Below are 144,179 nucleotides of genomic sequence, written 5' to 3'. Positions count from 1 at the left end.
GTTTGAAGCCATACACTTCACTTATCTTTCGATGAATTTCTCCCGCCACAACATTCTTTCCTGTGAGAAACCGAACCAAGAACCGTATTTTATGGTCGTCGGGCTGATCAACTGTTTTAAACATTTTGAAGTGACTCTGTAAACAACACACTGTGACAGTACCAATCAAAACAGCGTCGTTTGATGAGCAAGCCATACTACCAGTCGGCGCGAATGTGCATTTCAATAGTCGCGCGATTGGCTACATCGATTCAGACCTTACTACCCAAATAACTATCGCAGTGTCCGCCCCCGATAGCTGAGTGGTCATCGCAACAGAATGTCAATCCTAAGAGCCTGTGTTCGATTTACGGCTGGGTCGGAGGTTTTCTCAGCTCAGCGACTGGGTGTTGTGTTGTCCTAAGCATCATCCTTTCATCCCCATTGACGCGCAAGTCGCCGAAGTGGCGTCAAATCGAAAGACTTGAACCCGGCGAACGGTCTACCCGACGGGAGGCCCTAGTCACACGACATTTCCATTTCCACTATAGTAGTTCCAAAAAATGTCACGCACTTTCACGTGGGATAACGTTAGACACGGGCAGATGGAGTAGTACACAACTTCCATCCCGGAGAGAACAGGAATGGCATCTCGCCACCCTCTTCCACTGACACTGTGAATCCAGAATCACATGCCGACTACGTGAAGGCACGGGATAAGGCCAGGAAAAAAGTCTAGCTGTAGCTATAGTATGATATAAATTAAAATAATTTCCTAGAAATCGCCGAGATAAAGAATCCCTAATAGTAAAAGGGGCGTCCGATAAGTAATGTACCACAATTTTTTTTTTCTGAAAGTGGATTGGTTTCATTCAAGGTTCCAACCACCATAATATTAACCACGCTTTTGGCAACACAACCTTATGCCACCTTACTGCAAGGGTCTGTATGCTCGCATGATACCAATCCACTGGTCAACATCTGAGTCACACTCTTGCTGCATCAATTACTTGCCCATAATCGACGTTCTGCGTCCCGTGGAGTGCATCCATCATTGGGGCAAACAGATGGAAGTCGGAAGTTGCGAAATACGGGCTGAAGGGTGAATTGGGAAGAAAAATCCAATGAAGTTTTGAAAGCTCCTCTCTCGTGCCCAGACTTGTAGGAGGCTTTGCGTTGTCATGGAGAAGGAGAAGTTCCCTTGGATTTTTGTGGCGAAGAACACCCATAAGTCGTTTCTTCAATTTCCTGAGGTAGGGCAACCCATTTCAGAGTTGATAATTGCTCTGTAAGAAAGGATATCAAACAAAATCACCAGTTCAGAGTCACAGAAGACGGTCATCATGACTTTACCGACTGAGATTGTGGCTTCAAACTTCTTCTTCAGAGGAGAGGTAGTGTGGCGCCACCCCATGGATTGCCGTATTGCTTCCGATTCGAAGTGATGAACCCGTGTTTCATCGCCTGTGACGATGTTCGACACAAAATTGTCTCGATCAGAAATTCCGCACGGATGGTCCTCCGTTGCCCTTTATGGTCTGTTATAGCGCCGAGGAGAGGAGCCAATCGGGCACACATCTTTGATTATCCCAACTGGTGGACGATTGTGTCAGCACTACCATTATAGACGTCCAGCTGAGCAGCGAGGTGTTTGATTCTGATCCGTCGATCGCCTCGAACGAGCGTGTCTGCGCGTTCCAACACTGCAGGAGAGACAGCTGTGTGCGGCCGGCCGGCGCGCTGGAGATTGGACACGTTTGCCCTACTTCGTTGCGCTAATGACAGATGCCTCGCCCATCTACTCACCGTGCTTTTGTTAACTGTCAGGTGCCCGTAAAGATCCTGCAAGTGCCTATGAACCTGAGATGCATTGGTTTTGCATGAAAAGAAACTCAGTGACAGCTCTCTGGTTGGAACTCACCTCCGTTCACAGATGTCATTTTGAAGGCTACCTATAGGGCTGTCACCTGTCGTTACTTCATGAAATTATAGAGGCGGATGTAAGGATATTCTAGGTGATCCCATAGTAAGTGTCACATTTTTTCAATCGAAATTTGCCGATAAAGAAATGTATTGCATCACTTATTGAACATGTACTAAAAACCAAACAGAAAGGAAACACTTCAACAAGTAGAAGAAAGCCGCTAGAGCAGTACAGTAGGAGGTCTGACGGACGTAGCAGCCACGCCAGATGCAGGACCATTAAAATTCAGCGTACACTGGCTCTGAAATCAGAGCGCACATCGCAGTACTTAAGTCACGGGGGGACAGCGGCGTAACGGGCGAGTGTGAACCCCGAGGGCCGGAGCTTATCTCGCGGCCGCTGCCAGCCTCGTGTTACACGGCGAAATTAAGTCCGCAGCAGGCCGGACGGGCGTGTGCTCCGCGGATCTGTTTACGGCCACCATGTTGCGAGGGCTCCGATTCCTGCGCTTCCGCAGATAACTCACGTTTTCCATGCTTCCACAGCATCCCCACCGCCATATGTTGCCGTCATACTTTCCTCGATAATAATGTGCAATCTTTCCTATTTTGAATGTAGTACAAGATACTTTGCTGTGAAGATCGCTAAAATTATGGCGTATCTTTCCCTGAAAAATTATATCATTATACATTTCTCGGAAAAACTGGTTAACTCTTGAATTTCGATTTTACAGAAGAATTTATTTTGTTTTGTGCAATACTACGTACTTTGGCAGAGAAAGAAAAGCTCACCGAAAAACAACACCATCTTATGGAGGTTCCCAAATCGCATGGGTGTCCTGAATAACAAATGGAGCGTGCTGTACGTCAACAACAACTGCGTCGGGAACCGACAACGAGATAGAAGCTTAAGTCGTATGATTCCCCTCCCCCCTCTTCATGCTGGTGCTCGAGAATCTGGAGAATGCTTTGAATATCTGGTTTCTAATGATATCGAACTATCTAATTAATCCAAAAAGTTTGCTGTGGTGTTTTAAATAGGATCTGGTGCCCTGGAACTGAGTGTATTGCACATTACATGCCCATGTCACATGTATATCGGGCAAAAGGGCAAAAATATAGAGCAAAACCGACATTGCACTGAACTCATTCATTACACTAAATCAGATATCGCCAAACACTATCTCAGCTGCAAGCTTGAAATGAAATAAAAACACGCACCGCCATTGTAGTGCAAACACCACACTCCTAAACGATATAATGAAGGTGGTGATGAACATTGTCACTGTGTCTGAGAACCTCAAAACAGGGACAGATTTACGTGAAGCGTAGGCTCATATCTACCCTAAACATCTTGTCGTCACGTTCAGGAGTGTAGGAGAGGAGGTGAAACACGATATCCACTTACCCTAACGAGTTACTTAGTCTAGGAGCTTTGCTGTAGACACAAAATTTCTGCAATAATGTAATGAAGTAGGCGACCAACATTATTAAATGTGAGATAACAAAGGCAGATATATTAGCTTAAGTAAAATCGAGACTGAGACACTATTTGGTTGGATCTTGTCTCCAATAATTCCAGTCCCCTGTGAGGGAGACCTATAAGGAATTGCGAAGAGAAAGCAGAGCCTATTGCGAAAGACAGTGCGGCGCTTGTCCACGCTACATCAACGTACAACCACCAAAGTCATCTACACGTCTCTAAGAATAACGCAGTGCATCAACCACTCCATCCAAAACAAGGAATGATTTTAAATGACAGTTGTGACAACTCTTACACCGGAAACACAAGATAGAAGTAGGCAATAGAAATTCAGCAAGAGCAAAAACTAAAAAAAAGAAAAATACTGTTTCAGCATTACCAGCTTGGCTCAAACGGGCTAGACTTGAAACAGCCTACCAACACCTCTACACCAGTAAGGCGTCCGCCCCGATAGCTGAATGGTCAGGGTGACGAACTGCAGTACTAAGGGGCCGCGTTCGATTCCCGGCTGGGTCGGGAATTTTCTCCGCTCAGGGACTGGGTATTGTGTTGTCTTCTTCATTATTTCATCCCCATCCGGCGCGCAGATCGCCTAATGTGGCGTCGAATGTAATAAGACTATCACCAAGGTGGCCGGACCTGCCCCCTAAGGGGCCTCTCGGCCAAACGCTCCTTTCCATTTACCAGTAAGGTAGTGGGCTAGAGATTTAAAAGGTACGGTGTTGTTAAAGGGTACAAGCCACTTGTGTGATTTATTCATCTAAAGATGCCTGCTAGGAAACCTGTCGGTATATTAGGTTGTAACCTCCTCGTAGCTGCAGATATCGATAACAGTGATCGCATTTTCGATTTAATCCATAAGGATGTACTTACTACACTTGCCAGTTTATGGAGGAGTTGAAGAGAGAAATCCACTTTACGTAGAATTATCCTAAGTAATCCCTTATCCTCGGTCTATTCTCTATCCAAATCGTTTATTACTTGCAGTGGATAACACACCTTGTTAGGTGGCGCTTCACAACTTCGTCAATGGGAGATTGGAACAAAGTTAGGGATCCCATGATATACGTAACACTGCTAAGTCAAAACACTGTGATCATTGCTCATTACGCGATTCACGGCAGTCTGGTGGCGTTGTCGGCACTTGACGTGGTGGTGGAAGTACACACGGTCCAGTCACATTAATTTGACCACCGCCTACGTTCGAAGTCAGCGTGCAATAATCACTGATATATCTCAGATCCCAACCCTAACAGTGGAGGGTATCCAAATGTAGGGGGAACGTGTAAAACAGTGCAGTCGTTGTCTTGATGTGAAAATGGAGCGAGTTATCTGATATCCACCAAGTGTGGATGCATTATCGGAATGGCTAAATTTTTAAACTAAACTTTTCATGTGCCGCCGTGGTTAAAGTATACCAAGCATAGCAAAAAGGCACTATTCAAAACCGCCACTGAGGCTGCTGTGGTATAACGGAGGCCACAAATGACAGCGGCAAACGGCAGATGTGGAGATGTGTACGGGTTAACAGAGATGCAGCTGTTGGGCAACTGGCAAGTCAGATGGGACAAGTGGCTACCAACATTGTCTCCTCAACAACTGTTCAGCGTGTGGGCCACCGCAGCAGGCGCCTAACTGCTGTCCTTCGGCGATGAACGCTGGAAGTTGCACGCTAGTACTACGGCTGAACTTGTACTGAGTGGCGACAGGTAGCCTTTGTAGATGAAGCACGTTTTGCTTTATTGGACATATAGCTGTTGGCATGTATGGTGTGAAACTTTTGAGAGCAAACAACGTAGAACCCTTGTCGGAACGGTGCCCGCTGGAGGGAGCGGTATGATCTGGGGAACGTTTTAGTGGCAATCCCTAGGTGACCCCGTTATTCTAGAAGGCACAGTGGATCGTCACAAGTATGCAGGTATCCTTTGAGGCCACGTCCACCCTTGCGAGCATTTTATTTTTCCTCGGCAAGATGACATGTACCCGTAGGACATTGGAATGGGTCACACTGCTCACAGTATACGTGTGTGTTTCTAAGAGCAGAAGACTGTGTTTACCGCACTGTCATGGCCACCAAACTCCTTGGATTTCAGTGCAATCCAAAATCTATTGGACCATCTTGACCGGGCTTTTCGCGCCATGGATCCTGAACTGAGAAATCTAGCCCAGCTGCCCAAGGCGCTAGGGTGATTATGGCTCCACATCCTTGTCGATACCTTCCAGAGCTCTTCCTGCTCGTCTCGCAGCGGTCCGCGCTGGAAAGAATGGCTTTTTACGCTTTTTGCAGGTGGTAACATTAATGTTACTGGACAATGTATACTGCCCTGCAAATGTCTACGAACAAGCTGTTAAACAGGTGGTAATAATGTTGTGGCCGATGAGTGAATGCTACATCGTCATTGTACCTAGACTGTTCGTTGTTACGCGACTGATTTAACTAGTATGGGAGAATACGCTCCCCTAAATTTCTCACGTAGATAATGGAGACTGCTGTCTGTAACAAGTGAGCAGAAGCTATAACAGAAGAACGGTGACGAACGTGATGCACATTCATACTCTGCGTCGCTTGTTCTAGATCTCAGAGCGGTTGCTAGGTCTTCGTCCTTTCCCGACCATGGAGCAAGACCGTGCAGCAGGTGAATCCATAACAGCAGTGTAGAGGGTAACTGGAGTACTCTATATGGTACGGCGCTCTGTCAGTAATTGCGCAGGGGTGCTCTCTGCTCTCTGTGCTCGTGACGAGTCGAGCCTATAAGAGAAGAGGAGAGGGGTTGGGGGTGGGGGATGGGGAGGGTTACTGGAGGACAGCGAGGTGCGCACCAATTACCGGCGAGGCGTGTCCGCCCTGACCCCCTGATCGCTCACCCTGCTCGCCGGTCCCGCGATTACCGAGACGTGCCGCCCTGGCGCTTCAACCGGGCGACACGCCAGCGCGGCAGCGGGCCACGTCCCAACACTCCGGCCACACAGTCTGAGCTGAAGTTAAAGCGAGGAAACGTAATTTGTTACGGTTATCTCATTATTTTTTAACTTAAGTCCATTCTTACCAGCAACAAAATGCACTCTGAGATGACAAGTATATATCAGTGTAATGGAAACATCAGTATCCTGTATTCGTAATTACATTTCTGTATACTTTCATTGTGATTGAATGTAAGTAGTCCATCTTTCTCATGTATGTTGTCAAATGATTTTGTCCTTGTGATTTTAAGTACGAAAACTATACAGGCCAGTGTGGAAATCTGTATCAAGTCAGTATGCAGAAGATACAGCTGACGAAGTCTCTTCATTTCTGCATAGATACTGCAACACACATCCATATAAACCTACTTACGGACATAAACATTTTATTCCCTTCGAGAATTTCATAACCAGCATTCTCTCTGTTACCCAATTCAACTGTTACCTGATGCCTTAGGACGTGTTGTATTAACCTGTCGTTCCTGTTAGTTACGTCCTGCGAAGTGTTTTCTCCCTGATATCTGTATTAATGTAGATGTAGTATAATGTACTAGAGCTATAGGACACTAATTTTAAACTATAAATATCTTAACTTCTTGCCCATAATTTAATAATGTTCTTGAGAAAGCCTGTGTATAAATTAACAAAGACAGATCTCACTCTCTCAGTATTTGCCTGTTTGGCACATATTTTTTCAAGTATTAATCACTTCTGTGTTTTTGCTTCGAAAATACAATTACTGATAGTATTATAATCACAAGTTCTGAAGAAATACTGTCACGTAAGAACGTTTTTAATATTCCAATTAAAAAATGAAAAGAAAAAGAAAGATTTAGAGGGCGAAGATGACTTGGTAGCCGTAAATCTGAATTATTTATTTGTTTCAAATTAATGTATTGAAATCACTTCTTAGAAAATAGTATTTCCCTTCCTGGTGTGAACTTGTATTACAAAGCTACTGTTACGGGGAAGTTGCAGTTTCAGACGAGACACCTGAAAGGAAACCACAGTAGGAAGTCATACGGGAACACTTTCTCCGTTATTTTTGTATTACAATTGTATGTGCTGCCATTGTAGAGTGTCATAAGTGGATGAACACAGACCTAGAGACATCTACTCAGGATAATTGGACGATTAACAGTTTCGTAAGCTAAAAGAACATCCTCAAAATACCCGCCGTATACCTGTAAAGATTGCTCCATAAGACCCAAAAGATTCACGGACATAGAAAGAATCAGTTTTTGACGAAAATTAATTTTGTTGCTGGGACGATACCAATCGCAATAGCATATTAAGTGCAGACAGCTCTTGCGTAAAAGGCTTAGTTTTCGTTTTCTGAAGCTAAGCACCTAACTGGCAACGACTCCAATGAAAATGTCCTGTAAGTATTCCCCCTTTTATTCAAAATTTTGATCCATGAATGAAAATGATCATGATCCATGATCATGAATGATCTGACTGCTGTTTGATTCATATATTAGAACTACCAACGACTTTCATAGCTCAAGTGAATATGTCTTTAAGTGAATGCAACATTACAAACAAAACACTTTTAGTCTCCGGATACGATCTGGAAGTATACATGCGTCTTCTCAAACAGAGAAGATACACAAAACGAGAATGTAAAATCACACCTTATGTGGTCTAACACCTATACGAAACGAACATGAATCACAATTATCTCTCCGAATATATCCAAAATTTGCAATAATTCAAGAAGTTCGCAGAACACAAGCCTGCCAAAATAATTAAAGAGAAATTTAGAATAACTTCATATTATGGTTCCAAAAACGAATTAGAGATTGCAGTAGCAAGGTTACAATTGCTCTCTAACTCGCGACGTGGAGTAAAATTCCACAAAACATTTGAATCAGAACAAAGTGGAACCCCTATAATCTTAAATGCCCATAACAATATTAAATAAGTGGGGTAGTAAAGTATGCCATGACTTACGTTAACGGATGAATACTGTTACTGATCCTTGAAGATGGAACAAAACCTCTCGCTTTGAACACAGGATTTAACTTTATTCCCAAATTTGGTACATCTATAAACTTGAAAACTGTGGGTGTGAAATATTTCGCCAATGCTCGTTGGTTGCAATGCTCTCACCATAAGTTCCTGTATACTGCAGCATAGAAACATCTATCGAAATGGAACATAGGGCGAAGCCATTGAATCAACGCAGGCAGCGCCCTCGTGATGCATCTAGTCCCAACAATTTCGTAAAAACAAGTGTGCTTTGTCTGGCAGCCTGTAAGGGAGCGCTGACACCTGTTAATCAGCTACTTCGCCGACATATGTTGTATAAAGGCTTAAACCAGAGGCTCAGACGATTCTACAGAGATATGGGGTGCAAATTTCTCGACCTTCGCTATCGGGTGGAGAAATGTAGGGTCCTCCTGAATAGGTCAGGGGTGCACGACACGCCGGAAGCGGCTACAAGGGTAGCGGAGTACGTGTGGAGTGCACATGGGGGTTCTTTAGGTTAGAGAATTCCCTCCCTAGGCCCGACAAGACGCCTCCTGAGACACGGAAAGGTAGAAGTAGGCAAAATGCAACAGGGAATAACAATATTAATGTGCTAATAGTAAACTGCAGGAGCGTCTATAGAAAGGTCCCAGAACTGCTCTCATTAATAAACGGTCACAACGCCCATATAGCACTAGGGACAGAAAGTTGGCTGAAACCAGAGGTAAACAGTAATGAAATCCTAATCTCAGATTGGAATGTATACCGCTGAGACAGGCTGGACAGTGAAGGGGGAGGCGTGTTTATAACAATAAGAAGTGCAATAGTATAGAAGGAAATTGACGGAGATCCGAAATGTGAAATAATTTGGGTGAAGGTCACGGTTAAAGCAGGCTCAGACATGGTAATTGGATGTCTCTATAGGCCCCCTGGCTCAGCAGCTATTGTGGCTGAGCACCTGAAGGATAATTTGGAAAATATTTCGAGTAGATTTCCCCACCATCTTATAGTTCTGGGTGGAGATTTTAATTTGCCGGATATAGACTGAGAGACTCAAATGTTCATAATTGGTGGCAGGGACAAAGAATCCAGTGAAATTTTTAAGTGCTTTATAAAGTGTTGGCAGAAGAGCCAACACCGTGTTGCTAGAGGAGGCCGAAATGCACGCTTTTAAGCTCACGTAGATTGGCGTGAGGTCTGGAACAAGGTAAAGCAATTATCCTATAAAGAAAAGAACGTAGTTCTTGGAATACTTAACTTTAATCCACAATTGGTGTACATCGCTCTTGACGGTACATGTTTTATAAGATAAATATCAAATGCTATGGCGCCTTGCTAGGTCGTAGCAAATGGCGTAGCTGAAGGCTATGCTAACTATCGTCTCGGCAAATGAGAGCGTAATTTGTCAGTGTACCGTCGCTAGCAAAGTCGGCTGTACAACTGGGGCGAGTGCTAGTACGTCTCTCTAGACCCACCGTGTGGCGGCGCTCGATCTGCAATCACTGACAGTGGCGACACGTGGGTCCGACGTATACTAATGGACCGCGGCCGATTTAAAGGCTACCACCTAGCAAGTGTGGTGTCTGGTGGTGACACCACACTTTATCTGAAAACTACCTTGAGCAGTTAAACAGAGAACCGACCCGTGGCGATAACATATTAGACCTTACGGTGACAAACAGACCCGAACTGTTTGAAACAGTTAACGCAGAACAGGGAATCAGCGATCGTAAAGCAGTTACTGCATCGATGATTTCAGCCCTAAATAGATTAAAAAAGGTAGGAAGATTTTTCTGTTTAGCAAAAGTGACAAAAAGCAGATTACAGAGTACCTGACGGCTCAACACAAAAGTTTTGTCTCAAGTACAGATAGTGTTGAGGATCAGTGGACAAAGTTCAAAACCATAGTACAATATGCATTAGATGAGTATGTGCCAAGCAAGATCGTAAGAGATGGAAAAGAGCCACCGTGGTACAACAACCGAGTTAGAAAACTGCTGCGGAAACAAAGGGAACTTCACAGCAAACATAAACATAGCCATAGCCTTGCAGACAAACAAAAATTACGCGAAGCGAAATGTAGTGTGAGGAGTGCTATGCGAGAGGCGTTCAATGAATTAGAAAGTAAAGTTCTATGTACTGACTTGGCAGAAAATCTTGAGAAATTTTGGTCTTATGTCAAAGCGGTAGATGGATCAAAACAAAATGTCCAGACACTCTGTGACCAAAATGGTACTGAAACAGAGGATGATAGACTAAGGGCCGAAATACTAAATGTCTTTTTCCAAAGCTGTTTCACAGAGGAAGACTGCACTGTAGTTCCTTCTCTAGATTGTCGCCCAGATGACAAAATGGTAGATATCGAAATAGACGACAGAGGGATAGAGAAACAATTAAAATCGCTCAATAGAGGAAAGGCCGCTGTACCTGATGGGATACCAGTTCGATTTTACACAGAGTAAGCGAAGGAACTTGCCCCCCTTCTTGCAGCGGTTTACCGTAGGTCTCTAGAAGAGCGTAGCGTTCCAAAGGATTGGAAAAGGGCACAGGTCATCCCCGTTTTCAAGAAGGGACGTCGAACAGATGTGCAGAACTATAGACCTATATCTCTAACGTCAATCACTTGTAGAATTTTGGAACACGTATTATGTTCGAGTATAATGACTTTTCTGGAGACTGGAAATCTACTCTGTAGGAATGAGCATGGATTTCGAAAAAGACAGTCGTGTGAAACCCAGCTCGCGTATTCGTCCACGAGACTCAGAGGGCCATAGACAGGGGTCACAGGTAGATGCCGTGTTTCTTCACTTCTGCAAGGCGTTCGATACAGCTCGCCACAGTCGTTTAATGAACAAAGTAAGAGCATATGGACTATGAGACCAATTGTGTGATTGGATTGAAGAGTTCCTAGATAACAGAACGCAGCATGTCATTCTCAATGGAGAGAAGTCTTCCGAAGTAAGAGTGATTTCAGGTGTGCCGCAGGGGAGTGTCGTAGGACCGTTGCTATTCACAATATACATAAATGACCTTGTGGATGGCATCGGAATTTCACTGAGGCTTTTCGCAGATGATGCTGTGGTGTATCGAGAGGTTGTAACAATCGAAAATTGTACTGAAATGCAGGAGGATCTGCAGCGAATTGACGCATGGTGCAGGGAATGGCAATTGAATCTCAATGTAGACAAGTGTAACGTGCTGCGAGTACATAGAAAGACAGATCCCTTATCATTTAGCTACAAAATAGCGGGTCAGCAACTGGAAGCAGTTAATTCTATAAATTATCTGGGAGTACGCATTAGGAGTGATTTAAAATGGAATGATCATATAAAGTTGATCGTCGGTAAAGCAGATGCCAGACTGAGATTCATTGGAAGAATCCTAAGGAAATGCAATTCGACAACAAAGGAAATAGGTTACAGTACGCTTGTTCGCCCACTGCTTGAATACTGCTCAGCAGTGTGGGATCCGTACCAGATAGGGTTGATAGAAGAGATAGAGAAGATCCAACGGAGAGCAGCGCGCTTCGTTACAGGATCATTTAGTAATCGCGAAAGCGTTACGGAGATAGATAAACTCAAGTGGAAGACTCTGCAGGAGAGACGCTCAGTAGCTCGTACGGGCTTTTTTTAAAGTTTCGAGAACATACCTTTACCGAAGAGTCAAGCAGTATATTGCTCCCTCCTAAGTATATCTCGTGAAGAGACCATGAGGATAAAATCAGAGAGATTACAGCCCACACAGAAGCATACCGACAATCCTTCTTTCCACGAACAATACGACACTGGAGTAGAAGGGAGAACCGATAGAGGTACTCAGGGTACCTTCCGCAACACATCGTCAGGTGGCTTGCGGAGTGTGGATGTAGATTTAGATGTAGATACATGTACTGTAACTTCGCTATAAAACCAAAGACTGTGACATTCATAACAGACGAAACTTGTGCACAGTGTATCTTTGAATCTCACCACCAGCTAGTACCAAGCATAAAGATAAATGATTTGAAAGATGTTTTCCAATGGACTACTTCCAAGCTATTTTACCATAATGGTGCTGAGCCGTGCCGGCTAGCGTCGATTCGTCTTTCGAGCTGCTGGTACGACCTGCCGCACTTGCGCTCCGCTAAGTGGCGCTTCGAGTGTTGGCGAGCAGCCAAACGGCAGGGGGAGAGATGAGTCGAAGCTGGGCAGCCTTGCTTGCCGGAGGCGGAGAGTTGTGGTGCGCGACTAGAATTCAGCAAGTGTTGCTTTCTGTGTCTTGGAGCGCTTGCCATTTCCCATTTGCGGACAGTTGGAGGGTTAATCGGCTGCGTGCCTTTCGAGGGTCATTCGCGCGTTGCTTATGTGACGTGATCCTGCCGGTTTGCTTGTATCGCCGATGTATGACTTTGAGGAGTAAACTTTGCGGCTGTTGGTTCGCTGGGGCTGCCTGCCGCTACGTAATTGAGTGTTGCTCCGTTCTCCATTACTATGAGTTGCCTTACTGCCTTGTCAGCGGCTTACAGCTTAATTTTGCTTGCTTATCATTCATGTGTGCTTGATATTTGTAGAAGATTCCTCAGCGCAGCCTAGCTTACAGGTTGTGTTGTGGAAGGGCTTGCTCATCTTACGTGTTGGTTTAAATAGCTTATTAGTTTAAACTGTTCTGTTAGATACGTTTTTGCTGTGTCGTCCGAAGAAGACACAGCCAGGGCAAAAGCACCACAGGCGCAAAGATGCGAGCAGGTGCCAGTGCGATAAACACTCGACACTTGCGCCACGGGCGGCGCTGAGGCTAATTGACGGGCGAGTACAATCCGCCAATGACCGGACGACAACGGACAGAAGCCTGCTCGGAAGATAGAAGAGCAGCTCTTGGCCACTTGGTTAGAGATCTTCGTCCAGGGCTGACTTAGGCGGGGAACGTCTTTCAGTGAATTCCTAGAAGCGAACAGACAGATGTAAATCGCATTTGCCATGTACTGTGAAGTTTACCTACGATTATTTGCACTTAGCCATTGAGGGCCTTTCTGTGTTTATTACATGCAGTGTTTCAGACTTATGATTCAACAAGTCACAAAGATAAGTAAACCTTTTAACTCAGTTGTGTGCCTTTGTTACTAATTTGTTAGAATATTGTAGAACCTTCGTTCTCCTATCCTGTTACCTGAAACTGGGGCATAACTTCGTACTAGTGGCAGGGAGAAATGGCCTTAGCGGTGTACTGCATCAGAAGCCGTGTCACGAACTCATAAATTCGGCCTACCGTAACAACAGTGGCAACTCTGCCTCCTCAGCATTAGCGACGAGGCCTTTACGAAACTGGCGACGAGGGTTTACAAGACTTTTAACGGTCACCTTTTTTGAATTCTGTATTTAGTATATTCATTACCTGTTTTTAATCTAGCGTGTTACTGAACTAGGTATTAGATGTCCTGGTGCGCACTAGCTATGCACAGTTGTTCACATGTCAGGAAGGTTACTGTACTAGTATTATTTAAGGTAAGCTCGGCAGTGTGGACATTTTGCTCTTTTTCTTATTCGACTTCATTACCTTCAGGCGCAAATTTATATAAATTAGAAGGTCATTTTAGCTCTTTATTGTATTGTTTGTTATTTTCCTCTTAAAGCTCTCGTCATTTGACACTATCAGGGGTTGGAAAGAAATAATCAGTGGCCTGTCATTAGGTTACTTGGGTCGCACCCTTCTGTTATTGAATGTCGGTGCTGGCATCTGTGGCCGAGCGGTTCTAGGCGCCTCAGTCCGGATCCGCGCTGCCGCTATGGTCGCAGGTTCAAATCCTGCTTCGGGCATGGCTGTGTGTGATGTCGTTAGGTTAGTTACGTTTAAGTAGTTCTAAATCTAGAGGACTGACGATTTCAGACGTTAAGTCAAATAGTGCTTAGAGCCTTTTTTTTTAATGTCGGCATTCATGGGTGAAGTGATTTCAGTTATGTACCTTGGACATCTATATTTATCCTTCAAGAGGAACTCATTGTGGTTCCCTGTCTCTTGTGGCGGTACTGGCCGTAGTGCACTTTTGTGAGGCGGGCGCCGGTAGGGAGCGATAGTGAAGGGCAGCTTGTGTTGACTCGCTGCGCCATGGCGCCTGCGCGCTATACAGTCGCCAGTGTGGCGGTTTGATTCCAGTCTACTTTCTTGTGTCTTGGCCAGTTCTCCGCCGAGATATCCGTTGAGTTTCTTGCCTAAACAGTTGATCTTTTAATTAGTTTGGGATGCGATCCTTACTTCAGTTAATTCGGTGGCGGGAAGTGCATCTTCTTCTCTGAGCAATTCTGTCAGCAGAACAAAATTGGGTTTGGAGGGAGAATGTTTTATAATTATATTTTTAATAAGTTCCTATTTTACTTTCACTGTAATTTTTTTCTATGGTCACCCAGGTTAACCTGGTAAGTTATTGCAATTGATTTTACTGCCTTCTCAATTATTTCATTGTCAGGATAAAGGGAATTATTTACTCCAGTTCTTGTAACTGCCAGTAATTGCTCCTTTGACCTTAAACATATTGGGTTTGAATACTTAGTCCGTGTCTATTCTGGGGCTTAGCCGATTATTGTTAATGATATTTTTTGTAAGGACATTTTACTCGCCGCTTGATAAAACCATTGAACTCTTTAAATGCTGTTAAACTAGAACTTTCTGAAATCTATTTCCTAGTCCTATCCTCCCTGTTGTTCTGCAAGTTATACATGTGTAATTACATTACCTTCTAACAAGTTCTATTCATTGTGTTTACTGATTGTTTAAAGGTTGTCTGTTTATCTCAAAGTAAGCTTGCGGATATGTATGAATAAGATTGTTAACATTCTAGTAATTAAAAATAGATGAAATTATTATTATTGAAGGAATAGATGATATTTAATTAGGGCCCTGCTCTTTCACACTTACCCAGTGTCCTTCTGGTTCCATCTCCCGGGATGTTCCTAGTACGTATTGTAAAAAATGTTATTTTAATATATAAATTGTAGATAGAAAATCCAGTTTGTTCCCGTCAAAATGTCAGTGAAGTTCATAGACTTCCAGCTAATGTTTGAGACATACTAATGCAAACCAGTACACTTCACCGAACGAGAAAGCGTCGTACCTCTGGTGTACAGGATTCATGAGTCACAAACACAGTCACCAACTTCATACTCGAGTGAGGGGATATCAATGTGTAGCGCTATGAAATGGAAAGACCCTATAGTCTCTGTTTTAGGAAAGTCCAATTCCAGGCTATGATTCACTGGAAGGACTCCACGGAAGGGCAAAGAATGGTTCAGATGGCTCTGAGCACTATGGGACTTAACAGCGGAGGTCATCAGTCACCTAAAAGTTAGAACTACTTAAACCTAACTAACCTAAGGACATCACACACATCCATGCCCGAGGCAGGATTCAAACCTGTGCGGTTCCAGACTGAAGCGCCTAGAACCGTTCGGCCACTCTGGCCGGCCACGGAAGTGTAGCTAATTTGTCTAGGAAACACTTGAATGGTGTTCAGGCGTATAGGGCCATATCAGGGTTAACTAAAAAAGGTTAAACGTTTTCAAAAAACAGCGGAGGGAAGGGTGAGAGGCCGGTTGACAGTCAGAAGAAAGTAACATAAATGTTGAAATATTTTAACTGGCAGAATTCGAACAAAAGCCCAGTACTTATCACAAAAGCTTGTTACGAAAACTTCAAGAACAGTCTTTCAGGGTATGAATTATGAATATTCTTCAGTCCCTACTACTCTATCTTGAAGAGATCCTACAGACAAAATTAATAATATACAAAGTCACACAGAGGTGTACGATGACTGTTCCTACCTGTGTCATTTCGTGAACTGAACGGGAGGAAACCTTAATTGAAGGGGCGATCCTAAAGTTTCCATTTTATGGAGTAGTTGCAGCATATATGCAACGTAGCGTGGCTCCGATGTGCGTTTATAAGCATCGAAGTGTAGGCAAGGGATTACTGTAGGATTCGGGCCTTCCCGACGTGTGTGCGGTAAATATGGAAACGTTAACTGTGATGAAGTTATTGTCAAATCCGTCCAAACACGACTAACGTACTCCTCTTCTTTTCTTGGCTTCCAAAGGACAAACAATGGTAGACATCCACCGGAGAATGAAGAACGTATATGTAGCAGCATGTCTGTCGAAAACTACCGTTGTGGGATGATGCTGTTGCCTTACGTTAACGCATGTCCCATATCGCAAATGTCGTAACGCATAAGTTACGTCATGACAAGTGTGAGACACTCGATCGTCCGCCCTATAATCCTAATCTCTCCCCATGCGATTATCACGCCTTCGATCCTTAAAAAAGGCCTTTAACGGTCGACGATTCCTGTCGGACATGATTGTGCAGCAGGCAGTCACAGATTTCTTCACGGAGGAGGTTCCAATGTTTTTCCAACGGTTGTTTTCATCCTGGAACGATTGCCTCAATGTTCCCTGCGATTTTGCCTCATTGGGATACCGAAGCTGGGCCGTATAGCCTTCAGACAGAAACTTCTTACAACTGACACAATATAAACTACCCCCATCCATCTCTTGGCACTGATTCGTATAGTGTAGATGTAAATGTAGACATATCATTAGCTGTAGAATAAAGATCTCGTAATGGTCCTTTTAAAACACTCTTCTAGGTGCTGCTGGAGTCCACTACCTCCGTCATACGCCAGCAAGACTATTCTGTAACCACGGAAGGCATTGCCTCCTTAATTATATAGATATGGTGTCTGTTGTTTCTGACATGCATGTTGGAAAGAACAGACACCTCTCCATCTACTGTAGCGTGGTCTGTATAAAGCTGCTGAATGACGCAGCATCTGAACATAACCTCGGTAAGATGAGCGACCTTCAGTTCAGACATACGGACGGACATATTGGCCTAGTGAACATGAGGGTCTCGCCCAGAGGATGGTCCATATGTTCGACCTGCCATATGAGGTACCAGCAGAGATGGTGGTCGCAGCATTGAGATCCAATGGCACTGTGACAAGCCACAAAGCGGAAAATTGGGCACAGTTTACCAAGTACCCAGTTTTGAACGAGATGCACCAAGTTTACCTAGACCTTACTAAATATGTCACATCCCATTTCAGCTCAGGTGAATGCTGTGCCATCGTAATTTGCGATAGCGAAAGACCTATTCTGGATGCCGGAAAGAGTGACATCTCAGATCAAGCTCTATGCAACGTCGCATCATGGAACTGCTGCCAGGGGGGAGAAGATGTCGCCCGATCCGACGATACTTCCACTGACGTATGTGGGGACACTTCAGTCTGTACCGTGTGATCACTGCCTGTTGACAGAAGTGTCGTCTCCATTCGACCCTCTGCAACGTGCGACACGGTTGCAGTGACTGTTCATGCTGCCAGAACACGCCCTCCCCCCCGCCGCCTCCCCCCCCCCCCCCACACACACACCAGCTCCTCTGTTGTAACATGAAGGGGAAATATGCGAGTGCAGGACTTCTCGGCGAATTTCGTATATTAAGTCTTCACCGGTTGTCAGTCGAGTAGCATCGTCGTCTCGCAGCAACGTTTCGATGGAATGCGTCTCCATCATCTTTTTTTTTTTAATAGGTTTATTTCTACAATGGTTTACATCAGTTTACAGCTTGATTATTTAGCTATTTTTCGACATAATCACCATTTCTGTCGATGCATTTTTGTAGACGCTGTAGCAGTTTTTGTATTCCCATGTCATACCAGCTCGCCGCCATGCTGTTCAGGAAGTTATGGACCTCTTCTTTCACCTCTTCGTCGGAGCTGAATCGCTTTCCGGCCAAATGTTCTTTTAACGTAGGGAACAGTTGGTAGTCACTGGGCGCCAAGTCAGGACTATAGTGTGGGTGAGTGATTATGTTCCACTGAAACTGTTGCAGGAGAGCAACGGTTTGCCGAGCGATGTGTGGGCGAGCGTTGACATGGACAATGTTTACGCCCTTGTTCAACGTTCATCTCCGGTTCTGAATTGCCCGTCAGGAACCAACGTGCAGAGATCATCCAGGATGATCCGCCGATCTTCATGCATGCTTTGCTCAACCTTCAACACCGTCTCCTCAGAAAATGACAGTCTCCCGCTCCTTTGTTCGTCGTGAATTTCAGTCCGACTAGCTGCAAATTATTTGTAGGATGTATTTCAATCACCGTACTCCGTGACAGTGCTTTCTGCATATTCCTTTCATCGCCGGTTCTGTGGAGGATCTCTTCATTCATTAACTTATTCTTCTGTAGCACTACATAACAAATTCTTCCATTCTTTTCTGTCCCTCTTTTCCCACAGTCTAAGTTTCGCTAGCATAACATACTATTCTCGAAGTGCACGTTCTCAGAAATTTCTTTCCCAAAGGAAGACCTATGTTTAATACTAACAGAATTCTTTTGCTCAGGAGTGCCCTTTTTGCCAGTACTAGACTGCTTTTCGGGTCTTCCTTGCACCGTCCGCCATGGGTTATATTGCTCCATAGGTAGCAGAATTCCTTAACTACATCTACTTCGAATTCACCACTTGTAATGTTAAGTTTCTTGGAATTCTCGTTTCTTATACTTCTCATTACTTTATACTTTCTTCGATTTACTCTTAGTCCATGTTCTATACTCATCAGCCTGTTCAAACAAATCCTGTAAGTCTTCTTAACTTTAACTGAGGACAGCAATATCGTTTCATCTTAAGTTTTAATCCTACTCTTGAATATTTCTTTTATTTTCGTCATTATTTCTTCGATGTATAGGGTGAACAGTAGGGGCAGAATACTATATCCCAGTATTACAGCTTTTTTAATTCGAGCATTTCGTTCTTGGTCCCCCGCTCTTATTGTTCCCTCTCGGTTCTTGTACATACTATATATTACCTGTACGTCCCCACAGCTTACCCCTATTTTTTCTCAGGATTTAAAACATATTGCACCATTTCATATTGTCGAACGCCTCTTCCAAGTTGACAAATCCTATGAGTGGGTCTTCATTTTTCTTCACTTTTGATTCCGTTATCAACCGCAAAGTCATAATTGCCTGATGGCTTTACCTTTCCTAACTCTAAACTGATCATCATCTAACAGATCATCAGTTTTTTCCATTCTTCTCTAAATTATACTTGTCAGCAATTTGGCTGCATGAGCTGTTAAATCGACTGTGCGATAATTCTTGTACTTGAAATCTTCGGAATTGCTCGGATGATGTTTTTCCGAAAGTCTTGTGGTACATCTCCAGTCTCACACCTTCTACACCTCAGTGTGAATTGTCGTTTTGTTGTCACACTTCCTTCAGCTATTTTACAGATTTCAATGGAATGTTATCTGCCCTGGCTGACTTATTTGTTCTTAAGTCTGTCAAAGCTCTCTCAAAATTCGGATTCTAATACTGAATCCTCTATCTGTTCTCTACAGACTCCTATTTCTTGTTCTATCACGCCTTCCCTCATAGGGGCTTTCAATGTACTCCTTCCATCTGTCCACTCTCTCCTCCACATTTAACTGTGGAAGTCCCATTGCTTGGAAATGCTGCTGTTCCTTTAATTTCATCGAAGGTTTTTATATGAATTTTGTATATGCCCAGTCAGTCCTTGCGACAGTAATCTCTTTTTGATTTCTTCACGTTTTTCATGCACTCATTTGGCATTCGCTTTCCTGTATTTTTTGTTTATTCATTCTCAAGTGAAATCTCTGTATTCCTGAACATTTTTGTGTGTATTTCTTTCGACGATCAGCTGAGATATTTCTTCTGTTACCCACGGTTTCCTCGCAGTTACGTTCCTTGTAACCATGTTTTCCTTTTCAATTTCTGTAATTATTCTTTTTAGCGACGTCCACTCCCGTTCAGCTGAACTACTTACTAAGTTATTCATTATCGCAGATCTATAGCCTCAGGGAACATCAAGTTTATTTCTTCGTTGCTTAATATTACTGTGTCCCACTTCTGTGGACATCGATTCTTCCTGACTAGTCTCTTAAACTCCGGCATACTCATCATCATTACTAAATTGTGTTCTCAGTTTATATCTACTCTTTGGTACTTATTACAACCACATATCTGATTTCGGAATCTCTGCCTGGCCATGATGTAATCTAACTAAAATATTCCCATATATCCTGGCCTTTTCCAAGTATATCTCCTCCTCTTATGATTCTTGAACAGAGTATTCGCTATTACTATCCAAAATGTATTGCAGAACTCGATTAGTCTTTCACCTGCCTCATTCCTACTACTAAGTCGATATTGACCCGTACTACTTTCTTCTATTCCTTCTCCTGCCTAATAAATCTAAACAAAGGTAGATTTATTTTCGGCCATAACCGTGAACCTTGAACCGTGATACACAAAACACTCGAATTCTTTTCAAACAACCACGTTGACCCCACACCACAGTTTAAAGCTAAAATAAGAAAATGTCTCAACAACAGTAACTTCCTTTTCACTAAGAATGAAGTACGAGACCTTACTGTGATGAACCCAACAGCCCCCAAACTCAGAGCACAAACAAAAGTCCATAAAACCAAGACACCTATCAGGCATATTGTGAACTTAATTAATAGCACAGCCTACAAATTAATGAGAGAAGTAAATGACATACTTGTAGACAAATACAAATTTAAAAAATCATATTCCATAAAGAACAGCTGTGAACTTATTAACAGTTTAAAAGATTTGACAGTACCACCTCAAGCCAAGCTTCTATCCCTAGATATTGTAAACCTTTACAGCAGTATACCTGTAAATGTAACGGTTGAGATAATAAGAATGAACCTATTGAAGCAAGACGATGACCAAACCAAAAATTATAGAACTTGTAGATGTACTTAATTTAGTGCTCTTACATAATTAGGGGCCTACTTCTGTTTTAACAATAAAATTTACAAGCAGGACCAAGTACTAGATTTAGGAAGCACTCTGAGTGGCCTAATAGCTGAAATATTTATCAACCATATAGAAAATAAAATTCTAACACTAAATGATAACATCACAAGCAAACTTAAATTCTATAAGAGATATGTAGATGACACCCTCATTCTATTTGATGGCACACAAGACGAAGTGTCAAACCTTTTTAACAAATTCAATAGCCGACATAAAAATATTCAATTCACCCTTGAACATAAAGAAAACAACATTCTTGGCATAAAAATATCAAAACAGAACCAAAAGGTAGCTTCCAGTGTTTACAGAAAACCTACTGGCACTGACACCACTATACCAAACTCCTCTACACATCCCTCCTCCCACAAAAAATCTGCTTATAGATCAATGGTGTAAAGAGCATACAAATTTCCATTTCAACATACAGTGCTCCAACAAGAAATAGAAACAATAACATATACTGAAATAAATATTAGGTGTGAACCTTCTCTAATTAATACCATGCCACAATAGATAAAAATAAACTCAACAAACAACATCAAACTACACTCACAACTGACAGTGCGCCAGCAGTCAAATATGTAAAAATGCCATGTCTTGGAATAGTATCCGGCAAATTAGCAAGACTATTCAAAAACACAGAAGTAAAAATCAGTGTCAGCACTAACAACAAACTAAGTAGGAAGCTTATTCACAATATAAAGCCACCAGATGCAAGTCTTGATGCATCTGGCATTTACAATATTACCTGCAGCCAATAGAATAAATATTATATCGGCCAAACAGGCAGAAAATTCGGAACCCGATTCAAAGGACATTTAGACTGCTACAGGCTTGATAAATGTAACAAATCAGGAGTAGCAACTCACATTAAAGACGCAGGCCACCCTTTGAAAATCGAAGACAACCTCGAAATTTTACACAAAATGGGAAGAAGTGAAAGAATTTATATCATGGAAGAATCGGAAATTTTCATACATAATACAAAGCATGGAGATAATATTCTTAATGAAATAACCGAATTCAAAAACTTAAAATTCTTCAACAGTCTTAAGCCATTTCTAACTTAATAGATTCGAGCTATGTCAATGTAAATAATTGACTACATATCTGTCAGTACCAAGAATATCAATACAAAACGTCGATAATAGATACAGACTCACATGCTACAGTCCGCCATCTTGTGTTGTTTGCATAGCGTCGAAGCAACTTGTGCAGTGAATTATGTTGGCACTCAGTGCCTAAATACAATGTGCAATAGTGTAATGTCAACCAACAGCTCCGCCATTACACCGGTGATGCAAGTGAAGCAGCAAGATGACGAAATCGTAAGTGATCAACTGTCATATAAAAGCCTTTCACACTACTTTCGTAACGGCCGGCCGTGGTGGCCATGCGGTTCTAGGCGCTGCAGTCCGGAACCGCGGGACTGCTTCGGTCACAGGTTCGAATCCTGCCTCGGGCATGGATGTGTGTGATGTCCTTAGGTTAGTTAGGTTTAAGTAGTTCTAAGTTCTAGAGGACTGATGACCTAAGATGTTAAGTCCCATAGTGAACCCAAGGGTCGGATTGCTGCAGATGTCGCAGCGCTCATGTATGGTTTGGCATTATCATTCTAAAAGAGGGGGTGCTCGATTTATAGACGAAGTTTTTGCTGTTACAAACTCGATTACTGCACCAATATAGTTACATTATACACCGCCAGTTCATCCCTCTAGCGGTAAACGGCTGCAAACGTGTGGATCTGAAGAACGAAATGTAAAACTTCAAGAGCGTTTGTTTTATTTAAAAAGCTTTAAGACTGTTCAGATGAAAAATTCGGAGACACTACCTTTCAGCACGCCCTCTTATTATTTGACTGTCACTGATGTGAAGAGGAATGATCCTTTGCACCTTAGTCTCGCGGTATTTGCTTCGCCTACACTAATGCATATGCACTGAAGAGCCAAAAAATCTGGTACACCTGCCATATCGTATAGGGCCTCCGCGAGCAAGCAGAAGTACCGCAAAATGGCTTGGTATGGACTCGACTAATGTCTGAAGTAGTGCTTGAGGGAATGACACCATGAATCATGCAAGGCTGTTCATAAACCGTAAGAGTACGAGAACTTTCCCAAGTCCGTCGGAACACACAATGGACATGAATGGATGCAGGTGATCAGACAGAATGCTTACGTACGTGTCACTGTCAGAGTCATATCTAGTCGTATCAGGGATCCCATATCACTCCAACTGCATACGCCCCACACCATTACAGAGCCACCACCAGCTTGAACAGTCCCCTGCTGACATGCAGAGCCCATGGATTCATGAGGTTGTCTCCATACTCGTATATGTACATCCTCTCAACACAATTTCAAACGAGACTCGTCCGACCTGTCAACATGTTCACAGTCATCAACACTCCAATGTCGGTGTTGACAGGGGAAATCGAGTCATAAAGCTTCGTGTCGTGCAGTCCTCAAGGGTATGTGTGTGGGCCTTCGGCTCCGAAAGCCTACATCGATGATGTTTCGTCGAACGGTTCTAACGCATACACTAGTTGATCGTCCAGCATTGAAATCTGTAGGAATTTGCAAAAGGGTTGCACTCTTATCACGTTGAACGATTCTTTTCAGTCGTCGTTGGTCCCGTCCTTGCATGACCTTTCACCGGTCGCAGCGATGTCGGAGATTTGATGTTTTACCTAATTCCTGATATTCGCGGTACACTCCGGAAATGGTCGGACGCACTTCATCGCTACCTCGGAGATGCTTATACCACTGTTCGTGCGCAGGCTGTAAAACCACTTCAAACACACATAAATCTTGATAGCCTGCCATTTAGCAGCAATAACCGATCTACCAACAGCGCCAGACACTTGTTGTCTTATATGGGCGTTGCTGAGCGCAGCGTCGTATTCTGCCTGTTTACATACCTCTGTATTTGAATACGCATGCCTATACCAGTTTCTTTGGCGCTTCAGTGTAAAAATTTTGTGCCATTACATTAACAGATTAGAATGACCTTGTACGGAGGTGGAGTATGAATTCTTCAAAATATTTAAGTGTGATATCGAGAGAAACATTTAGTAAAATTGTGAATTTACTGACCTCGTAAATGACGTAACACCAAACACAAGTGCGGTGTATTTATTTCATACAGACTTGATAATACGCTAGAATAATAATTCTCAATTTTTGGGCACAGAGGAAATTTCTGGGCTCCCGATGAGTTTGACATTTATGACCGTTGTTGTCCCAGAGAAGTTTACGGTGACGGTACTCTTTCCGATACTATGCAAGCGTTAGATTCTTGCATTCAAAAGCTCCCAAATGCAGTTAAGATATGTAGTTCGGTTAGTAATTACCATTGACTAGACAGAAATGAGAATGTTACAAGTGATAGCCACAGAAATACTTCTCTTTTCGATAGTATTATTTCCTCGGTGTCTTGAAGAGTGCATTAGAGATATTCACCTAGTACTTTTCGATATGCAGCAGAATTGACAAAAAAGAATATAGTCCTGTCTGTGATAAAGTAAAAAAGGTAGATAGATTGAGAAATAGGGAGGGAGAAAGAGAGAGAGAGACAGAGAGAGAGAGAGAGAAAGGATGAGAGAGTGGCGGCTGGTGGCAGGGGCGGGGGGGTAAGAAAAATACCTTCAAATGCAAATATGAAGACGGCATTTCAGTGTATGTGTATATTTTCTTGTTATTTAATTTTATATTAAGAGCTAAATCTTGAAGAACACAAGAAGTTTTCTTTCTATGAGTAGTCGAAGAATAAATTCTACTTACGACTCATGTAAGTTACGTCGGAATTACTATGTATTATTACATACTGGTAGGTATACTCAATAGGAGAACCGACTGAGAAGGAAATTTCACAAGATTGGTTCTCTAGAAAAGATCATGAATGCTCTTTACATAAATTTGCGGAATGCTTAGACAGCAGCATATACGAGAGATATAAAGCAGGACCAGGATATCCATTTCTGTTGGGGTGTATTGATTCATGTTGTATTTAGTTTTCGTACAGAGCTTATTGTTGAGGACAGGACATCAGAAATTAATTGAAACGGGCTGAAGTGTTATAAAGAGTCTGTGCTTTCACTTTCAGCAGCTAGAAATGGGGAAGATGAGTTCAAAGTACAGGGTGGTTATAATTAAACTTTCGCCATTTGAGTCAGTGTAGAAGCGAAACTGTTTACCGTATGGATACTCAACTTATAGAAACGATATTCAGACTTCGCACTGCCAGATTTGCGTTGTTTTGTTAGCGTCATGACTTGCTCTTAGGCTCCTGTTCCAGGGTTGAGTTGAAAGTCAACGTGAGTCCATACAAGGTGAGCTGCGCTTTATTGTAAAGCTGTTTTACCAAACCAGCAGCAATAGTGCACCTGCTCTTCGCGAGTATCGACCCATTAAAGGAATATGGAGAGGTACTCTTTCCTTAACGGGATTAAAGAACGTGAGTCGAAAGCTCTAATTAACTGCGATTTTGGAATTGACAATTGGAGTGGCAGGCGGTCATTTGAGCCACAAATTATAGAAGAAGTTACTGTTGACAAGTCTGAGAAAGAAACGTACGATCTTCAAGCAGTGCACCATCTGTGTCATCACAGTTGAACATTCCACGGTACAAAATCCCATCTGAGATGTTTCGGGAAGCAGGAGAGCAATCTCTAGTGCGTTTCCAGGCTGTTGTGGATGCAGATAGTCATCACAATGAGCAAAGTTTGTAACCTGGAAAGTGATCATGGTACACAAGTAACAAATGGTGCCCTCTCATGTGAAAATTAAAATGATTCCCTGTTAATGGTTTATTCGTTCTTTCTCTTCTGCATGTCCTTACAAATGTTCCACAAAGTTTTATTGCCTTACAATCAATCGTTTTTAAAGGGAGTCCTCTCAAGTAGCGAAAGTTTAACTGTAACAATCCTGTGCATTTCTGGTCATCAAAATTGTAGCACTTCGCGGCAACGTCTAAAAATACGAAGGATGATCGGAAAGTAACCACAGTAATTTTACTATCAAAAAGTTTAATAGATAACAACACAAAACATGAAAAGTCACTAAAGAACCGATATCTTTTATCAAATTTTCTAGATAGTCACCAACGTTCCCAATACATGTCTCCCGTCGTGGTACCAGATTCAATATACACTGTTCGTAGAAGTCCGTTTAGTTGGAGTACAGCCATTTGCGGATTGCTAAGTTCACGTCCGCATCTGTCGCAAAGCGTTGGTCGATCAGGAATTGCTTTCCTAGACCAAACAGATGAAAATCCGACGCTAAAAGTTCGAAAATGTGTGTTGAATATGAGAAAAAGTATCACCACATCTGTATCTTGAGAATGTCTTTATTCTATCACACGACTAGTTTCGGCAACACATTACAGCCTTCCTCAAGCCTCATCACTGCCAAAAGGGTATTTGATTTCCTTGGCGCATTTACTGTGGGATCCCTGTTACTAGCACACGTGGGCTAGCTTTCATCCAGAGTCTATACTTGTCACCGTGTCGTCTCTAATGAGATTTTCTCACGTACAGGAGCAGCATCGTGGAGGCGAGGCTTGTCCTGTAGAGATTTGAGACCGACAACATGAATGTTGTGGGGTTTGTCACAAAGGGCAGGACTGAACTTTACCATAGTTTTAATTTGGGCCGGCCGGGGTAGCCGAGCGGTTCTAGGCGCTATAGTCTGGAACCGCGCGACCGCTGCGGTCGCAGGTACGAATCCTGCCTCGGGCATGGATGTGTGTGATGTCCTTAGGTGAGTTACGTTTAAGTAGTTCTAAGTTCTAGGGGACTGATGACCTCAGAAGTTAAGTCCCATAGTGCTCTGAGCCATTTTTTGAAATATGGGCTTGAGTATGCACAGTGATTCCGTATTAAGTGAAATCGACCAATAATACACCATGCATATCTAAGAACACTGTCACAAGCACTTTCCTAGTAGACTGAGTCACTCTGAACTTTTTTGTACTGGGGAACCAGCATGTTTCCACTTCATAAAGACCTGCTTGGTTTCAGGAGCGTAGTGGTACGCTCGCGACTCATCAACAGTGACGATTCCTTTCAGAAAATCATGCCCTTCTGCGGTGTAACGCGTTAAGTGATCCAAGCTTGCCAACATTCGTTGACACATTTGACTGACTATCAGGTTCTTAGGCACCCAGTGACCACTAAATTTTACAAAATTTCAACGTGTCATGAACAGTATCGTACACCGCCACAAAGAAGATGTTGCAGTGCTCCGACAAAGTTCACAGTTGTACACGCAGGTCGTTCAAAATTGCTGCCTTAATTGCTCTGGCATTCGCCTGGAGCGTGGCGAATCAGTAGGTTTCCACGGTCCTCTTGGAAGGCATTGCTGCGGTCCAAAGCGTCGTCCCCATAGACGCCACGTATACCCCTGTAAATTTCACTTGGTTTATACTCTTTGGCTCACAAATATCGAACTACGCTTCGTCTCTCTTCACAAGTTGACGACAGTAACAGAATTGCTATGTTTGTTCCGCAGTTCAGGCTTCTCTCGCTAGAGCTGCACATGTAGACAAACTACCCTCTGTAATCCAAATTTCAAACTATACCGTCGTGAAATTTCAATTTTCCAGCTGCATACCAGGGGAGAAAAATGTTTTATGCGTCACTTTTCGTTCTCGCTCGTAATTTGGTACTCGTGTCTTCAGAAACTCCCGATCTCTGCGGACTGAACGGAGAAAGCCATCGGCACTCGCACCGGCGGCGCGGCCGGCAGAATAAGAACTCTGAGCGGCTAGCGGCCAGTGGGAACGCGGCGCGCCATGGCCGCATGGGAACCCGGCGCGGGGTCAGCGGGAGCACGCAAACACGGCCACGCCCGCCTCATTGTCCAGAGCCAGCGCCAGCCTGGGGACGCGGGATGCGGCGGGCGGCGCGGCGCCCCGGGGGCAGCGGCCGCGCATCTCGACCCACCTGCCGCTCCTCCTGGCCTCGTCTCATCTGCGTGCGGCCAGTCACTGCAGGTGCTGCGACAGGTGTCGGCGGCTCGCTCCAAGGGACGTGGTGGCTTCGCAGGACCCACTCATTCTCCAGCTAGACAAAAATGCAGAGATACTGTTTAAACGTCTGTCGACGCCGAGATTACTTTAAGAGGGATACGTGAAAAGTTTTCTGTCTCACACAATCACATTGATTTCGAAACAATGTTGGCAAGTTTTGGCTGTCATCGCCCATCATCAGATCGTAAAATGGTTGCCGTTGTTCTCACCCACCACTATGGAAACTACCATTACTCTGAATGAATAAATATCGAAAAAACCATCAGCTGTAAGCTCATCTCCAATTTTTGTTATAGGCTACCGGTTTCTGCTACATTATATGCCATCGTCAGGCCCACTGCTCTACATTATGGCTGAAATTTTCAATAATTAAGTGTTGTTGTTGTTGTGGTCTTCAGTCCAGAGACTGGTTTGTACAGCTCTCCAAGCTGCTCTATCCTATGCAAGCTTCTTCATCTGCCAGTACCTACTGCAACCTACATCCTTCTCAATCTCCTTAGTGTATTCATCTCTTGGTCTGCCTCTACGATTTTTACCCTCCACGCTGCCCTCCAATACTAAATTGGTGATCCCGTCATGCCTCAGAGCATGTCCTAGCAATCAATCCCTTCTACTAGTCAAGTTGTGCCACAAATTTCTCTTCTCCCCAATTCTGTTCAGTACCTCCTCATTGGTTACATGATATGCCCATCTAATATTCAGCATTCTTCTGTAGCACCACATTTCGAAAGCTTCTAGTCTCTTCTTGTCTAAACTATTTATCGTCCATGTTTCATTTCCACACATGTCTGCACTCCATGCGAATACTTTCGGAAAAGACTTTTTGACATTTAAATCTGCTCTCGATGTTAAAAAGTTTCTCTTCTTCAGGAACGCCTTCCCTGCCATTGCCAGTCTATACATTTTATATCCTCTCTGCTTCGACCATCATCAGCCGCGTGGGATTAGCCGAGGGGTCTAAGCCGCTGCAGTCATGGACTGTGCGGCTGCTCCCGGCGGAGGTTCGAGTCCTCCCTCGGGCATGGGTGTGTGTGTTTGTCCTTACGATAATTTACGTTCAGTAGTGTGTAAGCTCAGGGACTGATGACCTTAGCATTTAAGTCCCATAAGATTTTACACACATTTACTTTTACTTACGACCATCATCAGTTATTTTGCTCCCCAAATAGCAAAACTCATCTACTACTTTAAGTGTCTCATCTCCTAATCTAATTCCCACAGCATCACCTGATTTAATTCGACTACATTCCATTATCCTCGTTTTAAATTTATTAATGTTTATCTTATACCTCCTTTCAAGACACTGTCCATTCCGTTCAGTTGCTCATCCGTACGTCAAATTAAGTACGCAAATTTAACGCATTTCAACATCTACAAAGCAATCTGGTTGCTTGTATTCTAGCTATTGACGTATGCTAATGTCATGCGGACGCAAGCTGGCGAGAAGACTCGCATTTTTCACATATGACATATGCAAATTATGTCATTGAAGAATTCAGCCAAAAACTTGAATAGAGGGCCTGACGATGGCGTATTACATCGCCGAAACTGGCAGCGTATAAAATGAAGTGTAGATGAACTTACACCTGACGGTGTTTTTTATAATTATTACATATATATGGCTACTGTCCTGCCACCCAGCATAGCGAGAATGGATGTACCTAACATTATCGTGAATTGCTTTCAAAACAAACAACCACCAGGTGTCTCCGGTCCGTCTAAAATGCAGTTCTTTCCAAAAACTAAAGAAACTGCTCTGTAGGACAAAAAGCACTATGTTTCGACCTTGACCTGTTTCATGTCAAAGCCTAACGATGATTCCTTCAGTCCGTGGACCAATCGTACTCATATTGTGTGACATCGCATTTAGCCTTGATAAGAGCCGCAGTTCGGCGAGGAAGAGACTCCACAAGTCTTTTCAAATACAGCATATCCATTCGAGGCTAGTCATCAATAATTATACCTCACAGAGATACCAAATTCCTACTTTTCACTCCTCGTTCCCAATTGTACCAGACAATTTCTGCAAGAAGAGCGATTTAGCGGTCCAATCGAGATGTGATAGAATGCTGGAGTGATCGCCAAATCAGGAACGTACGACTGAAAGTTTAACGCTGTGTCTTTGCAAGCACATAACGCACGTAGGCGAGGCTACAGCATCTATGCAGAGTAGTCCACACCACAAAGCAAGAGAGAGTAATAAAATTAATCGTTTAACTGTGATCACAGATTCGAACTGCCAATAAAATTCCGAGTGAATTCCTACCATACTCAGGCTGATCAACTAATTAGCTGAAAATCCATCAATTTTGACTACTCATTTAATATTACTAAATTAATTTTCCCAGGTCCGCAGATATTACCGAGATATTGTCTACATATATGATCATAGGTTGACGGGGGTTGCACAGTTTTGGCAATCTCGTTTATTTAATACAGAAAAGTCCAAAATCATCAAGTCTATCTTGACTTTATGATCGTTATTTCGAATCGTTGTTGAAGCCGCACGGTGGCTTAAGCAAAGAAAGTCTCCTTCTTTCTGGGAATCGTGCCAGGTCGGACCACCAGAATCGAAGGCAGGAACTTCGCTTCGCTAGTCGGCCAGAAGACCACGAACGATTACATCCCAAACTTCTGTTATGTTGGCTACAAGGATCTTTTCGTATACGGCAGAGGTGCGCTGAATGTCGTCGACCGAGTCTTTAAGTACCCAGGAGAGCAGCTCTCCACCGCATTCCGTTGCAGTTTCTAAGGGTGCCTACGTCGCGAGGTTCATCGTGCAGCAGTCATGGTCGTTTTGTGGTAAGTATTGTTTCACATTATCCCGGGAGCCGCAATGCGTGAACTATCCGCGAGCTACTCGTGATGTTTAGAATTTCGAAGCACGCTGCACCTTCGATACTTGCGTCTGTGCTGTGGTTACGTTTGCATCTCGATAAACCGGTGCTGCAAATCGACATGTAGTGTGGTAAGCTCTATTGTCCGACTCGTGTTACTGTGTTCGCATTCTTGACAAACGGCTAGCTTCTTCCACTATAAATATTCATGTTAATTCATTTTACACTCTCGCTAGGGACTGTTCTTTATACTGAGGACGTTACTTTCTGTGTAAAGATTTGTTCTCTTGACTTGTTCTACGGCAAGTTCACTGTTCGCCCACCGATTGCATTTTTGTGAGTGATACGTTAGGAAGCTAGGGATACCTCTTATTTATGTGTCCATTTCTGAGTAGATCCATTGCCAACATTGCCAGATTATACGGACTCATTTATCTGTAGCTTCCCTGCTGTCCCTTCAATCAGTTCTTTACTAAACGATGAAACACCTGTTTTAAGAAACACCTGCTGTAAGAAAGGAGGCCTGGACCAGAAGATCTGCAGGTGAGTAATCTGCTAGAGAATAGCGATAGTTGCTACATCGCCGGAGACCGTTTCTTCCATCTTTCGGTAATCTATATTAATATAGATTCTTAAGAGGAGATACGACAAAGGTCCAGCCACAGCTACAGCTATTCAGTCAACCTGGAAGCGCACGCTACACGAGCTTATGAATAGGCTTGTTGTCATTTTGGAAGATTGAATGTCCATGTTACACTCGTTATGAATATGTAGAAGAGATGGTAATATTTGGTCCACAAAAATGTTAAAATATAATTCCTCTCTACTGTTCACAGTAATGTGGAAGATTAGACGCAAGTGGCTGCAAGAAGAAGGAAAAAAAAAAAATCCCAGAACAATATCCGACCTCAACTGTACCCTCCACATGCAGCAGATTAGACCTTCTGCACCATTCGAGAGGCCGAAAATCGCTACACGTACGACTGCAACACATACCTTCAGGCAGTTACTTTCCAGCTTCACCGTTATCTCACTTACTGCAGAGCTCAAGCTTGAAGTGCTGTAGTAAGGAATGAGTTTGTGCAACGTATCCGGCTCCAAATTTTCATGAGATGTGATTTCCTTTGCGATGTGCTCTCGGAAACTGGTTGAGATTGACCTGCATTCACTTAATGTAGAAATTCCTGCGGGGTCTAAACTCGATTTCATAGGCAACGAATGACAATCAGTTCCGATCCTTATCAGTTATGATCTTTTTGTGGCTATTTTTAGGCCGCTACAGTTGGCTTCGAGTGGTACACCACTGTTGTAGACACGTTGGACAGTCGGCGCTAATACACCACAAAATCGAACAACTTCGCTGTGTGGTCATGGGAACTTCCAAACACGACAGCATTTTTCGACGGTCTGTCACGTCTCAACTTCGACCCATCTTACTGCGTCGACGCTGTACAACCTACTGGGACAGACACACTGCAAGAGCTCGGCCGTGACCCTCGACTTAAGTTGTCACTGTAATACCTGATGTAGTCAAGATTTTCTGGAATCAGAACGCTCCCCATATGTGTTATTTACCGTACGGGAACGCAACTTTATACGAATCAGGTACTGACTATTTGCTGCAGAATTTGAATTGTTAGTAGTGTCAGTGTTATGACTTGCCGTTAGGCGCTGTACTGGTGCCGAAAACATAGGACTGAAACACAGGCAACAGTGTGTATTACACTGCAGACAGTCAACATGGGTTTGCACAAGGGGAGCAAAGCTTTACAGGCTGCTCTTCGCGAGTACGATGAGTTAAAATAATACAGAGAGTTCCTCTTTCCACACCGGGGTTGAAGAATATCATACGGGACTTCCGATTAGCTGATGGACTGGAAACTGCTGCTGGGGGAGACTGACGGCCAATTGCGCCAGACACTGCTGAAGAAGTTACTGTTGCCATGACTGAGAATGCTGGATGCAACGCGCAGTCATCAAGCATTGCACGAGCTTTGTCACAACGGATGACAATTCCGTGGCCCACATTTCGAAAAGTGAAAACTTATATTACTTACCAACTTTTGCCACGTGATGTAGACATTCAGGTAGACTGTGCTCTTACGTTCCTTGCAAATGCTGTAGTTGGCGATGGGTGGCCTTTGAACATTTTGGGAATGATGAAGCACACCTTTAGATCACTGGAGAAGTGAATACTCATAGCTGTAGCATTTGGGAATCCTCACCGCCAACGAAAGTTCAGGAAGTTCCCCTGCACTATATTGTGTGGCTTCGCTTCACAGTTCGTGATTAGTCCGTTTTTCTTTGAGGAACTAGGTCCCTCAAGGACATGTAGCTTGAACGGAAAACGTTATTGTGATCTGCTGCTTCAACGTGTGATCCCTTCTCTGAGGTGTAGAAGTCCTTTGACAGACGATGGAGCTGTACACTGTGAGGTCACTCGACCACTCCGTAGCACATTTGGAGAAAATTGAATCATTGGCCGATGGTTCCAACACCAAGATCTGGTGATCTTCGTGTTGGATTTAAACCCTGGTGATTTCTGCCTGAAGGACTGGGTACTCCAACGGGACATTAACACACGTAGGAGGCTTAAGACGAGTACAGCAAATGAGATAGCCCACATCTCACCAGCGATGTTTCGGTCAGCAGTAGAGCAATCTCTAGACGGTGCTATGTCGTCGTCGATAAAGATAGTCGCCACAGTGAGTAACGTTTGTAACCTAGAACGTAATCATGGTACGCAATTAACAAATGTTACACTATTCTGGAAATAAAACTTGTTTTTTTCAACTGTTTTTTCATTATTTCTCTTAAGCGTATACTTGCAAATGTTTCACAGAATTTCACTGTCCTGTGGCCACTCAGTTTTCATGGGGCGGAGGGGAGGGGTGGGGGGGGTGGGGGGGGGGGGTGGGACGGTTGCTCTCAAGCAGCGAAACGTTAATTGTAATCACCCTGTACTTCATAACAGTCAATTCACTGATCAGATGTTTTCAGTGGGAGAGAGATTCGCGGAACAGGTGAAAGCCTCCATATCGAGGTACAACAGGAAGCATGGGCAACAGGATGTCATGTGTTCTCTTGCTGACAGATAATATCTTAGAGACCTAGAAGATAGGACAGAGTGCCAGTCTTATTTAGAAATCTGATGTCTCGCACCCAAATTTTCGGCTACGTGAACCGGAGGTGATCCTGTCGTGTGCTGTGTGGTTTCACATAGCATCACGCCACGAGTTGGGCCCCTATCACGGAGACAAATTCAAGGCTTGTTTTCCTCTGAGCGGGCGAAAAAAGGTCCATCGTGACACTGTACACAGAATCGGGACTTTTCTGAATACACAACGTGGTGCTACTCCTGTGTCTAGTGGTGCACTGGTGCGCCATTTTCTGTTGCCGCATCACTGGAAGCTCCTTAACTGTTGCCCTGGTGACAAGCTGTGGTGCTGCACACGTTGTCCTACTCTTGGTACAGACACTGACCTTGTTCCAGACAAGCCCATTCCTGATTTACGATACCTGACGTGGCTACCATTCTGCATGACCGAGCGATCAGTGAGCCTACTCTCTTGAGCGCTAGTTGCGTGGAGCGAACGAGATGCGAAGTGTGGTCCTCCTGAACCCACAGACTCCATATTCGTAAGCTAGTCGAGGGACCCTGAGCGAATCGAGCAGAATTTTGCGGAACAATAAACTAGTATTGACAGAGCACCATTCTACCGCAATTGACTTCTGACTCTAATGCTGATATGAGATTTTTCCTTATTACACGGGGAAAAGGACAACCTTATCGCAAACAATCAACAGCCAGATGTGATACCAGGATGAGAAAACAGCTGTGTAATCTTTTCATGTACGCAGGACGTAAACGGCATTCCTGATACCTCGTAGTTCCTTTTCTGTTCATGTAGTTCATATCAGTTTGACGTTTGTTGCATGTCGTCGTCATGGTACTGAAATTTTAATATCCAGTAGCGTATTTTGTATTCCTCTGCATCATCTCTTAACTGTCAACACTAATGACACAGCCACACTATAAGAATTCAATACCGCTCAATGAATTCTGAAAGCTCGTCCTTCACATTAGTGATTTAGAGAAACCACACCTACGTGAATCGAGATATCCCAACGGGAATGTGAATCTCGTCCCAATACGAGCTCTGTTTTTATTTCTTTATTTTTATATGACGTGTTTATTATTTCGTCAGTCCCGCATCATACTGCAAAATACTGAGTGAATGTCTGTAATATATGTTAGACATTTCAAGACACTGAAAAAGTTGCAGCACCGAAGGTTGAAGTATTTGAATGGTTATTACTTGGAACCTTTTCATTTCGCCATTGTAAATGAAGATTACATTCTTAAACTGAACTAAATATTTTTAACTGTGGTTCAAATGGTTCAAATGGCTCTGAGCACTATGGGACTCAACATCTGTGGTCATCAGTCCCCTAGAACTTAAAACTACTTAAACCTAACTAACCTAAGGACATCACACAGTTCCATGCCCGAGGCAGGATTCGAACCTGCGACCGTAGCGGTCATGTGGTTCCAGACTGAAGCGCCTAGAACCGCACGGCCACACCGGCCGGCTTTTAACTGTGTTCGGGACCTTTCAGATATGAGACTATTGTACACTTGTTAAGTGATACCTTGACCAGAACAGGGAATGTGAAAGTGAAATCCTCTGGGACAGTCAAGTTTCCCTTGTAAACACCGTATACATGTGAAAATCACCTGGAGTTGGTCATTTATGTGCTTGCATTCAGTTCAATTCCCGCCTATATTCGCAGAATTTTTCTCTATAGACAAAAAGTTGAGAATTATTATCCTAGAACGATATGAAAATTATATTTATTATGTATAATGTAAAACGGTGGTAACGGTAACCAACTTGTATGAAGTTCTCACTGTTAATACCGTCGTATCAGGTAAACGGGAATAAACTGAACTGTTTACCAGGTGCCCCTTGCTACTCGTCTGCCATGTACGCAAATCGCTGCTATTACACTCCTTGCGTACTTTCTGTTGATAACAGAACACACTGCTAAATAAAACCTGTTCTCTTTAATTAACAGCTTTGGGCTCTTCATGAACAAGATGCATACGTTCTTACAAACACCGACACTCAGACCATACACCAAAAATACAAAGTACAGAATAAGAAATGCAATAATAATAATTAATCGAGTGACTGATGAGGGTTGTGGATAGTGTTTGTGTACAATTTGAAGTGGAAACACGGAACATTAGAGTCATTATATAAATATTCTATCACGAAGCTACAATGCCGAACCTGTTAATGATCTTCCAATGTTTACAACCAATTTAAACGTAACTAATTTTATGTACACGTAAGATGTATGAGCAGATAACTGAGAAAGTAAATACCATCGCCGTTTTCTCAAAAACAGCTGTGTAGTTTACTGATTACTCGAACTTAAGATCCATGGTCCTTGTAATAAATGTCAATTTAACGATCATTCGTTATTTTCTTACTGTAACAAATAGCTCTGACACGCCATTAATTCAAGGAACTGCATCAACGTATAATGTAGTACATCCAATGTAGATGCTTGAATATACTGATTCCAAAGAAGTATATTTGCGACCTTCCTCCTTAAGTTCGATGATAGTTGGCGGTGGATGGTTGATGTAACCTCTGGTCTGCTTCGATGCTTCTGAACTAAGATGGCGGCAAAATGGTGTCGGCGCCAACTTCGGCTTTAAGAATTGTAATTCGATAAATCAACTTGTTGGTTAGAAACACTGCAAATCCTCCAGGGAAAACCTTTGAATGGGATTTTGGTAATGTAGTACTCGAAGCACAAACTGTTTATGGCTACAGGGCACTCACACAATAAATATATTTGACGCACGAAGGGCACATTTGTATAGAAGTTCCACACACACACACACACGCCCACACACACACACACACACACACACACACACACACACACACACACACTAGTCCTTTCTAAACAATGTGTTACTAATGAAAGTCCATAAAACATTCACAGATACCGCTAAACGCAACACACTTCCTAAGTCTGCTAAGTCTGCATTGTCAGTATGTTGGTAACTAATTAGTTTCCAGGACATAATTTTCAGTGTATATATATTCGCCAACCGCTAAACAAATATTAGTCACCTTCTGCTGGACAGATGCAAGTAAGAGTCCAATTAGTTACCAAATTATTGACAGTGCCCCACGTGTACCATCCTTCACTAAACGATTATTGATTCTTCCTCCCTTCTATTCTCGTCCCCGCTCTCTTTTCCTTTCTGATTTGCTTTCACAATTTCGGTTTACTTCATATGATGACTGTTCAGTTACAAGCTCACCAATGCGGTCCACCAAGAATGCATTACTCACTCTCTGACAACACCTCTTATTAATTTCTTAAAAAAGCTACCCCCATCGCACAATTCTCCACACATTTCAGTCTGAATGTTGGTTCAAAATAAATCTACTTTCATCATTACATGAACTTACTTTCACGAACGCATATCTTTCTTTCAACTGTGTTCTTCATTGGATAACAAATCTATAAATTTTGTCCTAAAGGTCATAGTATTTCATTTATCTGAATCATAACGTTTTCCAAATATTGCGTGAAACCATAATAACAGCGCACATTGGCAAATACAGTTCGAAATATTCAAAAATTCGCACTTTGTATTTGGCATTAATAAAAATCAGCACTAAAACATAAAATAATACAATGAAAGCGAAAATAGCTAACAGCAACTTACAACACAGTTAACTGGATACGGTTTACTGGTCTTGTATTTTATGTTAGGCCTACGTCTTTCAACATACAAGGCCAGTAGCACCAAAATATTGTACTGCATGCCTCGATAACACATAATTATGAAGAATCTATTGCTCTTCAAATCTGTTGTAATGAGATACGTATTTTACTATCAACTGCTCTGAGTTAAAGTTTCAGTCACATCTCCTCTAAGACCAGTGTTTATATTATGAGAGCCTCTGAGGCCACTAACGAAAGAATTAGAGGTTACTAAAAATTTCATGCAGACAGCAGACGCCAGTTAAACAAACAGTTCTGATATCAAAGCTCTCACAGTTCTTGTATAAAACATATTCTTGTTTAAAAGACAATAATCTGTGCTGGCCTCCGTCATACAATACATAAAAAAATGCTTAATCTATGTTGAATGATTTATGTCTTCGTCTTCTAGTGCGGAATACTGAATGTTATTTACATGGCAATTGCATGAGTATTAAACAGAACTGCAAAACTCATATCCATAAATGAAAGATCGTCAGGGCACTATCCAGTGGTGGAATGGATGCGGAGGGGGTCACAGGGGTTCTGAGGACAGAGCGTTGATGACTGACGTCATACGAAATACTGGACGGGCAGCTCACGGGAGTCTAATGTAATTACTAGGAAGACACATACGCAAAGGTGAATGAAGGTTTAGGGTTAATAGAGGCCACCGTAATTGTTGCCCACCGAACACATTCAGACACACCCATTACTGTTTCTAATACACAAGGATTCGCCACGAATCGTTTTTAAATTAAGGTGTTCCGGAGAGTTGGAATGGATTATATTAGCAATGTTACTTATTTAGGCAAGTATTTACTGTATTCGACGTTCTGTGCTTTCATTAAGCGATAATTTTCCATTTTGCTTATGGTTATCCGTCAGCTGCCTGCTATAAATTTATCCTATTAATTGAAGGACGCTTCCTCGTTCTCATTCAATATTATGTTCAAACTATTTTCTTCTTCCTCTTCTTCTTCGTGGCTTCCTATTCCACATTCCTCATTGGCGTTTTCCTCTTCCACCCTTATCAATTCTCTACATAAATTCGCCTGTTTCTTTACACCTTGTCCAAGTCGTTTAAATTATTAATTTTATATAAGGATAGTAACTGGCTTATATTTCATCCACAAAACTGTGCAACCTCTGGTCAGCAATTCCATTGATAGACTTTCTAGTTTCTTCCCTCCTAATTTACGACAGTTACACATTTTTTAGTTCTATGTAATAACCTCCTCAATGGTGTATCATGTGTATCTATCTTGCTGTTCCTCCTAATGATTTTTCTTCGCAGACCTGTCAGCTGTTGCATAGCCTTTGCGTAATTCGACATTCTATGACCTTTCTTAACTCATGTGTACATTAAGTACACATTCAAGGTATTCGTTTTGCTTACTGTTGCTGCCTATGTTTTATTCAACATTTAAAACTCATTCGTCATTTCCAGCGATCAAACATCTTTTCTTTCAAAAATGATTTCCAAAACCTATTGCTGAAATTGGTGTTCCAGTTTCTGTGACGTCTAACTGAAGACCTCGATTGTGCAATATGGTAAGGGACAGTTAATGAGCAGCAGAGTTATTGCAGATAAAACGTGGTACCCGATGTATTTTACTCATATTAGTTGGCAACTCTACAGTAAATCGAGAAATAACGGCTCCAGTTTCAGTAACATTGTTAGTAAGTGTGAAAATAATCAGCCGTAAGTGCCAAAAACATCGCTGCGAATAGAAGTAACGTCTGTAGTGTTCTTTGCAGGAAAATACTTCAGGGATGATTTGTACAAATCCGAGGATGATGTGGACAACAGCTACTCAGATAGAGATCCTGAATATGTTCCTGAATGGAAATGCGTTTACAAAGTTGTTGCTACTCTGATAAAAGCGAAATGTGTCCCTTACTACAGATTACGTGAATCTATATTATGTGTTCAAAAGTAACCGGACACCCCCAAAAACAACCGTATTTCATATTAGGTGCATTGTGCTGCCACCTACTAGCAGGTACTCCATATTAGCAACCTCAGTAGTCATTAGACATCGTGGGAGAGCAGAATGGGACGCTCCGCGGAAATCACGGACTTCGAACTTGGTCGGGTGATTGGGTGTCACTTGTGTCATACGTCTGTATGCGAGATTTCCACACTCCTAAGTATCCCTAGGTCCATTGTTTTCGATGTGATAGTGAAGTGGAAACGTGAAAGGACACGTACAGCACAAAAGCGTACAGGCTGACATCGTCAGTTGACTGACAGAGATCGTCGACAGTTGAAAAGGGTCGTAATGTGTAATAAGCAGACATCCACGCAGACCATCACACTGGAATTCCTAACTGCATCAGGCTCCACTGAAAGTACTATAACAGTTATGCGGGAGGTGAGAAAACTTGAATTTCATGCTTGAGCGGCTGCTCATAAGCCACACATCACACCAGTAAATGCCAAACGACGCCTCTCTTGGTGTATGGAGCGTAAACATTGGACGACTGAACAGTGGAAAAACGTTGTATGGGGTGACGAATCACAGGACACAATGTGGTGGCAAGGCAGGGTGTGGGTATGGCGAATGCCCGGTGAACGTCATCTGCTAGCGTGTGTAGCTGCAACAGTAAAATTCGGAGGCGGTGGTGTTACGGTGTGGTCGTGTTTTCATGGAGAGGCTTGCACCCCTTGTTGTTTTGCATGGCACCTTCTTGCTTCCCAATGTTGAAGAGCAATTCGGGGATGGCGATTGCATCTTTCAACACGAACGAGCACCTGCTCATAATGCTCGACAATAAAATCACTATAATGGACTGGCCTGCACGGAGTCCTGACCTGAAACCTTTGGGATGGTTTGGAAAGCCGACTTCGTGCTAGGCCTCACCGACCGACATCGATACCTCTCCTCAGCGCAGCACTCCGTGAAGAATGGGCTGCCATACCCCAAGAAACCATCCACCAACTGATTGAAGGTATGCCTGCGAGAGTGGAAGCTGTCATCAAGGCTAAGGGTGGGTCAATACCGCATTGAATTCCAGCATTACCGATGGAGGGCGCCACTAGCTTGTAAGTCATTTTCAGCCAGGTGTCCGGATACTCTTGATCAAATAGCGTAAGTGACAGCGTGATGCCAAAAATGCTAAGGGCCTCCTTCTTTGCTTGCTGTAGTAAGGCGACAATACATTTTATATTGTGCTCAATCTTAGATTAATTATTGAGTATTTTTTTATTTTATTATTGCAGTAATTGGTGTTGAAAATTTTATTATCATAAACTAGATCGATTTGGAACTTTTTGAATTTGTGTTTTTGAGAAGTTTCACAATAGGGTAGGTGGGAGGGAGGGTGAATCCCTGCTATTTTCAGTATTTCTCTTATTTTAGTAAATGAGGGGTAGATTTTCCGACGTTTTCAAATTGAAGACATAGCTTGCTTTGTTACCTAAAATTAATTCAAATTTCAGCTCTGTATGATTATAAATTACAAACAAATTTGCTATTTAGTTACAACAATAATTGCGGAGTTTTACCTCGCAAAAGGGGATAAGGCCGCGCAGTGCGGGTCTTTTCCCATTTGAGATTATCATGGATAAAAGTAGATGACTGTATAATAAAAACACTTGAAATTACCCTTTGCAATATTTTCATATTGTAGACAACTTACCCAGCACAAAATTGAAACGAAATGTCTCATACAGTAAACATATTAATACAATATTTAAAAAGCCAGGAACACAAATAATACTTTCTTCTCCACGGAAAGTGGATTAGTACGATAACCTGAAAGAGTTCAACTACTGAGGCTAAGCTATCTAGGAATCCAGTAAATAGTGTACTTTGTTAGGTCCTCTGATTCTTCAAGAGGACGCTGACTCTTATTGCTCTTTGGCTACTTCTTCGCCAAACAGCAAGTCCATATCCATATCTGAACCATTGACATGATTTGAGAAGTCTATATGTGACTCTGAAGGATAATCAGCTGCTGTTTGATCTATTTTCATCCTTTTTTGGCACTCACGTAATGAAATCTAGCTTACGTCATGTTGCTTCTACAGCACGCCCTTTTCGTTCTTTTCCTTCTTGACAGCAAGCTCTTCTTTTCCTGTGCGTTCTTCTTCCAACAGTTCATTATTGAATGTCGTCTTTAGAAGCAAATATGAATGCTTTGCCAGAAAGTTTCCCCTAAGTTATTTTAGAGAGAGGAATTAGGCGAGACAATCTCACGAAGTGTATGTTGAATGTTATTTTCTGCGGAGATTATCTCTGAAGAATTGTCGTCACTTTGTTAGGACTGCGGGGCTTAACGCAAAACGCCTGCGTGGATTTGCCCCATTTCGCCATTTGCTGACCAACGCGCCAGTGATGATTTTGGAACCAGCTGGAACATTTATTTCTACATGAAATTGAAGCATTAATGCAGCAGTGTCAACGGCTAGTTCATTGATTCTTCTTTTCAAACTAAACATTCTACAATGTTGAAGTAAAACATCAGAAAAGTTACATGTAAGTAATAAATAAGAAACTTACCTTATTTTCTTAATTGTGGAGCGACTTACCTCCACAAACTTTCATGAACAGTAAGTTACAAAAAGACAAACCTGTCGCCTAGCGATCAACTCCTGAACCGGTGACACTCAATTAAAAAATTCTGTGCGGGTTTTTATCCCACTTTGGCTTCACCTACCCTAATCTTTCCGTATCGTAACGAGTTATTCATTCGCCCTGGAGGTACAAAGCGATAAGTCAGTGTTAACCCTTGTTAAGTAAACTCTGCCTGCTAGTAAACAATGCTTAAGTACCCATTATGTGTTTTAAGAATAAAATTCACGATTTATAAAATAGGTCGTTACTCTAGAAATATCTGAGAACTAATGACTTACCTGAATAAAAACACAATGGATGTACTTAGAATATCGGATTTATGAGATTTTATTGAAGCTTTACTGTGCATTTTCTCAAAGAACCAATTCGTTCCTTAATGCTGTTTACTACCAGGGTCTTGAATTAGCTTTGTTAGAATTACCGTTTAACTGTCTTAATAGATAAAAAAAGGCCGTGGGAGTAAGAGCTATGTGTTTGGATGCATGCTGCGTGCCATTTCCTTGTCAGTTTTTCTGAGGGTGTAAGAGATTTGAAGCTTAAGCTGATTTGGGAAGAATAGCTACTTTATTTAAACTGTTTCATTGTATCCAGTGTGGTTGGTTCTTTTGGGGAAGGAGACCAGACAGTGAGGTCATCGGTCCAATCGGATTGGGGAAGGACGGGGAAGGAAGTCGGCCGTGCCCTTTGAAAGGAACCATCCCGGCATTTGCCTGGAGCGATTTAGAGAAATCACGGAAAACCTAAATCAGGATGGCCGGACGCGGGATTGAACCGTCGTCCTCCCGAATGTAACCAGTGTGACTGGGTGACGTAGCCCAATAGCATTGGTGACTGGGTTTTGGTATAAAGCCTCGGAACGGTAAGAAGACCAGGTCAGTTTAATGTCCGCGGTACAGGAAAGCGAATGTGGAAGGAACGTTGTGGAAAAATTGTTGACTCGATTTGACGCCATAGTGAGATGGATCTACTACTGTCCATTTAAGTTGCTACACCAAAAAGAAATGCAGATGATAAACGGGTATTCATTGGACAAATATATTATACTAGAACTGACATGTGATTACATTTTCACGCAATTTGGGTGGATAGATCCTGAGACATCAGTACCCAGAACAACCACCTCTGGCCTTAATAACAGCCTTGATACGCCTGGGCATTGAGTCAAACAGAGCTTGGATGGCGTGTACAGGTACAGCTGCCCATGCAGCTTCAGCACGATACCACAGTTCATCAAGAGTAGTGACCGGCGTATTGTGACGAGCCAGTTGCTCGGCCACCATTGACCAGACGTTTTCAATTGGTGACAGATCTGGAGAATGTGCTGGCCAGGGCAGCAGTCGAACATTTTCTGTATCCAGAAAGGCCCGTACAGGACCTGCAACATGCGGTCGTGTATTATCCTGCTGAAATGTAGGGTTTCGCAGGGATTGAATGAAGGGTAGAACCACGGGTCATAACACATCTGAAATGTAACATCCACTGTTCAAAGTGCCGTCAGTGCGAACAAGAAGTGATCGAGACGTGTGACGAATGGCACCGCATACCATCACGCCGGGTGATGACGATACACGCTTCCAACGTGCGTTCACCGCGATTTCGCCAAACACGGATGCGACCATCATGATGCTGTAAACAGAACCTGGATTCATCCGAAAAAATGACGTTTTGCTATTCGTGCACCCAGGTTCGTCGTTGAGTACACCATCGCAGGCGCTCCTGTCTGTGATGCAGCGTCCAGGGTAACGGCAGCCATGGTCTCCGAGCTGTTAGTCCATGCTGCTGCAAACGTCGTCGAATTGTTCGTGCAGATGGTTGTTGTCTTGAAAACGTCCTGAACCCACCGATTCCATATTCTGCTAACAGTCATTGGATCTCGACCAACGCGAGCAGCAATGTCGCGATACGATAAGCCGCTATCGCGATATGTTACAATCCGACCTTACGCTGGTCAACTGCTGTTTGTATATGAGAAATCGGTTGGAAACTTTCCTCATGTCAGCAAGTTGTAGGTGTTGCCACCGGCGCCAACCTTATGTGAATGCTCTGAAAAACTAATCATTTGCACATCACAGCATCTTCTTCCCGTCGGTTATATTTCACGTCTGAAGCACATTACCTTCGTGGTGTAGCAATTTTAATGGCCAGTAGTGTAGTTGGTGCATTGGAGTCTAACCCACATTATCGGATGTTGATGCTTCGTTCTGGAATAAGATAGGTTATCGGAACAAAGGGTTCTAGCAACTGTCGTCACCGGTCGAGTAAATTTTACTGCAGTAGAACTGTGGGAGCACATCGGCTATCATTACACGTGAATGTCTAGGTAAGTTAAAGCGGTAGTCCAGGCATGGAGCAGCAGGTACCATTCAGAGAAGAGCGTCACCGTTTGTTGAGATGAAAGTTTTGATTGAGCTTCTATTCACCGAAATGTTTGACATCAAAGCGATTTGTTTAGTTTATTGGGAGAAGAAAAATTTTGGTTAGAGGCAACTAGTGAATGCCCTGGAAAAACTGTACTTAGAACCACCAAAACTACAGAACTACTCTTGGTCTTGAAAACTGTGGTTATGACAAGCATACTTTTCTTGCACGTTAAAGTGTGACAGGTATGACGCTCATTCATTCAAAAAAAATTCAGTTTGTGTCTCATTATTCAGCTTAGTCACCTCGAACTGTTGTACTCGGTGAGGGAAAAAAAGTCTTTCCCTACGAATTACTTCCTGTTTACTACGTTCTTTGACTGTTATGTGTGCTGTAACGTAGAATGTCCTCCAAAAGCTCAATATGTGTAAAAAAGGATCCGTGAAGCTACTAACAGGCTGTTACTGGCGGTAATGTACGAGATGCCAAAGACGTCTACGACAGCAGGAAACGAGAAAATGAGTGCTTTGTTTCGGAACCACATTCCAGCACAGTCTCCTGTTGGCGAGCATCACTGTACAGTGTTATAAAAGCCTTTCTCGAGCGTGACATTCAGTGGCGTTCACTGTATAGATTGCTGATTGCCTGTAATGCACGCTGCGTCAAGCGAGATCGGCTCTATCGGACGGCGGACAATGAACGCGCTTATGCGCAAACTAACCTTGAACTTGACCCTCTCACAGGGCGCTGGTTCATATACCGGCTCGTTTCCTCTTTAGCACTTTCTTGTTGACTTATCGCATAAGCAAGCGCTCACAGAGATAGAGCAGGGCACCCTTATTCATGAAGCTTCGCTCGCCTCGACGGGAACACTTGCTTGAAGGCAGACAAAATACGTACACACACGCCCGCACCGTGTACAAATACACACACACACACACACACACATACACACACACACACACACACACACACACACACACACAAGCACACACACATACAAGCACGCACGCGCGCGTGAGGCGAGTCGAGGTGGGAACGACAGAGAGAGCAGTCTCACGTCGAAAAAGGCGTCGAAGCTATGCTTGTTAGTGGAAGACGTATGGCAGACTGTAGTCACCAGAACTTATTTACTTGACAGAGCACCTGCGAGGTCAGATGTAAATAGCTGCGCAGATATGTAACAGGCGAAATAAAAAAGGATTTAAATCAATAATGGCTCTAAATTTTACTGAAGAGTGCTTATTGCCTGACAGTTTTCAAGACCTGGGTAATATCTCACGGTTGTCTAACCTCTGACAACAGTTTCTGTGCTAAAATGATATCCTGTAAATCTGTATCTAAGAACAATTTCGTTAATGATTAGCCGCTGCAGGGGTGATTGGATCGCAGGTAGCCGCTTGTAATTCACAGAGTGTGAGTCCATAGATGGGAAACTCCAGCTTCTGGTTGCGCAGCTTTAGTCGAGTCTCGATATTTATATTGAACGTAGTAAACTAACTCTAATGTGTTGGTAAAGTAGTCTGTAGTTCTCTGCAAACACAATCATTTGATTACTCATAGACAAGTAAATCTCTCAAGACTGTCACTTCTCAACTGATCCAGCAATAACCAGTGCTTCCTATGTGAAGTTGTCAGCAATTATTGCTTGCATGATATGCCACAGGAGAGCAGAGTAGAAACACACGTCGTTACTACAGTTTTATGCTTTCCTCATCTGCCGGGTATGAATATCAGAGAATGGTATATTGGGCTCAGATACACTGCCATTTTCTTGCATTTTAAATTCTGAAACAAGATGAATCGCAGATAGCTACGAATAAAATGGTGTTCTCGTTATCCACTTTCAACACCACAGTCTGTCAGTATGGCATGACGATTGACAGATGCCAGAAAGTTTTTCGAAATAAATTTGCTGAAAGCGAATGTCTTGGCATCAGCTGTATTAGGTGTAGATGTACTGCCTGTTAGTAACACATGCAGATTTATACCGGACCGGCACTCCAACTCAGATTCCCAGCTTATCACTCACAGTCACCTTAAACACTTAGGCGTTTTTTTTTTTTCGTCACGACTAGGTTAAAAAGAAGACAGACAAATCCGAAGTCCGACATTGATTTGATCCCACGACCTTACTGTTGATAGGCACGTGCTTTATCGCTTTTTTGGATCGATCCTGAAACTTATCGGTTCCTAGACAAACGCTCTACCACTTTCTTTCTTTTTCTTATCAAAGCACGTCAGCCGGCGACGCTAACCCTTTCGTCACACCTTTTCTTAATTAACTTCGGTAATCCAACAAAATCCCATGCAAACACACGCGTCATTTCACCACACTATCCCTTAAATGTCGTATATACGAAACAATATAACGAATGTTGAGAATATATGAACATTCAAAAAAGAGCGGGATTCGATACGGCGATGCACCAACCACTGAGCCTCAAAGCTAACCTGTACTTTTTTATTTTGCTCGTTGTATATAACATAACGCAAACGGCGAAACAGCTTTCCAAAGACGGAAACGTGAAATGGTAAGGGTCAAATACGCCGATAGGGCTACACCCGCTGACAACTTTAACCAACACCCTGTCTCATAAATGTGAAATTTAGCGTGTTTGTAAAATTGTCGCGATATCGGGGCAATTGCGAGGGGCGTCCCAGTACACAGAAAGCATGCAGAGATGAAACGTAAAAAGATCATCCCCCCACCAGCAACAAAAAAGGTACAAATTAAAAATTAAAAACATAATGGAATTAGTCTTCGACTTCAGATAAAGGGAGGAATCCGGCCTTAGGATAATGTCGCTGCCGTAAGCAGTGACGGAAGTCCTGGTGAGGAAAGCAAGGTGATTCTGCAGCCAGAGCCAGTTCGCCAGGTGACCACTGCACGCAAATCTATCCAGAAGCGTGTCCAAGGACTCACATCGACCACACGTACCCTTGTCACTAAGTCCAATTCGATGTGGACGTTCATTAGTAGGTAATAAGTTATTAATTACTCTATACCAAGAGGAAGCTACTTCCATAGTGTGAATCGGCAGACTGACGTTGGTCCGTACAACCTTCCAAGGAAGACTCTGTGGTAACAGTTCAGCGGGATTGGAGCAGCCCACCCCGTCCCTCCGAGCAAGCAGGAATTGTGTTGTACAGATTGCCGCCTCAAGATGTCCCCCCAGATAGCTCACCGAAATAAAAAATTCTCGAACGTGCCGCGGTTTGAAATGAACGCGACCTAGGTCAACAGCCGAAGCAAGACTCACTGGCTGTGCGAGAATGAAGAGTGGTGACGTTATACTATGCAATTCACACATAGCAGTTAGCATCTTGCGTCAGATATACAACGCAGATACCTTGCGTGTGATATCTGAGACAGACTAGCGTATGCGGCTTCGTCAGAATCTCGTAACGTAGTTTCAATATATGGTCTTTCCATATAAATTGGCCAGACAGTTCCCGCAATTTTTTCCCTAACATTTTGGGAATGGGGAAGATCTGTGCGATATAATATACCCTACACGAAATATATGTATAAAATATATTTGTACTTTCTGCAGAACGGTAAGCGTGCATCGTTTATGTTCTGGTACGGCATCCTGAATTTTATCGGTAACAGATTTCCAATTTAAGCCAGCATCACCAGTGGGCAACGACCAACGGCAACTCCCAAAGGTGTATGCCGATCCACAAAACGTGCTCAAGAAAGGTCAACGTTTTCGAAGGCGCGTATGTTGGACATGCAGTAAGACAAAAATCACTTGCTCTTTTCGACGTAGAGGCCGGACTGCCCTGAGGCACTCCAAAACAGAGAATAACCAGCGGTGTCAGCCGTCCATCGACCTCCAGTGACGCTGCAGGAGAGGTGAAGACATTGATCTCCAACAAGCGATCGAGATGCGGATAAGTAAAGTATTCAAATGCCTTAGAAAAATCTAAAACGGCAAAAGTACAATGAACAGATGCAATAACTGCCACCGAAACCACATTCCTGTTGAAACGGTTTGGTGCTGGCTCCATCTCGAGTACGACAGCTTTATTTGATTTTACGTACGCTTTCATTTGCCTAAGGCTGGCAGGGGCCGCTCTGGTGGCGCTGAAGTGAGTTTTGGAGAGTTTCTTTTATAGCGTGTTATTGTCATAAGAATTCACTTTGAATACCACTTGCATATTTTATCGTTGTTTTAATTATCAGTTAGTGATGGTCATTTTCTGTCTGCTTGACTTCTAAGCTGTTGAACACTAATCTTACCACGAACTGTAAGTTGTGCAACTCACATTTCTTGTTCACCTCACCGTGAACCGTTGTGCACTGTCACAAGTACTAAGCTGTACGCTATAAATAATTTGTCTGTTGTGTTGCATCAACAGAGTTAATGAATTTGTTGTAAAGCTTAGCTTAGGTAAAATCAAGAACTTTTCCAGTAAGTCACTGTCACTTAAATGTTCTTAAAAAGTTCAATTCCTACAGTTAGGATCATAAGTTTTAAATTTAACTTATTGTTTAGTTTTTTTTAAACGGGTCCTTGTTTTAAAGATTTTTTGCTATCTAGAGCTAAAGGTTTCAGTTGTTAACAGGAGTACTTGAAATTTCACTGTCTAGGTTACTTGTGACCGATTCTGGTTGACCTGAAGATTTTATGTTTTGCATGCGTTACTATGTACGTTGTCTCTGTTTTATTTGTGCCTTAATTGTACAAGCGGAAAACCTGAGAATCCGCACGCTATGGGGCGAAATTACGTCACTGAATAACTAAATTTGAAGTTTTCTTCCTGTTTTGAATTGATGAATGTGGTAATGAAATGTTGCCATCTTTATTCAGGGATCAACTTGTGCAGCGTGTATTAAATATTCTCAGCGATCAATAAAGAGACTTCTTCATTTGTTAAATATTTTTTGTGGCCTAGATGCTTACTGCTGAACCTAAATTCTCGCTCCATACCACGTATAATCTACCACTGGAGTCAAAGTTGTATGGCCAAGGAGACAACATCGATATTTACCAATCACATAATCAGGTAATAAAGACAATATGCTCGTGTAACAGTGTAACAGTTTTGTAATCGAAACTGAGTAGCGTGAGGGGATGAAAATCAGCCACTGTTAAACGGCCATGAAGCTTCTGAGTGAAAATAATTTCCCCCACCTTAAAGCTCAAAGGCGCAGCTCAACCCCACAAAATCTAGTTTAAAGCGGAAGTAACAACAGAACCCAAGAGTTACCAAAAATGTAGATAATTTTTTTTCTGAAGGCCGTCCGGACCGGGGGAGTTGTGAGAGGGGGAATTAGCAACTAGCACTTCATCCTCTTGAAAATCAGATAAATATTCAACATCCTTGTCAGGTGTAATCATCACAGAGGGTCACAAAACTAGCATCAGAAGAGGGGTCCACAGTGTCATCCGCTGCGTGCAACTATAGGTAGTATTGTGTTAGCTTTGAGTCACCTCATCTTGAATAGTTAATTGACGGCCGTCATGTGCGGTGAGGGAGGTAATAAGAGAGCGACGAGGTAGCAGATGATACAAGCATGTCACCTCCTTGCCAACGGGAGAATCTAACTTCCACCTGTTGCTTCTTACTAAGTACCAACTTAGCCTTCGTCCGCCGAATGTAAGTGTTCCTCAGAGGGACATTAGCAGTTACGAAGAATGATATATTACAATTCATGCGTGTTCCGAAAGTCTCTAACTCTTTCAGCAGAATAACATATTAGCATTTTTTGGATTCGCGGCCTTGAATACTGAGGTCATCGTCCCAAAAAGGATCGGTGCGGAGCGGAGGCAAAATTCTCATTCAGTACCAGTCACGGCATGAACGGACTCATCAGCTTGATAGGCAACTTCGAGCATCCAATGAGCACGACTTTCTGGAGTTACCTTAAAAAAACGGTCTGAAACCCGGGTAGAGTAGAGGTGGTAAACAATGTCTCTTGCAATAACAGAATGTCTTCACTAGAATCATAAATAAATTGACAGAGAGCAGCAAGACGTCAGGTTCAATGCGAATGACATTCGAAGTAACAAGGGTGTATGACTGAGTCATCTGCCAAAGTAGGACAAAAGTAAAGCCCATCTGTGCTACATTCCGACCATTAATCCATTGTCCCATGCCCTGCATAACCCTTACTCTGTGATTTCTTCCACGAGACAGTGCGATCCGACTGTAGATGCAGTGTACATTGCTTTGAGGCTAAATCGACACAGCAGCCGGTAAAGTAGGGGGCTCAAGCACAAGATCTGAATCTGGCAGCGCTGGTGACTAGGAACATGGACAGAGGAACAGGTGCAGCAGGCGACAAGACCGGAAAAACCTGGGGTGACTCCTGCACTAGAGGGTTAATTGGTGGAAGCTCCGGAGTTTGCGTAAGCGAAGGGCGGTCGATAAGAAGAGAGGGATGCGTCGCTGTTCATCAGACTGTGATATCTTGGAGGGGGGGGGGGGGGAGGGCAGAAGGAAGGGGGATGGACGGTGGTTAGGAGACAAATCAAACACGCCCGCTCCCTGACGCAACTCCATGACATCCACGCCAGAGGCCGAACGAACCTCCGAATACGCCGCCCCACAGCCTCCATAGGACAGGAGGCCACTACGCAGTTTGTATCACGAAAAGAGACACTTAACTTAGGAGGGGTTAACACCCATTATAAAGGGTGTTACGAAAAGGTACGGCCAAACTTTCAGGAAACATTCCTCACACACAAATAAAGAAAAGATGTTATGTGGACATGTGTCCGGAAACGCTTAATTTCCATGTTAGAGCTCATTTTAGTTTGTTCTTCCACCTACGTTCAATGGAGCACGTTATCATGATTTCATACGGGATACTCTACCTGTGCTGCTAGAACATGTGCCTTAACAAGTACGACACAACATGTGGTTCATGCACGATGGAGCTCCTGCACATTTCAGCCGAAGTGTTCGTACGCTTCTCAACAACAGATTCGGTGACCGATGGATTGGTAGAGGCGGACCAATTCCATGGACTCCACGCTCTCCTGACCTCAACCCTCTTGACTTTCATTTATGGGGGCATTTGAAAGCTCCTGTCTACGCAATCCCGGTACCAAATGTAGAGACTCTTCGTGCTCGTATTGTGGACGGCTGTGATACAATACGCCATTCTCCAGGGCTGCATCAACGCATCAGGAATTCCATGCGACGGAGGGTGGATGCATGTATCCTCGCTAACGGGGAACAATTTGAACATTTCCTATAACAAAGTGTTTGAAGTCCCGCTGGTACGTTCTGTTGCTGTGTGTTTCCATCCAATGATTAATGTGATTTGAAGAGAAGTAATAAAATGAGCTCTAACATGGAAAGTAAGCGTTTCCGGACACATGTCCACATTACATATTTTCTTTCTTTGTGTGTGAGGAATGTTTCCTGAAAGTTTGGCCGTACCTTTTCGTAACACCCTGTATAAGAAGCATGCTCCAACCTGGCCACTATCAATAACATGGATCCGAAGATGTAACTATAGCACTGAATGCGGAGTTCACAAGGTTCCAAGCGAGTTACCTTAATATCAACGCATTCTTAAGATATTGATCACTACTTCCGGCGGCAAGTTGAAAACCTGTACAGTGGTGTATTCAACATCAGCGTTGGCTGGGAGTACAACACTAACTGACCCATCTCTATGATCGAAAGAAACCTGACTGCATGTTTAAGTAACAACCTATCACTTGTAAGAGGTTCACGAATTTCGCAAAAGAAACAAAGCTCACTGTCAAAATACGCGGTGTGAACCTGACCTGAAGTAGCATCATACATTCCCACTAACCAGTCAAGAATTACGACGGAACATTGCTGCACATGAGAGTAGACTTGTGAAAAGCAAAACTAATAGCACCTTTATGTTGGATCGATTTGGACGACATGTTGTCAACGAAGCGGTCGGAACCACTACCACGAACATGCTTACATTAACACAAAGGCCGATAGAAGAACGGTCACCACTCACAACAGTCTCAACTCGCAACGCAGACTACAAACTGCTAACATTCGAAACGGAGCGGAAGAGTAAATACGTCCGGTCTGTGGGGCGCTCCAAGAAGAATGGTCTATCCACGAACGCCTCCCGGACTGATCCAAACTTCCCTATGTTACGCTGTCTGCATCCCCATACTATAGTCTCCTACATTCATCACTTAATGCTCGCAGCATTACTCTGTACTCCCGCACCAGTGAGAAAGAAATTTTGAGGAATCGAGACCCACGATATTATCGACGTTATACGTTGCTGCAGTCTTACGTCGGAAGACTGGTTTGATGCAGCCCTCCGCCCTACTCAATCCTGTGCAAGCTTCTTCATCTCCGAATACATCATTTTCTTCCTCCAATACTAAACTGTGATGCCTCGATATCTCCGAATTTGTCCTATCAACCGATCTCTTCTTTTAGCCAAGTTATGCCATAAATTTCCTTTCTCCCCAGCTTTATTCAGTACCCCCTCATTGGTTACATGATATACCCACGTAATCTACAGCATTCTTTTGCGGCGTCACATTCCAAAAGCTTCTATTCTCTTCTTGTCTCACCTGTTTATCATCTGTGCCATTTCCCATAAAAGACTATTCTCTATAGGAATACTCGTATCTTTAGAAAATGCTTCCTAACACTTTAATCTAGTCGACGATAACAAATTTCTCTTCTTCCTAAACAATCTTCTTGCCACTGCCAATCAATATTTTATATCCTCTCTGCTTTATCCATCATCATTTATTTTAATGCCAAAACATAAAATTTCCTCTACCTGTTTCGGTGTCTCGTTTCCTGATCAAATTCCGTCAGCAGCGCCTGGTATAATCTGAGTACATTTCATTATCTTTGTTTGGCTTTTGCCGATGATCATCTCACATTCTCCGTTCAAGACACTGTCCATTCCGTTCAGCTGCTTTTCCAAGTCGTTTGCTATCTCTGACAGAATTAGTGTGTTATCAGCAAACATAAAAGTCTTTATTTTTTATAGCTGAAGTTGAATTCCATCCCAAAATTTTGCTTTCATGTCTACTGCCTGCTGAATACACAAAATGAGTAACATCAGGGATAGGTTACAATCCGTCTCAATCCCCTCTCAACCATTGTTTCCCTTTCGTGCCCCTCGGCTCTTGTAACTGCTGCCTGGTTTATCACAAATTGTAAATACCCTGTGTTTTAACCTTGCTACCTTTGGAATTTAAAAAGTGTATTCAAGTCGACATTGTCAGAAGATTGCTCCAAATATACAAAAGCTTTACAGCTTTATATAGGTTTACCTTTCCTTAGCCTATCTTCTGAGACGAATTTTCAGGGTCAGTACTGCTTCGCATGCTCTAGCATATCTCCAGAATCAAAACTGATCTTCCTCAAGATATTCTTCAGCCAGTTTTTCCATTTTCTTAGATAATTCGTCTGTGTTTTACAACCATGACTTACTAAACTAATAGTTCTATAACATTCACACTTGTCACGCCCTGCTTTGTTTGGAATTACTACATTCTTCTTCACCTGTCTCACACATCTTGCACACCTGGTGGAATAGCTTCGTCATGGCTGACTCTTCCAAGGATGCCAGTAATTTTGATGGAACGTCGTCTGTCGTCTACTTCAGAGGTCTTGTTTCGACTTAGGTCTCTCAGTGCTTCGTGAAATTCTTCTCATTGTATCGTATCTCCTGTCTCATCTTGCTCTTCCCTTTCTACAATAATGCCTTCATTTCTTTTGTACAATTCCTCTATATACTCGTACTACTACCATCTTTCAGCTTTCCCTTTCATGCTCAGTACTGGTTTTAAATTTGAGCCCTTGATATTCATACAGGTGCTTTTCTTTTAGCGAAACATCTCTTTAATTTTCCTATATATATGTTTATACCAGTGGAAAAATGCTTCTATCAAACGAAAACAAGGCGAATATGCTCCTGTTTGAAAAGACCGACTGAAAGGTGGAGTTCCAGCTGGTGCATTCTACCTGTCTGAGGAATATTAAAATTTTCCCAAAACTTTCGACATGGGAACGTGTCGTACGTCCGACATTTGTATCTGCACAGTGAGTATACTAATGTGTGAAAACTTAGCTTACCACTTAGCGCGCAAATGGACAAAACCTCTGAACTGTCTTCTCACGCCCAAGGTGTCAAACAGACATTCTAAATAAATATGTCCCTGGCCCTGTAAGGCAGCTAATATATGATGTGGATTGTAACAAAAATCATTAGAAATGCTGCTGTCAAGTACCTAGAATGCATCAATTAATAAAAGTGAAAGTTTGGGGTCTATTGTAGAAAGACAAAACAGCTATTCCCTGTTTTATTCAACATATAATTCATCAACTGTTCCTTTCAGGGGTCAAGTGATACACGACAATCATGTTCAATTACTTTTGATAGTCAATAACAGTATATTTATTTCTTGGACATATTCAAATGACGAATGTTAAAATCGTTATCTCTGTACATGAAAATTTTTATCACAGGAAAGAATGAATATTAAAAATCCTCATCAGCTCATTTACATCTACGTTGTCGTAGCTGGTTAATGCACTGAGTTGGTGGAGAATAAATTTACTTTTTGAACCAATGAAAAACTCTCATGTACTCAGTGTGAGGGTAGGTTAGTAGCCCAGCTTTTCTTATTCAATGGTGAAAGCGTTCACAAGTTGAAGTGGTCAGAATCTAGACTCAACATTTACTGTGACTTAATGCGCAATGGTACTTTACCAAGTGGCATCAGCAGTGGCGTTGTCTCCATGATGGATCTGTAACGCTAATTCCCTACTCTGACCTTGACTGAATTCATTCAGTCGCAACTTTTCTGCATTCCATCGAAAGTTAATCTTTCCATAGTCGAAATAATGGCTGTTGCACTCTCACTACGGGTTGGAGCGAAGTGCACAATTTCTTTGCCCGAAAAATTCTCGCAGGAATATTTAACTACAGCTCTCCTATCTGTCGCCACAATACGTGAAGCGTATTGCCCTCACTTCACAGAAAGCGAACTCTCAACGCCTTCATTTATTTCCACACACTTGTGCAGTCCACCATGAGATGAGAGAGAGAGAGAGAGAGAGAGAGAGAGAGAGACAGAGATAGCCTTAATTTTAGGTCTCAAAGTGCTTTTATATAATGGGGATCTCCCCACCGTGTCGCGTCTGCGTCGCCAAGTATGGCTTCAGTTACCATCTCGCTACACGTGAATAAACACTTATCTTTTTCTTTCTGGTAGCCCTATTAATGAGGTGCAGCCACTTACCCTCGGTAAAAGGAATAATGTATTGTTCTGGCCTTATCCCTTTCCGCGCTGAAGCTCGCCGTTCTCTTGCTAATGGTAGTTTTACGATATCATTAGCCACCTGCTCTGTTTGTCCCCAAAATGCTTTCGCTTTAACTTGTTTCATGACACTGTCCATATATTGTTAGAGATTCTTTTGTTAGTTTTCGGGTACATGAGATTAAATGCAGTTGCCTTTTGTTGATATAATTTAATTATTATTTTCGGAGGATCTCATACTGTATCGTACTGTTACGGATAAAGTTCATGTAAGGTCCTTCAAATGTGGACACCTTACAAACGTTTTCGCGCTCTTTTTAACATCAAATCAACTCTCTCTCCAGTAGCTCCCCTACCTGTAACTCGCTCACATCCAATAACCCATCCCTGTAAGTTGCTCACACTCATCCACTCCCAATTGGCCATTCCCACTCACTCATTCAGACCAGCTCATTCTCACTAAGCCAGTCACTTCATTCTGTCCTGCTACTTGTGTCACCTGTCACTGATACTGTCTGCCTATTGCTCTCTCATACTGCTGGTATCTCATTCATTCCTTCATACTACTGTCTTTTCTCACAGTAATTGTCTCTCTCTTCCTCGTTGTCACCATCACAGACTCTGTCTCTCATTAGCACTGCCATTCACCCACTTCCACTTTATTCTTCTCTTTATTCCTCTCTCACAGGCACTGTCTCCATTCCACTGTGTCCCTTTCTTGCTCTCACACTTCCATTGTCTCCTTAGTTCTTTCTGGCCCCCATCCACTGTCTACCATTTTCAAGAATTTATTAATTTCTCGTGTCTTTCCCACAGCCACTCTCTCCGTCCCTCGCAGGTCAGAATGGGCAAGAGTATGTTCACATGCCAAAAATTTCGGAATACTTTTAAAGGTGCCGAGGAAAGTAGAACGAGCTAGTAGGTACCCCGATCTTCAGTCAGGCTTTTAAACAGGAGCATATTCTCCTTTTTTTGCGCAGCGTTAGGAGCATTTTCCCGCTGTCTCCTATCTCTTCCCTCCTACACCAGGGCATGTCCATCATACAGCGTGACAATTATTGAACTACATTTTAAAAAAACGTAAATCAGTTAAAATCTACTGTGTACACACACTTTATTCGACACGTAAACGTCACTACAGATATTCGGACTTAGGATGTGACATATTCGATATTCCTGTCATCATTGCCGATAATGTGGTGCAGACGAATAGCGAAATTCTGCATAACCCACTGAAGTGTCGGAAATTGACACTGTCGATGACCTCCAGAATGATTGTTTTCAACTCAGCATTGGTTTTGGGGTTATTATTGTACACCTTGTCTTTAACATAGACCTACAAAAAGGAGTCACATGTGTTCAGATCCGGAGAAAATGGTGGCCAGTCGAGGCCCATGCCAATGGCCTCTGGGTCAGATTCCAGAATGCGGTCCTCAAAGTGCTCCTCCAGGTCATCAAACACTCTCCTGCTTCGATGGGGTCGAGATCCATCTTGCATGAATCACATCTTGTCGAAATCATGGTCACTTTTGATAATGGGGACAAAATCATCCTTGAGAACCTTCACGTGCCATGCGGTAGTCAGCATGTCACCAAGGATTTCTTTTTTCTTGTTTTTGGTCATCAGTCTTCTGATTGGTTTGATGCAACCAGTCACGAATCCCTCCCCTGTGCCAACCTCTTCATCTCAGAGTAGCACTTGCAACACACATCCTCAATTTTTTGCTGGATGTATTCCAGTCTCTGTCTTTGTCTGCAGTTTTTGGCCTCTACAGTTCCCTCTAGTACCACGGAAATCATTCGATGATATCTTAACACATGTCCTATCATCCTTTTCCTTCTCCTTGTCAGTGTTCTCCACATATTCCTTTCCTCTCTGATTCCTTGCAGAACCTCTTCCTTCCTTATCATATCAATCCACCATACTTTCAACAGTGTTCTGTAGCACCACATCTCAAATGCTTCGATTCTCTTCTGTTCTGGTTTTCCCACAGTCCATGTTTCACTACCATACAGCACTGAACTCCAAACGTACATTCTCGGAAATTTCTTCCTCAAATTATGGCCTATGTTTGATAGTAGCAGACTTCTCTTGGTCAGTGCCAGCCTGCATTCGATGTCCTCCTTCCTCCATCCATCATTAGCTATTTTGCTGACTAGATAGCAGAACTCCTTAACTTCATCTAGCTCGTGACCATCAATCCTGAAGCTAGGTTTCTCGCTGTTTTCATTACTTTCGTCTTTCTTCGATTTACTCTGAATCCATATTCTGTACTCATTCGACTGTCCATTCCATTTATCAGATCCTGTAATTCTTCTTCGCTGTCACTGAAGATAGCAATGTCATTAGCGAATCGTATCACTCAGATTCTTTAACCTTGAATTTTAATCCCACTCTTGAGCTTTTCTTTTACCACCATCATTGCTTCTTCGATTTACATATTGAACAGCAGGGGTGAAAAACTGCATCCCTGTCTTACATCCTTTTTTATCCGAGCACTTCCTTCTTAGTCGTTCACTCTTGTTATTCCCTCTTTGCTCTTGTGTGTACTGTATATGACCCGTCTCTCCCTATAGCTTACCTCTACTTTTTTCACAATGTCGAACATCTTGCACCATTTTACATTTTCGAACACTTTTTCCAGGTCGACAAATCCTACAAACGCTTCTTTATTTTTCTTTAGTCGTGCTTCCATTATCAACCACAACTTCACAGTTGTCACTGTGGTGCCTTTACCTCTCCTGAAGCTAAACTGGTCGTCATCTAACACATACTCAATTTTCTTTTTCATTCTTCAGTTTACTATTCTTGTCAGAGACTTGGATGCATCAGCTGTTAAGCAGATTGTGAGATCATTCTCACACTTGTCAGCTCTTACAGTCTTCGGAATTGTGTGGACGATTTTTTTCCAAAAGACTCATACATTTTACACACCAACATGAATAGTCGATTTGCTGCCACATCCCCCAATGATTTTAGAAATTCTGATGGAATGCTATCTATACCTTCTGCCTTGTTTGCTCTTAAGTCCTCCAAAGCCCTTTTAAATTCTGATTCTAGTTCTGAACCTCCTATCTCTTGTAAACCGACTCCTGTTTCTTCTTCCGTCACATCAGACAAATTTTCCCCCTCATAGAGGCTTTCAGTGTATTCTTTACACGTATCCGATCTCTCCTCTTCATTTATCAGTGGAATTCCCTTTGTACTCTTAACGTTACCACCCTTGCTTTTAATGTCACCGAAGGTTGTTTTGACTTTCCTGTATGCTGAGTAAGTCCTTCCGAGAATCATTTCTTTTTCGATTTTTTTCCACATTTTCCATAGAGCCATTTCGTCCTAATTCCCTACACTATTTATTTCATTTTTCAGCGACTTGTATTTCTGTATCCTGAAATTCTCTGAACATTTTTGTACTTCAGTCTTTCACCGATCAACTGAAATATTTCTTGTGTTATGCCTGGTTTTTCGCAGTTACCTTTATTGTACCTATGTTTTCCTTTCCGTGTTATGTGACTTCCCTTTTTAGAGGGAGCTATTCCTTATTGCTGTACCTTAAATAACTTCAAGCGTATCCCACTTCTCTGCATGTTGATTCTGCCTGACTAATCTCTTAAACGTCATCCTTCTCTTCATCACTACTATATTGTGATCTGGGTCTATACCTGCTCCTGGGTGCGTCTTACAATTAAGTATCTGATTTCGGATTCTCTGTCTGCCCATGACGTAATCTAGCTGAAATCTTCCCACATTAAATGGCCTTTTCCAATATATATACTCCTGTTACGTTTCTTGAACAGAATATTCGCTATTACTAACATAAATTTATAACAGAACTCAATTAGTCTTTCTCTTCTCTCATTCCTTGTCACAAGCCCATATTCTCCTGTAACCATTCCTTCTGCTCCTTCTCCTACAACTGCATTCCAGTCCCCCATGACGATTAGATTTTCCTCTCCCTTAATGTACTGTATTACCCTTTCCGTATCGTCATATACTTTCTATGTCTCTTCATTTCAGCTTGCGACGTCTGCTTGTATACCTGAACTATCGTTGTCGGAGTTGGTTTTCTGTCTATTCTTACAAGGGCAACCCTATCTCTGAACTGTTCACAGTAACACACTCTCTGACCTACCTTCCTATTCATAACGAATCCTAATCCTATTATACCATTTTCTACTGTTGTTGATATTACCCTACACTCATCTGATCTGAAATCCTTTTCTTCCTTCCATTTCACTTCACTGACCCCTACTATGTCTATATTGAGCCTTTTCAGACGTTCTAGCTTCCCTATCATGTTCAAGATTTGACACTCCACGCCCCGATACGTAGAACGTTATCCTTTAAATGGTTATTCATTCATTTTCTCATTCCCCTTCCTGATACCTGAAAAGGAGACTATTCTGGAATTGTAGCCGATTATCATGACAATTTTTTCAATTAAAGGCCACATGTCCTGTTGATACATGTTATGTGTCTTTAATTTAGTGGTTTCCATTGCCATCTGCATCCTCGTGCCGTTAATCATTGCTGATTCTTCCGCCTTTAGGGGAAGTTTCCCACCCCATGGACAAGAGAGTGAACTGAAGCTCTGTCCGCTTGTTTCATGTTGTTGTTGTTGTTGTTGTTGTTGTGGTCTTCAGTCCTGAGACTGGTTTGATGCAGCTCTCCATGCTACTCTATCCTGTGCAAGCTTTTTCATCTCCCAGTACCTACCGCAACCTACATCCTTCTGAATCTGCTTAGTGTATTCATCTCTTGGTCTCCCTCTACGATTTTTACCCTCCACGCTGCCCTCCAATACTAAATTGGTGATCCCTTGATGCCTCAGAACATGTCCTACCAACCGATCCCTTCTTCTGGTCAAGTTGTGCCACAAACTTCTCTTCTCCCCAATCCTATTCAATACTTCCTCATTAGTTATGTGATCTACCCATCTAATCTTCAGCATTCTTCTGTAGCACCACATTTCGAAAGCTTCTATTCTCTTCTTGTCCAAACTATTTATCGTCCATGTTTCACTTCCATACATGGCTACACTCCATACGAATACTTTCAGAAATGACTTCCTGACACTTAAATCAATACTGGATGTTAACAAATTTCTCTTCTTCAGAAACGCTTTCCTTGCCATTGCCAGTCTACATTTTATGTCCTCTCTACTTCGACCATTATCAGTTATTTTGCTCCCCAAATAGCAAAACTCCTTTACTACTTTAAGTGCCTCATTTCCTAATCTAATTCCCTCAGCATCACCCGACTTAATTAGGCTACATTCCATTATCCTTGTTTTGCTTTTGTTGATGTTCATCTTATACCCTCCTTTCAAGACACTGTCCATTCCATTCAACTGCTCTTCCAAGTCCTTTGCTGTCTCGGACAGAATTACAATGTCATCGGCGAACCTCAAAGTTTTTATTTCTTCTCCATGAATTTTAATACCTACTCCGAATTTTTCTTTTGTTTCCTTTACTGCTTGCTCAATATACAGATTGAACAACATCGGGGAGAGGCTACAACCCTGTCTTACTCCCTTCCCAACCACTGCTTCCCTTTCATGTCCCTCGACTCTTATAACTGCCATCTGGTTTCTGTACAAATTGTAAATAGCCTTTCGCTCCCTGTATTTTACCCCTGCCACCTTTAGTATTTGAAAGAGAGTATTCCAGTCAACATTGTCAAAAGCTTTCTCTAAGTCTACAAATGCTAGAAACGTAGGTTTGCCTTTCCTTAATCTTTCTTCTAAGATAAGTCGTAAGGTCAGTATTGCCTCACGTGTTCCAGTGTTTCTACGGAATCCAAACTGATCTTCCCCGAGGTTGGCTTCTACTAGTTTTTCCATTCGTCTGTAAAGAATTCGTGTTAGTATTTTGCAGCTGTGACTTATTAAGCTGATAGTTCGGTAATTTTCACATCTGTCAACACCTGCTTTCTTTGGGATTGGAATTATTATATTCTTCTTGAAGTCTGAGGGTATTTCGCCTGTCTCATACATCTTCCTCACCAGATGGTAGAGTTTTGTCAGGACTGGCTCTCCCACGGCCGTCAGTAGTTCCAATGGAATATTGTCTACTCCGGGGGCTTTGTTTCGACTCAGGTCTTTCAGTGCTCTGTCAAACTCTTCACGCAGTATCATATCTCCCATTTCATCTTCATCTACATCCTCTACCATTTCCATAATATTGTCCTCAAGTACATCGCCCTTGTATAGACCCTCTATATACTCCTTCCACCTTTCTGCTTTCCCTTCTTTGCTTAGAACTGGGTTTCCATCTGAGCTCTTGATATTCATACAAGTCGTTCTCTTCTCTCCAAAGGTCTCTTTAATTTTCCTGTAGGCGGTATCTATATTACCCCTAGTTAGATAGGCCTCTACATCCTTACATTTGTCCTCTAGCCATCCCTGCTTAGCCATTTTGCACTTCCTGTCGATCTCATTTTTGAGACGTTTGTATTCCTTTTTGCCTGTTTCACTTACTGCATTTTTATATTTTCTCCTTTCATCAATTAAATTCAATATTTCTTCTGTTACCCAAGGATTTCTACTAGCCCTCGTCTTTTTACCTACTTGATCCTCTGCTGCCTTCACTACTTCATCCCTCAAAGCTACCCATTCTTCTTCTACTGTATTTCTTTCCCCCATTCCTGTCAATTGCTCCCTTATGCTCTCCCTGAATCTCTGTACCACCTCTGGTTCTTTCAGTTTATCCAGGTCCCATCTCCTTAAATTCCCACCTTTTTGCAGTTTCTTCAGTTTTAATCTACAGGTCATAACCAATAGATTGTGGTCAGAGTCCACATCTGCCCCTGGAAATGTCTTACAATTTAAAACCTGGTTCCTAAATCTCTGTCTTACCATTATATAATCTATCTGATACTGATACCTTTTAGTATCTCCAGGGTTCTTCCATGTATACAACCTTCTTTCATGATTCTTAAACCAAGTGTTAGTTATGATTATGTTGTGCTCTGTGCAAAATTCTACCAGGCGGCTTCCTCTTTCATTTCTGTCCCCCAATCCATATTCACCTACTATGTTTCCTTCTCTCCCTTTTCCTACACTCGAATTCCAGTCACCCATGACTATTAAATTTTCGTCTCCCTTCACAATCTGAATAATTTCTTTTATGCTTGTTTCATATAATTCAATAATTTTAATCCTTTATGAGAAGAACTTTCTGGCTCAGTAAAATTTAAATTGTTTAATTAAGTGAAGCTGAAGTAAAGGAAGAAGAATTTTACACCTCACAACGGAATCTATGTCCATAAACGGTTTACATATGGCTTCACTACTACAATGTGGCGTTTCCAGAGCTATTTTGATGATAACGGTGACACAGTACAGCTACGTTAATTTATAAATCACGTGTTTGCTTGTCATCAGATTTTATTTGCGTATTTTAATAGTAGCGTAGCTCTGAACCTGCATCTCGGAAAAAATAAATAAATTAAGAAAATTTACGAGGTTGTTCAAGATCAGGATAAAAGGTGTATGATGTGAAATCAACTGCCCGCCGTTTTCTATGCATAGCCGTCTCGGAATCCGCGCCTCGGTTCTGGTACTCAAAAACCATGTACTTGACGTGTTCCTCGATAACGGATAATTTGAAAACGGGAAGATGGCACTTCTTGATAAACGCTTAGAGGATATAACGTTAAAATCTGAGCAATTTGCTGCTGTTAGTTAGTCAGGTACCCACAGCTGACGGAGAAAAATGGTGAGAAATGTATTTTTCGGGTTTTCTCAGGAACCGCCCATGAGCCTCCATGAGCCCCGTAAGGCGCACCGTAGACCAAATCAAATGCAAAAGAACCAGGCGATTTTCTCTATTTGCCTAAGTTGGACGAAGTGTGTAGTATTCAAACTTTGATCCTGCACTGTCGGAATCTTACAGCAAGACGATCGCACTGCTCGGTTTGCAAATGGTCCCCAGTCCAATGGCTATCCAAAATACTTGAGCCTACCTTTGTATCAGGCTATCCCAAAATAACCCGAGATATGAGCCCTAGAAAAATTCCGTTTTTATGCACTGCATTTTGGAAAGATTGGTGCCGTTTTTATATATAATTGGAGGCGTTTGTTGCGGCCAGTCAGTTAGGTAATGGACTGACATCGCATTTCTATGTTGCCTTCCGATGCAACAGAGTGAGAGCACGTGTTACTGTAAATGGCGGTTCATCTGTCGTACAAAGAAAACAAAAAGCCCGCAAGTAAGACTGGGGTTTAATTTACCGTCAACAACTAAATCTTCGCTCACAGGCCTAGGGTAGGACAAGGATTGGAAAAAAATGGTTCTTTTAGAACGAACGACAATTGGCCTAGGTTGATTTAGAGCGACGAAAACGTCCTAAATGTGGACAGTAGGAATTGGATTGATTCCTTGCTCACTCCACATCTGGATCAAACCAAGAGTCGAATGACAATCTAAGGTTCGGCTACCACTCTGGCACTGTTCTGAGGAGGAGACTGTGGTCTCATTTCCCTTTCTAATTATGACAGAAACCATAAACAATACACACGTAATTTCCACATTTTTTCATTGAACATGTATACTCAAGAAATACGTACAGCTGACACTTCACGTAGGAAAGCTGACAGTGTGCGTAAAGAGAAGTAAACGTTGTCCGTTAGGATGAAAAATTATTACACTACTGGCCATTAAAATTGCTACACCACATAGATAACGTGCTACAGACGTGAAATTTAGGCGACAGGAAGAAGTTGCTGTGATATGCAAAAGATTAGCTTTTCAGAGCATTAACACAAGGTTGGCGGCTGTGGTGACACCTACAACGTGCTGACATGAGGAAAGTTTCCAACGGATTTCTCATACACAAACAGCAGTTGACCGGTGATGCCTGGTGAAACGTTGTTGCGATGCCTCATGTAAGGAGGAGAAATGCGTATCATCACGTTTCCGACATTGGTAGAGGTCGGATTGTAGCCTATCGTGATTGCGGTTTATCGTATCGCGACATTCCTGCTCGCGTTGGTCGAGATCCAATGACTATTAGCAGAATATAGAATCGGTGGGTTCAGGAGGGTAATACGGAACGCCCTGCTGGATCCCAACGGCCTCGTATCACTAGCAGTCGCGATGACAAGCATCTTATCCGCATGGCTGTAATGGATCGTGCTGCCACGTCTCGATCCCTGAGTCAACAGATGGGGACGTTTGAAAGACAACAACCATCTGCACGAACAGTTCGACGACGTTCTGCAGCAGCAAGGACTATCAGCTCGGAGACCATGGCTGCGGTTACCCTTGACGCTGCATCACAGACAGTAGTGCGTGCGATGGTGAACTCAAAGACGAACTTGGGTGCACGAATGGCAAAACGTCGTTTTTTTCGGATGAATCGAGGTTCTGTTTATAGCATCATGATGGTCGCATCCGTGTTTGGCGACATCGCGGTGAACGCACATTGGAAGCGTGTATTCGTCATCACCATACTGGCCTATCACCCGGCGTGATGGTATGGGATGCCATTGGTTACACGTCTCGGTCACCTCTTGTTCGCATTGACGGAACTCTGAACAGTGGACGCTACGTTTCAGACGTGTTACGACCCGTGGCTCTACCCTTCATTCGATCCCTGCGAAACAATACATTTCAGCAGGATAATGCACGACCGCACGTTGCAGGTCCTGTACCGGCCTCTCTGGACACAGAAAATGTTCGACTGCTTCCCTGGCCAGCACACTTCCAGATCTCTCACCAACTGAAAACGTCTGGTCAATGGTGGCCGAACAACTGGCTCGTCACAATACGCCAGTAACTACTCTTGATGAACTGTGGTGTCGCGTTAAAGCTGCATGGGCAGCTGTACCTGTACACGCCATCCAAGTCTGTTTGACTCAATGCCCAGGCGTATGATGGCCGTTATTACGGCCAGAGGTGGTTGTTCTGGGTACTGATTTCTCAGGATCTATGCACCCAAACTGCGTGAAAATGTAATCACATGTCAGTTCTAGTATAATATATTTGTCCAATGAATATCCGTTTATCATCCGCATTTCTTCTTTGTGTAGCAATTTTAATGGCCAGTAGCGTATATTGTAGAGGGGCTTCCTGGGTTTTCTAAACAACTTTATCTGTTGGCTACAAGCTCTATAGAGAATGAAGGACACTCAGAAAATCGGAACAGACAAGGAATTTAGCACTCGAATACGTCTCATCGGCTCCATTACCTGCAAGATGGCGTAACATTCCGCATCGAAGACAGTAACGTCTCGAAGTTATTGGGCCTTGGGGACACGGTCAGAGAAAACTGGACAACCAAAGGATTCCTCCTGTTTCGACTCATCCGTAAAAACAGCTGTAGAGTCGTGGTGCTAAGTTACAATGACATAAAATAATGCAGTACCTAATATGCAGGAGTTCAGCCTGTCCTGTACTGCACTGAATCTAAATTTACTCTGCGTCTCTGCAGCAACCAGGGTGGCAAGCGGTCGCAACCATAGATTTCGGGTTGTACTCGCTCCACAGCAAGAAACTCCAGCACACTCTGCACGTGGATTCCGAAAGGTTTTGTTGCTCGTGGACGACTGGACAAAAGGCTGTCCAAAGACGGATGAGGAACAATGTGGAATGCAGGTGAATTCGGAACTGCGATGAACTTATGTGCTTGACGCACCATGGGAAGATGCCGCCGGATAGTGAGTGGTGGTTCCATAGCCTCAGCGCAGAGACAGGGTATGGGGTTGGTCCTATAAGCGCCTGCAGCCAGCCTACTCCCCACATAGAGCATAGCGTCAGTTTAGAAAAGAAAGCCTCACTGAACCATACACTGTGCGCCACAGTTTAACCGCGAACGCACGAAAGCCCGATAAAACTAGAGCAGACGCGCCCTGTCCGTTCCCCAAGACCTGTTAGCCACTACGGCGAGAATGATTAAAGTGAACAAACACTCATTTATCTGCAGGATTCTGAAAAATCTGTCTTTGCAGCCCATTCAGGTAACCTTTGCACTATAACTCGCAACTGCCGAGTTGCTGTTGCAACACTATAGAAGGAAGAGAAAACTGCAAAATCATAGTCAAATAAGGAGCATTGTACAGGACTCTTTACCATATTCATGATGCTGTTTTTGCCTATGGCAAAGAGGGTTAACACCTGAAACACTGCCCTGAGGAACACCATTCTCCTACTCAAAACGATACGACAGAACGTCACCAGCTGGGAACTTACAGAACCACTTAGACTTGAAAGTCTGTATAAAGATGGGGATTTGGGCATGAAAGTCCCATTGATGGAGTTGTTCCAGAATACAACGTCTCCAAATAGTGTCTTACACCTTACTAATACCAAAGACTATATCGACATAGTGATGTTTACTAGGTAAGCATTCTGAATAGCCGCCTCTAGCAGGGTCAGGTTGTCGACAGTGGACTGAAACCTCTTGAAGGATGGAAGGGTTGCCCAGTCTCTAACAACGAGAACAGACGACGGTGAACCTTTCGCTCCTGGGTCTTTTCTGCAACTCGTTAAGGCGACACTCCGGTATCTACAGAGACATGTGCGATTTTTCCTTGTTTGAGGAGAGGTATCAATATTGTCTCTGTTCACGAGTTGGGAAACTGACCTGCCTGCTGTTGGAAAATGTCGAAGCATGCAGTACTGGATTTGGTCGTGACTGGATAGAGTATCATGAATCTCAGTCAGTGGCGGATCCAGCTTTCAACTGGAGGAAACTCCTGGGCAATACCCAGAATTATAGGATCTGAAATCCAGCTTGCCCCTCTTTACAATCACATGATAGCTGTGGAATGCTGCATCCTGGCTGGCATTGGCAATAGTCGATGAAAAATGCTGTGCTACCATCTGAACGATGCCTCTGGGCGTTGGTTAGACACACCCCTGTTTCAGCATTGCTTCAATTAGGAAACGACTGTGTCCACTGGAAATCCTCCTGCTGGTTTCCATACGTTTTTAGGACAAGTGGAACTGTTGATGGAGTCCAGGAATGCTTGGCATGAACTTTTCTTACTCACCTTTACTAAGCAACGAGCCTTTCGCGACTCGAAGAGCTGTAAGGTAGTCTGCTGTTGACGGTATTTAAACCGTCAAAGAGCTGCACGTCTGTCCCGGATTTCTGAGTGGCAATCGTCAGTCGACAAAGATACAGACTGCCTCCTAAGATGAAATGAGGACTTTGGGATGGATAAGTCGGCAGCTTATGTAATGTGGTCCACCCTTTCCTGAATGCTGTTGTGTTGTTGAAAATGGTTGAAATGGCTCTGAGCACTATGGGACTTAACATCTTAGGTCATCAGTCCCCTAGAACTTAGAACTACTTAAACCTAACTAACCTAAGAACATCACACACATCCATGCCCGAAGCAGGATTCGAACCTGTGATCGTAGCAGTCCCGCGGTTCCGGACTGCAGCGCCTATAACCGCACGGCCACCGCGGCCGGCTGTTGTTGAAACACAGCCCAATTGCTGAACAGTGTTCAGTTAGCTATGGTGACCATATACTTCGGTGGTCACTGTTCAAGTCATGTTGCATCCCACAGATGGAGCTACAGTGAGAAATGCTCACAGAAATGGAAGTCATGAGTTGCTACGCACTGAGCAGAGTCTGCAAGGGCTGAAGAGCAGAAAGAGAGGCCGATGATTGAGGATGAGCCAGCAGCAGCTGAGAAATGAGTAGGTTTGCCTGTGTTGAAGATGCACAGCTCCTGGGACATAGTGAGGCTCTCCAAGACTCGACCCCTAGGGCAGGTGTAGTTCAAGTCCCATAATATTTTACGGGCACTGAAATCATCCAGTAGGAGAAATGTGCGCCCAAGCTATTCAACAAGGCCTGTGAGAGCCTCCTAGTCTATCGCATCTTGCAGTAGGTACTACTTGTAGATCAGTAAGCAAGTATACAGGAGTGGCGTAAGTTACTGACAAACACAGTAATCCCTCCTTTGGCTCTTTCTCCAGCCAAGTCGCCCTTTCGATGGAGGACATAGCCCCATAACACAAGCATAGGGGGTGTGCCTGTACCAGGAGTGCTTGTACCGGTTGTTTCGGTTTCCCCATTAGAGTTCTGAACCTTTTCAGTTACTCTGAAGTACGGGGCCACTTGCAAGAGTGGTCGCACTTTCACCCAGTCTTTCCACCGTGTTGGGGATGGGGAGTGCACAGTGCTCGTATTAACTCATTACACAGAAAAATGGAAGACTTTGTGTGGACTGCGCTATTGCACACACTGAAGATTGGTACTAGCAGAATAAAATGCGAACTGTGACTTTACCCAGCAGCCTTTCCACTTCTGTAGCCCTAGCGCTACTTGGTTTAATTCTGGCTTTTTTTTTTTTTTTACATATGATGCCACTGTAAATCCTTATGTGCTAGCCAACAGGCATTCCAGAATTCTTTTCACTTAATGCACAAAACTTCATTTCATATTACTAGTAATGAAACAAAACTATTCTTCTCCTTGTCATTAGTGAAAATAAAATAAAAGGGACAGCACACCTGCTGTATTTACCCATTTTCACTGCGTAAACTTCCCCTCTGGGCCTCCTGACAATATCCATTGGAGGAAGTGTTGCAGTTTTCGGGACCTTTCTTGAGGTTACATCTTTCCAGCATACAGCACCAGCTGCCATGCTTTCACAGTATGGCTACGTTCCACCACTGTACACAGAGGAATATCTCGCACCGCTACAGCTGGGCGGCCTCCACCACCTCACATAGTGCTCAACCCGGTGACACTGTACGCCGGACCTCTTCGCCATCGACCAGCTCGCCCACTCAAAAGTGTGGCACGGAAGATATGGTGAGCCCATATCACACACAATGATCATTTTGATGATTGCATAAAAAAAGAGAGAGAATTTATTGTATAATTCATACTGAATCACAGTTTAGAACATAAAGTTCTAAAATACACCCATATCCTTTCAAAATAACAGCCGCTCCCTTGGTTAATAAGTCTAAAGGAGTCTTATCTTTCCACCATTAAGTAATTGTCAAACTTCTTAAGTAATATTCGACCCCCGCAGAAGGGGGAAAGAGTGTGTTGGTACCACCTGTAGTGGTAGATTTTTGAAAAATATTTATTAAGCCTTCATAATTTCTGTTACCAGCATGGATGCTGAGCAGACGAGCCACAGTCTCTCACACCTTCAGCGTGAGATTCTAACCTGTTGATGTTCTCACAGTGAGGATCACCGAACAAGAAATTTCTTCGTTGGACTTGCCGGCCGGTGTGACCGAGTGCTTCTAGGCACTACGGTCGCAGGTCCGAATCCTGCCTGGGGCATGGATGTGTGTGATGTCCTTAGCTGGTTAGGTTTAAGTAGTTCTAAGTTCTAAGGGACTGATGACCTCTGATGTTGAGTCCCATGGTGATCAGAGCCATTTGAGCCATTCGGTGGACTTCCTTGGTCAATGGAGAAACGTGAGTTGTCACATGGCGCCTCAACACAGGCACACAGTGTACGTTGATGGAGCACTCTCTTACTTTCTAGCAGTAACATGCTCCTCTTCCGCTCTCCCATGCTATGAGTTACGTTTTGGTTGCCGTCGCCACCTCTCTATTTCCTGTCGTGCAACAATATTCACAATTTTCTGAAACAAACTGCAGTAAGGGAAAGTTCTGGCAGTCAATATTTTAGTCATTTAATGGACGACTCCAGTCCAGATGCCAACTTCCTTACTCCTCATGCCGCTTTGCACATTGCTTCACAAAGATTAACTTCAGTGACGAGCACTTCAGACAACCTCAGAAACTGCTACTAGAAAGCAGGTCTCTCATTTCATCTTAGTCTTTGCTGGGTAAGTGTACCTGGAAATCAGGGTCTCCATTTCATCTCAGCTTTTGCTGCTTAATTGTCACACTACTGTCATGATTAAAGTCGGAATATGGCCTTCTCTAATGAGAGGTTTCTTCCTCTTTTACTTTTGTTATAACCTCTGTAGGACCAGATATGGACAGTATTATCTTGTTCTCCTCCCAGAGTTTTTTCACCCTTTCCTTTCTTGTCCACCCCTCCTCTTCTGAGATCTTTCGTATCTTCTTCTCTTGTCTGCACCACTGGTGACTATCACTTTCCTGTATCCTTCTCTACCACTGATCTCTGCCACATCAGCTGCTGTATACAAATTTAGTTTTCCAACTCTTTGTCCTCGATTGCCTTCCCAACCTGTTGTTCCTGAAATCAGCAGTCAACTTGGTTCCTATCTTTTTGTGTCATGCTGTCCATATTTATTCACATTAGGAGACTCAGAAATGTCTCCCATTTCAGTCTTATTTTTTCTGGTATTGTCTTCATTGCTCCAATCCACTTCTTCTCTAGATCTTTACAACCATCGTTCGCAACGCCTTAAGAACTCAGTATTTTCCCTCAGATTCCCCTTAATTATTTCTCTAGTTGTACTACATCATAACTTCCTAATGTTGTTGTCTCAGCCAGAAACAGAACAATCTTCCTCATTCCCTTGTAGTATCTGGTCATTTTTATTATATACCTATTTTGTTACTAAGATGGTTTGCTTAATCGTCTTCATTCTCCATTATTCCTCTGTAGCTCCATTTTCTCCTTGTTATACTTTCGCACAAGCATTTAAATTCATCCACGTTTTGCATGACGCTCTCCAGTCCCTAGTGGTATTCACTGCCTTTGTCTTCTTGCAGGTGGGAGCAGTCGAAACAAAACGGTACAGTGAATTGAATGAGTGTTGGACTGCACAATTTCATTTTGACTCTTATTGCAGCACACTACTATACTGTCACCCAGAGGTATCAGTGTTTACCAGAACTGAAGATATTTACCTTCAAACAAACACATAAACAATAATGCAATTTTATTTTCTATATCTTAACTGAAACTTCTAGCAATTTGCATGCTTAACTTTGTCAGTTGGTTGTTCCATACTGTTTGGCTCCTCTAAAGGTGTGCCACATTACTGTGGCATAGGGATTTGAATATAGAGTGTGTGAATCTGTGTATGTCTGGGATCTCCTCCCAAATGCCTGAATAGATGTCAACCAAATCTAGCACAGAAACAGCAGGCCTCATAAATACAAATACTTTGGGTTTATAATATCCAAGCTCCAATAATAGTGGAAAAATAGGCAACAAGTGGCAAGAAATGAATTTCTGAACCTGATATGTATGCTGCCCTGCATGTCAGGGATGTTGTGTTGCAGCAGTATTAGTCTGCTTCATCGACTTTTTTTCCATGGAGGCCTTTATGACAGGGGCATACAAACGATTTTCAAGGCCCTGATGGGTAGTCTGCCCTTCACTGTAGGTGTGTTGTGGGAGTAGTACTGGCCTACTTTATTGAACTCCATTGCAGCGCTAGACATCGTGGCTGGGGATAGAGGAGGGAATGGATAGAGTGAGGGGGAGAAGGAAATGGACAGAGAGAGGGAAGTAGGGGGAGATACATAAAGTGTAGGCGGTTGTGGGCCTGTGGAAAAGGAAGAGGAGAAGATGAATTGATAGAAATGATGGAAAGAGGGAGGGGGTGAAGGATATAGTCATAGGGGTAGAGGACATGGACAAAGAGAGGGGGAGTTGGTGATAAAGGGATAGAAAGTGTAGGGAGGATGACAGAGGGAGGAATATGTTGACTGAGAGAGGGGGAAGAGAACGTGTGTTCAATACATGTATCGAATGCACACACAAGAGGAGCCACAGGGAAAATGATAGTATTCTTTGAAAATAAGATTTTGCAGATGAATTGTTATAATATTAGAAAATTGTAGTTTTTCCAATGGAATAATTAATATTTTAACACTATCTCTCATACTCTTCTCTCATTGCTCATCTTTACATCAAATATTTAAATTGGTCCCTTTCTTCGGGAACCCCCTGGTGTTTACAAATCCTTTGTGGTATTCAGTATCTATGTCCTTTTGTAGCATTTCATAATCATTTGTAAAATTCTACATGCAGCACAGAAAGTGATCAGGACTTTGAGTATAGCTTCACTCTGCCTGGTACTTACTTCCATTGCTGTGAGTTGTGTGCATATGTGTGCGTGTGTGCGTGTGTGTGTGTGTGTGTGTGTGTGTGTGTGTGTGTGTGTGTGTGTACATGAGAGAGAGAGTCAGGTGCGACAAGTAGCGGGCGGGCTCGTGGAGTCGTGCGGGCCTCCCCTCGCCGGCTGCCTGGGGCCACTCACGTGCCAGACGTCGGCGCTACCTGTGTTTATCTCGGCCCGACTGCGTTCCGCAGTGGCTCCACAACGTCAAATCTCTTCATATTACGTTACAGCGGCTACCCCGTTGCAGCCGCTGTTATCCGCACCTCGCGGCCAACGCTTCCGTTGATTTATTTCCGACTACAGCTTCTGCCGCTGGGCAGACGTTAATTTTCAACGTGGCCGCAGTATCGCGTTTCACGTTAAGAGGCAGCGTGATTTAAGCACAGTCGAAAGCTGAAGTAATGGGAAAGCTATAGTAAACAGTGGCATTACTAATGCTACAGCCAGCTACACCTGTGTCACTGGTTACATAAACTGCAGTTCATTTCACTGCTATTTGCAACGACTAAGCAACGAGTAGTAAAACTCTTGCTGATTCACTGTCTGCTAAATTATAGGGAGAAATGAGGAAGGGAAATACACGTTCGGGTACTATCGACGATCCTTTCATTTACTTGTTGTAAGCAGGCAAGCCGAGGATCAAACAACTGTACTGAGAGTCTCGGAAGCTCTTGAATGACTGATTTTAAAATCTGAGCCTTTGATTTCAGAAACAAAAGCCAACTAGGTCGCACCCCCAATGGAATTACTTTTCGGGCGCATATCTAAAACTTCGAAGTACGAGCTTGCATCGTCCGTACCTATTTTTCACATGAATATTCCTCTAAATCTACACCAGTACTATGTAAATCACGCTTTAGTGCATATCAGATGCTTCTTTGGACCACCTTCGGAATATATCTCTACCCTTCCTGTCTCTTCAGCGCGTGGAAAAAATGAAAACTTACATCTTTTGCTACGAGCTCTGATTTGTCTTACTTCATTACGAAGTTCATTTCTCCCCATGTATGTTGTCGACAGTAGAATATTTTCACATTCAGAGCAGACAGTTAGTGACTGAAATTTCGTGAAAAGATCTCGCCGCAACTAAAAGTGCCTTTAATTGCAAATTTGATTAGCAGGTCAGTGTCACTCTCTCCCCTTCTCCGCGTTATTACAAAATCAGCTGCCCTGCCTTGGACTTTTCCTATGTCTCCCGTCAATCGTATCTGGTAATGATCCCATACCGCAAAAAAATGCTCTAGCAGAGGACTGACAAAAGTAGCGTAGGCAATCTCTTTAGTAAAATTGTTGCATCTAATGAGTGTGCTGTCAATAAAGAGCAGTTCCTGGTTTCCATTTCCAACAATTTCAATACGATCTTTCGAATTAGAATTGTTTGTAATTCTAATTCATAGGTATTTAGTTGAATTGAAAGTCTTAAAATTTGTGTGTTTTTTATATAAGCAAAATTTAAGGGATTTGTTTTCGTACTCAAGTGGATGACCTCGCGCTTTTCATTATTTAGGGTCATCTACCACCTTTTACACCACACGCCTATCTTGTCTAAAGCACTTGGAGGCTTTAAATTTGTGTGCTTTTTCATGTAAACAGAATTTAAAGGATCCCTTTTCGTACTCATGTGGATGACCTTGCACTTTTCATTATTTACGGTCAATTGTCGCTTTTCACACCACACATATATCGTGTCTAAATCAGTTGGCAATTGGTTTTGGTCACTTGATGACTTTTCTAGACGGTAAATGACAGCATCATCGACAAACAATCTAACAGAACTGCTCAGATTGCCTCCTAAATCATTTATATATATTAGGAAGAGCAGGGGAACACTTCATTACGATATGCAAGGTATCACATCTGTTATAATCGATGATTTTCCGTCAGTTACTTCGTACTGCTACGTTTCTGAAAAGAAATCACGAATCCAATGGCACAATTGAAGCGGCACTCCCTAGGCATGCACTTTCATTAGAAGTTTCTTGCTCGGAATATTTCAAAAGCTTTCTGGAAATCTATAAATATCGAAAGAATTTGAACTCTCCTGCCGGTATCACTCATGACTTCGTGTGAACGAAGAGCTGGTTGTGTCTCACAAGAACGATATTTTCTGAATCCGAACTGTGTGTCAATCGACGGTTACCTTACGGGTAATTCATAATGTTCGAACACAGTATATGTTCCAAAACGCTACTACCAATCGACTCAGTGATTCAGAAAATTACTACTATTTCCTTTCTTGAGTATTCTATACTGTTCTGTGGTAAATGACCGTGCTTGAATTGCGTGAAACACAGTTAGTGATATTGGACACTGCGTTATTATGGGAACTTTGCCTTATACGGCATTTAAATGATTGCCAATCCATAAGGACATATGCTATTTGGAACTAGTAGGTTACAGGTGCAATTTTTTTTTCCTTATACACTCCTGGAAATGAAAAAAAGAACACATTGACACCGGTGTGTCAGACCCACCATACTTGCTCCGGACACTGCGAGAGGGCTGTACAAGCAATGATCACACGCACGGTACAGCGGACACACCAGGAACCGCGGTGTTGGCCGTCGAATGGCGCTAGCTGCGCAGCATTTGTGCACCGCCGCCGTCAGTGTCAGCCAGTTTGCCGTGGCATACGGAGCTCCATCGCAGTCTTTAACACTGGTAGCGTGCCGCGACAGAGTGGACGTGAACCGTATGTGCAGTTAACGGACTTTGAGCGAGGGCGTATTGTGGGCATGCGGGAGGCCGGGTGGACGTACCGCCGAATTGCTCAACACGTGGGGCGTGAGGTCTCCACAGTACATCGATGTTGTCGCCAGTGGTCGGCGGAAGGTGCACGTGCCCGTCGACCTGGGACCGGACCGCAGCGACGCACGGATGCACGCCAAGACCGTAGGATCCTACGCAGTGCCGTAGGGGACCGCACCGCCACTTCCCAGCAAATTAGGGACACTGTTGCTCCTGGGGTATCGGCGAGGACCATTCGCAACCGTCTCCATGAAGCTGGGCTACGGTCCCGCACACCGTTAGGCCGTCTTCCGCTCACGCCCCAACATCGTGCAGCCCGCCTCCAGTGGTGTCGCGACAGGCGTGAATGGAGGGACGAATGGAGACGTGTCGTCTTCAGCGATGAGAGTCGCTTCTGCCTTGGTGCCAATGATGATCGTATGCGTGTTTGGCGCCGTGCAGGTGAGCGCCACAATCAGGACTGCATACGACCGAGGCACACAGGGCCAACACCCGGCATCATGGTGTGGGGAGCGATCTCCTACACTGGCCGTACACCACTGGTGATCGTCGAGGGGACACTGAATAGTGCACGGTACATCCAAACCGTCATCGAACCCATCGTTCTACCATTCCTAGACCGGCAAGGGAACTTGCTGTTCCAACAGGACAATGCACGTCCGCATGTATCCCGTGCCACCCAACGTGCTCTAGAAGGTGTAAGTCATGTGATGTATCTGACCCCAGGAATGTGTCAATAAAGTTTCCCCTTCCTGGGACAATGAATTCACGGTGTTCTTATTTCAATTTCCAGGAGTGTATATTAAGAATGGTAGTCTGAAACGCAATAAGCAAAGCGCTCATCACATTGAATCATCCCTACTTCATCTTTAGAGTAATATAAATAGAAAAAGCACTCCGTCTTCAGGCCACAGGTGGCCCATCGGGACCATCCGACCGCCGTGTCATCCTCAACTGAGGATGCGGATAGGGCGGCCGTGTGATCAGCACCCCGCTCTCCCGGTCATTACGATGGTTTTCTGTGACCGGGGCCGCCACTATTCGGTCGAGTAGTTCCTCAATTGACATCACGAGGTTGAGTGCACCCCGAAAAATGGCAACAGTGCATGGCGGCTGGGATGGTCACCCATCCAAATGCCAGCCACGCCCGACAGCGCTTAACTTTGGTGATCTGACGGGAACCGGTGTATTCACTACGGAAAAGCCGTTGCCAATATGAATAGATCTAATAATAAAATCAGATTTTCACATGAATTCTTATGAATTAAATCAAAAGTGTAAGGAAAGTCATGCATTATTTGTATGGGACGTCTTGGATTTGTTATCTCATATTAACACAGTCTTATATGCGCATTTGAACTATAATTACTAATACCCATAAGAGCCATCATTACTGACATTGTCGATCAACAATTCATTACCAGTACAACAACGACGATAACAATGTTGTGATAAGGGCAAGTAAAAGAAAAAAAACAACATAATAATAAACATCGTATCACATCAGAACTGTGTATCAAATATTTAGCAAGTTCTGTTTACAATACCAGTTAAAAGCTCCTAGTTGAAATTTAGAACGTAAAACGATTGAATGATGTAACATTAGTAATTTTATGGAGCAGGTTCAAAATCCTTATACAACTATAGTGAGTCGAACTACAACGTCGCTAAATTCTGTTCTGAGCATACAACAAGGAGCCAAGATGTCTTGTTCACTGCCCACCGAGAGATTGTGTATCACTTGGAGGTATTTTTTATGTGGTAAGGAAATTATAAAATCTAGTGTGCGACGAGTGAAAAATAATTCTAGTGACGATACCAGAGGTGAGGATATTCAGTACCATAAGTGACTTTACAAAAGATCATATTGTTATGGCCCAGTGCCTAGGAAGGAGCACCTCTGAAACGATGGAGCTGGTGGACTTTTTACTTGCTATTGTCTAGAGAGTTTTCGGAAAGTTGTTAAGGGCGATGTGATCAGGAGTAGACAACATGGTGTTAGACGTCCATGCGTCATCACAGAAAAAAGATGACAGTCGGCGATATGTGGGAGATCTGATTACAGAATACACTGGGGGTGTACTCTCAAGTGTTTAGGAACACACCGCTCAGATCGTATTGTTGAACATGGAATTTGTATGTTGTCCCATCATCAAGTGGGCACTCGATTATCGATCATTAGAAACCAAAAATGGCTCTGAGCACTATGAGACTTAACATCTGAGGTCATCAGTCCCCTAGAACTTAGAACTACTTAAACCTAACCAACCGAAGTACATCAGACACATCCATGACCGAGGCAGGGTTCGAACCTGCGACCGTAGCGGTCGCACGGTTCCAGACTGAAGCGCCTAGAACCGCTCGGTCACAGCGGGCGGCATCATTAGAAATATGTCACCTGTGCAGACAAATCAAATCACGTTTCTTGTTACAGCATGTCGATGGTGGTGCAGTCATCAGGGAGAACTGTTGCTCGATACACGCGCGGCACCACGGGCGCAAGCGAATAGGCAACTATTGTGCTAAAGGGCACATTACTGCGGACCACCCGTATCCCTCATACTTAACATATCTGTCCCCGACGTCGGTGGCACCCTCCACCACAATAACTGTCCGTCTCTCAAAGCTAAAATCTTTTGACAGAGCTTTGTGGACCACGGGAGAGACCTTCAACACATCTGGGATGGTATCGGGAGTCGGCTTCGCGCTCACAAGTCACCGACGCTTATTGGAATAGCATGACCTATGAGCAGACATCTAGCGCCGCTCTATCAAGCAGGTGGTCTTAATGGTTTGGAACATCAGTGTATATTAACACATTTAATACCCTGTCTGGTCCCTGTGTAATGGAAGCATAAACATTGCCCTGATGTGACTAAAGCAAGCTTCAGGTGGTAGGTTGCTGGTAATGTCGTCGACATGTTATTCCATACAACGCTCACATGTGATGGTAAGTGGCTGAAGACTACCAATGGACTACAGTTTTTGTTCCAACTATGGGTGCTGCTAATTCTTCAGAAAACTAGCCTTCAAGATTACATATCGCTGTGGCATCTGTCCGCTCAGTGAGACTGCTCGCAGTGGACTCTTACCAATCCTTCGTGTTTAGTTCATTCAACACGCCCTGCAATCTTCACTAATTAAGAAGCTTCCTCCGCCAAGAATTTTAACATCAGGTGTTAATGCTGTACCTAACCTCCCATCCCCAAAAGGAACTAGTAATCACACCAAAGACCTCTACTTCTATACATTACTCTTGGAGTAACGGTCTTAACAAGACTGGTAAGTGTATATACAAACGTAAACACAAATAACAATTTATAGTTTTAATGATAATAAAATCCATTTTTCATATTGATCAAAAAACAAATGAAAACTTACGCATCGCGAGGGTGTGCAGCAATGTGCTATATGCATTACGAGGACCTTCCATGTGCCACATCTGTCTCGAATCTTTCACTCAATACATGCTACCACGTGAGAGGAAAGTAGCGCAAGTCACTCCATTCCAACGTCATAATCATGTGTCTGTGATTAGATTTTCGGTTTGCTCCAGTATCATGTCATTCTATAGCTTACGTGGTTTGCCTGCCCCATGCCGTTGCATTGTTCTTATTTCGTGCAACCTGACGCCCACCCGACGAACGTAAAGTAGCCAAAATAACTTATTTGCTTGGTTTAGCATGAGTTTCTCATTTAGTTCTTGTCTTTACGGTTATATAGATGGGATCCAAGAGACTACATGTTTCGACAGTTATTACAAGATTTACTTATGCTACCTGTGCGTGATTCTCGTTTGGTTTGCGAATGCTCCATGTTTCAGAACTACAACACTACTAACATTGCCGCAGTTTAAAGAAACTGATATTGTGTAACTTCTGATGTGTTGCCTTTCACTGTTTGTGTTATTTATCTTAAGATGAACGCTGAATCATGCTTACTGTTTCAACGATGTCTCTTCCTCTTTCAATGTTTATTACACATCCCAATACTTTGAAGCTTGGTCATCTGCTTTATTATCTTTGAGAATTTCGACGACATCTCTTCCTCTTCCATTGTTTATTCCACATCCCAATACTTTGAAGCTTCGTCATCTGCTTTATTATCTTTGAGAACCTTTTATCTTACTGGATGTTTCCAATTCAAAACTATTTTACTGCATTTGTTCACTGATAAGTTCAGTTTATAATTGATACAAGCTTTGTACAATTTATGCGCAGACAGCTTTTCTGTCACATATAAGGTTACCCCATCATCAAATAATATTTTAAAAGTTAGACCTAATTTATTTTTTATTTTTGTATGTTCTGACAACTTAATATGATTATTTATTGAAAAGTGTGTCAGAGACGCTGTGTCTTTGATTTACATTTCTACTGAGTTTGAAAGAATTTGATTTCTTATAATCCAGATCTACTTCGTTTACTGCGTTGCTACAGTTTTGCAGTACAGTTTGCATCAGTCATATGAAAATTATTCGCTATCTCATTACCTTCAACAGTAAATTTACATCAATTCCATCAAAATATTGTTCTCTGACGATGAATAATATACGTCTCTCCAAATGTGTGAATACAGAGGCATCTGAGAGCGAACACAGAAGTTTGTTTAGAGAGAACATTTCTTTCACTTCGATTTATATTGTGTAGTTAAACAGCAGAAAATACCATCCAGGCAGTGAAGATGTAGCTGCAGACTATAGGAATAAAGTAACTGATTCAAAGTAAAAGAGCAGTACAGGAGACTAAGATCTATTATCACAAAAAACCCGATAAATATTTCAGGTTAGATCTTTCTTACACACCAGAATTACACTGGATTACTAAAAAAAAACATTTTTATCAAAAGAACAGTTGTTTTATTTCTAATCACGATTGGCCCAACCTCTGTTACAAATTTGGAAAATTTGTGATAAGTTAAATCGTCTAGGACTCGAGTCCCTACTTCTAAAGGCACTGTGCTATCATTTCTACGCTGTATTCTTCCTGCCACATGTATCCTAAAGTAACTGATGGCTTACTCCCCAGGAGAGATCTATCGCATTGTTCCAGCTTGTCACAATATTTCATTCTAGGATAAACTCCACTAAAGGGTAAAGTTACATAATCTTAGTAAGATAAAACTTCGGTATGATAAATTTTACACTTCTAAATCACAGAAAACAGACATTGTACACGAAACTACAGGAAACCTGATTTAAAAGTATTCTTCTTACTTCGACGTCTGACGAAAATATTGTCTTCATTGGGTAAAACGTATCTCTATTTATGGGCTGCACTTGTGTATGTGAGGAGAGAACTGAATATTTAAAAAAAAACAGAATAATGACTTTTACATGTAATCTGAATGAAAGAAGGAAGAACAGCAAAAGAAGCTATAACAGATAAACCAGATAGTAGAATGGACATTGGAAGATCAAGGACTCTCTGGCAACAATTTACTCTGTGACCAAAACAAGGAAACAACATTCTGCTTAAGAGAAGACAAAGAAGCCTATCGGTCCATTTGGTAGCATAGCATAGAAACAATAAATACAAAATTGTAACGTAGACAGATAGATTTTGTAATTGTGTAATGTTTTTTCACTTTAAACGTTCGTGGAAAAACTATGACAAATGCACTCTGCGCAGCGGTATAACTCCTCGTTGATTTGGTTATAACTGCGTTGGTTACACAACCTGTGCTGACGATAACGTCAACGGAAAAGAACTCTTATTAAAATTACACCTATTGTGGCTTTGCATCGCGGCAATCGTTTGCTGGACAGGTTCTTCGCGTTGCTTTCCTTGCTGTGCAGTTCGACCTCAGATTTAATATTTCATCCTTCTTCCAGCTTTTCTCATATGTAAATCACTTACATGAAGCCAATTAACTCCACGCTGGAAACTCCGAGTAGCCTAGCAAGGTGTTCTGATTTACTACGAGATGAACTCCAGTAAAAATATCTTTATGCCATGTAAATGCAGATTCTTTGAGCTTCCCACGGTCTTTCGAGTGTCGCCAGAGTCTATACAAATCATGTTTGATGACCACATAGGTAATGAAAGCGATTTTAAATTTTATTCAGAATATTTTTGCATACTTTATTTCAATAAAACTGAAATAATTTTTTCCCCTTCTTCAATAATGCGATTTTAAAATGTAAAGTTATCTACTAGTAAGTGTCTGCAAGTTCTTATATTACCATCCTTATTTTTCCATTACCGAATCGTTAACGAAAGTTTGCTTAGCTCCGTTTTTCATTTAATTTATTTAATCGCCATACTCGCCAATTTAGGCAGTAATAGCATCTCCGTTTTACGTAAATGCAGTTGTCTGTTGGAATGGGGTTAAAGCATTACAAGAACGTTTTACAGTCGGCTGGAGCAGGAATTAAATTGCGCACGAGTAATTAATGTAATGGTAAAAGAAGAAATATGAACAGATTGCTACGTATGATTCAGGGGACCTGTAAAAGTAAGGATGTAAATGTCATACGGCATTGTTGTCTCCGAAATATCACATAATGTGTTCTGCCCCCTGTATGGAAGGGTATTCTTCTTCCGTGCACACTGAACCCTTTGCTTGTGATTATGTGAGAGTTGTGTAGTATGTGTATCTGTGGAGGATAAGTGAGTATAATGTTTGGTTGTATAGTGTGAGAAGGAAGATGGTGAAACACGGTGCGGGCACATAGTCTGCTCCTCTCCTATAGCACCACGCGGGCCACGGAGCTTAACTTCCAAGTCCGACGGATCACTCACCATCAGCGGTGTGACATGCCCTCAATTCATGAGACGCTGCCAAGAGGGTGATATTTATGCCATGGAATTGGCATAATGACTGGTGATCAGAAATTTTACGTCACCACGCTTTCTCGCCTTGCCGACTAAATAAGGGGAAATAAAATTTCGTCCACCATTGGGTGTCGAACCGACTTACCTTCGAGTTGTGTGCCTCCACAAAGGCGGGCGTTGGTGACCTTTTTTATTTTTTAAAGTGACAGAAGATATCTCTGGAACAACGGGCGATCTAGCCCCAGATCTGTAAGTTTGGAGTTCAGAACTCAATGACGGAGCCACCTTTTTAAAGCTTTTTCGTTACTCATTTTTTCCGTTTACCTTGTTCGTTAAGGCATAACAGTTCTCATGGACGAAGGAAGAAATTAACCGACGTAACTATTTCGTTTTATGATACCACTTCATTTATTTTACTTTTTTATTAAATTTCTTCTCATTTATACATTAAATATAAAAAAATTCGTTTCGTGGAACTGAAAGAAAGTTATAATTTAATAAAATCCCTTTTTGTTGTATATATATTTCTTCACTCTTAAAATGCAATTTCTCTTTCTTGTGAAATCTTTTGTCCCTCTTGGTTCTAAAACTGAAATTTATACATCATTACAAATGCTTAAATTCTTGTATTTTTCGAAATCCAAACACTTCAACATTTATAGATACTGAAGTTCTTGTATCTTGTTACGGAAAAAAATTAATAAAACAAAATTCTTCTCCTTCGTTGTAAATGTTTCCCTTTTATCAGTTTTATCCTTCTTCGAGTGCAGAAGCTGCGCCTATGCTACAAGTAACACAGTAGGTAAAAGTACTATTCCTCATTTTTTCGGTTTTCCGTGTTCCTTAGTTGCTTTAAATTCTTGGAGGTACGTTCCGTCTATGCAACTAACCAAAGGGAGTTTGTTTATTGCCATACGGTTTTCGCTTCTTTTATTTGGGAAGCATCTTCAATGGCGAATTCCAGCACTGTTAACTTGTGCGTGTGGTCCTGGAGGTGTATTTGTTAGTTTCCATGCTCCATCTGGCTGATTTCTGGCGTTCTTTCACCCAAATGTGTCACATCGCATACATCACTTGTACTTTCCATTTTGTGATAAACGTAAGTTATATGTTGATCACAAAATCGAGAGTGTAAGTGATATATGCGATGTGACAAATATAGGTGAAAAGAACGGCAAAATTCGGGCAGCTGGAGGATGTAAAATAACGAATACATCTCCAGGACCGCTCGCGTAAGTTAACAGCGGTGGAAATCGCCACTGAAGATGCATCCCAAATAACAGAAGCGAAACTCGTATGGCAGTAAACAAATTGATTTCAATTAGTTGCATAGACGGAACATAACTCCACGAAAAGTACTAATCTTGAATACAAAATGAAAAGTAAAGGACTCAGCAATTTAAACACTCATAGAAAATCAAACTGTGGGATACAGTGCTCTTGAGTAGCTCGCACAACTGTTTTGATATTTCCGTTTTCTTTTCTTTTTTTTAATACGTTTCACGGAATAATGTTGTCAGTCTACACAAATTCCGTTAGCCTCAGTGTATATGATGACATCACATAGTGTACTAATTGGTCCGACAACCAAATCGCCAAATTGTTTTCCCGGCTGGGGTATCGCTTTTAATTTGCTGTCTCACATATTCTTGAATTTTGACATTCTGTGTTTAAAGCTGCTTCCGTTCCCAGATACCGCGCGCTTTGTGACTTGTAATCCGGTGTGAAATTGTATCCTCTATATTACACTTGTCACGACTGGGCGAATGCGCAATATGAATAGAGTCCAGGTTTTTCAATGACGAGTTTATACCATGATGAGCATCTGATGTACGAATAAGCTGATTGTTGTGAAAGTTCTTCCACAACTCAGGCTAACTGACGTGAGGGTATTTATCTCCATTCTGCTTAGACTTTTTCTTCGTATGACGGTACAATTTGCTTGCGTTGCGTGTTCTGTCGCCCTGGATTACGTAGCTGATCTCGACTATGACGGTTCTGAGATATCAGAATTTTGAATTTGTTTTGACAACACTGACGGGTGATCCTTGACTTTCTGGCTTAACTGCTTTTAGAAGTAGACTTGTCAGGCTGGCAGAGCCGAATTTTGATTTCTTTAGGACATTATGTGCTATTAATGCTTTGTTTTTTGCGTCAGTGTCTCTTAATCTGATCCCGCGTACTTCAAAGAGTAATGTTTGTGTGCTATAAATTAATCTGAAAATATACCGGGGGCCTACGAAATATACAATCACTGCTAGTACAGTTTTGCTTGCTGGCACTGGTACAGGCGAAATGGGCGCTGTGCAATATACTTTAGATAAGGTTAACTCGTTCCCTAGTTTTACTTTTTGGATAATATCGAGGCTTCTGTTGGAATGTAACTGTAAGCTATCCTTACTTTGTTCAACATTGATCGTCATTCGTTAGTATGCTTCCTTGGTGGGTCTGACACCATTTCTAGCTCAAGACCTCATATCTTTGTCACCGTGTGTAACCATTGTATTTCGTCCAGCTGGGACACTTTCCTCCTAGTTCATTATCTTGAATCTGTTGCAGTTTATCATGACGTCTGGTGCTTCACAGTAAGTGATGATTAAATGTCTTACGTGTTCATCTGGTCTTTAGCGGACACAGATATGGTTAGATCATCTGAAAGTCTCCCAAATACGATTTTCTTTTCCAACAATGTCAAGACTGGAAGCGAACTGTTAAATTTCCTGGGGAAAGTTCGACCGCAGTGTGCATATAGGGTCATCGATAGTGGGCAACCATCACGAACTGACCGCTTTACATCAACGGGCCAGTTAGTTGCTTATTGATAACGATTTTGGACTGGGCTTCTTGCAAAATTGCTCTGAAAAGTTGGGAGAACTTTTTGCAGATGCCTATTTTCCGCATAACCTTTAATAGACTTTGGGGCGTGCGCTGATACGAAACTTTATGGTGTATTAAAGCTGTATGCTCACCTGGACTCTTACTAGGGACCTTTACGTCTTTCGCGGGCAAGTGCTCTACTGACTGCGCTCAGAAAAATTGAAACTGACGTTGTAGTTGATATTGCATGATACAACAGAATTCTCAACAGATTTGAAAGTACAGGCTCAGCTCAACTCAGTCCCTAGACGGCTTGCGAGCGAAAGGAAAAGTTCCCGAGTTCGAGGCTTGGTCCGGCACACGGTTTTAATCTGCAAAGAAGTTTCATATCATCACACACTCGGCTACAAAGTGAAAATTTCTTTCTATTGTGTCTTCTGTGTGTACTTATATGCCTGTAACGCTTAAAATGCTCCTAATATTTGCCATCTCAACACCGTATTGTGTTAATAACGCTGCGTCTGCACTTTCGAATCTGTTGAGAAATGTGTTGTGTCCTGCGATTTCCATTTTATTGTCAGTTTCTATCCCTGTAGTAGTGCTGCACTGATTTCGTCTGCGTAGCACAACCACTGGAGACACTTCAGTTTTAGCTTACTTGATATTCTGTTGATATTTAAAACTACCGTTCCGGTGTCTACAATTGCTGATTCGGATCTTCTAATAGGTCTGGCTTACGGGCTGATAACTTTTTCTAAATTTTCGCTTGATTCTATAATCTCCGGCTTTTTTACGTTATTTCCTCCCTCGCGACTGTCCGCAGACAACTAGTGTTCGGCGTGAGACACTGCTTCCCATTCAGGCATTGCTATATCTTAGGTCTCGCTTTCCCGCAGGTCACTACTGAAAATTGTTGAGAGCTCTTCGTTTATATCGTTCTGTCCGTCATCGATTCGAGGCTTGGATCTGGAACACGAGCTCTACACGAAATTTTCGTCTGGGAAAGTTCTGTTTAAAGTAGTCTCATTACATATAAAGCATCATGATAGTTGCACCCCTATGCTTGACATCCTCCAGTACCCATTACAGACAGGATCGGTTTTCTAACTTGCATTTTGACTAACAAATTACTCCATTTCTCACGGGGGACCAGATGTAAACTGCCCAAACCCCACTCTGAATTCCACGAATGTGTCCATAATCATGCGATTTCAGTTTTATTACTTCGTTTGGAACTTCCTTGGGGATGTTAAAGACACACACGTATGTCAAGTGGGCTGGCCGGTGTGGCCGTGCGGTTCTAGGCGCTTCAGTCTGGAACCGCGTGACCGCTACGGTCGCAGGTTCGAATCTTGCCTCGGGCATGGATGTGTGTGATGTCCTTAGGTTAGTTAGGCTTAAGTAGTTCTAAATTCTAGGGGACTGATGACCATAGGTGTTAAGTCCCATAGTGCTCAGAGCCTTTTTTTTTTTGTATGTCAAGTGGCCTTCGAATGGACTAATGGTTAACAGAGCCTGTTGCTAATGTTTCAGTGTTACCAGTACGCTAACGAATTCCACAATGAGATTTCCACTCTGCAGCGGAGTGTGCGCTGATGTGAAACTCCCTGGCATGTTAAAACGGTGTGCCCAACCGAGACTCGAACTCGCGACTTTTGCCTTGCGCGGGAAAGTGCTCTACCAACTGAGTTACCCAAGCACTGCTCACTACCTATCCTCACAGCTTTACTTCCGCCAGTACCTTGTCTTCTACCTTTCAAAATCAACAGACGCTCTTCAGCGAAACTTGCAGAACTAGCACTCCTGGAAGAACCGATACTGGGGAGACATGGCTTTGCCACATCCTGGGGGATGTTTTCAGAGTGAAATTTTCTCTCTGCAGTGGAGTGTGCGTTAGTATGAATCTTCCTAGTGTGTACCGGACCTAGGCTCAAACGCGGGATCTTTGTCTTTCGCGTGGAAGTACTCTACCAACTGAGCTACCCAAGCACGGCGCGCACCTTCTCCTCACAGCTTTACTTCCACCAGGAAGTTTCAGAGCAGGACGCATGCCGCTGCAGCGTGAAAATCTCATTCTGGAATCATCCCCCAGGCTGTGGCTAAGCCACGTCCCCGCAAAATTCTTTCTTCCAGAAGTGCTAGTTCTGCAAGTTTCGCAGGAGAGCTTTTGTGAAAATTGGAAACTTGGAGACGAGATATTACCGGAGGTAAAGCTGTGAGGAGGGGGGATGTGAGTCGTGTTTGGGTATCTCAGTCAGTTGAACAGTTTCCCACGAAAAGCAAAGATCACGAGTTCGGGTCTCGGTCCAGTACACAGTTTTAATCTGCCAGGAAGTTTCACTAACGAATTGCTAGCTTGTACACTAAGTTGGATAAAAGGTTGAAATAGTAGATTGACTTGTTAGCGTTAAGTTCCATGCTGTCTCCTCGATCTCTTGTTAGTTTTGTGTAGGTAGTTAATCATTTCTGAATTCAAAGAGCTTTTGGGAACTCGTTGCCCTTGATGAATTCTAGGTTCACAGTATTCTTCCGGAGGGAAGTTTCCATTGTTGTTTATGCATTAGCACACACTTCGAAAAGTGTAAAGATTATCACTTTCAGCGTAATGAAATGGTGCAATAGATGCTACGCGAGACGACACGAATAGCACATAACCTGTAAACACATGCTGCAGGCACACACGTCAACATCATGTGACCGAGCACTACGCCAGCCGAGGCGGAATTGAGTAGTCTCAGCCACGGAGTTGGGTAAGAGTACCGTCATAATGTGGCACTAGGACAGTAACGTGTTGGAAAATTGTACACGTAATTATTTATTCTCTCTCGTATGAAACCGAAAAAGTAATTAAATTTATATAAATGTCGTTTCCATTTTCCACATTTGCTGTAATACGATCACAGTGCTGCTTTCAAGTGCTTAATCGCAACACTGAAAATATTACACAGTGACCCTATGTGGGGGCATACAATGTATGTGTTTTTAATGTATACGTGCTGTCATAATCGACTCGAACGAGAGCAACTTTCTATACTCGCCGACGGTTTAAATAACACTACTGACTAGTGACAACCGCATGTAAACAAAAGAACTCGCCATCTGTCACATTGAACGCTGAAACGTTTTGAAGTCTGTGTAAGTTACTAGGAATTGGAACAATAATTTGAAAAGTATATGCGTAGAATTTCTATAAGGATTATGGGTCACTTACTTCACAAGTCGAAAAGTTTTAATTTTTTTACATTTATGAAAGCATTTAATCAGGGTCAGTAACATACACATCACGGCACAGTGCAAGAAGTGGACAGCCATGCCCCCTTATTTGTTGCATGGAAAGCCACGTCGTCCTTAACTGTTATAGACAAGACACGCTCTCCTCTTCTAACACATGACGAAGGCACGCTCTTTCTCTCCCCACAACCTCTCCATTTCCCCTGTCCCTTTCATCCCTTCTCCTCCAATCCATGCCTAGTATTCTAGACGCCATTACAGTGAAACAGCAGATTGTAGCCATTAAAGTGAAGAACCAATCAAAATGTGGCTCCAGAGCCGCCATTTTGGCTGCGCTCAAAATTATGAGAACAGTCCGAATTTTAGCACAATTCTCAATAGTATCTGAACGACCTGAATCGTCTGTCAAAAAATTACACTCGCAGTACTGACACATCAGAAAAACACACACACATACACACAGTGCTCATATAATGAACTTCCAGGTTAAGCAGGACTGGTGACCATGTGAATTTCGATCTGTGTACCACACACAGCTTAAAGCCACCCTGTCACTGGATGTAAAAACGAATATGGAAGAGGCGCTGGTAGCGCCACAGGGTGGAATTCCACGTTCCATAGGAAGCGTGAAATGGCGAGGAACGTGGCCAATGAGGTGCGACATCGGTTTCACTTCACAAGCAGGACTTTAGACTCACCGTATTGTATGAAGCTAAATTCCATGTTTGGTGTATCTTTATTATGGCACATGGTATGAACAGAAGCTGTTTCGGAGCATCAGCAAACTGAGGATCTCTAGAAAATGCCTTGTTTTAGGTATGATTTGTTGGTAAGATGACAGGAAACTAGATATTGGTCGTTATGGCTTCCCGTATGTGATACTTTTAGCGCTTTAATTCGTATGCTATGAAAGTATACAGTTTCCATACAGTGACACAATGGTGACGTATGAAAAGCGCGTCGTTTTGGTACGATGCTTAAATATCGATTAATGACGTTTGTAGACACAGCCTTGGCACAGTGTGCACCTGAGACGGCTAGTGAGCAAGGTATTGAGGAGTGGTAGGGAAACACCGTCAAATAAGCATCGTTTGTACAACTACTTCATTAAAATAAATAGCACTGTGCTATTAAACAAAACAGAAAAGATATGTCAAAGATTTTTAACACAATTATAAGTGCCAGCAAATTACTAATAGGCAACTAAAGTGCGCTGATTCACACCAGTTCACAGTACTGGACGCACTGTCTACAGCATCTGGTCAAATGCCACAGTCACTGGTACTTCTAAAACATGTAAGTAAAATACACTCCTGGAAATTGAAATAAGAACACCGTGAATTTATTGTCCCAGGAAGCGGAAACTTTATTGACACATTCCTGGGGTCAGATACATCACATGATCACACTGACAGAACCACAGGCACATAGACACAGGCAACAGAGCATGCACAATGTCGGCACTAGTACAGTGTATATCCACCTTTCGCAGCAATGCAGGCTGCTATTCTCCCATGGAGACGATCGTAGAGATGCTGGATGTAGTCCTGTGGAACGGCTTGCCATGCCATTTCCACCTGGCGCCTCAGTTGGACCAGCGTTCGTGCTGGACGTGCAGACCGCGTGAGACGACGCTTCATCCAGTCCCAAACATGCTCAATGGGGGACAGATCCGGAGATCTTGCTGGCCAGGGTAGTTGACTTACACCTTCTAGAGCACGTTGGGTGGCACGGGATACATGCGGACGTGCATTGTCCTGTTGGAACAGCAAGTTCCCTTGTCGGTCTAGGAATGGTAGAACGATGGGTTCGATGACGGTTTGGATGTACCGTGCACTATTCAGTGTCCCCTCGACGATCACCAGTGGTGTACGGCCAGTGTAGGAGATCGCTCCCCACACCATGATGCCGGGTGTTGGCCCTGTGTGCCTCGGTCGTATGCAGTCCTGATTGTGGCGCTCACCTGCACGGCGCCAAACACGCATACGACCATCATTGGCACCAAGGCAGAAGCGACTCTCATCGCTGAAGACGACACGTCTCCATTCGTCCCTCCATTCACGCCTGTCGCGGCACCACTGGAGGCGGGCTGCACGATGTTGGGGCGTGAGCGGAAGACGGCCTAACGGTGTGCGGGACCGTAGCCCAGCTTCATGGAGACGGTTGCGAATGGTCCTCGCCGATACCCCAGGAGCAACAGTGTCCCTAATTTGCTGGGAAGTGGCGGTGCGGTCCCCTACGGTACTGCGTAGGATCCTACGGTCTTGGCGTGAATCCGTGCGTCGCTGCGGTCCGGTCCCAGGTCGACGGGCACGTGCACCTTCCGCCGACCACTGGCGACAACATCGATGTACTGTGGAGACCTCACGCCCCACGTGTTGAGCAATTCGGCGGTACGTCCACCCGGCCTCCCGCATGCCCACTATACGCCCTCGCTCAAAGTCCGTCAACTGCACATACGATTCACGTCCACGCTGTCGCGGCATGCTACCAGTGTTAAAGACTGCGATGGAGCTCCGTATGCCACGGCAAACTGGCTGACACTGACGGCGGCGGTGCACAAATGCTGCGCAGCTAGCGCCATTCGACGGCCAACACCGCGGTTCCTGGTGTGTCCGCTGTGCCGTGCGTGTGATCATTGCTTGTACAGCCCTCTCGCAGTGTCCGGAGCAAGTATGGTGGGTCTGACACACCGGTGTCAATGTGTTCTTTTTTCCATTTCCAGGAGTGTACATTTAACGGACAGACAATAACCAATTCAAAAAGTGGGCACCTCTTCTAAGTTTCCCAAATTACACATTGCATGCACCGTAACTCCATGTGGGAGCGATTCTGGTTGTTAGTTATTTTGGAGCATTTTTAATGATCGTTGTAAATTCTGTTTTCTCGAAAGAAATTTATAACCCAGACTTTTCCAACCGAGCTGGTTAATTTGTTCGGCTGCCCTGCAGATGTTTTCAGAAAATGTTGATAATTCACCTACAAAGGATAGACAGTTGAGTTTCACATTCGAGATTCAGTATCCAATTTTATTTGATTCCTTTTTCTTGAAGTCTAAGATTACATACAGTTATTACCTTTTCTAATTACAGTCTTATGTCCAAATTTGCACCTTGCCCTCATAACTTTGCACAACTGCCTTTAGGTCTACCATATCACCATCATGACCGTAATAATTAGCACCGAACCACTACTTAAGACGTTGGTTCCCACCTTTCTGTACATGTTGCACCTCTGAGTGCAATAAGATATTATCAAAGACCCACCACCCCCACCCTTAGCAACAGTAACATTAGCGCCTATTTAAATTTTATATTAAAAATAATTTTCTTTCAGCTCTTTTATTTTTAAAATTACGAAAGATAAATTATATTTGGCTTTTGCATGTGTTTTATTAAACCACGAACTAATTAGCCAATGATACAATTGATATTACTTATCTGTAACAATAATTTTATATAATAATGAAGTAATTCCCAGTGCATCGTGAGTGGCACCTACAACTGCTTCCAGAAAATGATGCTAACTATACGCATAGAGGGCAGACACTAGTTACGAAACATGGTTGCTCCACACTACTCCTCTCTCTGTAGCGACAGTGTCGTCACCCATACACCGTATCCCCCATAAACTAATGAAGTTAAAATGTTTGCACTATGCTTACTGCTTGTAAATCACTTGCTAACTGGACTTTTTACTTCTGAAGTGGTAGAAATTGCAAGACTTCCAGCTGCCAGTACTTTGTGTGTGACCACTGGAAATAATAATAATAATATTGTGAAAGCCATACAGCAATGTCAATCAGATGCTGTACGTGTTGCAAAGTGAAAACTGAAGTAATTTCTGGTCCATTGTGGGATCTACCTACGAACCAGTGAACGCATTTTCATCAGATATCTAACGTACACATATCAATTTCATTATCATATATGCACAGTACAATGTAAAAGATTTATGTGTGGTGCTAGGTTTATGTGAGGAACATATTGCTCACATGTTCATTTCAAAAGTTTTAACACCCACCATGCTCTTGAAAAGCCATCAACATGTTCCAGTCCCTCTTGAAGGTGTTCGAGATGCTGTTCCCGAATGGGTGACGACGTCATTCAAGAGAGAGTTTTACGGGACAAAGAGTTTGGTTTTCGGAGCCGCCATCCACCTCACACCAAGTGCTGTGACTGGTGGAGCTGATGATGAGGACAGTGGAAACAAGGTAGTACTCTAGGGCGGCGCTTCTCGACGTGTACAGGAAATTTGACTCCGTGGGGCACTACGGCCTCGTGTGCAATCTCTTTGTACTCGAGATGCCGTCGCTGCATGGGTCTTTCTTCGGTCTTAACTTGCTGGGAGAATCTTCCACGTGAGGGCAGACGACAGGTCGTCTACAGACCGGCAGACACCCGCAGCGGTGCCACACTGGTCGGTACTCGGGCCCTTGCTGTATTCCCTGTACACTGCCGATGCACCGCTTGTAGAGTTAGCGCTTTACGCCAACCATACAACGCTGTACACTCGCAGCATGAACGTCCAGTCAGTGAAAGACGCCACCTACAACTCGGATGCGACAACCTGAACCCGTAGTCGACAAAGAGATGACTTAAATTCAACGCCACCAAGAGCCAGGCAGTAGGCCTCGTCTGAAGGATGCTGCCACCAGATCTGCCGCCTGTCAACACCACAGGAGGTCCCAATCCATGGACGAAGACTGTCAAATACCTGAGATGATCTTCGATCAGAGGCTTAACCGGGTCCCAACATATACGCAACGTCAGAAGCAGAGCGCCCTGTATCCTCTGCTTAATTCCAGGTCGTCGCTGCCTCCGCACCATACTCTACATAACACTGGTCGGCTAGAGAACGCGGTAGTAGCGTGCGCAATGACCGCTCACGCATCGCGACACGGCAGAGGGTGCAAAACCGAGTTCTGAAACTCGCTCTACACCTTCCGAGTCTGTATCGAACTCGTCTGCTGCACGAAAAAACAGGCAACCCGCTGCTGCGGGGCAGAATGCAGCAGACTGATCGCGCCCTCTACGAGAAGTCTGGTGAATCCCGCAATCGGCTTGTCCTGGACCTGGGCCAGTAACAACACTGCAGACTGACAAGACGTTGGCTGGGAGAATAATAATTTTCTCCCTAGCGGTCTGAGGACAATTCACTTCCACATCACCAGAGGCATCTTCCTGCGAGAATAATTTTCTTCACATCACCCTGATGGCAACCTTCTCCACATCACTTGAGGTCAGTTCAGCAAGCCAGGTAATTCTATCAACACGTCCAGAGGCTCAGCAGAAATAACATTTTAATATTTAACGTGAACAAAAGTCGAGCAAGGATAAGAGATAAGAGACTAACCGACTACATCTAATTATTGATAACTTCTGTAATCAGTATTACAGTCTTATGAAATAGTAGTACTAGTAACGAAGTTTTAATTAATTTCATTTCGTGCCCTTATCTCTCAGAAAAGTTCATTTTACACCTTAGGGAATAATTACTCACAGGTTGGGAACCACAGACTTAAGATGATAATAATAATAATAACAGCAGTTAATGGTGACTGTTGCTATGGAAGGCGGAGAGCGCGCGGAGCCTGTTAGGCAGGACCTGCGCCCACGCGTTGGCCGTGTTTACAGGTGGCAGTGAGTCAGCCCTGGCGCTGCGTCGTGGCCACCGTACACGTTGAGAGCACACGGCTGCCGGTTCCAGCCAAGGCGCGACGCTTCGTAGGCGTCCGGCCTACTTGTCAGCTCTCCCAGTCCCGCTCCCTGACTACTGTCGTGGTCACCTCAACCGCCCCAGCCCGGCTTTGATGAATGGTCCTGGTTGGACGCTTCGAGCCCAGCATTTGTCTTTTATGCATGGGTATGTCTGGCACGGAAAATTTAAAATGGAGGGTAACATCGCAGACATCTCCAGGTCTGGACTGCATTCGAATAAAGTAAGTTTAAAATAAACGCATGACCTCAACGAAAAATATCGCAACACCATGATTAATGATTAATCTAAAGTAACGAAATTTTGAAAATACATTTGTGTAACATTTAAGTTATAAGAGAAATGCTGGTACATTAAAAATCGGTGTAACCGCCAGAATGTTGAATACAAGCATGCAAACGTGCATACATTGTTTTATACAATGGCCGGATGCCAGTAGGACTGGAGTTCCACGACTGTTACACTTGACCAGTCAGTACAGGGACGGTTAATACAGGTTTTGGATGACGTTGGAGTTGTCGTCCGACGATATCCCATATGTGTTCGATTGGAGACACATCTGGTGATCGAGCAGGCCAAGGCAATATGTGAACAATTTTTAGAGCACGTTGCTTCACAACAGTGATATGTGGGCGAGCGTCGTCCTGTACGAAAACACACATTGGAGTGCTGTTCATAAATGGGGGCACAACATGTCGAATCACCAAAGTGACGTACAAATTTATAATCAGAGTGCGTGGGAGAAATACAAGAGGGCTGCTGCCGTCGTACGCAGACGCACCCTAGACGGTACCCGCAGATGTGGGTCCAGTGCGTGTGTAACGCGCACGTTGGGTGCAGGCTCTCAACTGACCTCCTTCTAACCAACACACGGCACCGAGGCAGACCCACCTTTCATCAGAAAGTACAACAGACCTCCAGCCTCACCTCCAATGTGCTCTCGCTTCACACCACGGAAGTCGTTAATGGCGGTGGCTTTGGGTCGGTGAAAAGCACACTATAGGGCGTCTCGCTCGAAGCTGTCCTTGAAGTAACCGATTTGTGACTGTTCGGAGAGTCACTGTGCTGCAAACTGATTCTTAGATTTCTGCTGCAGATTCAGTACGATGCGCCAGAGCCGGACGTCAAATACGACTGTCTCTGCTCTCGACAGTGCCACGTGGCCGTCCAGAGCCCTCCCTGTCTTCTTGCGACCGTACATTCCCGTGAACATCTACACTTGCTACACTCTTGCCAAGTCTTTCTTCATTATCGCAGAAGGGACATCCAGCTTCTCGTAGCCCTATTACACAGCCTCCTTCTAATTCAGTCAAGTGTTGATAACGGCGTCTTTGTTGCCTTAAAGGTGTTCTTGACTAGCATCAACTCACCACGCCCAATCTCAAAGGTAACTAACGCTCACGACCAGTATTATAGCGTATATTTAAAGCAAACGTGATATGCATCCTCATACCGGCGCTGTCAGCGCCACTATAAGCAACGGGCACGAAACACCAGTAAAGTTCTGAAACACGAATACCCACTTTTGACTATGTTGCACATCTCCCTCCTAGTTTAGTGACTATTTTTCCGTCAATGTATGATATGTATATTCAGGGTGGTCCATTGATCGTGACCGGGCCAAATATCTCACGAAATAAGCATCAAAGGAAAAAACTACAAAGAACGAAACTCGAAACTTGTCTAGCTTGAAGGGGGAAACCAGATGGCGCTATGGTTGGCCCGCTAGTTGCCGCTGCCATAGATCAAACGGATATCAACTGCGTTTTTTAAAAAATAGGAACACCCATTTTTATTACATATTCGTGTAGTACGTAAAGAAATATGAATGTTTTTCGTTGGACCATTTTTTTCGCTTTGTGATAGATGGCGCTGTAATAGTCACAATATGGTTCACAATTTTCGACGCACAGTTGGTAACAGGTAGGTTTTTAAAATTAAAATACAGAATGTAGGTACGTTTGAACATATTATTTTGGTTGTTCCAATGTGATACATGTACCTTTGTGAACTTATCATTTCTGAGAACGCATGCTGTTACAGCGCGATTTCCTGTAAATACCACATTAATGCAATAAATGATCAAAATGATGTCCGTCAACCTCAATGCATTTGGAAATACGTGTAACGACATTCCTCACAACAGCGAGTAGTTCGCCTTCCGTAATGTTCGCACATGCATTGACAGTGTGCTGACGCATATTGTCATGCGTTGTCGGTGGATCACGATAGCAAATATCCTTCAACTTTCCCGACAGAAAGAAATCCGGGAATGTCAGATCCGGTGAACGTGCGGGTCATGGTATGGTGCTTCGACGACCAATCCACCTGTCATGAAATATGCTATTCAATGGTTCAAATGACTCTGAGCACTATGGGACTTAACATCTGAGGTCATCAGTCCCCTAGAACTTAGAACTACTTAAACCTAACTAACCTAAGGACATCACAAACATCCTTGCCCAAGGCAGGATTCGAACCTGCGACCGTAGTGGTTTCGCGGTTCCGGACTGAAGCGACTAGAACCGCTCGGCCACAACGGCCGGCAAATATGCTATTCAATACAGCTTCAACCGCACGTGAGCTATGTGCCGGACATCCATCATGTTGGAAGTACATCGCCATTATGTCAAGCAGTGAAACATCTTGTAGTATCATCGGTAGAACATTACGTAGGAAATCAACATACATTGCACCATTTAGATTGCCATCGATAAAATGGGGGCCAATTATCCTTCCTCCCATAATGCCGTTCCATACATTAACCCGCCAAGGTCGCTGATGTTCTAATTGTCGCAGCCATCGTGGATTTTTCGTTGCCCAATAGTGCATATTATGCCGGTTTACGTTACCGCTGTTGGTGAATGACGCTTCGTCACCAAATAGAACGCGTGCAAAAAATCTGTCATCGTCCCGTAATTTCTCTTGTGCCCAGTGGCAGAACTGTACACGACGTTCAAAGTCGTCGCCATGCAATTCCTGGTGCATAGAAATATGGTACGGGTGCAATCGATGTTGATGTAGCATTCTCAACACCGACGTTTTTGAGATTCCCGATTCTCGCGCAATTTGTCTGCTACTGATGTCCGGAATAGCCACGACAGCAGCTAAAACACCTACTTGGGCATCATCATTTGTTGCAGGTCGTGGTTGACGTTTCACATGTGGCTGAACACTTCCTGTTTTCTTAAATAACGTAACTATCCGGCGAACGGTCCGGACACTTGGATGATGTCGTCCAGGATACCGAGCAGCATACATAGCACACTCCCGTTGGGCATTTTGATCACAATAGCCATACATCAACACGATAACGACCTTTTCCGCAATTGGTAAACGGTGTATTTAACACGGGTAATGTATCACGAAGCAAATACCGTCCGCACTGGCGGAGTGTTACGTGATAGCACGTACTTATACGTTTGTGAGTATTACAGTGTCATCTATCACAAAGCGAGAAAAGTGATCCAACTGAAACATTCATATTTCTTTACGTGGTACACGAATATGTAATAAAAAATGGGGATTACGACTTAAAAAAACGCAGTTGATATCCGTTCGACCTATGGCAGCGCCTTCTAGCGGGCCAACCATAGCACCATCTGGTTTCCCCCTTCAAGCTAGACGAGTTTCGTTCTTTGCAGTTTTTTCGTTTGATGCTCATTTCGTGAGATATTTGGCCCGGTCAGTATTAATGGACCACCCTGTATACACTGTTATGGAAAAACATTGTAGCCACTAACTATGGAGACACTGAATGCCAATGGTGGCTCTATGTGCTATAGAAGGTGAGTAATTTGAGCAGAAACTATAACACTAACGGTAAATTTCGACTGTGTCTCGTTTATGTGACTTGTATGTATGAGAGGCATTCGTTACATATGCGAATCGGTAGCGGTTATGTCCCGAGGAGCCAAATGTTCGATGCTCTCTGCTAATGATAGAAGGGTGGAAACTGGTCAATGGGATCTGTCTCAGTAGAATCGAGCAAGCAAAAGGACAGTAAATGCACGTGCACTTTAAATAAATATATTGTACTCAGCTTGTGGACGAAGAAATACCACATTATTGAGAAGCACACTGAGTGTTTGTTAACAGAGCTAGCTACCAACATCTCCGTGTAACGTTCGGTACCAATTGGTGACGAGGAAGTAATCTTACCCATAAGCAGTCTTCAACTATGTGACTGGAGCCCAGGTGTCCTTGGCTTATAACACCGTCCTGGCGGTTTTCATCGGTCGGCGGCCTGGATGATCTTTACTGACGGCTATAATCATAGCGCCCGCAGGAATCTGGTGGGCGCCGTCTCCAGCAGTATCAATAGGCTGCGATACTGTAACAGAGTAATCACCACGTGCGCTAAGAGATTTATCCCACTGGGAGACGAGACAATCAATTTTTGTTCCATAAAAAGCGGTCAGATTCTAACGGATCGATAACCCATGCATTCTTACTCTTTTCGTCCGACTAAAATTGATTACCATCCTGTCTTCCATCAAGACACCAAAGATGTAGAAAACTGCAAGGTGAAAGATAAGTCCTGTACGGATGTCATTGCAGTGTTTCCCATCCAAATATAGCCTTTGGTTCAAATGGTTCAAATGGCTCTGAGCACTATGGGACTCAACTGCTGAGGTCATTAGTCCCCTAGAACTTAGAACTAGTTAAACCTAACTAACCTAAAGACATCACAAACATCCATGCCCGAGGCAGGATTCGAACCTGCGACCGTAGCGGTCTTGCGGTTCCAGACTGCAGCGCCTTTAACCGCACGGCCACTTGGGCCGGCTAGCCTTTGGTCTATTGGCAGTGTGGGGGCGGGCTGGTTCTGTCCGACAGCATTCCGACAGCTCGAGGGCAAATGACAAAGCCAACAGTCGAAACATTTCCCATTTTCCCCGTCTACAGCTGTTCATAATTGTTACGACAATGTAACGATGACCTTCTTTGATTGCAGGGGCCCTCTGCCCATCAAGATCCTCGAGCGTGGAACCATACTTAAAGCGCAGCAATATGACGACGCTTTGCTGAAACTGCGACGCGCCATAAACTCAAGACGCTCAGGAATATTGTCGGATGCAAACGTTGTTCTCTTTCGTTAAGTGAAGGGCGATGGCCACTGCGTTGTCCGATATCTGTAGCAAGTTTGGTTGTAATCGATCCAGTGATTTCGGACGAGATGTGGAACATACACATATACGTACATACATTTTTGTAATATGTATAAATTATGTTATTGTCACCTCATCATTCAACTGGATTTTTAAACTATCGTAGAACGTTGTAGCGAAACTCATATCATTCAGTCGTTGTAGAAAGGGGCGTGTTACCATTTTCTTTCTATTCAAGATTTTACATTGAGTCAAATTTATTTTAAAAAATCTCCTACTTTATTCTTCAACTGGATATAGGGACGAAGCTACAGCAGTACATAGAACGAGTGCACTCCAGAAGACTAGATGACGAAATATTTCATTTCGTTTTATAGACAAAGTTTTCCTGTAGAGCGTGAAAAGAAACTATGGAAGACTTGTTTGAGAAAAATAAGACACGTAAAAATATCTCAGAAGAGGAGGTCATTGACCACAAAAGCCAAGGCTCCAACTTTGTGTCAAGAGTTTGGCATACAGTTCTGGTCTGCATGGAAGATTGTAAGGCCGGCAGGAGTGGCCGAGCGGTTAAAGGCGCTACAGTCTGAAACCGCACGACCGCTACGTCGCAGGTTCGAATCCTGCCTCGGGCATGGATGTGTGTGATGTCCTTAGGTTAGTTAGATTTAAGTAGTTCTAAGTTCTAGGGGACTTATGACCACAGCAGTTGAGTCCCGTAGTGCTCAGAGCCATTTGAACCATTTTTGAAGATTGTAAACAGCCCTGACTTCGCTGGAGAGTACAACATTCGGTCTGGAAAAGGAATTTTTTGTTAAATATGAATTATCCTGAGTACTTTCCGGATCAGTACTGAATGGAAATCAGTAAAATTACTGATTTACACTGAGGTCACAGATGTCATGGGATAGCGATAGACACATATACAGATGGCGGTAGTATCACGTGCACAAGGTATAAAAGGGCAGTGCTACGGTAGAAATGTCATTTGTACTCAAGGGATCCATGTGAACAGGTTTCCGACCTGTTTATGGCCGCACGACGGGAATTAAGAGTATTCTAACGCGGAACAGTAGTTTGAGATAAGTGCATCTGACATTCCATTTCAGAAGTCTTTAGAGAATTCAATATTCCGAAATCTACAGTGTCAAGGGTGCGCAGAGAATACCAAATTTCAGCCGTTACCTCTCACCAAGTACAACGCAGTGGCCCACGGCTTTCGCGTAACGAACTAGATCAACGGCACTTGGGTAGAGCTGTCAGTGCTTACAGACAAGCAACACTGCATGAAATAACTGCAGCAATTAATATGGTACGTACGACGAACGTATCTGTTATTACAGTGCGGCGAATGTTGTTAATCGGCTACGGCAGTAAACGACCAACGATAGGGCCTTTGCTAGCAACACGACTATATCGTTTGGACCGAAGGCGACTGGAAACCGGTGGCCTGGACAGATGAGTCTTAATTTCAGTTGGTAGGAGTTGATGGTAAGTTTCGAGTATGGAGCGGGTCCCACGAAGCCATGGACCATGTTGTCAATAAGGCACTATGCAAACTGGTGGTGGCTCCGTAATGCTGTGGGCTTCGTTTATATGGAATGGGCTGGATCCACTGGTCCAATTGAAACGACCATTGACTGGAAATGGTTATGTTCGTCTACTTGGGGACAAAATGGTTCAAGTGGCTCTTTATGTTCGTCTACTTGGGGACAAAATGGTTCAAGTGGCTCTGAGCACTATGGGACTTAACGTCGGAAGTCATCAGTCCCCTACAACTTAGAACTACTTAAACCTAACTAACCTAAGGACATCACACACATCCATGCGCGAGGCAGGATTCGAACCTGCGACCGTAGCGGTTTCGCGGTTCCAGACTGAAGCGCCTAGAACTTCTCGGCCAAAACGGACAGAGCTTGGGAACAGTTTGAAATGTTCATGGATGACAACGCGCCACATCACCGGACAGTTCGAGAGAATGATTTTGCCACCCAGATCGCCAGACATAAATCCCACCGAACATCTATACGACGCAGTTGAGACGTCAGTTCGTGCGCAAAATCGTGCACCTGCAACACTTTCGCTCACCACGCCGGCCAGAAGGAGGTCCGGCACGATCTTGGGAGGTATCCCATGATTTTTATCACTACTGTTCATTTCCCTACAACACTCACAGTGAGTGGTGTATCCAAAGTGTGAGGTTTCAAGCTAATTTCTCGAGACCTTATTGCTGTCGATGTTATAAAGGACAACACCAAAAAGACTGGTGTTTCTTGGAGCTGCCAGCTCCTCGTGGTGCGACACGTGGAAGAGTTTGGTGACGACACGGCGCGGTGTCTTCGTGTCGTGTCTTAGTGAGCGCGGCCGGCGAGCGCAGGTAATTACAACGCTGGCCGCGCTGCGCCGCGCCGTGCCGGGCTCCTATTCCCCTACTCCGGTTTCTCACGCCCACCGCTCAGGCAGGCGGCTCACGTGCCTGCCTTCACACGCCTTTTAATAACCACGCTCCGGCCCTCGACACGCTCATTATAAATTAAATACGCGGCGCTCCCCCTCCCCCCACTCCACCCCTTCCTGCCTCCACGCTCTCTCTTCCAGTCTGTCCCCTTCCCTCTCCACCTCCATTGTCATCGACCCGGTACACTACCAACCCGCCCGTCATTCAGGGCATGTTCCACAGAAACTACTTGCTCCGCATGTTTTTAGCTAACCGACTGACATTGCATTCGGTGCCAAGACGACACAACGTATAGTGGAATGAATGTGTTTAGCAGTAAACGCTTTTCGTTGATCAGCTTAGTGACAAACCAGTAAATCCCCACTCACAGTTCTTTAAAGAATCAAACTTCAATCTATACGAGATACAACTGTCGTAAAACAATATAATTTTGCACCTACGTTCAATGGTATGTGTGTATACTGTCTGGAAAATATGGTGTGAATAGAGCTGGTGATAAGGAAGTAATAAATTGAAATGTCATACCTGCTCCTAAACGCTTACTGCGTGATTAACAAAAATGTAGTATGCAATATACATGAGCTGTCAGTGACAAAAAGTTTTGAAAAGGTTTGAAATTAAGTGTGAAGGTTTGTTGGACGTCGTTAACTGCTTTCGTTCCAAAATACTAAATGAACATAGCGTAGATAATTTGCGCGTCGTTTGTTACGCTGCCTCGTCACATGAACACAGTCTTCATCGCATGTGTTACAGTTTTAACATAACACCGTAGCTCTAGATAGGTTCGTTAAGACAGCATTTTAAACTTTCAAGTTAAGTCAACAACTGTATGAAATGCAGAAAATAATTTTTTTTTTTTTTTTTTTTTTTTTTTTTTTTTTTTTTTTTTGCGTCTGTAAAGCGTTTGGAAGGAAATATGTTACTAGGATCGGGTTCTACATTACCAGTCTAACAATATACTCTTAAAGCTTTGTAAATGAAACAAACGTTGTTAACATTCACAACTTGGTTATTTGGTTATTCATGTCTACATATCTGCAGTCCGCTGCCGCTAGAGGGCTTCGAATTGTAGGGCGTAACATGGTAGTGCGTAACTATGTGAGAAGCAGCATGCTGTTACCTTGTACCGAATTCGAATACTTTGTCCACACAAATGGTTCAAATGGTTCTGAGCACTATGCGACTTAACTTCTGAGGTCATCAGTCGCCTAGACTTAGAATTACTTAAACCTAACTAACCTAAGGTAATCACACACATCCATGACCGAGGCAGGATTCGAACTTGCGACCTTAGCAGCAGCGCGGTTCCGGACTGAAGCACCTAGAACCGCTCGGCCAAAGCGGCCGGCCTGAAAAGTGGAGAAAAGTAAAAAAACTGATGAGTAATCGCCATAACCGTTAATACATTTACCCTGTTGTGGAAAAAGTATTTGCAGTTGCCCACACCTAGACGTGTACCTGTTCGATGCAAATCGAGGGCCACAAACATCGTTCTTTACGGCCGCAAAAATGTGCAAATCACATGGGCAGTGACCAGAACTGTATGGGGGATTGGGGGATGTGCAATGAACTTCCACGTATGCGTCTGCTGCGTAGACGTCACAACAGACATGATGACCTTTTTCTTTGACTGTGAGGGCCCGCTGCTCACTGACTTCCTGGAATGCAGCTCCACAATTAAAGCACCGCGATACGTCGTCACTTTGCAAAAATTGAAATGCTCCTTGAAGTCCAGAATCTCAGGATTATTGATGGACGGCATCATTCTGTTGTAGGATAATACTTGCTCACATCTATCTAAGGTTGTGTCGTGTGCCCTCAAGAAGTTTCGCAGGAAAACCCTTACACATTCTCCATATGTTCCCGATCTCTCTTCATGCGATTTACATGTTTCTGAAGTCTTTAAGAAAGACAATTGTGGCCGTCTGTTTGCTTCGGACAAAGAGGTGCACGTTCATGGTTTCGTAGGCAACAGCAAACATCTTTCCATGACGGCACTGACCAACTCTTCTCACGGTGGGGTGGTGATTACTTTTGAAGTATTAAACAGTTTACTTACTTTTTCCATGTGTCTCTTTTTTTCGTTTGACTTTCCCTGATATTTATATGACTTCCCACACACGCGCGCGTATTAATATTCACACATTCAAGTTTCCTCGAGAGAAATTTGCCGATCGCGATTGTGCAGAGACGAAGATACTTGATTTAGAGACACTTAATCGCATTTGTGAATGCGAAAAACCATCAGCTGTGGAAGGGAATGACGACAACGGGACTTGAAACCGCGATTCTCGCCTTACGCGAGCGGTCGCCTTAAACGCTTTAGCTGTCGGTGCAGAACTCACGGTTTGACCCAAACTTCCAAAAGTCGTCGCTCCTGCATCACAACCTGTACTCGTACACACATTATGTATTTCACGTACAGGGAAGGACACTTTAATCGGAAGTAGCTGCCTGGTATCGGCGGATAAATACGATGTTGGAATGCCTGTGTTGTTAAGAATAATGATGCACTGTTCCCTCGGACATGGAATGTTCCTTGTGTCCGGCATAAATTTTCATTGACGTCATTCCCTTACACAGCTGATCGGCTGTTCATAATACAACTGCGATTCGGCTCTAAATGGTTCAAATAGCTCTGAGCACTATGGGACTTAACAGCTGTGGTCATCAGTCCCCTAGAACTTAGAACTACTTAAACCTAACCAACCTAAGGACATCACACACATCCATGCTCGAGGCAGGATTCGAACCTGCGACCGTAGCAGTCGCGCGGTTCCGGACTGCGTGCCTAGAACCGCGAGACTACTGGGATTTCATTTTATGTATTTCATAACAGCATAGTTAACGTAGTGCCTGTTCCTTAAATATGTATGACAACACAGGCCCTGCAATATGCTAGATACTTGACTCATAGTTGACAGATGTGGGATTCCCATCTCTGTCATTCTGATCTAAGTTTCCCATGGATTCCTAAATCGTTTAAGACGAATGCGTAGAAAGCTGTTTTTGTAACCACTAAGTTGATTAGCGGCTCAAGTCGTTGTGCGCGGAAATTCAAGCTGCCTGCCGTATATAGTTAGTGTCAGTTGTTGTCATAGCGTAGATGATAGCGCATGAGAAGTCGACCGTTGGCTTGGTGTCCATCCTTCCAATCGTCGAGTGTCCAATTTCTGTATCGCTCTCTTGTTCGGTTTTAGGTAACCAAAAGAAGAACCCCTTTGGCAGCACCGTCTCTGGAAGGCCGCTTGAATATGCGCACGCAACAACCTGATTGTCTAACATCAATGCCAACTGTATCCGAAAAAGCGCAACGTGGCGAATTTTTTTCTTAACAGATATATCTCACCATAACCTACTCGGCAACACCCTTACGACCTTTTCACACTGTTCCTGAATATCCTTTATAAATAAAAGATAATGTCGTGGAGACCTCGAAAGAGGGCCCAGGTACCACCCTTAACATGTCAGAAATGTGTCGGCTGATTTAAAGCTTACCGCCTCTGCCAGACAGAGTTGATTGATTGCCCACTAGTGGCCCGCCGGCCGAGGTGGCGAGCGGTTCTAGTCGCTTCAGTCCGGAACCTCAGCAGATTGTTCCCTTAGGAATTCCCACACATTTGAACATTTTCCCCATATTGATACGTCTGCCGCGAAGCCTTACACAATAGCGGGACTCGTTTGAAAAGACGATGCGGAGTCCATGGACGGTGTTGGCATAGGGTGCACCATTAATGACGCATCTCTCTCTCTCTCTCTCTCTCTCTCTCTCCTGCCGAAACAGGGGAAGCCAAACTGATAGTCTTCATACTGGCAATCAGTAATTCTCTAGCTACCGTTGTTGCACTGTCGGTGGGGGTAATACTCTTGTTGTCAAATCCCTGACTCAAGGTGTGTGACGTGGCTGCACGATCCCGCAAGGCCGAGCCAACAATATGTCTGCCCTCTCGGGCGCTAGTTGTGTAGAGCCGTTGTGCTCCTGCATGACACTGAATATGGCGTTCCTGAACCCATCAGTTTCTTAGTAGTACGACATTCCTGACCACATAAAGCAACAATATCATGCAACATAAACACACGGTCTCAACAACCAATGATACTGTCGTTGTCGTATTTTATTTATTTGTGTATTTTTTATTTATTTATTTTTACGTGGCCCGCTACAATTCCTTTCCTGTGCCAACCTTTTAATTTTACAGTAGCACTTACAATTACGGTTCAGTTATTTACTGTATGTATTCTAGGCTCTGTCTCCTCCTTACTCGAAGAATAATGTGCTTTCCACAAACGTCATTCAGTCTGAGTTCTGAGTGTGAAACTCTGAGCTTAAAATTTTCTTTTGTACAGACGGTAGATGGCATTACTCATACTTAATTCATACGTTTGGAATGAAATTCTGGTCATTTGTATAAGCAAGCATATAGTACATTTGATACCAATTTGACGTTTTTTGCATGCTGCCTTCATGGTACTGCAATTTTAATGGGCGTCAACATAGACTGGCTAGCTGAACAAATCTTTCATCAACAAAAGAGACCTATTGGTAGCAAATATGTATCTGGAATATGGGGGAGAAGATTCTCAAAGCTCTAGAAATAGCATAACGAAGTGTGGACGTGATTTTGGATCACAGAAATTGTAGAGAAGATAAAACAGGATAGAATCTAAACGCAGTCCTATCGAACAATGTTGAAAATTGCCTGTTTAGATAAAGTACGAAATTAAGAAACACGAAAATTATAAAAGTCTATGGAATACCTTAATCGAAAAATGGTGCAGGTTAATAACACATCTGCTACGGCAGGGGTGCTAGGAAGAGCAGTATGAGTGAAAATAGTAGGAGCAAACTGAGGCTGTAATTGCCAAAACCGTCTGTAGATGCTCGCTGCAACAGGTAAGTAGATTTCGAAAGATTATCTTTGAACAAAGGGAAATCTGGTGGAAAGGGTTAGCATAAATAAAAAATTCAGATTCTAAAGCTTTTGGAGAAAATTAAGCATTTACCAAAAAATAGGTCAAAGCTAGAGTAAATAGAGAAAATCTTAAAGAAGACGGCATGGATCACAGAAAAAGACGTGATTAAAATTAATGAAATATTACATAGGTCTGCGAAGACGGTAACTCTAAGGGGCACCTTCAATATATGAAACTATTTGTATCAGTCCTTATCTGTATGTAGTCCCATTTCATGAGAATCCCAGTAATCTCTACAGAAGAATTCATTAATGTACTTTCGTTTAATTTAAATGTATTTGCGTAAGATATTTGAGTAAGATATTGTCTTTGCGTGACTATTGAATGAATTTTTTATGGCAGGTATAATCAAGCACTGCCTTTTAGCATGTTAATTCTACTGTCCCAAAGTGGTGCATTAAAACATTAATAAAGCTATCGAATAAACGAAAAATACTGTCTAAATTTTTAATTTGCAACGTTATTGTGCTCTATGAAGTGAAATTCATGCTTTCGCAGGAACTTAATTATGAAGCTAGAAGTCTGTCAACTAGTACACTTTAAATATTAAGTTGTATCAGTACTAGGCTTTGTCTCATTCGGCATGTCGAATATGCCGGTGCAGCGGAAGTGCATTCTGTGAGAGAAAACTGGTAATCATAAAAGTTTTCTGGAATTCTAAATAATATTAATAATTGTGAGTGGTTCAAGAGCCTGGTGCAACTTCAGTGACTTTTGTGTCTCTAAGCTACTGCACCAATCCTACCGGGGAAAGGGGATCTACACTTTAGACATGGAAACATTTGTTGTTATTGGTCAATCGCCACATCACAGAGAGATCAAGGCTGGATTACTGATAGACTGAAATATTCCGTGACGCGACCAGAATTCGACTGTGCAGCCTTTCGGTTTACAGGTACGCGCTTTATCACTCGACAACCAGATAATGATGATGATGTTTGGTTTGTGGGGAGCTCAACTGCGCGGTCATCAGCGGCTGTACAAAGTCTCAATTTTTACACAGTCCTATTTTTTTCACAGTCCAATCTAGGCACTGATACGAATGATGGTGATGAAGATGAAAAGATGAGGACAACACAAACACCCAGTCCGCGGGCAGAGAAAATCCCCAATCCGGTCGGAAATCGAACCCGGGACCCCGTGATCCAGAGGCAGCAACGCTAGCCAGTAGAACACGAGCTGCGGACTCGTCAATCAGACCGAACAGCTGAATCCTCCAGACAATAGCATAATTTCGCAGGGGACTACACCACAAATACGACTATGTTTGAATATTGTCGCAATGATTTTTCTTGTAGTACGAGTATACTATGGGTAAGCCAAGGAATAGTTTGTTCTATAGATAATGTTTCGTCATTTTAACAGTCACCATCGAAACTAAAATCAATTTCAATGTCTTGAACAAACTTTGTGAGCGTCTTTTCATTTATCTCAGTTTCTGTGCTAAACTGGAAGGTATGATATCTATAGAAAAATCGTTATTCAAAAATACATTTAGCTAGGGCCACAATGAAGCCATGCATTTTTAAATATGTCTGCCTTTAATTGTTACTGTTGTCAAAAATATGCGATATTACAGTTTAGGCCACTCTTGGCAGTGAAGAATGAGGTACGCACGGCTGCGGATTTTGGAGGGATTGACCTTTCAGAATAACAGTAACGACCGAGCCAGGACGACATTACAACATGGCTAGGAGGCTGCCACCCACATCGTACGCGACCGCCGTGTGTGAGCGCTGCGCCGTCAAAGGCGACAGGTGCGGGCCGCACATAACTGCGGTGCACTTGAGGCTGCTCTCATGCCCTTAACATCCCGTCTTGACCTTGGTCAGCCCTCCAGGCAACACGCAAATGGCGTCATACTTGATTTTTGCTCTTTCAGACCAAAAGATTCGCCTCGTAGTACCACATATTTTCTAGAGAGACTACTGAAATCGCTGCAGCAATCAGCCCGTTTACATGGAGCTCCCAAGGCCGGGTATCGTAAACCAATTTCCCGGTAAACTTCTACGGGTGTCATGTAATCACTTCAAAATCGAATCAGGAAAACCGCTTTTAGTCATCAGTTTTCCAATTACGCAATCGATTTTCGCTTCCATATAAACGTAACCGGTTTTGAAACGTGCTTGGGCTGCCAGGTTTTGTCTTGCTTTTAAAAATTTTCGGCTAATATGGACGGAGTAACTTTTTTACAGCGAAGGATGAGCTGAAACATTAGGCTGAAGCTGTTTACACCTCGTCCTATTGAAGAGAAATAGCGATTGTGCTGACTAAATCATGAACTGTATCAGCTGTTTACCACTCTCCATAGTTAACTGGGCTGGTAAATCTCCTCAGTGCAGCACTTCGTAAGGAATGGGCTTCCATTTCCCAAGGAACCTTCCAGCACCCGATTGAACGTATGCCTGCGAGAGTGGAAGCTGGCATCAAGGCTAAGAGTGGGCCAATACCATAATGAATTCCAGCATTACCGATGGAAGGAGCCACGTACTAGTAAGTCATTCTCAGTCAGGTGTCCAGATACATCTGATCACATAGTGTATTGAGAGAAAGGAACTTACACTGTCGGAAATTTGACTATGGGAAACATCACTCTTGTACCATACACCTTTTAAGTTTGAGAAGCCTAGCTTGAAGTTACTGCACTTACCCAATTAACACTGGATGAAACGAGCCGCTCATCTTTGGGTCGTCCTGTACTAATCCTGCCTGATAAGCATTTCGTAGTTAAGAGGAAAGCTTAAATATCTCTCAGAGGAAGGTGTGGTAATCTTATACTGCATTTCGTTGTGATTCTTGCCACGAATCGCCATCGGCCATTTACTTAATCTATTGCTAGTTTTGTGTGGTTGTTACACTTCAGGTGTTATCTGACACGTAGTGCTAGATATTTTATGTTGTTACTGTTCCCAGAGACTGATCAAAATGGTTCAAATGGCTCTGAGCACTATGGGACTTAACTGCTGAGGTCGTCAGTCCGACAGAACGTAGAACTACTTAAACCTAACTAACCTAAGGGCATCACATACAACCATGCCCGAGGCAGGATTCGAACCTGCGACCGTAGCGGTCGCGCGGTTACAGACTGTAGCGCCTAGAACCGCTCGGCCAATCTGGCCGGCAGACTGATCTTCAGTTGTGCAATCTAAACCTAATATTTCTCTCCCACTACTCATTCACACTGATTTACAATAAGATTCACCTGCTAGCCCCACAGCCGAAAGTTCATCTGCTACAGAACTTCCTACATTTCGCTACAGTTTTCTTACCCACAGACAACGGTGTCGTTTGCGACAGCTTCGCGGAGCTTTCAGCACGATCTGTCAGATCTCACCTTCACGTTTTCACCGCTTTAAGAAAGAAACATTGAATCCTATACCCTTGGAATATAGGAATCTTAAGCCAAGTAGATCTTAATGTTTCAAAGTAAAAGATGTAAGTTAAACAGCGGGTACATTTTCACTACAGAAAATGATGCTGAAAATGGATTTTATGTTATTTATTCCTTTTTCTACATTTCTTTGCAAGTATTTCATTTTTACGTTTATTAACACTTGCCTACATTTATAGCCTCGCTATCCACTTCCATTACAGATTAAGAGTGTTCTACACTGAGCTGTATTTACAATCGTGGAAATAAGGTGTGTAAATACTGCAGAGTTCAAAATGGTCCAAATGGCTCTGCGCACTATGGGACTTAACTTCTGAGGTCATCAGCCCCTAGTACTTAGAACTACTTAAACGCAACTAACCTAAGGTCAACACACTGATCCACGCCCGAGGTAGGATTCGAACCTGCGACCGTAGCGGTCGCGCGGTTCCTGACTGTAGCGCCTAGAACCGCTCGGCCACACCGGCTGGCTACTGCAGAGTCTACCTATGTCTCGACGACTATATAAAATTTATGAAAATATGAGAAAATGCGACACAAGATGGCGAGAATCATCCACAAACAGTGACGTTTCAGTGCACCATTCAGTATTGCTTAAATTTGTCGCTTTATGTCACTGGCTGCTGCAGAGCAGCACATAGCATAACAAGTACTGTGTGAAGTAAGACCAGAATCTTGTTTCCAGAGATAAATACTTGCAGTTCATTGCTTATGTGTTTATGTCGCTTTGAATTTTGTTCTCAATAGAAAATAATAGAAGCAGTTTGACAATGAGCAAAATGTAGCTATTTTGAACTAAATCAAAAGAATTTCACAGAGTCATGTAGGTAAAGTACTTATTACCCTTTCTTACATAATGTTATTTGTAATTGGTCTTGATCATTCAGACTTAAGCTCAAACTACGTTCGCTGAGAATTTCTAATGATACGAAAGAAATAAACATGTATCATAAGAAGCAGACACAATATCACTCAGAAAATAAAATACATCGTAACGAAATAAATCTCGGGTGAACAGCCTGGTATGAGTGAGTATAGGACACAATGTTTCGGCATATCAGGCTGTTCACCCGAGATTTATTTAGTCATAAAATACGCCTGGAGAAATTGAAGAATCATAAAATACATCGTATCATACGCTCACAAGTGAATGGAACTACTACTCTTTCAGACGGTAAAGGTACATTTTTTATGTTCGCAGCGAAAGTGTATTCCAAAGAACAGATGTCTTTTCACGAAAGTCCGTCTTCATAAGTTTACCTAGAGACGTCTTCCTGTGTACACCGTACTTCCATCAGAGGAAAATAATATGGCTTTCCTTAGCAGTTTATGATACATATAGTAGGCTACTTGTATGTAGCAGCGTTCTCTTTCACAGATTGTGATTCGTATTGTTGGATATTTGCCGGCCGGAGTGGCCGTGCGGTTCTAAGCGCTACAGTATGGAGCTGAGCGACCGCTACGGTCGCAGGTTCGAATCCTGCCTCGGGCATGGATGTGTGTGATGTCCTTTGGTTAGTTATGTTTATTTAGTTCTAAGTTCTAGGCGACTGATGACCTCAGAAGTTAAGTCGCATAGTGCTCAGAGCCATTTTTTTTTTTTTTTTGTTGGATATTTACAGCTGAAAGTGTTCTGAAAGACGGAAATTTCTGCGTGAGACGTCAAACGCAGTGGCCAATAGCAACTTAGCGTTAGCAGCCCTGCATTCATAGATGCGCTACTTCACATCAGCTCTGATGTGTACGTTGTACTGTACACTGGGCTTGTCATCTCGCCACGGGCTACTGCCAGAGATTAGCGCCATCGGGCAGCCCTGTCTCAAGATAGTGCATGCTCTGTGGTCGCAGGCAATGCATAACTGAGGCTTCGCCGTTGTTCCAGAGGCTGTTTCTGATCTAAGCACCACGGGACAATGCGCGAACAGTTGCAAACGAATCTGCTTTCAACCCCAACAACGCCAAGACACTTTCGTCTGAATGTGACACTGTTTAGTTATTAAAGGTGTATTTCTGCCACACAACTTGTGTAGATTCTTGTTAGCCACTTCTCAATCCCATTGTGTTATCCTATTTTTAAAATATCGGTCGTCTGCATTCTGAATATAGCTATGGAGCACATAGCTTCATACATGGCTAACAGTAAAAGATATTCCCAGACTACAGGAGAAAAATCAAATTAATTCTGAACTGAAATGATATACACAATTACTGTAATACGAATAATAATATCTCTCCTTTTCTCTTCCATTCGTTTGATAAAATGAGACCAATAATGCCCATCCCTTTCTTTATCACGGTGCTGGATGACTTTGCGATCCTAACTGGTGGGAAGAGCCTACTTATCTTATTGATTGGCTTTCCCTATCAGAAATTAGGTACCAGTTAAGTTTTTGTGTATTGTGTTATACCACATTTCGGATCCTTTCTTTCACTGCTTTTGTAGTTTTTTCTCTGTGATTATCATACATGTATGGAGAATAGTGCTACATATGCAGAATTTCTGTAGTTCATTCTGTTATTAAATTGTTGTCATGGTCTGTTTAATCAATGAACTGTGGGACATTGGATTTTGAAATCCTGATTCATTTTGGAAACTATTTCGAGCACTGCTTCTTTCTACGTTATTTATTTATTTCTTCTTCTTAACTACACTTTATTCTAGTGCTTCATTTCACGTGTTATAACTACTTCGAAAACGAAACATCCTGGCAAATTAAAACTTAGTGCCGGACCGAGACTCGAACTCGGGACTGTTGCCCTTCGTGGGCAAATGCTCTACCAACTTTTTTTAATTATAATTTTTTTTAATAGTTGTGTTGTGTTTGGTCTGGGCGGACGTCACAAGACATCCATTCAAGTTGTTCGTTCATTCCTTGACTCAGTTTTTTTTTGTTACAGAGAGCACGCAACTCTCTGACCGAACACTCTGAGCTACCGTACCGGCACGAACTGAGCTACGACTCACGCCCCGTCCTCACAGCTTTACTTCTGCCAGCATCTCGTACCGCCCTAACTTTACAGAAGCTTCACAGGAGAGCAAGATCCGGCACACGGTTTTAATTTACCAGAAAGTTTCACATCAGTGCACACTCCGCTGCAGGGTGAAAATCTCATTCTGAATACTTCGAAAAACTTTAGCTAATCGTGATAAAATCCAAATAAAACGTCTGAATGACTGAAATCGTAGCAACAGATATTATCATGTTTTTCTCTCCGCTAAAGCTAGTTCAAAGCTTTTACTCCCCTCACCTTCCTTTAAACTAGCTTATAGAACTTCATTACTAAACCGTTTCTTCTCTGTTTTATTATTGAATTATACTGTCTTAAGTGACAATCAACTTTACAAATTCTACAAATCAGTCAAACGCCTTCTTCATTTGTTTTGATTCGCAATAAATTTTCAGAGTGCATATGTGAATTGCCCTAGAATAATTCTCCAGTTAATTTTCTCTTATTTTTTGCGATATACTGTTTTATTCATTAGAAATCCATCATATCCTAGGTAATTCAGGCTACTTCTGATTGTTTTATTTTCATTTTCCTGAACAATGAATCCATCAGGGGAGTATTTGTGTCTTTTATAGACTGGGGAAAATCCTCCTAACTTACTTGTTGCATTTGTAGCTGTGAAGAAATTTAGTATATGTGTTAGAAGGAAGTAATACTGTCTGTAGTAGACCCGACAATTCACCAACTCTCTTGCTACACGGCTCACCAGTTGTCTAGCTAATGTAGCTGAGTCTACAAACTTTTAATTTCTGTTGTTTTTAATTTTTAAGGAATACAGATATAATTGGTGAAGTTCTGTTGTTAATTATTTCTAACATGAAATATAATCAGATTTAGTGCTGAAACTTATGAGGGATAGTTTCAGTATGTGTCTATATCTTTTCATTTCTGTAGCTGACGTTATTCAGGAAAGACTGGCAAATGGAAAGAAAATACTGAAACGAAACGTCATGACAGACTAGCAACACAAGTAATAAAATTCAGACCATGTGGGGAAAGAAAGTGTGGGAGAATCAAAAAGCCATGAAGAAAGGCCCACCCTGTAGTAAAGGTTTCGAAGTGAAGGAAAACTGAATAGTGACAACGAAAAGAAAATTTATTTTATTGCTTTGAAAATGAGGTCTATGACATTAATAAATTTTACTACATATTTTGTTCATAAAGCTGAAATGAAAAATATTGAGGTATACCGATCCTGTTTTGAGTTTACGTAGCAGTACATTCCAAGGTCCAGGATACGATTCAGTATGATTACTGTCTTTGACTACAGTCAAGTACCAACGGCAAATCACAATATATTAAAACTAATGCTGCTTTCTGAAAAATATGGGAGTACACAAATGGTTTAATGATGATTAAAAACATGGTGGGATTTTGAACTAAATCAGGTAAATGTATTGGAGCTTGAAGGACAACCATTTTCTCTAATCATTTTGAAGACGTAACTTTTTAGTCTTTCCCAGAGGATTTGTCGCAAATACACTTCTAGAGTTTGCCACCGGATGACACTGTGCAAGTCTCACAATATTTCCTCGAAACAGCCAGCATACATTTTCAGGCGGGGCAAGTTGCTGTCATGACCGCTGCTAGACGCACAAGATCTGAAAATATCGAACAACTGTTTCGACGAAATACTGTGAGACTTACGCAGTGTTATCTGGCGACAAGACCAAGAAGTGTACTTGAATTCTGAAAAAATTTGTAGACTACATATGGATGATTTAGACGTGTAGTCCACGTCAGACAGAAGAAGGATCAGTGTTTTAAAGTACCCTGTGACATGCACTTCACGGTGGTTTGTAGAACTTGGATGAAGATATGAAAAATCAGGCAGAGGATCAGGTAAACGATATCATATCTTCTTGGCCGCCGTTTTTATCGTTATGAGCAATTACTTAATTTATTTTGTTACATATATCAGTAAGAATATATTCCAAAAGTAAGATCAACTAACCCAGTGATTCGCAACCTGGGAGTAACTCCCCTCAGAGAGGTAAAATGTTAATTTCTGAGGGGTAACAGCAAAAAGGTTCAACTGAGCTTTGGTATTGAAACTAAATTACTTTTGAAAGATTATAACTATTACAACTATTTCGTAAGACTGTAATACTCATTACCTAACTTTCTAACAAATACATTTTTCTCCAGTAGTAGCATTAACGTGTGACGCAGTGTCGTGGATGTTACAACTCGTTAAACGAATGTATGAACATCATCTTGCTCACATAGTCCACCTACTGCAATTTGTACCCTGCATCTATAACAGTAGAAGTGAGACATAACACATATGCTGAAATATCTAAGAATATAGCTTCTCCGAGTTGTACTAAGTTCCCACAACAGACTATATATTGCCCCATTATTCACTTCACAACAATAAATAAACTGACAGCACAACAATAGCTATGTAATGACCACTACACTGCTGTAGGACCTACGCTGAAGTATTATTACTATTACTATTAATATCAGTGACAGAGGTAACACAAGCAAATGGCAGACTACAGCTTCCAATTTGTATCAGTTTAGAAGTAACGAGTTTAGAAATAAAGTTATTTACAAACAGTAAGCTTAACTATACTACACAGATTTTAATTCAGTTGATTCTAAATGGGGGTACAGTGTGTGGGTGAAGGAGGTGTGCCGGCGGGAGTGGCCGTGCGGTTCTAGGCGCTACAGTCTGGAAACGAGCGACCGCTACGGTCACAGGTTCCAATCTTGCCTCGGGCATGGATGTGTGTGATGTCCTTAGATTAGTTAGGTTTAATTAGTTCTAAGTTCTAGGCGACTGATGGCCTCAGAAGTTAAGTCGCATAGTGCTCAGAGCCATTTGAACCTTATTGAAGGAGGTGCGCCAGGGAGAGAAGTGCCGCAGAGGAAGTATGTTTCGCAGTAAGTGTCGTACCATCCGTGTAGATCCTTAGCCTTTTATGATAGGTGTTGTAAATAACACTTGCGATGGGCAGAAAATTGCTTCAGGACTCTATAACAAGGGTTCTTGGAAATAAACAATAGCAACTGTCCGATTGACTCATTAGTTCGTGGTTTAATAAAACATGCATTATAATTTAACACCATTAACTTTTATCATTTTGAAAACGAAAGTTCTCAAAGAAAATTCTTTTTTCATTCTAAAATTTATTTAGATGCCACTGCTGATGATGGCACGTTAGGAGTGCACGGTTGGAGAGAGGGTATTAGGTACTATCCGATTGGACTCAGTGTTAATGGCCTGAGAAAGGCCGGAAACCAGCGGTAGCCGTGTGGCTCTTCTTTTTACACAGATGAAATTAGACGCTCTTGATATAGTACCAAAAAGTAATAGATGTATTGACTATCCGTGCTGGTAGCTTTGAAAAGTTAATTGACTGTACTAAAACTCATAAACTGTAATTTGCCTTGGTAGGACATCTATACTAAAGTTTTTAAATCCACACAAACTGATAGTTTAAGAAAAACTGACTCACCTAGCATAAAAAATGCGCCAGAATTAGCAAGTGGATTCCTGTTATTGTGCATCTCATTCTTATAGTAATGTATTGGAAAGACATATTTTAAGGCCTCGGAAAAGTCATTGCATTCCTGTAATTTTTTCATTTTTGCATACAATGTAACAAAATTACATATATTAAGGCTTGAGTTTCCAGAAAGTTTTTGATTTATTAAGAAAATGGCCTTTTATTTGTTACTTCTGAAAATGGTTTTTACAGAAAATTTTCAATGAAGCGCAATGAAATGTAAACTAGCGTAACATCAATGAAGGATAACGACTTTCCAGACTTCGTCACTGACTTCGTGTATTTATGATGTCATCCTAATATGTATAGACATTAAGGTGGCCGCAAGTTGAGCACAACAAATTTGACTATCTAGTAGACATGAAAAAGGGTGAAAACATTTTCAGTCGCAATAATTACGAGTGGTTCATCTGTAGGACAACGATGTGCAGCGGAGATAGTGGAGGAATCCTAATTGGAGACGGAAGAAGAAAGCTAGGTGGAGAATAAAAGTGAGGAGGAGGGAAAGCAGAAGGAATGAATAGAGATCATTCGTAACCAAATTACATTCCTGACGATAAACGTTCTAGTACCCTGATTCTATCTAGAAGTATTGTAGAGAACTACTCTCCTACAGTCTCTTGATCAGAAAATATCGCTCTGTGGCTACATAAGCGCTGATCACTAGGAGAAACAGGAGGCACGCCCTGCTGCTAGCAGCACACAGTTTCTCAGCTCGCCCCCACCTCAGCCTCCCCGGAAAGGCAGCTGGTATCCGACCAGGAGGTAGGATTGGCGCCGTGTCTCAGCTGCGGGCGGGGCACCGTAGCCGTTGCCGTCCCTCCTTCAATTACTTTAATGAGAGGCTCGCTGCTAAACGCCTAGCTGGTTTTTCTAGAGGCTGCCGCCAGTGGTTTACGGATGTTGTTACCGTCCATAGAGCCGGCAGATAAGCATCGGCGCGGCGGCCCGGCCCGCCGAATGCTCACGAGCAGCGCACGGCGCATGCGCGGCGCGGCGCGGCGCGGCGCGGCGCAGCTACGGGCCGGCCCGCGACAAGCGCGGCGTGGGCGGCGGCCCGCGTCACGACCCGCGGCCGGCTAATGAGCGCCGGCGGCCGCGGCGGAGCGGCTTCGTCCCGGCCAGCGCACGGCGGCGCGGCGACAGGTGCGCGCCGCTGCTCCACCAGCTCTGGCGGAGGTGCGAATCACTCCGAGGCGACAAAAAGTCACGGGAAAGCGATGTGCACACATAGTAATGGCGGTAATATTGCGCATACAAAGTATGGAAGGCCAATAAATTGGCCCAGGTTACTCACCTGAAAGTGTTTCCGAATTGATTATGGCCGCATGAAGGGAATTTAACACACTTTGAACGCTGGATGGCAGTTGGAGCTAGACGCTTGGAACATTCCGTTTCGAAAATTCATCGTTAGTGAACTGAGTATTCCGAGATCCACAGCGTGCCGAGGATACCAAATTTCAGGCATTACCTCTCATCACAGACAACGCAGTGGCCGACGGCCTTCACTTAACGAACGAGAGCAACGACATTTGCGTAGAGTTACCAGTGCTAACAGACTAACAGTACTGCTTGAAATGAAATGAAATGATCGTATGGCATTGTTGGCCGGGATGCCCCATGCGGGGAAGTTCGGCCGCCGTATTGCAAATCGTTTTGAGCTCACGCCACTTCGGCGACTTGCGAGTCAATGATGATGAATTGATGATGAAAGACACGCAACACCCAGTCATCACGAGGTAGAGAAAATCCCTGATCCCGCTGGGAATCGAACCCGGGAACCCGTGCGCGGGAAGCGAGAACGCTACCGCAAGACCACGAGCTGCGGACAGTACTGCTTGAATAACCGCAGTAATCAATGTGGGACGTGGCTATGGCGGCAGACGATCGACGGCAGTACTCTGATAGCAGCACATCACCTGCAGCGCCTCTCCTCGGTTCGTGACCATATCAAAAATGGTTCAAATGGCTCTGAGCACTATGGGACTCAACTCCTGAAGTCGTAAGTCCCCTAGAACTTAGAACTACTTAAACCTAACTAAGGACATCACACACATCCATCCCCGAGGCAGGATTCGAACCTGCGACCGTAGTGGTCGTGACCATATCAGTTGGATCCTAGACTACTAGAAAACCGTGGTCTGGTCAGATGAGTCCCGATTCCAGTTACTGAGAGCTGATGTTAGGATTCTAGTGATAAGCAGACTCCACGAAGCCATGACCCAAGTTGTCAACAAGGCACTGTACAAGACGGTGGTGGCTCCATAATGGTGTGGGCTGTCTCTACATGGAATACAGCGGGTCCTCTGCTCCAACTGAACCGATTATTTCCTTGTATACCATTTGCAGCCATTCATGGGCTTCATTTTTATGGATGCGCCATGCCACTGGGACATAATACTGTTCACGATTGGTTTGGGTAGTTCGCCAAAAATGATTTCGTCACACAGATTTCCCCACATGAATCCCATTGAATATTTATGGGACGTAGTCGAGAGGTCAGTTCACGCACAAGATCCTTCACCGACAGCACTTTTGCAATTATAAACAGATATACACTGAAGAGCCAAATAAACACCTGCCTAATATAGTGTAGGGCCCCCGCGAGCATGCAGAAGTCCAGAAGCACGACGTGATATGGACTCGACTAATCTCTGAAGTACTGCTGGAGGAAATTGACACCATGAATCCTACAGGGCTGCCATAAATCCGTAAGAGTACGAGGGGGTGGATATCTCTTCTAAAGAGCAGATTGCAAGGCGTCCCAGAAATGCTCAATAATATTCATGTCCTGGGAGTTTGGTGGCCAGGGGAAGTGTTTAAACTCAGATGCGTTTTCCTGGAGCCACTCTGTAGCAATTCTGGACGTTTGACGTGTCGCATTGTCCTCCTGGAATTGCCAAAGTCCGTCGGAATGCACTATGGGCATGAATGGATACAGGTGATCAGACAGGATGCTTACGTACGTTTCACCTGTCAGACTTGTATCTAGACGGGTCAGGGGTCCCAAATCGCTCCAACTTTACACGCCCCATACCATTACAGAGTGTCCATCAGCTTGAGCAGTCCACTACTGACATGGAGGGTCCATGGATTCATCAGATTGTCTCCATACCCGTACATGTCCATCCACTAGATACAATTTGAAACGCCGACCGGAGTGGCCTAGCGGTTCTAGGCGCTACAGTCTGGAACCGCGCTGCCGCTACGGTCGCAGGTTCTAATCCTACCTCGGGTATGGATGTGTGTGATGTCCTTAGGTAAGTTAGGTTTAAGTAGTTCTAAGTTCTGACGAACTCAGAAGTTAAGTTCCATAGTGCTAGAGCCATTTGAACAATTTGAAACGAAAGTCGTCCTTCGGCTCCGAAAGCCCATATCGATGACGTTTCGTTGAATAGTTCGCACGCAGATACTTGTTGATGGCCCAGCACTGAAATCTGTAACGATCTGCAGAGGGCTTGCCTTGTACATATTTTTTTTATTTTATTTGATATCTAGTTTGTAGTTGACCTATAACATTGGTTTTATAAAATAAAATCTTATATGTATACTACTGTACACACTTTCTGTCTACAGATATATTAAATAATAATTTTATGATCTACATTAGTATAAAAAAGAGCACTAGCAAACGAAAGAAGCATAAGAAGGAGAAGTGATAGATAACAGAAACTGTATACATATTTTCCTTTTCAAGGACTTGGTAATTTTTTGGTAGAATAGGTTGTTGTGGTGTACACTTTAGTGTTAAGATGTGATACGGGCATTAAGATGTAAAAAGGCATTTCCTTTTCTGCATTGCTATCTTTACTGTGATAGTTTTTTCTGCTTGTACTTTGTCATATTTAGGCATAAGTTTTTGCATTTGCTGCTACTATTTGCCAGCCATTGTCCTACTGAATGTTACTTTGTACTACTCTGATAAGCCAGTTACCACCAATTTATTTCTCTTATTTGCTGCATATTGCCTTATATTAGTTGTAATATTGCATTTGCTTTGCTAATTTAGATTTATTGCTGCTTGCTTTGTCAATATGCATTTTTTTAATCATTGCTGTTTGTGTTGACTGTTTTGTGGTGCTGCATTGCCTTTCTCTCTAGTTTATGTACCTGAGCTCAGTAGATTTAAGTTAGCTTAAGAGGAGGTAGGCTAGGTAAGAGAATGAATTGTGATGAATTGGGAAGAAATGTATTGAGAAGCTATAAGCAAAACGTTTGGCCAAAGAGTATTGTATATGAAGGAATAGTTATTTCGAAAGAGGAAATGAAATGATAATAAGGGTTTAGGGACAACAGGTTTAGGTAGGATTTTCTTGAAAACAAATGATGTGGTAAGATCATGGAAAATAAATGATGAGGTAAGAAATATGTGAAAGAAAATACAGAAAGCATGCTTAGATAGAATTTTTCTTTGTGGGAACAAATGTTGAAGAAAAGATCTGTGGGAAAACGATATTTTGATTGGAAATGAGGTATCGAAAGTACTGCAGTACCAAATTTTACATTGAAAACAAACCCTGTCCTTTCCTTTTGTGTTATTCCGCAATGTGTTTATGTGTACCTTGTGTACGTGTGTTCTTCCTGTCCCTGTGTATTTACCTGATAAGATTAACTGAATTTTTCTCTCCTAGTACTAAGCTGCATTTACTATGATGAGGAATACTGTTTTCCTGAAATCTAAAATATTCTTTACTTTGGAAAGGTGTTTAGACATTATTTATTCTGCTCTGTTTTCTTTTAATGCTCAAGAGTCAAGTTAATATTTCTATGGATATTCTCATTTTTTCTTTCATTTACTTATATCACAACTCCTGGAATACTCATGTATATGCTTATCTCTATTCCTTTGTAAAGTATGTATTACCATAAATGTTATCTGTGTTATGTTTTTTAATGATGTTTTCTGTACCTTTGTAATTGTATTCTTGTGCTGTAAAGTTGTAACTTGTATAAACACCAGTTCTTCAATTCAGTAAATTATAGGGATTCATTTTGCTGCGCACGTTTCTGTTGGTCATACTCTATGTGTAAAAACTCAGAGGCTAAATTACTGAGTTAGCGTTTGGACGTGTGTTGATAATTCAGCAAGGGACTGGTTAACGGCATTGCTGGTTCTAAGAACATTGCAAAAAAATTATTGAGTGCACAAGTGGTGATTTATATCTTGCTTTATTATCTGCAAGACCCTTCAATTGTGACTGTACACCTGCACAGTGGCAATGAATGGCTGCTGGCCGTCTCTACAAGGACTACAGTGGGTCTGCACCCATGGTGGTCCACTACTACCGTAATTTCTGCAAGAAATACTGTGAGTCTGCTCTGTGGTGACCTACTAATTCTACCAATATTCTTTAAGACTTCGACTGACTCTGCTGTGGGTTTGCTCTGTTGTGGCCCATTACCAATATTCATGTCAAGAGTCGGCACTGTGCTTCCGTTGGGAAGACAACACTTCTTCAAGACTGCATGGAGATCCACTACCTGCGTGTGCATTTCCTTTTACTGCTCAGACTTTGTGCATAGAACCGTCATAGACTACTACTCTGATATATGATTAGGACTGTCTTTAGGGACTGTGAGGACAATATTTGCTTTTGACCACCAGTGCATTAATAATTGTGTGGATTTCATCTATTTGATATTGTTAATATAAAAAATTTTATCAAATTGATCCTGGCCACTGCCCAAAATAATTAGTATAATTTTTTTGTGGGGACTGGGGGGCTATGTAAGTGGGCTCCTTCAGTGTTAGCAGCGCTGTGTAGCGCTTTGCATTGGATCTCTGACTGCGCTTTCTCTGTAAGAGACTCTGTGGCTGGTTGGACTCGTTGTTGGAAATTGATCGCCAGTTGCGTTGGGCATTTGCAAGTTAGTCGCCAGGAGTGATGGAAGTACTGTTGGGTAGTTGGAGGTGAACAGCCAGCAGTGATAGATGTTAGATGTGAGAAGTTAGCATTGATGGAGGGTAGAGGTCTGAAGTGTTAGCGTTGCCTAACGATCTGTACATGTTCGACTTAGAGATTGAATATCATTCATGATTATATACCTTTGCACCAGATTTCAATGACGATCGATATGCGTGTCTGAACTTGATGTCACATTATTAAGGTAAGAAACATATATGTTATTTGGTTTGCAACAAAATCTTTCCTTTGCTAACCAAATGCCTATTAGTAGTCAGTGGCTTTAGCAGTTAGAATCTTTTATTTAGCTGGCAGTATTGACGCTCGCTGTATTGCAGTAGTTCGCGTAATGAAGATTTTTGTGAGGTAAGTGGTCAAAGATATGTATAGGTTATTGCTAGGATTTCTTTTTAGTCAGGATTATTCTTTTGAGTTAATTATTTGAAGTAAGGTTAGCCTCTTTTTTTTTTTTTTTTTTTTTTTTTTTTTTTTTTTTTTTTTTTTGAGCAGTGGGATTGTGTTGTGCTAGGATATTGAGGGTCTCAGTCATGCAGCAATTTAACTACAGCCACACTCATTTATATAAAGAAGTTTCAACTGTACATTCTGATCAACTGCTGTTTCAAGTCCTTTGCTATCTCAGACAGAGCTACTGTGCCATCGGAAAACCTTAAAGTTTTTATTTCTTCTCCCTAAACTTTTATTCCTACTTCAGATTTTTCTTCGATTTCTTTTACAGCTTTTTCAGTGTACAGACTCAATAACATCAGGTGTAGGTTACACCCCTGTCTCACTCCCTTCTCAACCACTGCCTCTCTTTCATGGCACTCGACTCTTATAACTGTCGTCTGGTTTCTCCACAAGTTGTAAATAACTTTTTGGTCCCTGTATTTTACCCCGGCTATCTTAAGAATATCAGAGAGAAATTTCCAGTCAAGATTGTCAAAAGCTTTCTGTAAGTCTACAAATACTGTTAAACGAAGTTTTGTTTTTCCTTAACATGTCTTCTAAGAAAGATCTTAGGGTCAGTACTGCCTCGCTTTTTGCTATATACCTCCAGTATCGAAAGTGATCTTCCCCGAGGTCAGCTTCTGTGAGTTTTTTCATTCTCCTGTAAGGAATTCTTGTGAGTATTTTGCAGTCATGACTTATTGAACTGATAGTCCGGTAATTTTAACACCTATCAGTAACCGCTTTCTTTGGAATAGGAATTATTACATTCACCTTGTAGTTCGAGGTTATTTCGCCTGTCTCATATATCTTGCACACCAGTTGGAAGAGTTTTGTCATGGCTGGTACTTCCATGGCCATGAGTAGTTCTAACGGAATACTCGCTTCTCTTGGGGTCTTGTTTCGACTTAGAACTTCCAGAGTTCTGTCAAACTGTTCTTGCAGTATCGTATATCCCATCTCATATTCATCTATGCCCACTACCCTTTCTATAATATTTCCTTCAAGTTCATCTCCCTTGTATATCTTTGTACCCCATCCACCTTTCAGCTTTCCCTTCTTTGCTTAGAACTGGTTTTCCATCTGAACTCTGCCTCTGGTTTTCCTTCTGAACTCTGCTTCTCTTTTCCCCAAAGGTCTGTTTCATTTTCCTGTAGTTGGTATCTATCTTTTCCCTAGTGAAATTTGCTTCTACATCCTTACATTCATCCTCTAGCCATTGCTGCTTAGCCATTTTGCACTTCCTGTCAGTCTCAATTTTTTTAAACTTTTCTATTCCCTTTCGCCTGCTTCATTTGCTGCATGTTTAAATTTTCTCCTTTTAGCAACTAAAGTCTGTAAGTCTTACCTACACTATTTCGTCTCTTAAAGGCACCCATTCGTGTTCTACTGTACTACTTTCCCCTGTTCCAGTCAACTCTCAAAAACCTCTGGTTCTTTCGCCTTACCTACGTCCCATCTTCATAATTTTCTTCCTTTTCGCAATTTTTTCAGTTTTAATCTACAGTTCGTATCCAATAAATTGCGGTCATAGTGCATATCTGCTCAAGGAAATGTCTTACAATTTCAAATGTGGTTCCGTAATCTGTTTCTTACCATTATGTAATAAGTTTGAAACCTTCTGGTGTCTCCAGGTTTCTTCCACGGTTACATCATTATTTCATAATTTTTAAACCACGTATTAGCGATGATTAAATTATTCTCTGTGGAAAACCCTACCAGATGGCTTCCTCTTTCATTCCTTTCCCCCAGTCCATATTCACCTACTAGTTTCCACTCTCACTCTTTTCCTACTATCGAATTCTAGTCTCTCATCACAATCGAATTTTCGTGCCCCTAAACTATCTGAATAATTTCTTTTATTTCGTCATACGTTTCCTCAATCTCTTCATCATCTGCGGAGCTAGCTGGCATATACACTTGTACCACTGTGGTTGGTATGAGCGTTGTGTCTATCTTGCCTATGACAATGCGTTCATCATTCTGTTCATAGTAGCTTAACCGGATTCATATTTTCTTATTCACTGTTAAGCCCACTGCTGCATTACCCCTATTTGACTCTGTATTCATAACCCTCTACTCACCTAACCGGAAGTCCTGTTCCTCCTGCCACCGAACTTCACCGTATCTAACTTCAACCTATCCATTTTCATTTTTAAATTTTCTAAACTACCTGCCCGATTTAGAGATCCAGTACTCCAGTCTCCGATCTGTAGAATGCCAGTTTTGATTCTCCTGATGACGAAATACTCCTGACTAATCGCTGCCCGGAGGTCCGAAAGGGAGATTATTTTACCTCCGGAATATTTTACCCAAGAGGACGCTGTCATCGTTTAACCGTGTAACAGAGCTGCATGCTCTGGGGAGAAGTTACGGCTGTAGCTTTCCGTTGCTGTTGCTGCGTCCCGAGGGCATTCAACATCGCTGTCATCAGCGCCTGTAAACTGACTTTCCTCTTGATTTCAGCCGTTCGCAGTACCTGGATAGAAGATCCTTTTGGTTGATGTTACAAGGCCAAATCATCCAGAGTGTTGTCCCTGCAATTACAGAAAAGGCTGCTGTGTGTCTTCAGGAACCACATATTCGTCTCACATCTCAACAGAATCACCGCTGTTGTGGTTGCGCCTACGGTAATACTGTCTGTATCGCTGAGACACGCAAGCCACTCCTCCGACGACAAGGTCCATGGTTCATAGGGGGAGTGGTGTTTTAAAAGTGCTCAAATTCCACATCACTGACCAAGACGAGGGTGGGGGCAGCGTTGGACAACAGTGTAGCATGCTGTGAACACGGTATCTGGCAGAATGTGTAAACCTCGTAACTGACTTATCAACCGAGATACTCAAGCACATACTTATATTGCTATATGGAACGACGTACTTTCTTTAACGGCACTCGAAAGTCTGTTACATGCAGATTACTGTGATGTAAGGATTGTTGATTTTTGCGTTGATACTTTACACTAAATTATTCCAGAAACGAGCTAAAATCGAAATGCAAGGCAAGCAGAATCGGCTAATTCGATGTAAACACAGCAAGTGTGGCTTACATGCTAGGCTGTTACCACATTTATGTGCAGTAATATGAGAACTATTTCTATTTCAACGACCAGTCGATCGGAAAACTGAAACAACAGTGAAAATCCGATGGAGCTTCTTGCAGAAGTGTTGCGCAGATTCTGTAGTATAGTGGTTGATGGTGTGAGGTCGCATTTTTCAGTTCTGAGTGCACAGTCAGCATATGAAGATGTTTAGTACAATAGTGTCTCTTATCACGTGTGAAGTGCCTGTTGAGGGGTTCCGCCTGATGTCATGCAGTCCGCATGACGTAACTGTCATGCCTTTCCATCTTAATGAGAAAGCTTGGCTGCATACGTTAGGTGCAACATTAACGCTCCTGCGGTGTTTCCCCCATTGGGAGGTGTTTGATCACCCACTGTATAGCCTGGACTAGTATCTCTCTGATTGTAATCTCTACATTCACATGCCCATGCCGTCTCTACAAGAGAGGTCAGGTCGGAGCAGTGACTATGTAGAGAAGTAGCTAAAAGATTCATCTAAATGTTGCAACTAAAACATTTCCGCATTGTGGTTTCCATTTTGCGACCAATTGGAGGCTCAATAAAAGATGGCCCTCTGACTTACTGCTACAGTACTGAATATCTCGATAAACATTTTTCATTACTTTAGATAATGAATGACCAATTGGTTCCTTACAGGTTTCGTCTCAATACGAAAATTTTATTCAAATGACAGGGCTTTTCTAGGTACGGCCGTGCAAGAGACAAAATGTCCTTGTTTCCTCCGACATTTGAACCGACGTATTCATTTGGTTATAGTCGACCTACAGTTCAAATTGGACTCGGAGCACTGGTGCCAATTGGCTTTTTCATACGTACAAATCATTGTCAGTGGTGAAGGAAGTGATAAGAATTAGAAACGGTAACTAAATCGTCTGAAAGTTGCTCTGTAGGTTTTTGTATTTCTAATTTGATACACGCTTCGTCACCATGGCGCAGCTTACCACATCACCTAAATACTAATATTGAACCCAACATTACTATTTTTACTGACTTTATCGCTTTCTTTTCTTATCGTTTGCTAGCTGATAAATTATTTAGTACAGTCCTCAGTCCACTATTAGGCCATCGCTTCCATCCTCCTCTCTCCGTCTATCTCATCTCCCCCCCCCCCCCCACTCCGCGCCCTCTCTCCTCCCTCCCTCTCGTCCACCCCCACCTTCAATTCTATTTGTGCACCTCCTCGACCTACTGTGTCCGTCCATCTACAGGGCCCAAGAAGTTACGGACACCAGTCAAAGGCAATAGCTAGTTATTGTTTAAATTTTGAATGTAAGTAAAATCGTCAGCAATGGCGGCCTAAGGCTTCAGAAGTAAGAAGTCTCTCTCGTTATAACAACAGCCTTGTTCAAGAGGGCAGAGGAAGGGACAGAAAGGTTCAGGCCACTCTCTCGCCCTTGGAGTGGGAAACTGCCCCTAAAGGCGGAAGAATCAATAATGATAAACATATGAGGATTCATAAGGCAATGGAAACCACTGCGTTAAAGACAAACAGTGTTTATCCACAGGACAGGTGAAAAAGTGCCATGATGATCTCTCCATTGGCGAAAGATTAAGCATTAGTTTCCCATTCGGATCTCCAAGAGGGGACTGTCAAGAGGAATATGACCATGAGAAAAAGGTTGAATAACCAAAGAAAAGGAGAACACTAAGAGTCGGAGCGTGGAATGACAGATGCTTGATGAAGATAGAAAATCTGAAAAGGGAAATGGAATGGCTCGATCTAGATACAGAGGGTGCAGTGACATGAAACGGAAAGAAGATACAGAATAAATTCAACAGCAACAGAAAATACTATAAAGGGAGTAATAGTCATTATGTATAGAAGTTTAGGGCAGAGAGTAAGATACTGTGGACAGTTCAGAGTTGTTTTCATCAGAGTCGACAGCAAACTAACGCCGACAACAGAAAAAAATGGCTTTGAGCACTATGGGACTTAACATCAATGGTCATCAGTCCCCTAGAACTTAGAACTACTTAAACCTAGCTAACCTAAGGGCCTCACACAACACCCAGTCATCATGAGGCAGAGAAAATCCCTGACCCCGCCGGGAACCGAACCCGGGAACCCGGGCGCGGGAAGCGAGAACGCTACCGCACGACCACGAGCTGCGGACCCCCGACAACAGAAAATCACGGATACATGCCGACGTCGCAGTCAGACGAGAAGGGACAGAAAAAGGATACGAAGATATCCCTTTCATGGGCACATTTTTCTGAGCTCATTACAGGTGACATTTTGTAGTTCAGTGACTTGCTATGAGCCATCTGTGCCATACCATGCAAGATCAAAAAAATTTTTGGGTCCAATTTTTTTGAAAATTTAGGTGGGAAGGTGGCTTCCCACAGACCACGAGATGATACTATCAGATTTTTAGGATTTCTTTTAAATTGTAAATATTGACACTGCAAAACAAAATAAAAAAATATACAGCATCGCTAGATCTTCTTTTACTCACAACATATTAACAAGAATTCAATTACTGAATGTTATGGAACAGTCTGAAACATGGGTTTACACACAAAGCAACATTGCAATTTGAGAATATTAGTCTCGTTCTTTTTTCTTCTTTTCCTGTACTGCACATATGACAAAGACTATACTTCACAATTCTCTTTGGCAGATGTTCACCCACATTTGGAAGTCTGAGTTCCTCACTAACACCAATGCTGTCTGCTTTTTTTGTAAATGAATTCTGGTGGTCGCCCAAGCTGTTTCCTTGATGAGGATGCTGAGAGCAATTCTCTTGCCAACTGTAAACAAAATGTTATCTGCTAGCCATTTCCTGTGTCTGCTGCGTGTATTATAAACACATTCACAATGACAGCGTCAGCTCGAAAATAAAAAAATTCTATGCCATCATTTTTGCCATCGCTTTCCAACTTCATATCGTTCTCGCTTCTGGTCGAAGTGTCTACACTGCCCATTACACTGTTGTACAAACTTATGGCACTTGGACAAGCAATGCTACATATAGAAAGATCTCTTCCTTTTCTGGAAACGAACGTTACATCCTTGGGAGGTGTTGTTGTAAACAAAACTGTTACTGTCCTTTAGTCTTGCCACTTTACCGCAACTACTGAATCTTTTATCTGAGACTTAAACTCGCCTCGTGAAAGTTTGTATTGTTCTTCATCATTTCTATAAGACCTTTCCTGTTGACTCTTATAGTGCCTATAGAACGTATTCCATTGTCCAGAAGTGTTCTCATCAGGGTGTACAAAGTGAAATATTTGTCAAATGCATCAGTTCATTTACTGTTTTTCAAAGATGAACACAGTTCAAGTACATCCTTTCACCAAGAGGAATGTTGGCAATTTTGTTTTCCACTTTGCCGAAATGGATCTGGAACTTCAGTAGATAGCTTCTCTTAAAGAGCCAGGCACTAGACCTTGCACCCACTTTTTATAGGCTTAATGGGCATATATTGTTTTATGCTCGATCTTCCTTTGAAAGGTATCATAACTTCATCAACAGATATTCTGCCTGAATAAATATATGACTCTAAGGAATTAGCATTTAGGACTTCAGTCAGAGGCCTTACTGTATGTAGTTTATCGTATCCATGAGCACTCTTCCCCAGTGCATTCGAATTATCATTCAGATAAAGGTTATCTAAATTTTTTTTTAACTGTTTTAGAGTCATCAGTTTCGATATTGATTCAACATGCAGAATGGTATCTGAACTCCAGTAATTTGATAAATTTGCCATTTTGTGGATGCCCTTAATGATAAACAACCCAATAAATGCTTTATTTCAGAGTCTGTTGTGTCCACCCAGTTCTTTGTTCTTACAAGAGTTTGAGAACTCAGTCGAATCTTGTGTCACTTTTGGGATGCATACAAGTTTGTTTGTTCGACAGTATTCTGAATGATATTTTCATTGAAGATCTCAAGAAAATACTCATATGGACGATTCGTTTTAGAAAATGCTTTCTTTCTCTAACAGAATCTATGTCTAAACACTGAGGCAGTGTTTCATCCCAATCAGTTTCAGCACTCTCGTCACTATCACTCAAAGCTGGAAATTTTTTCGAGGCTGAGAGAACCTGCGGAGACTGAACACACTCCATGGACTGAAACATTGACTCCTACTGAAGACACTTGTTTGAAAAGTAGCAGGAGATTGTGGGTGGATACTCAGTATATTACTTTCCTCATCAGCTGAAACATCGTCTGATTCAATGTCAGAAACTGATCCATTCTTAGAAAGTGAGAAGAGATATTCTAGCACGCCTTCCTCTATGGTAAAGTAATTCTGCAATGAGACATACCTAAGCTAATACCTAAGGTAAGTGAATATGACTAATAACACAGCAGTAACCAGGCCTATTGTCTACACTAAAAGTTTGATATAGTATCAGACGTATGGCTAACTTGAGCCGTGGACGCAAATATTCCCACATGTTTACAACATATTTCTGATGAGTTAGAATCGACTAGAACGTTTCTTTCCTGCGTTAACACGAAGGAAATTGCATAAAATGTCGAATACGTACCATGGAGTTACTTACAAATGCCATTGTCAGCAGATATACAAACAAAATCACGGAATTACATCAAAACGATGTCTACTTGCCACCAGATTAGAGCACAGCAGACATAATACTACGGCAATTGTTGCCATAGCGACTGCAGGCAGCGGCGGGTATTTTCACTTGCTTCTAATTCTAGTCTACAGATGGCAGCACCAACTAGACATGGTAATGTCAAGTCCTTTGGCCTTGGAGGACATTAAAGTATGTGGGAAGATACCTTCCCATTGCCCATGGAATGAAATAAACTGGAAGTGCAATGCAACCAAGGCGACACGACTGCACGAAGCATGTGGTGACCTTTGAGAGGACTGACTCACCATATAGAAAAGTCAAAACAACCTTTGGTGACATTAAAAACAAGGGCGACAACATTAAGAGTGAAATGGAAATTCCAGTGGTAAACGCAGAGGAGAGAGCGGATAAGTGTAAAGAGGACACTGAAGGCATCAATGAGAGAGAGAGAGAGAGAGAGAGAGAGAGCTTGTCTGGTGAACTGATAGAAAAAGGTATTAGATCCGATATGGAAGACATAGGGGATCCAGTATGTCAGAATATAAAAGAGCTCTGTAAGATTTGAGATCAGATAAGGGAAGTTTGTCACCTAAAGAGAATCTTTTTTTTTTTTTTTTTTTTTTTTTGGCTTGGTAGGAGGCACGTGTGGGTTGTGGCATTCATTCTGCAAGCATTTATAAAGCATGTCTTGCCACTTTGACGTTTATTACTAAGATCCAGTACTGTCAGTGCAACCTCAGTAGGTCAGGTTTGAAAGAAAACCTGTAAGGTTCAAAATTGTTAATAACCTCTTTAAGAAACCAAACGAAAAGGTCTATTGAAGATGATATGTAGAACCTGCGAGATTGACGACGTACCATCGGACGTTCGGAAAAAATTTCATCCAGATATTCCGAAGATGAGGAGGACGGGTAAGTGTGATATCTACCGCGTAATTAGTTTAACAATTCATGCATCAATGACGATGAGAGAGAATAATATATCAGAAAAATATAAAGGAAAATTGAAGATCTGTTAGATGGTGATCAGCGTGGCTTCAACAAAGGTAAAGGCACCAGAGAGGCAGCTGTAACGCTGCATTTGATGATGGAAGAAAGACTAAGGAAAAGTCAAGACAAGTTCGTAGGATTTGTTGACCTTGAAAAAGCGTTCGACAATGTGAAATGGTACGAGGTGTTCGAAATTCTGGGAAAAATAGGGTTAAGCTATAGGAAAAGACGGGTATTATACACTACGTACACGAACCAAGAGAGAACAGTAAGAGTGGAAGATCGAGAACGGAGCACTCAGATTAAAAAGTGTTTAAGACAGGAATGTAGTTTTTTGCCCCTACTGTTCAATCTGTACATCAAAGAAGTAATGATGGAAATAAAAGAAAGGTTCAAGAGTAGAATTAAAATTCAAGGTGAAAGGATATCTATGATACTATTTGCTGAAAACATTGCTATCCTCAGTGAAAGTGAATAAGACTTAAATGATCTGATGAATCAAATAAACAGTCTAATGAAGACAGAAAAGAGATGACAGAAAAGAGAAGAAGGACTCAAGTAAAGAGAAGTAGCAGAAACGAGAACAGCGACAAGTTTAACGTCAATATCTGTGATCACGAGGAAAACGAAATAAGAAATTTTGCTACCTCGGAAACGAAATAACTCATGAAAGACAAAACATGGAAGAAATAAAAAAGCAAAGAGAGCACTCCTGTCAAAAGAATCAAAAGAAGTCTATTACTAACAAACACACGCTTTAGCTTGATGAAGAAATTTCTCAGAATTTACGTTTGGAGCACCGCAGTGTATGGTAGTAAACGGTGGACTTTGTGAAAACTGGAACGGAAAAGAACAGAAGCGTTTGAGATTTGGTGCTCTGGAATAATGTTGAAAAGTAGATGATCTGATAAGATAAAGACTGAGGAGGTTCTCTGCAGAATCAGCGAAGAAAGGTACATATGGGTACACTGAGAAAAAGAAGGGACACGTTGACAGAATATGTGTTAGGACATCACAGAATAATGATGTCGATGGCACTAGGGGCAGTTGTACAGATTAAAAACAGAGACTGGATATATCTAAGCTACTCTTAGATGAAGTGACTGGCACAGGAAAGATATTCCTGGGGCTGCATCAAACCTCTCAGAAGACTGAAAATGAAAGAAAGTTATGTGTTCAGGAAGATTTTCTGCATAACCAACGAAAATGTAGGGAGCGATAAGCTTTTTTTTTTCTTTCATCACTTTGTGGTGCGTGTCAGAGAGATAATCTATTGTAAACGTTTCACTATCTGGTTAAAATTTGTTGCAAGTCACAAAGTGCTATCATTCTCAAATACTGACTGAATATAATATGGGTATTAGCAAGTGGTTACTCATGGTCTTATTTCACTCTCATCCCTAGCCATTTGGGAGGTAGGTGGGTCTTCATCCCAGAGTGCTTCTTTCCAACTAGTAAGCGAAATATATATCAATTTTCATTGAAGTCGAACAATTTGTTTAGAAGACGTGGAACATACATACATATTCTAGCTTTTTATCCACGAATCCTTTCGTGAGTTTGTGTGTCACATGACGCATATCTGCTCCTCCCCGTCTCTCTGTCCACTTTCTCCTTCTACTTCTCTCTGTCTATCTTCTTCTCTCGCCTTTCTCCACCCATTTCCTCATCCCAATTCTCTCTGGTAATTCCCCTCCTCACCCCTATCTCCTCCTCCACTCTTTAACCATCGCCTCCACCCTTTCTTCCTGTCACTCTCATCACCCCCCCCCCCTCCCTGTCCATCTCCACCGCTACCCAAATGGGAGGTCATTCTTACCCCACAGTATTTCTTCCAATAGGTGCACCAGGTTTGGTTGAAATCGATATATTGAACACACACACACACACACACACACACACACACACACACACACACACACACACATGTGCACATGCACACACATAGAAATGCACATGTGAGAGCGCATGAGTGTGTGTGTGTGTGTGTGTGTGTGTGTGTGTGTGTGTGTGTGTGTGTGTGTGTGTGTGCGCATGCACATATGTATGTGTGTGTATGTATGTATGATCGAAAAAAACTGTAACATAAAAAAATAATTAATGTACAGTAATGAAGTTTTGGTAATACGAGGCCTGTTCAGAAAGTAAGCTCCGATTGATTGCCAAATTGAAACCACAGTGAACATCAGAAATGTTTTACTTGTAACAATTAGCTACACCTTTCAGCTACTTCTCTACGTAGTCGCCGTTCTGACTTAGACTTTTGTCATAGCGTTGTACTAACTTTTCAATAGCCTCATCATAGAAGGCAGCCGCCAGTGCTTTCCGCCAATTCTCCACGCTGGCCTACACCTCGTTGTCTGTGTCAAAATGTTATCTTCAAAGACAGCGGTTCATGTGACCAGAGATGAAACTCAGGGGGAGACAACTGCGGACTGTATTGTGGGTAATCTAACATTTCCATTTGAAAACGATGCAGGAGCATCTTCATTGCCCCTGCAGAATGCGGCTGAGAATTGTCGTGAAGACGAAACAGCACGACAGTTATGTAATGTTAGCTGCATAGCTTCAGGCGAAATTTCTCACCAGGCCCTCGTACTTGGCGGCAGACACTATTTTCTAGACATCTTTAGGCACTCACTGCGAGCTCAGAAATGAGAAGAGCGACGTGATGCTAACTGGGGTTATACTAGAGACACTACCCAACACATCTGTGCAAAGCTTTATCGGATTTTCATAGTCGTTTCCATTTCGCGACCGATCGGAGCTTACTTTCTGAACGCCCCTCGTACAATTTCTCTAGGTAACATGTGTAAGTGATTAACATTCCAAAATCGCAAGTTAATGTCAGCATGAGACAAGTCATTGTGAATGAGAAATGTTGGTGCATTAATAACGTCTGTAACTGTCAGAATGTTGAATACAAACATGGAAATATGCGTGCATTGCTTTGTACTGGTGCCAGATGTCTGTTTGTGGGATGGAGTTTCATCCCTGTAGCGCTTGTCCAGTCAGTAGACGTACAGTTAATGCTGGTTGTGGATGACACTGGAGTTGTCACCTGACGTCCCATTTTTACTCGATTGGAGACATATCTGGCCAACTAGTGGACCAGGTCCATGTGTCGACAGTCTGTAGAGCAAATTGGTTTGCAACAGCGGTATGTGGGCGTGTGTTACCTTGTTGGAAAACACCCACTGCGATGCTGTTCATCAATAGCAGTACAACATGTCAAATCACCAAATGACGTACAAACCTGCAGTCAGGTTCCACGGGCTGTCCACGGGAGTGCTCCTGCTCTCATACGAAATCGCACCCCACAACAAAGCTCCAATGTAGATACGACATGTCTAGGACGCAGACATGTTGGGTGGAGGGCCTCAACTGGCTTGTAACCAACATGTGGGCACCACTGACACGGAATTAAAACCAAATTTCATCAGAAAACACAACAGACCTCCACCTTGCCCCCCCCTCCCCCAAATCAGCTCACAGTTGACACCACTGAAAGCGCAAAGGCCTGTGGTCCTGGGTAATGGAACGCACACTACCTATAGTGCGTCTGTATCGGAGCTGTCAATGAAGTAAGCGACTTCTAACAGTTCTTTGTGTCACTGTGGTGCCAACTGCTTCTCACATTGCTGCTGCAGATGCAGTAAGATGAGCCTGAGTCACACAACGATCACAATGGACTTCCCCCCTGATAGTGCCACGTGGCGGTCCGGAGCCCAGATTCTACCTCTGTACGTTCTCGCGACCACTGATGCTAGCAGTCATGTACAGTGGCTACATATGTGCGAGTCCTCCAGTATTGCAGAAGGAAAATCGAGCTTCTGATAGCCCTGTTATAGGACATCGTTCAAACTCAGTGAGATGCTGATAACGGCGTCTTTGCCGTGTGAAAGGCATTCTTTACTAAAATCAACTCACCGAAGATAACTAACGTTCACAACCGTTACAACATGTATTTAAAGCAAAACTGATTTGCATTCTAGTGGCGCTAGTAACGCTACTCTCATGCGAAATTTTAAAAGTTGTAGAAACAAGGCTACTAACTATCGTTTCTGTAGCACAACTACTTCTTGGCGTTGCGGTTTTTATTTCGTCACTGTACAATGATTAGCCAGAACATTGTGATCAACGACCTACTACGGACACCACCCAGTCCAGGCTATAGTAGCGTCACCTGGTTAGGAATGGCTGCTAGTCAGAGACATGCACGGTGCGTGCAGTGTCAGTGGGCACGGTGTCCATGTGTAGAACGGGGACAGTGCGCGATCTATCTAAGTTTGAGCGAGGGCTGATTATTATGTCCCAGAGGTTCGGCACTAGAGTTTCGGAAACTACACGATTTGTCGGATATTCGAGGAGTGCTGTGGTGAGTGGCTTCTACACGTGGCGAAAGGAAGTTGAAACCGGATTCAGAAGTCGTGGGATTAGGCAGCAAAGCGTCGGACATCGCAGGCTGGGTAGACTGGTAAAACAGGACAGGCATAAAACTATGGCGGAACTAACATCAGACTTTAAGTCCAGCCCGAGTACAAGTACGTCTAAGGAATCCAAATGTTGGGCCTCCGCAGCCGACGACACATGCATGTGCCAATGTTAATGTAATGATTGAAGTGGGCGCATGACCATCGGCACTGGACGTTGGCGCAATGGTGGAGCGTTGCATGGTCTGATGAATTACAATACCTTCTTCATCATGCCGATGGGAGAGGGCGAATCCATTGTCTTCCAGGGGAACAGCTGCTTGACACCAGTACTGCGGGACGGAGACAAGCTGGCGGTGAAACTATTGTGCTCTGGGGAACATTCACGTGGGCATCCATGGGTCTAGTGAAGCTCATGCAAAGTACCACGACGGCCAAAGTGTATTGTGCACTGGTTGCAGGCCGTGTAGACCCCTTCATGGCGATCACGTTATCTGGTGGCAAAAATGGCTGGTTCAAATGGCTCTGAGCACTATGGGACTTAACATCTGTGGTCATCAGTCCCCTAGAACTTAGAACTACTTAAACCTAACTAACCTAAGGACATCACACACATCCATGCCCGAGGCAGGATTCGAACCTGCGACCGTAGCAGTCGCGCGGCTCCGGACTGAGCGCCTGGAACCGCGAGACCACCGCGGCCGGCATCTGGTGGCAGTGGCACATTTCAACAAGATAGTGCGCCATGTATGTAGGTGATATGATATGTATTTAATATGTCCATCGCCACTGACGAGGTCATCCTCTGCCGGAGCCCTGCCCCATGCATGCAAGCAACAAAAAGGTACATTAAGAAAGGCAGCATACAATGTGCTCCATTTTGACAGAGTAGGGCCGCAGAGACTGTGAAAGGATTTGGGCTTAAAGTAGACTACTCTTCCATACTCAAACCTCTAGGCTAGCTAAGTGGTTCATACTCCCACTGTGCTTCTTTCTTGACCATAAGTATCATTTATTCGAAGTTTGGCTGATATCGATCAAAGGTTTAGGAGGAGTACAAGGGTGAGCTGAAAAGTAATGCCTACGAATTTTTAATGTGAAAGCTCTTAAAGCTTTTTAAATAAAATAAACTTTATTGACATCCTAGATCTTTATTCTTCATGTCTATATATTTATTTCTCAACATAGTCACCCTAGCGACGAACACATTACCCAATGAGAGGACTGTTTTGTGGATGCAGTCACTATAGGATGTTTGACTTTATTGACAGAGTCACAACGTCACCACTGCTGGCACCGCTTCATCACTATCAAAGTGATGCCCTTTAAGGTGTTATCCAAGTTTTGGAATCAGAATCGGATGGAGCCATGGCGGGGCTGTATGGAGGATGATCGATGACAGTGAACCAAACGTGTCGGGTGCTTGCAGATGTCGCAGCATTTGTGACTGGTCTGCCATTGTCGTGCTGAAAGAGAGCTTGCTCCCAGTTGTGGTTGAACTCTTCGAATTCGTAACACCATTACAACACGCTGTTTTTCGTGCACCGACATGGTTACATTACACACCGCTATGTTACAGGCTATAATTTGGCCCCCCTCTACCGGCAGAGGGCTACAGATACGTACACATAAAGGATAAAGTTGTCGAGTGTTAATAAAGTTTCTTTCATTTAAAAAGTTTTGAGAGTTTTCACACACAAAAATTGTAACCATTAGTTTTAAGCACTCCCTCGTACATACATACACACACGTACGAGTATGTATCTATTGGTAAATATCATAAGAGACGTACAAACTAAATCCATTTTAGAACACTTAAAGAGTTAGTCGATGGTGTTGCTGCTTCGCAGACTGTAATTAGTGTCATACACAGCTCATGTCGGGTAAATCGCATCTGCCTATGAATCGTCTGTCAGTTGGAACGCCAGGGTTTTACCCACTAATGTTGATTTCCTATGGTTCAGAAACATGGACAAGACATTCTATACTACTAAACAAATGGAGGACCTATAGCTACCGGCCAGCAATTTTAAAAGCGCCGAATGGTGAAGCCCGAGGACTATATGAGGCGCTGCTTCCCAAGTGCCCACGCTGATGACTTAGAACAATATGACCACTACCTACTGGGATGTTGGACGCCGCCTGGTGGCGCTTCGGGCACGTGACGCGGTAGCAAAAGTATGTAAGCAGGACAGACACAGACGGGGAATCACCCCAGCTAAGGTATGGGCTGCAAATGGAGAAATCCATTGAGGTAAGCAACTTTCACAAAGGGCAGATTATTATTACACAAAGCCCTTTAACATTTCGGAAACGGCGATGTTGCTCGAATGTTCAAGTGCTACTATGGTGAGAATCTGCGGAAAGAGGTAGAAGGACAGTGAAACTATCACAAGCTTCTAAATGGTTGAAAGTCCACGGCTCTTCACCGAACGTGGCGTTCGGAGGCTTGTCTGCTCTATAAAATAGGATACATCGTAATCTGTGGCATCTCTGCCGAAAGAGTGCAATGCTGGTGCACGGATAAGTGTTTCGGAGCACACTGTTGATCATGTATTGTTGAACATGGAGCTCTGCAGTAGACCACTCCTACGTGTTCACATGTTGACCCACCGATATCGTCAATTGCCATTGAAGTTGGCACAGGGGCATCGGGATTCAATCAAAGAACACGTATCGTCTCTGCGAGTGAATCACATTTTTGTTACACTTCATCGATGTTCGTCTCCACAAACGCCGTCATCGAGGTGAACGGTGGCTCGAAACATTCAGCTCGCCACGGAGCAGACTGGTGGAAGCAGTATTTTGCTATGGGAGACATTCTCCTGCGCTTGCATCGGACCTGTGGTAATAACAGAAGACACACTTCCCTTTATGCTTGATGTCTTCCCCGATGGCGATTTCATCTTTCAGCAGTATAACTGTGCGTGCCTCAGAGCCCGAACCGTGCTATAGTCGTTTCAGGAGCGTTATAGTGAACTCACGTTGATGTCTCGTCAACCAAATTCACCTGTTATAAAACGTATGGGACCCATCTGAGTCGCTATCTGGCGCCATCACCGTGTACGGAAATCAGCGGCCCGTTATTTACGCTAATTACATAGTCTCTGCATAGACATCTAATGCCACATACCTCCACAAACCACCTCCAGAAACCAGCCAATGAACTGTCAGATCCCTGATACGCAGAATCAGCGATTTATTTCGTTCCAAAGACGGAAAAACAAGCTATTAAGCAGTTGGTCATAATGTTTTGGCTCGCCGGTGTATACGCTATGTCCCGCTTTAGCCCTGTGATTAGTTTACGCGAAACCTGTGCCAGACCGTGCAACCACGCTGCTGCCAAGCTCACAAGTAGGTGTCGAATTCTGTTAAATAACCTTCGTCACAAATCGTATTTACTATATAAATTGAACGAGTTTCCAGCACTTCTGGGCAGCACAACCTACCACAATATTACAAACGTACTTATAGTGATTGAAAGACCTAGAAAATCGAGGTCTTAGCAACAATATATACTCGACAGCACTTAGTTAGCGTACTGAATAAAACCATTCTCTTCATAGAACTACACAGTAAGAACAATAATCTTTCTATATCTCAATTGCATTGCTATGCGTAAGTGAGAAGCCACAGTGAAGGTGTTTCGAAACGGATTGTTACTTACTAGTATATTCAAAACTTGGAAGGGGGTCGATGCTGAATACACGGTGTTAAGCAAGTCCGTTCCCACACTTAGCCCCTCTCTCTCCCCCCACCCCACACACCACACCACCACTTGCACGGACGAAATGTTCGAGGCGTATCTAGGGCCTTGAGACCCTCAACCATCTTTAGTTCCTTCTTGTCACTCCCTCCTTTTAGCTCATCTCAAACGAATCCATGGGTAGGCACGGAAACAGGCAGTCCCTGTGAACGCCATTTGGGAGAATGCAGTATGGGTGGCTGAGATACATCTAGGGGCGCACTCCAGTGTCTCCTAAAGCACTATTATTGAGATCGGGTTAATGTGACTGCGTTATTCACGACTACCCTGCCTTAATAACACTGGCTCCACTAACCGACAACCAAGGACTCGCCCTTAAGTGAAGCTAAGGTTCTCTTTGTGTCCATAGTTGCTTGGACGTTTCGGTTAGCAAAAGACAGATTTCACGCTGGAGATATATAGAGCCTGGACTATGATTACTAAGACTACACTCTTTTCATTATTTCAGTCATTAAGGCCATTGTTCCCGTTTTAACTAATATATGTAAATCATTCATCAATGGACCTGTGCTGAAAGCATCCCGGTTAACACATATTGTCAGCTGAACACTTCCGTACCGTCTCCGCTGTTACAGTAGACAGCTAGATTGACTGCATCATAATGAAACACAGATCTTACACCACTCGTACTAACTCAGTGGACAGTCTGTATAAACCATTCACTTCTATGTTCGCTAACTGCGGTTAATGTGTCTGAATATGCAACAGAAGTCTACTGACGATCAAAACTTCTACACTTTTTATGCCCATAACAAGAGCACACGTCCCCCTGAAGATGGCCGGGCACCTCAAGTCATTAGCTGCGCTTTTTGTCAACTAAAACATAGCAGAAGCAGGGCACGTTTGTTAGGTAAGGTTGGCAGCAAATTGTACTGGATTTCTTCGAATTAAAGCTCATATTCATTGAAAAATTCCGTTTTTAATTATTCTTTCGGCTGCCAAATCAGCTGCGTGGCACAATGGGAGAAAAGCCACGTATTATAAAGATGCGATGTTGAGAACTAGCTGCCTAACGAAGAAAGTGAAGTACCCAGAAGAGGAGGAGGAAAAGATATGCGATGTTATTTTATTAATTGCAACATATAATCCAATTTACAAAGAATTTTACAGGATGAGCCCACTAATCAGTCTGATGAAGGAATACCGCTGACCTGGATGCATACACTGTTTTAGCTGAGAAGTGTGTCACAAAACCGTTGTATCCTCTTTTGAGGAAAGCTGTCCACATAGTTTAAATTAACCGTCCTGTATGTATCGCTACTGCTGTACTCATGAACGAATTCAAAATGTGTTTATTTACCTTTCTGCAATACAGTAGGTAATAGATATTTTATAATGCTGTATATTTGATGTGACTTGTAACAAACTTATTATAATCGAGTTTAGTACAAAATATGTAGAATGCCCAGTCAGATGTAAGAGAGGGCCTTTCGATTCTAATCGTACCAGGTTAAATAAGGAAAAAATTATTTTATTTATCTTTCCTTTTTTCAGTTCAGTATCTCTTAGTTACCCTCTCTAATCATGTAATATTCAGTATTCTTCTGCAACATCACACTTCAGAAGCTGTTCTTCTTGTCTATGTTATTTATCGTCCACGATTCACTGTTTGAACTTTAATAACCCAAACAAAAATAAAGAAAACTATGAGTTTGTAAATCACGTAGTTAGTCACGACATTACTGATGATGTTTTAATGTTGAAGATGATCAAAACGTCCTCCACCGACAACAATAGAGCGTCTGCAACGCTCCGAAGCAGACCGACACACATGTGGTATGGCTGCCGTTGGAATGGATTCACAGGCAAACTCGGTCGCCTCTCTCATGTCATCCAGCACACGTGGCATTATGGCATACATGCTGTCCTTCAGCGATTCCCAGAGATAAAAGTCTAAAGGCGTTAGTTTGGAGATCTGGGTGGGACTCAATACTTCTTCGTCGGTCTGTCAACCTCTCAACAAATGTTTCATCTAGGAATTGTCGCAAGCCACGATGGTGATGTGACTGTACACCATCTTGTTGAAAGAAACAATCTTCATCTCAGTACAGTTAGTGGACAGCTGGTATAATTCACTCCTGTAACATGACAATGCACTTTACACTTTCCACCATTCCTCCAAAGAAGAATAGCTCTACATGACCTGTAACATAAATATCACACCACATTGATAATCCAGGCAGATCAACAGCTTATTCTTCCGTAATCTGAGAATTATCTCTTGCCCGCTACATACAGTTAGGTGATTGATGGTTCCAGTAAATTTCAACGTTGCCTCATCAGACAAAACAAAGACAAAAAAATGGTTCAAATGGCTCGGGGCACAATGGGACTTAACTGCTGCGGTCATCAGTCCCCTAGAACTTAGAACTACTTACACCTAACCAACCTAAGGACATCACACACATCGATGCCCGAGGCAGGATTCGAATCTGCGACCGTAGCGGTCCCGCGGATCCAGACTGTAGCGCCTAGAACCGCTCGGCCACTCCGGCCGGCAAAACAATGACACCTGTCATCTATTCATTATCGGAATCCATTCACAAAATTCGAAGCGCCTATCCGGATCACCTACCTTCATCACATGAAGGAACCTGGGAATGTAAGGTTTCCACTTTTATTGCTTTAAAATGCGTTGAACAGTTCATTTGTTTACACCTGGCTCACCGGCACTTGCCTTATAGGCTGTCTTTGGGGACGTGACCACACAACCATTCCAAACAGTTGAATGCCATTTATGACGGTATGAACGCCAGGACAACACAACAGCAAGTCCCTGAGCGAAGAAAAAAATGTACTCCGGAGGAATCGAAGCCTGGCTCTTTCGGCTGGCTGTCCGCCGCGCTGACTGCACAGCTACCGAAGTGGAATTTGGGGATCTTGCGAAAGCTTGTACCACTGCGTACGACCTCTTTCGTCCGCTACTGATTTCTTCCTGCCACACCATCCCTTCTTTATATCGCGCACACTTACTTGTCTCTCGAATACGTCGATTTATTTAACTGTTGTTACATGTGACGGTAGTGCAGTGTCAAACGCGGCCCGCCATCGACTTTGCACTTCTTTCATGATTTCACATATCCAGTAACACATTAAAACGAAATTTCTTTGCTCCGAGGACAGGTTTCCAGTCATTTGGCTATTTACATGTAGTTACTGGGAACAGAACTCAAATAAAGCAGAAAAAAATGAATGGCTACACTCTTTAGCTATTAGATACACAAAGGATTTAAATTGGATTAGATTATCAATAATACCTCGTCAATTAGTTAAGTTCAGAAAGTGTAAACCCCATTTGTGCGACACCCCGTATGTAAGCAACATCGAATATTGCAGAACATAATTCTATTATATTAATAAGAAGCTCCCAGAATCCTTTACAAATATAAATGAACTCAAAAAAAAAGTTGCGTTTTAGCTGGACTCGAATGTACTTTTTTCCCCTACTTTGTGACACCATACATCTATCCTACAGCTAACTCGTACAAATTATGATATTATGCTTGATCTTACGTTGTCCCGAAGGCTTTTACAACTGGTATTTCATTACCTCACATTTGATTATGAGAAATTGTTACGTGTTTTTCATAAACCTTGACCTTAAATGGCGTATTACCGTTACATGCAAGCTATGATACGAAAACAAGAATCCAATTAGACGTCCTCAAATTTCGTCGCTGAAGACGCTTCATTGTGAACTCACGTCATTCGTCAGTAAGTTTCGGTTGAAAGTGTTATGTCTACATTTTTGCTTCCCAGTTTTGCAACAGATAGCAGTAGCGGTAACTAGTGTTTCAGGTAGCTAGGTCCTAACTTTCACACAATAAGCCTAGATATTTGTAAACATAATGCCATCAAAATATTAGTCGATTTGTGATAGCGTCATACAGCTATTCTCGATTGCATGTGTCAACTTACAAGCCCAATTTTCATCCTCTACGGGAAGTTTTAATTTTCTGCTTTAACATGAAGATATCTGCGTCTGAGGCTCATAAATTGCTGGGTAAGACCTATGGTAAGGTAGCTACTAGTGAAAGAACGCGCAGAGAATTGATTCAGCGCTTCAAGAACAGTGATTATGATGTCCAAGCCCGGCATGGCAGTGGAAGAGAGAAAGTTGTAGAAGCTACTGAAACCGATGGAAACGATCGCAGGAGATCATTATCGAAAGTAATTTAAGCGTTTTAGTCGAGCACTGAAAGACTAGTGTCCACAGTTCTGCGATATGTATGAAAAGGTGAATTTGCAGCATGGCAACGCTAGC

The sequence above is a fragment of the Schistocerca piceifrons genome, chromosome 3 (assembly GCF_021461385.2).
Source record: "Schistocerca piceifrons isolate TAMUIC-IGC-003096 chromosome 3, iqSchPice1.1, whole genome shotgun sequence".
NCBI lineage: Eukaryota > Metazoa > Arthropoda > Insecta > Orthoptera > Acrididae > Schistocerca > Schistocerca piceifrons.
This window is presented reverse-complemented; position numbering follows the sequence as displayed.